The 106,179-nt window shown below is 54.0% G+C and overlaps 3 protein-coding genes and 2 long non-coding RNA genes across 16 annotated transcripts; 2 read left to right on the top strand and 3 right to left on the bottom strand.

Moving 5' to 3' along the window:
- Positions 1-7,559: 7,559 nt before the first annotated feature.
- LOC310904769 (NADPH oxidase 5-like) lies at positions 7,560-17,572 on the bottom strand. Its single transcript, XM_083849942.1, has 16 exons — positions 16,389-17,572; positions 15,878-16,028; positions 14,620-14,830; positions 13,793-14,027; positions 13,527-13,680; positions 12,227-12,402; positions 11,916-12,098; positions 11,249-11,381; positions 10,951-11,078; positions 9,770-10,246; positions 9,053-9,097; positions 8,700-8,824; positions 8,403-8,478; positions 8,194-8,293; positions 7,936-8,102; positions 7,560-7,835 (listed from the first exon to the last, which is right to left on the bottom strand). The coding sequence occupies exons 1-16, from the start codon at positions 16,506-16,508 to the stop codon at positions 7,704-7,706; spliced, it is 2,613 nt and encodes an 870-aa protein (XP_083706068.1). The 5' UTR covers positions 16,509-17,572; the 3' UTR covers positions 7,560-7,703.
- A 3,460-nt stretch (positions 17,573-21,032) lies between these two features.
- On the bottom strand, positions 21,033-44,857 carry LOC310904646. 8 transcript variants are annotated; one of them, XR_014588491.1, is made up of 9 exons: positions 44,618-44,857; positions 43,742-43,880; positions 39,997-43,467; positions 37,773-38,589; positions 37,249-37,360; positions 35,890-37,040; positions 24,168-24,205; positions 22,709-22,775; positions 21,033-22,276 (listed from the first exon to the last, which is right to left on the bottom strand). It is a non-coding gene; the product is annotated as an uncharacterized lncRNA (long non-coding RNA). The 8 variants fall into 8 exon arrangements; XR_014588493.1 differs by having other exon boundaries at positions 37,773-38,061; positions 38,399-43,467; XR_014588495.1 differs by having other exon boundaries at positions 35,890-36,130; positions 36,868-37,040; positions 37,773-43,467.
- A 147-nt stretch (positions 44,858-45,004) lies between these two features.
- ANP32A (acidic nuclear phosphoprotein 32 family member A) lies at positions 45,005-65,983 on the top strand. 2 transcript variants are annotated; one of them, XM_083849702.1, is made up of 8 exons: positions 45,005-45,237; positions 59,170-59,319; positions 59,459-59,581; positions 61,260-61,458; positions 61,660-61,758; positions 63,300-63,397; positions 64,317-64,377; positions 64,580-65,983. In XM_083849702.1, exons 1-8 carry the CDS (start codon positions 45,184-45,186, stop codon positions 64,639-64,641), a joined length of 846 nt encoding a protein of 281 aa, XP_083705828.1. In that variant the 5' UTR covers positions 45,005-45,183; the 3' UTR covers positions 64,642-65,983. The 2 variants fall into 2 exon arrangements, with proteins under 2 accessions (XP_083705828.1, XP_083705829.1); XM_083849703.1 differs by having other exon boundaries at positions 45,019-45,237; positions 61,672-61,758.
- Positions 65,984-71,725: 5,742 nt separating this feature from the next.
- Positions 71,726-104,166, bottom strand: CORO2B (coronin 2B). 4 transcript variants are annotated; one of them, XM_083849698.1, is made up of 14 exons: positions 103,894-104,166; positions 97,858-97,938; positions 94,130-94,196; positions 86,426-86,626; positions 77,747-77,863; positions 76,071-76,220; positions 75,629-75,793; positions 75,306-75,422; positions 74,932-75,036; positions 74,729-74,825; positions 74,109-74,221; positions 73,530-73,620; positions 73,270-73,409; positions 71,726-72,807 (listed from the first exon to the last, which is right to left on the bottom strand). In XM_083849698.1, the coding sequence occupies exons 3-14, from the start codon at positions 94,178-94,180 to the stop codon at positions 72,676-72,678; spliced, it is 1,479 nt and encodes a 492-aa protein (XP_083705824.1). In that variant the 5' UTR covers positions 94,181-94,196; positions 97,858-97,938; positions 103,894-104,166; the 3' UTR covers positions 71,726-72,675. The 4 variants fall into 4 exon arrangements, with proteins under 4 accessions (XP_083705824.1, XP_083705825.1, XP_083705827.1 ...); XM_083849699.1 differs by lacking the exon at positions 97,858-97,938; XM_083849701.1 differs by lacking the exon at positions 94,130-94,196.
- Positions 94,208-97,525, top strand: LOC310904648. Its single transcript, XR_014588499.1, has 2 exons — positions 94,208-96,743; positions 96,827-97,525. It is a non-coding gene; the product is annotated as an uncharacterized lncRNA (long non-coding RNA).
- Positions 104,167-106,179: the final 2,013 nt, after the last annotated feature.

A 106,179-nucleotide genomic window follows, 5' to 3' on the forward strand; every position in this document is an offset into this window, starting at 1 on the left:
CGGGGAGGGGGGCGAGGCCCCGGGCTCAGCTCTGCGGGCTGAACACATGCACCCTCCCCCCAGCGTGCCCACAGCCCCATCAGACGGCATTTTGCTCGATTTTGGCTTTTTTTTTTTTTTAAATTTTTATTAAAGTGACGTGCACGGATTTCGAGCGGTCTGCCAGGCAGGTGCTGGTGGAGGGGGTGCTGGCGGAGACCCCGGTGCCGCGGGGGTCTCCCACCCCTACCTGGCCGGGCAGCCCCCGGCACGGTGCCGCTGCCTGCAGCGCTGCCAACTCGGCCTTTTGCAGCTTTTCGCTGATTTTCTCGTTCCCCCCCCGCTGGGTCTGTACCGCGGGGACCGGATGTTACCCGCCTGCACCCAGCACACCAAAGCGCTCAGTTCCCCGCTGGCTCCTTGCGGCTGCCGTCAGCAGCCCCTGGGAGTTTGTTGTGCTTCGCGCAGCCTCACGCGGCCGTCCAAGGGCTGGGCCCTGCCCCGGCCCCTGCTGTGACCTCCTGCCGAAGCCCGCGCCTTGCAAAACCCTCGTTGCGTGCTGCTGACTTCCCTCCGAGCACAGCCACGGGCTCCAAATCAACCAGCACCGGGGCTGTGACGTCCTGGGGCAGGGCCTAGGACTGGTGGCACTGGGCGTGCTGGTGGCACTGGGCGTGCTGGTGGCGCTGGGCGTGCTGGCAGCGCGGGGCCAGGCAGTGGGACCGACCCCACCAGCCCAGCTCCTGCACGGTCCCGTAGGGCCCTGCAAACATACAGGTTAGTGAAACCGGCTGGAAACGGTGCCTTGCCCTCCCACTGGTTTCACGTTAACCGGGTAAATTAACCCGGCAAGTGTCCTAATGAGAGCACCATCCTCGTTACTCAGACCCGGGAAGGTATTTACAGTAGGTGCGAGCTCAGCACTGCCACGAGACCTTCCCCGCCTTACCCCGTGGTTGCAAAGCACGTCCCTTGGCCTTGCCTTCTGTAGCACAAACGCAACCCCAGCAGCACGGCACCGCACGTGTCCCCCCTGCTTCTGGACCAAGCACCGGGGCCGGGGTGCCCGTGCATCGCTCCGAACCTCACCAGCACACGTAAGCAAGCAAAAATAGTTAGGAAAAAGCGCAGGATGGGGTGCTGAGCTCCTGCTGCACTGCACGGTTATGGGAACCCCGCAAATGCTGCGATGCTGGCGGCTGCACGAGGCAGGAACCCCCCGCGCCAGGACTGGCCCCAAAATTGTCTCCATGGCGACACGAACACCTCCTTCGGCTGCGTTATTCGTTAGCCTTGTTTGCCACACGCTGGGAAAACAAAACCGCAGGGCGAGACGCGGCGCGATGCTCAGATAATGGAAGGTTATTGCTCTTCCCCCTCTCCTCTCCGTGCGCACGGAGGGCTCGCGCCCGTGCAGCCTGGCGCTTGCACAGATTTTCCATCGCAAACGAGTCCGGATCCCGCCGCGGCTTTCACACCGGACACGTCGTTGTATGGAGCTGCTTTCGTGGCAGAAGCCCCTGCGGCGCTGCCCAGGCGGTGGCGTTACGCGGGAAGGCCGGAGGGCCCTTCACCGGGCGGCAGCAGCGAGGGGCCGCGGAGCGGAGCAGCCCCTTGCTGCCAGGGACCCACACGCAGAGCCCCACAGGAGGGTTTCGAGCCTGGTGCAGGTGCTCGCCCTCTGAAGGAGACGCTCGTCCTTCGAAGAAATGCCACTTTTGGGGTCCTTGCACCCATCGGGGGGGGCAACGGGGTGGCTCTGCTTGGGGCAGGGCAGTGCAAGGAGGGAGCGCGGCGAGGCACCACGCCGGCCCCCTGAGTTTCGGGATGGAAACGCGCGGTTTTCACTCTCCCGTTCTTCCAGGAACTGCTCTTGGTTGTTTAAGGGCTGTGTTAGCAGCCCACCTAACAGCAAACAGCGTCCTCAAAGCGCATTGCAAAGAAATACCAGGGATGCTCTTGTTCCGATACCGGATAAAGGATTTAGGCGGAGGCCCTGTAGCGTAATGCATTCAAACAGAGCTTGAAAGATGTGGTCCTGATGCCGGTGCAAAAATTTACATCGCAATTATCATCTGGCTGCAGATTAGCTGCCGCGCTCCGCCCGCGAAATCCTTTATTTCAGACAGCCCAGCACCAAGCCCCGTTGTTCCCCGCTCAGCCTCCCCCCCGGACCCGGGCCCTAAGCCGATGATTCATGTATTAATATGTGGTTATTAGATGACTCCTCTACCTCCACGGCTGCTATCTGTCTTTGGCGATGGAGGAAGGAAATGAATTCTTAAAACCTCGGGAACAAATGGTGCGCGCGCGGAGATCAATCCTGCTCCCGCTGACGTCAGTGGAAAAATTTCCGTCGGCTCCAACGGGGGCAGAACGAGGCGAACGCCGCAGGTACGCGCCTGATTTACAGCCGTGCAAAAATCCGGAGGGCCGAAGGGGGAAAGTTGTGCCTCTTAAAAATAACTCGAGGGGATCAAGCGACCGTCAGCGCTGTTTCTCTTCCCGGGGGGAAGAACGGGCGCTGGGCTCAGCCCTGGTGCCCTCCGGGGAGCCGCAGCCCGTCCCTCCTCATCCTCCTCGCCGCGCGGTGCAGGACGCCCCGTGCCCCCTGCCTTTGCTATGGGGGCAGCGAATGCTTATAACGAGCCTGTGAGGAGTTATTACCCCTTAATTAACTCGTTTGGTGCAAACCTGTAACCTCCCCCGGCCCCCCCAAGCTGCGCTGCAGCGGGCAGCGTTTCGGTTTTGGGGTTTTGGGGTGTGGGCAGAAGGGAAGGGGAGGAAGCACCGTCACCGCCGCGCACGGGAGATCGTTATTGGCGTCCCTGATAGCGAGGGACAGTCCCAAGTCCCAGCAGCAGCTGGTTTCGTGAAGAAGAGAATAACTTGGTTTAATACAAATAAATAAATAATAAAATAAGAACAAGAAAAAAAATAACTTGGTTTAATTCTGAGCAAGGACACACAGGCCAGGCTGGGACAGGCACACGCATGCCAGGGTCTCGCCCTGCCGTGCTGCCCATCAAGGGCGAAGCTGGTTTTGCATCGACAGTAGGGGACGGTGGGAGAAAGAAAAGCTCCAAATGTCCTCATCTTAGCGCAGTGCTGAGGGGCAGGCTGCTGAGGGCTCGCTGCAGCTCGCTTCCAGCTGGCTGTGGGGCTGGAAACGGCAAGGGACAGCACGGAAAAAAATGTTCCAACGCCGCCAGAGCCACCACCACCAAAAGAAACGCCAAAAACACCACCAGCACCACCACTGCTACCCCCAAAACCACAGCCACCAGAATGGTTTCGAGCGCCGTCGTCCCACACGTGGGCCCGGAGGTCACCACCAGCCCCGGTTCCCCTAATTGGAAGCCACCGGCTAACGAGATGTCAGCCGAGCAAAATATTAGGAGCCGCATAATAATTATATCAATGAAATCAACAACAATTTAACAGCAAAGGTTAATTACATTTATATAAAAATCTGATAGACAAAATGATGCTCAAACAGTTGGGCAGACTAATTGAAAGCTAATGTTGCTCCTAAATTGAATTTCAAATGAATTTTGCATCCATAGTTCATTTTGCTAATTTCATTCCCTGTATCCTGTAATTTGTTGGCAGTGATTGATTACTTAAGTGAATAATATCTATGTACCAGGGCCACTTAGTGATGGAATATGCCCAATGTGATCGCACTGTTAACAAACGCAGTTCCTTTAAGGTTTCCTTCCCTGGCTTTCGAGGAGCGGGGCACGGCCCTGGCAGCGAAGGGCTTTTGGTGGCCGCCAGCTCCTGCTGTGGTTCCTTTACCAAGAGGTTGTGCTGACAGCAGCTGCCTGCTGATGTATGACAACGCTTCGCCCCCTCCCAAAATCCCATTTTTATCCCTCAAAGAGCAAGGATTCGTACGGGAGGTTTGGCACCAGAAGTTCTCCGTGCCGTCCCCGAGCCGCGGTCTCCCCACGAGGAGCTGGGGTGCAAAATCCCCAGGCAAATAAATGCAAACGGCCACGGGGCGATTGGAGACGCAGCCCTAATCCTTCCTCCCCATGAGTTTTTGCCCCCAAATCCTGGTGCCCACCCCGACCCCACGTCCTCCAGGCTCCGAAGGGGAAGCCCAGACGCGAGGAGCGCTGCTGCCGCGTCCCGGCGCCTTTGAAGCATCCACTGCTGCAAGACGAATGCAATTACATCTTAATAAAATTTTAATACGGGGAATTATGCTCTTTGCATCCAACCAACAATTAGCTGTTGCTATGCTACCGCCGGAGTGTAATCACAATAATGAAGGCAGCCAGGGGAAGGCATTAATCAGGCGGCGTGTGATTAGCTAACCTCACGCCCTGCCTCCCCAGCTCCCGATCCGGAGCCTCCTGTTGCTTTAACACGAAAAACAGCCACAAAACAAAGCAGACCCCAGGCTCGGGGCAGCTCCGGGCTCAGCTTTCTGCGGCATCGCTGGTGTTGGGAACCATCCCAAAGCCGAGATGGTTTGGCCAAGGAGCCGGAGCCACCTGCACCCATCGCACAGGGCCCTTTCTCCAGCTCTGCCCCCCCCCTTCGGAGCGGCGGCAGCAGCGCTCAGCGTTTGGGGTGGCAGCCGCCCCCCTCCCCGCCTTGCACATCTTTTAATCATTCCTCCCTCAGCTCCAAAGGAAACATCTGATGAGCCGGAGACGCGGGGAAAATGGCAGCTGGCAGAGCTCCTGCGGATGGAGGGGAAGGAATTCATTAATTTTTCATCGCCGGGGCTGGGACGGCAGCAGCTCAGCAGGCATCGTGTCGGCAGTGACCTTGATGCTGCCTCCAGCCCCCCGCTCCGAGAGCGCATCCCCACCATCTGCTCGGCGTCCCCCCCCGCCTGCCAGCCTGGTTTTCGGGGTGCACGTCGCCCCAAAGCACGCTGCCAGCTCCGTCGTGCAGCCCCCGAATTCCCTGCGACGAGCCCCGTGCGCAACTGCAGAAGGCCTGCGGGAAGGCCGCCGGTCGCAGAGCGCGTGCGCCAGCCGGCTTCGCACCCGCGGGGGTTTCTGTGCATTTCGCGTCGTGCCCCCGAGGTCTGCTCGGGGCGCCCTGGGTGCCCCCGTCTTCAAAGAGAGCTGAACTTGCTTTTTGCGAGCTGCTTCGAGCACCGGCGTGCTCGAGCGCTGCGCTTTAGTGCCCTGTCGTTCAGCGGGGACGGGGAAGGAAAATGGTTATCAGCACGCGCGTCGTGATTCGTTCTGTTTATAATTGCTTCGATACATCGGGAGAGCGGGGAGATGTAATTAACTCTTCTTTGTGATTGAGATGAGCATGTTTTCCATAGCCACGTGACGCTGCCACATACAGCCACGTCTTTTTTTTTTTTTTCCCTGGCATCTTTGGAAACGCCTGCGTGGAAGCAGAGCTGCGTGCACATGAATGGACTCAATCGGGGAGACGAGCTGAAAGGCAGCCCTGAAAGACCCCGGCTCCCTCCGCAGAGGGTTGTTTTTCCCTCGCCAGCCCCGGGAGGCTGCAGCTGCCCTAATTTTCCCTTGGACGTTGGGAGCAGGAGCTGACATCACCCCCTGCTACACAGCCCCCTCGGCGAGGCGCGGGGCCATCGGGGTGCTGCCGAAACGCGCCCCAGCCCGCGCCAACCCGCGCCAAGGCAGGGGCAGAGCCCCCGGGCTTGGGGGTCACACCCAGGCTCTGCTTCGCAGCACGGACCACCAGCAAAGTCCCTAATTATGGTAAAAGTGCAGAAAAAGCAGCGCTTGCTCACTGCACCGATGTGCTTGGAGTTAAGCCCACGGTCCCAAAGCAGATCCCAGGGGATGCCACGCTACCCCAGCGCATCCCCAGGACTGCAGGGCACGTAACGGGGGCACAGCGCTGGAAATGAGGCTGGGGAAGCGCTGCTGGGGGCAGCGGGGCTTTGGTTTCCCCTGCCATGGCTGGGGAGAGGGCAGGGAGAGGTGGGTGGCAAAAACCTCGCCGAGGAGGCAGCCTGCAGGGCGAGCCGGGGCTGCGCAGCGCGGTGCCAGAGGGGCGCCGCGGGCTGGGGAGGGAAGGGGCCTCCTTCCCCGAGCCGGCACCAGCGGGAGAGCTCATTACATTTCCATCCCACTGCTAATCAAGGAGGCGAGAAACCTTGCATTAGCCGAGGTTAAGAAAAATTGACTCCTGACTTGGGGATCGTCACCTCGCGCTGCGCTCTCGCAGGGCGCCGAGAGCTCTCCGCTGCCTGCATCCATCACGCGCCAGCGCTGGCCGTAACCCAGCGGGGATCGTTAGCCAGCCCATTTATCACGCTGTCTGAAGCGGATTCAGCCATGAAGTTTATGTCACGGCCCCACGTCAAATGATTTCTCCTCTCTGGCTCCAGATTTCATGCTACGGCTGGAGCCAGCTGCATCGCCCAGCTCCTCGCCGTGCCCCCAACCAGCTCCGGACTGAGGGGCAGTGATGGGGTCCCGGTGCCTGCACCCCCGCGGTGTGACCCGGGGTTAGGGCACAGCGACCCAGGAAGGGATGTGGTTACCCTGATCCCCTCTACAAGCGTGATTTGGACGTGGCAATGGGCTAAAGGCAGACACGGAGCTCGGCAGTGGCGGCGCGGGTGCGAGCCAAGCACTCGCACATGGCCTTGGCTTCCAGGGCCGCTGCTGGCGAGGCTGGCAGAGTGACGGTGCTGAGCCACGGTGCTGAGCCACGGCCCTGTGCACGGCCCTGGGGACGCCTTGGGGAAGGGAAAAGCTTCTCCCACCTCGCACGGCCGGTGCCTCCCGTGGGTGCCGCGGGGACGTCCTGCTGACGGGCAGGACGAGGGGCACCAGACTGCCAAACCTGCGCCGCCCCAAAGCCAGGGCTGGGGGTGGGATGGATGGGCTCTGGCGTGGGGCTGGGGCACTGAATCCGGGCCAAAACACCCCCAAAAGGCAGGAGAGAGGGAGCTGTCCCCACGGGTGGCGTTGCCATAGGACGAGTCTTTCGCCTAAATTACTATATATTCATTTTTTAACTCGGACGCATCAGCACATCGCGCAGGCGGGCCGTAAAAGCGCAGACGTGCCGGGGGACACTCGGGTTGGTGTCTGGAGGCGCAGCGGGGCCCCGTGGGCAGCGCTGCTGGGCCCTCGCCAGCCCCCGGCCACGTTCGGTGCTGGGGGGCGGGGGGTTTGGAAGTGACCCCACCCGCACTGGGCACCCCTCAAATCGCTCCTTTTCCACCCAAAAAGGGCACCAAGAGGCAAAGCCCGGCGCGTGCTGCGGGCGGGGGGCGGTGGGTGCTGAGCCCTCCCCCGGACCCTGCGCTGCCTCCAGGCCCGGGGGGGGGCCGGGGGGGGGCCCGGGGACGAGCTGTGCGGTTGGCGAGGCTGCAGTGCCCTCCTGTGGGCACCGCTCCTCCGGCGCGCCCTGCCGCCCCGAACCGGGCTCCTCCATCCCCAAAACGCTCCGGGACACGGGTCCCTACCCCCCCCCCCCCCAAAAAAAAAAAAAAAAAAACCACCGAGGTGCTGCGGGGCACCCCCCTCCACCCACAGGGCTGCAGGGCCCCGTCCCCTCCACCCCAAATCCCCGTGCCCCAGCCCCTCTGTCCCTCGTCCTGTCCATGTCACCCGTCCTGTCCATGTCCCCCGTCCGTCCCACCCATGTCACCCGTCCGTCCCACCCTCCCGGCTCCCTGGGGGGCTGCAGGGCGGCAGGTCCCGGGGGGGGGGACGCGGATGTCCCGCGTGGCACCGGGTGCCCCCAGCACCCCCGCGTCAGAAGTTTTCCTTGAAGAAGCGGAAGCCGAAGCGCTCGCAGTGCGCCTTGACGACCTTGGCCAACGCCGGCGAGCCGCAGAAGAAGACCTGCACCTTGCCTTTCCTCTCCTCGGCCACCTTGCGAAACACCTAGCGCGAGGGAAGGAGGAGCAGGGGAAGGTGTCAGGATCCGTGCCGGCTTCGGTGCCCGCTGCCCGGCACGAAGCGGCCGCCCCCAGCCAGCCCTCGCCTTGCTCCAGTCGGGGCGGCCGGGCTGCGTCCTGGTGCGCAGCCCCGTGATGGAGTCCTTGTGCTCCTTGGCGGCCAGCAGGTCCAGGGCCAGCTGCAGCCCCACGGCCCTCACGTCGCTCTTGCCGAGGGCGGCCGTCAAGTAGAGGTGCAGCTCCAGGAACCGCCCTGCGCCTCGCAGGGGAACCGGGGCTCGGGGACGGTGCCGAGCGCCCCGGGAAGAGGGGGCTGCAGCGGTGCCCCCCCGCCTCCCGCTCACCTCCCGGCTCCTGCTCAGCCTGCTCCAGCTCCAGCTTCGCCAGCAGGCTGACGAACCACTCGAAGTGCTTCTGGTCCCGGTTTATCCAGATGAAGTCGACCTGGAAGGACGCAGACCCCGCTTTGGGGCTCGCCGGCGGCACAGGGGCCGACTGCAGCCCCCATGCCCGGTGCCAACCCTCCTCCCGCGTGCCCCCAGCCCGCTCCCACCTTCCTGAGCGCCATGTCCTCGTCCCGCAGGGTCTCACACTGTTTATAGTCGTGGCTCTGCTTTCTCAGGCGGTACCTGCACGGGTGGCACAGCCCTGCAGCCCCCCCGGCATCCCTCGCACCCCACAAAGAGCACAGAGACCCCAAGCACCCCACCCCACAGCCCCATAGCAGGTGCCCAGCCTGAACCCCCCAGGGTGAAGGTTAGCACCGAAGGGGGACCCAGTTCTGGGTCCTGTGCCCACGGTTTGGGAGGGAGGAACCCAACCCAGCCCGAGCTCCCGGCACAGCACCGACCTGTGCATGATGCTCTGCAGGATGGAGGCGAAGGGGGTGATGCCGATGCCGGCGCCGATGAGCACGGCGTGCTCCGAGGTGAAGATCCTGCGCGTTGGGGTCCCGTAGGGGCCGTCGATGTAGCACTGGGAGAGAAAAGAGGCCGGGCGTGCGGAAACCCAGGGAGCCCACGAGCACTAAATCGGGGGCACGAAGCCCCCGTCAGCGTGGGTGCACGCTCAGCCCCAGGCAGGACCCTCCCTGCAGGGGGGGCACGCACTTGAGGTGCTGGGCACATGCATGGGGTCCCCGCCACATGTCCCGAGCACATCTCTGCTCGCCCAGAGCCGCAGACGGGCCGGGACATCCCTCACCTTGATGCTGCAGAGCCGACGGCTCTCGCCTGGCCCCGTGGAAACCTGCGGGTACAGAGCACGGCGTCACCGGCGGGCCGGCGACCATCCCCTCCTGCCTGCTCCCAGAGCCCTGCGCTACATCAGCTGGACTCCTCGGCTTGCTTTTGGGGTTTTCCCCTCCCAGCTTGGTGGGTTAGGTGAGCTCTGCTTTACTGGGGCTGTGCACATCGCTCCCAGGGCCCGCGGGAGCCCCCCAACACCACCCGCAGCCCCCGGGCTGGAGGTTTGCAGAGGCCTGGAAAGGGCGCTCCGGGGCCCACCAGATGGGTGTGAGACATTATCCAGATCCCAATCTCTCTGAATGTTGCTTAAAAATGCAATTATCCAAATCCCCCCCCAAAAGGCAGGGAGCGAGCGACAGGTTTACAGTGGTGGCGATCGCCCTGGTGGCAGGAGGGGAGGTGGGGAACCCGCTCTCGGACAGATAACAGCCCAGCAGCAACAGGGAGAGAAACTCATTAAAATTGGTGCATATAAATTCGTTATCTGTAATGCCTGTTCCTCCAGCTGTGACAGAATCAATATCCTGAGAGCTTTTCATATCGGGTGATAAAAGCTGCTGAACGTGGCTCCCAGCGCCACGGCGTTCGCACGATTTATTTCCCACTTGGGGGCGGGGAGAAGTTTCCCTCTCAAGAACAGCCTTGCAAGAAGTTTCGGCCGATTTCAGAAGGAAATGGGGTTGTCTCCCTTTTCTCCGGGTTGCTCCTCCTGTCTGTTGGGAAGCGCCTCGGCTGCGGGGCCCGGCAGGGACGAGCCAGGGCGCAGCGGGGGCAGCACCGAATGCACGGGGTGCCGCGTGCCCGGTGCCCCCGGGCGTGGGGCGATGGGGGACAAACGGAGGGGACGCGGCCCCTGCAGCTTTTCTCGCTCAGCATCGCCAGGGTCGGGCCGAACCCCGAAGCCAGCGGGGCTGTGAGCGCCAGGTGACAGCGAGGGTCCCCTGCTCTGCCCCTCGGGGGCATCGGGGGGCTCGGACGTGTTGGTGAGGGCGGGGATGGTGCTTACCTCCTCTGGCGATGGGTCCTCGTCCGTCCTCCCCTGGGGGGCAGCGGGTGCCCCGGGGGCTCTGTACGATGTCAGCTCAACGGCTTCGTCCCCAGTGGTGGCCACGGAGCCCCCCGATGAGCCAGACCTGGTGCAGAGACGTGTCTGCGAGGCAACGGCGAGGGGAAAGGGAAAGGGAAAGGGAAAGGGAAAGGGAAAAAAGAGAAAAGAGAAAAGAGAAAGGAGAAAGGAGAAAGGAGAAAAGAGAAAAGAGAAAAGAGAAAAGAGAAAAGAGAAAAGAGAAAAGAGAAAAGAGAAAAGAGAAAAGAGAAAAGAGAAAAGAGAAAAAAAAGAAAAAGGAAAAAGGAAAAAGAAAAGGGAAAGGGAAAGGGAAAGGGAAAGGGAAAGGGAAAGGGAAAGGGAAAGGGAAAGGGAAAGGGAAAGGGAAAGGGAAAGGGAAAGGGAAAGGGAAAGGGAAAGGGAAAGGGAAAGGAAAAGGAAAAGGAAAAGGAAAAGGAAAAGGAAAAGGAAAAGGAAAAGGAAAAGGAAAAGGAAAAAGAAGAAAAGAAAGAAGAAAGAAGAAGAAAGAAGAAAAAAAGAAAAAAGAAAAGAAAAAAGAAAAAGAAGAAAAAAGAAAGAAAGAAAAGAAAAAAGAAAAAAGAAAAAGAAAAAGAAGAAAAAAAAGAAAAAAGAAAAAGGAAAAAAGAAAAAAGAAAAAAAGGAAAAGGCATCCCTGGCTGTGATGCCCTGGGCACCAGGTGCTCAGCCTGCTGTGCCTGGGGGCCGCACCAGGTGCGGGGCTGTGCGGAGGCAGGACCTTGGGCTCTAACCGGCATTTCTGCGGGAAGCAGAGCCCCGTCCTCACCAACCTGCGCCCGCCGCCACCACCTCGCCTCTCTGAGGTTCCCGCTGAGCTGCGGCGCCTCGGGGTGCCTGAAGTACTCGTGCAGCCGGCTGGTCCACTGCCCCCGCGCCCGTACGTGCAGCCAGATGGTGTCTGCGGCACGGCAGCACCCGCTGGCACACGGGCACGACCGCGCGGCACCGCGCACCGCCACCTCCGCGCGCCGGCACCGGCGGGGGGTCACCAACCGGCCGGTGGGCGCAGGACGTCCCCGCGGTGCCAAACGAGCACCCCGACGGGGGACTGAGCACCCCTGGGCCCACCTCGCTGCTCGGGGGCGCTGCTGATGGTGAAGGGGTGCCACTCGTAGGCGGCGATGGCCGGGACGTTCAGGTAGACGTAGTCCCCGGGCCTGAAGCGGAACGAGCGCGGCCGCTGGACCACGAGGTGCGTCACCTGCGGCGCGGGGAGCAGAAAGCTGTCAGGCCTGGAAATCAGCTGCCCGGCGTTATCCCCCAGGCAAAGGCTTGGCAATTATTCGCCAAATAATTTTTTTTAAAAAAGGTTGAATATGAAGAAATTGCTTTCACCTTTTGCCACAAACACTCGCTAATGCGGCGTGGATTCCTGAACACTACCAAGTAACCCCAAAAGACATTTCCATACAAACCAAGGACCTATTTTCCATATAAAATCTGAGGATTTCACCCGGCCCTGCTGAAGGCAGAAGAGGAGCAGCGCTGTGCACGCAGGGAGGGGACACGGGGCGCTGTCCTTCCCATGCATGTCTGGAAGAGCACGGCCCCTCCAAACGCATCGGACACATCGCCCCCTTCATCTTTTATCCCCCCCTCTCCCTTCTGCATCAAACGACCGCAGTCATTGCTTGCACCCTGCGTGTCCCCGGGCTGTGAAGCACCCCACGGGTATCTCAGGTATCTCCCCCAGCAGCAGCAGCAGCAGTGGAGGGGCCGGGGGGGGGCCGCAGACCTTGGAGGGCAGCAGGTTGACCTCCACGATGCGCAGCCCCACGGCACGGGACGTGGCCAGGCCCACCGCCTTCTCCAGCACGAAGAGGCCCCCGGGCACCACGAACCACTTCCAGAAATTGGGGGCGTGCAGGACGAGCAGGGCCCAGACGGAGACATAGGAGAGGTGGCTCCAGTAGAAGACCTGCAGGCAGGGCGCCGGGGTCACCGGTGCCGGGGGGGGGATGACACCAGGTAGGGGGGACCCCGGCCTGGTCCCCCCCCGTGCCACGTGTGGGAGCATTTTGGGGTTTCCCCACGCAGGGCACACACCTCGAAGTGCCCGCCACGGCGGACGCAGGGGCTGGAGAAGGCGAGCATGGCGGCCAGCAGCCCCTGCAGCGCCAGCCCGGTCTGCGAGGCCGTGCCGCCGAGCCCCCCGCCGTCGGGACGCGGCCTCAGGAGGAACTCGGCGAGGGCACGGTGCCCGTCCTGCTGCGCCAGCCTGCCTGCGACACGGGGCTGGGACGGGGGCACGGGGCACCCGCGCACCCGAGCCCAACAGCGACCGGGACACGAGGGTGGCTTCGTGCTAAGGCACAGCCCCGTGGGTTTGCTCGGGAATTTTTTTAACGTCGCATTTCCCCTCGCCAGCCCCTGCTCTCTGCAATGGCACCGCGAGGGACTGAAGGGAGCCGAGGTGCCCAAGCCCCGTGGGCAAGGGCGAGTTCTGGCGCCGTGGCGTTGCGCCCGCAGAGTAAAACCCTGACTCTGAGCCCTTCCTGCTAATTTTTCCAGGCAGGCTGCAATTAATCACCGAGGGTCGGCCGTGGGACTCGTACGGGGCTGGGCACCGCCGAGCTCAGAGCGGAGAGCGCAGCCCCAAAAATCTGGCCCTGGGAGCGGGGAGGGATGGGGGGATGGATGCGGGGAGGGGTGGGGGGATGGATGCGGGGAGGGGTGGGGGGATGGATGCGGGGAGGGGTGGGGGGATGGATGCGGGGATGGATGCGGGGAGGGATGGGGGGATGGATGCGGGGATGGATGCGGGGAGGGATGGGGGGATGGATGCGGGGAGGGGTGGGGGGATGGATGCGGGGATGGATGCGGGGAGGGATGGGGGGATGGATGCGGGGATGGATGCGGGGAGGGGTGCGGGGAGGGGTGCGGGGAGGGATCCGGCCCCGCTCCGGCGCTGCCCGGCTGGGAGAGCCGCTAGAGGGAGGCAGCAGCCAGCGCACGGACACAGCTCCGGGGGGCCTGCATGGGCACCCCCCCCTCCCAGGCCTCGCACCCCTCCCTGGGGCGTAGGCACCCCCGGGGACGCGGGCAGACGCCTCTCCTTCCCCTGGGGAACACCAAAGCCATTCCCAACGCCGCCACCTGAGCAGGGCGCAGAGCCGGCAGGGGCAGGGCACCCCCGGCTCAGTTCTCTCAGGCTCTCCGCATCTGGGGCAGGGGTCCCCCCGTCCCGTGGCTTTTGGCAGGGCTGCGTGTCCCCCCCCCCCCCATTGTGCACGACACCCCCGCCCCGGCAGCAGCAGGCTCTGGGCTGGACGGGGAGCCCAGCGCAGGGCTAACGGGGCGCGATGCAGCAGGCTTCGCTGGATACGAGCCGGGAGCTGCGACTTACTGAGGTTGGCCACGTGTGCGCCCGTGTGGAGGGCGGCCAGCGCCAGCACCACGTAGCCCACGAGCTGGTGGAGCCCCACGCTCTGGTCCAGCGGCAGCACCTGGGCCACGGGGGTGGCGCGCAGCCAGGTCAGGCACCTCCGCAGCATCAGCACCTGCAGGGGGGTAGTTGGGGATGCCCGTGGCAGTGGGGGGGACAGCGGGGGCCCAGCCACCGGGTAGCATCACCCCACGACCCCGCGCCCCCACCCAGCACCCCGCGCTCACCGCGATGAAGGCGCAGTTGAAGTTCAGGCACTGCCCGCAGCCCCGGGCCACCGCCACCCAGCCGCCGAGGCCGGCGTGCCGCAGGGCGGCCAGGGCGAAGAGCAGGAGGTTGAGGCTGGCGTAGCCCCCCAGGAAGGCGAGCTGGCTGCCGTGGTTGTGCCAGTACGCCGCGGTCAGGCAGCGCGGCCGGCGGCTCCTCTCTGGGGGTGGCGGGGGCTTCAGCCAGCTCACAGCGCTGCGGGGAAAGGAGGCACCTTGCTCCTTGATGGGGAGCGGGGAGTGGGGGCAGCTCTGCGGCCAGGCCGGCCCCCAGCCCTTCATCTGAACCCTGCTCCCAGCTGGGCACCGGCCCCGTGCACATCCCTGCACCCAAATCCCTCACCCATCCTAGCACCGTCCTGGCACTGCTCCTGGCACCCAAGCCCTGCACCCATCCCAGCATCCATCCCAGAACCCACCCTGCATCCAAGCCCTGCACCCACCCTGCATCCAAGCCCTGCACCCATCCTGGCACCACCCCAGCACCCGTCCCAGGTAGGAGCAGCCCAGGCACGGCACCCTCCCACCCCCTTGCAGCGGTGAGCCCAGGCTCGGCTCTCTGCAGGCTCCTGGGCAGAGGGGACAGGCCCGGGATGCCCCCTGCAGCACTGCAGGGCTGGGGCTCTGCGGCGAGGCTGGGGTAACAGGCCTGAGTTGCTCCCGGTGCTGGCTGAGCACCTCAGGGGCTCAACCCCCACAGGAGCCTCACCGGGAGCGTAACCCCACGCTGGAGCAGGAGGAAAAAAGCTCCCACAAGGTGGGGGGGGGGGGGCGCAGCCCCGCGGTACCTGATGGTCAGGTTCTCCATCACCCCGGGGAAAGCCTCCAGCTCCGCCCGCAGCTCCTCGAAGGTGATGGAGCCGCTGCCGTCCTTGTCGGCGGCCTCGAAGAGCGCCAGGGCCAGGTCGTCCAGGCGCGGCGGCGGCAGCGACACGGCGCTCTCCCGCAGGCACGCCTGCAGCACCAGGCGCAGCTCGGCCGGGTCGATGGCGCCGCTGCCTGCGGGCACCCGGCGGGTTGAGAGCGGCCGCCCCCGGCGCCACATCGCCCAACGGCACCCCGGCTTTGCCCCCCTCCAGCTCTACTGCAGAAATCGCCTCCCTGCCTCGCCTGCGGGCTCCCCGGGGGAAGCTGCGCCAACTGGCCAGCAACGTGCCGTCGCTCCTGGGTCTGCTGGTTTCATTAAGTGCCCTCGCCGGCGGTCACCTGCGGCAGCAGGGTGCTCGGATGGCGAAGTCCAGCGGTGGGAACCGCTGCGGAGCTGCTGGGCTGGCAGCCAGCGTGATGGCAAATCAGGCAAAGGGCTCGGTTCGCTCTTAGCCAGCGCGTGTGCCCAGGCAGGTCACAGCGGGGGAAGCAGCCGGGTGAAGCCAAGAAGAGCTGGGCTTAAAATTGTTTTTAGCATTTCGGCGTGGAGCTGCGGGCACAGGGCCCAGGGGAGGCAGTACTCGGTGCCCGGGGGTCTCTGTGGGATCCCAGCGGCACGGCCACGGTGGGGGCAGTGAATGGCCTGAGCGTGGTGGGTTCTCTGACACCCGGCTCCAGCTTTGGGAGGGTGCTCCCAGCTGGGTCAGGCCGGCTCGCTCACAGATAAAAGGAATCGGCACAAATCCCAGCCTGAAACTCATTCCTATTCAGATGCTGCCACCTCTCGCTTGGCACCTCTCCATGGCCAAGGGTGAAAGCGTATTGAGGGACACCCTGACATGCGAGCCGGTTAATTGCTGTCTTTCAGGTGGATTTTTGATACTTTCATCGCAGGAAAAAGGCAGCAGCGTTATGCCAGTTACATGCTTACCTTTAATGAGGAGCCAGCTCCTGCTGCACAGACCCAGCTACCCTTTTTTCAAGTTGTGCTTGACCCAGGAGGGGACTGGACACCAGCACTAAATGCAGCGTGTGCGGCACAACCAGCACCATCTCCCACCACAGCTCCCAAAAAGCCGCAGCCCTGCCCGTGCCCGGATGCCCAAAGAGCCGCGCTGCTCTGCAAATCATAACAGTGTTCAGAAAATACGAAATAGTCTTTTTTTTTTATCATCTTACCATCTACGTCGTACACTCGGAAGAGGAACCTCAGCTTGTCCGTCTCGCTGCCGTGCACCAGCAGGCTCAGGGCGCTCAGCAGCTCCTCCAGGCTGATGGTCCCGCTGCCGTCCGAGTCGAAGAGCGCGAAGAGCCGCTCGGCGAAGAAGGACTGCGGGGAGGAGAAATGCTCTCGGGAAGCTGCGGGATGCTCTGCGTGGCCCGAGTCCTGGTGCTGCCAGCAGTGTGAATTGCCCAGCAAACGCTCAAAGTCACGGTGACGGACCGAAAGCAGGAGGGAGGGACGGAGGCTGCTTTTTGTGGGGGGCTGTGGGCACCGCAGCATCCCCGGGAGGGAGGAGGCTGAGATGTGGGGTGCTGGGGGGACACGTTTGCTGTTCCTGCTTGCTGCAAAGTACCTGGAGGTTTCTCTCTCCCCCTGTCTCACGCCACACCATGAGCTCTGCCGTCCTATTTTTATGCCTTTAAACTGAGTGGGGGTCTTCCTGCCTGGACGCAGAGGGACACTCACCTCCTTCACCTTGAGGGCCGCTTTGAACTCCTCCAAGTCGATTTGCCTGTCCGCGCCGGCGATGCTCTCGAACTGCTTCGCCACCCACCGCAGCCACGCCGCGTCCTCGCCCGCGCTCATGGCGCTGGGAGCCTGCAGGAGGAGCAGTGGGGACGGGGTGCTTTGGGAAACCTCCTCCCAAAAAGGCTTTTTTTTGTCGTTCTGGCCACGTTTCCACGGCCCACGGAAGGGCTCCCCACCGCCTCACCTGGTTTTAATTCACCGCGTCTCGCAGCTTTACGCTCACAGCCGGCTTTGTCACCAGGCCCGCGACTGCAGCCCGGCTGTTCCGGTGTGCAGGGTATTTAAACGCAGCCGATCACGGCTGGCGGATGCTCTCCTTTTGATTCCCTTTATCTTACACCCCTTGTGCCATCAAGCAGCCGAGCCTCGGGAGGCACGCACCCTGCCCAATCGCCCCTGCGCTTCGGTCCCCATTCACCGGCCGTCAGGAACACACGGGGAAGTGTCTCTCTCATACCGCCACCCTTATTCCTTCCTGAACAAATCCTACTTGTAAGGCAATAAACTGTGACTAAACTGGGGAGAAGGTTGCCATGGGAATGTCAGGAGCAGAGACCAGGTAGTAAAGCACTCGCGCTCCCCTCCTCCGGCTGCCGGGAGAGGGGCAGGGCCCAGCGGGCACGGAGGAAACAGGGAGGGGGCTTGGGGCAGGGAGCAGGGAATATTTAGAGCAAGGAGCAGGGAATATTTTGGGCAGGGAGCAGGGAATATTTTGGGCAGGAAGCCCCACGGCCCCGAGTCACCCTGACCCACCCTTCCATCACCATTCGGTGGCACGGGAGCGTGCACCCCACATGTTGGAGTTCGAAGAACAGGGAAAAATGCAGAGGAGCCAGCAGTCTGGAAAAACATACAGGGATCGGCGTCCACCCCAACAGGCCGAAATACATTTTGTTTGCTCCCAGGTTGGCCCCAGGCACTTCCCACTGCCTCCTCCTGCTCGGCTCACTGTGAGCGCGGGGCCGTGCCAGGCGCACGTCTGGGCTGATTTTGTTGTGAACGGATCCAGGACCTGGGAACTCCTTTTTGTTTGATATCATCCAAATGCTCAGCTCACCTCCAAGGTACCAAACCATCCCCAGATGCATCTCCCTGGGATGTGGCAGAACCATTCCTCACGTACATGCTTATTTCCTCAACCACGATAAAACTTTACTTTGCAATGACGCCCAACCACTACTCTGGTAAACAGATTTTAAATAGTGCACAAAAATATGTGTAAATATTTTAACCCAGCTAAGAGCTGACAAATAGGTGCTGTGAATACGGCATGCTACTGAGCTTCGCTGTGAGGTAGTGTCGTTTCAAGGAGGTTACTCTCCCGCTGTCCCAGGACGGCAGTATCTCCCCCACGCCGTGTATTTTGCCTGAACTTGCAGCATTCCCTGCTGGGACCCCAGCAGAAACCACGCGCAAGTTCTGAACCGAGCTGAAGCTGTCAATTCACAGCCCAGATAAATTCACTTTAAAACTACAGCAGTCCAAGGTCATGAAACTGTTTACTAGCAGCGGGTAGAGTAAAACATAAATCATCCGCAAGTACGTGCTGGGTCTTACGGACACAAGTCCCCCTTTATACCCAGAGTGCTTCCCCTGAACAAACCCACCGTGGGCACCTCAACTAGAAAAGACCTAACGTGCTAACGTGACACAATAATTTACGGTCAGGCTGCTACGAAAAGAACAGAATTTAACATAAAGAAGAAAACCTAACGTACCACGGTCAGACACCTGACATTGCACGGGGTGGGATGCTGGATTACCCGCTCCCCTTCAAGCCGGCAGATGTTCCAGCCCAAACCCGTTTTATTTCAGTTCTTCTATTGAACTCCTCATGTAAGTTCATGAAAATAAGCCCGACGAGTCAGTCCTTCCAGAAAAGCCCTTCCGTCCTCCCTGCCCGCAGAGGTTCCCCTCTCAGGCTCTCCAGGCAACCCTGAGCCCGAAGCCTTCGCAGCGCTGGGAGCTGCCCGCAGACGGGAGCCCAGCACCGCAAACACTCCGAGCGCAGCTCGGCGGGGGCTGCTTCCATTTCACTTCCTACCCCTTTAAGCTTCTTTCTAGTCAAACTATACACCCGCAAGACTTCACAGGACGGTGCCCCAAACCGTCTCCAAATTTGGCTGCTTTTTATCCTGGCATCCTTGTACTCAGTCATTTGGCTATGGGCACATCTCGCCCGGAAAACCCCCAGAAGCGCGGCCCAACAACCCCGCGTTACGTCTCCAGAAGTGAGAGCGTTGAGGGCTGCTCACCCCCGAAAGGCGTGCAGCTTTTGGAGCAGCGAGGGCAGCGCTGAGACGCGTCGTGCTGCCTGCTTGCGCTCGGTGGCGGGGGGCAGACGGCGCCCCACGGGACGGGGGCAGCGCTCGAGTCCCCGCGGCTCGGGGATGGAAGTCACGGCCCTGCCGGGCTCCTCGCAGCCAGGAGACAGCCGAGCGGCGAGCCACGACTTCGGTGCTTTTTTCATCGCGTGTATTAGCAGCTTAAGTTTTGCCTCTGTTTATTTTTCAGGAATCGGAATTTCTAAGCCAAGCCGGTTTTTACAAGACCCGGGTCGTGAGTTCAGACTGATGCTGGCAATTCCGGCAAATCCCCCCTTAAATTTTGGTGGCGTTTGGCTGAAAGTGTTCCAAACAAGTGGAGATGGAGGCAATGCACAAGGAGGAGTTTCGTGCGTTTTGCACAAGTAAAATTTGTCTTGCCCTGAATATACGCTGATCTATTTCAAATTTAATACAATGCACATGTACTTGATTACGGTATGAACTAAAGTTCAGCTTGGTGGCAGCTTTTGAAAGGAGGATGGAGATAATGCAATTTATCAGTTTACCTAAAACTCATCACTGAGTGCAGAAAGACAGTCAAAAAAGAAATAGAGGAAAGTGTCTTCCTACAAAAAAAAAACCACTATCATTTTATTAAATGAAAATAAGAAATTTCTGCATACACAAATAAACTGACCACAAATTTAAGTGCTAGATGTGAGAAATTAATATTCTTCAGCAGTCAGAGAATACTTTAGAGTTTTGTTTTTTTTTTTTTTAAAGAAAAAATACTATCCAAAAATTTCTGAGGAAATATGATTTAAATAATTGCTTACCAGTATAATTTAGTCTTTCATGTTAAAAATATGCACAGAATCATGATGATTTAAGAGCTGTGCTCCATTTCTTTTCTTAGAACTAAGCAAAACACACTTGATCACTTTATAATTTCACAAACTTATCTATAATGGATGCTTTAAATACTCAAATGAAGCAAAAATAAGGCACAATTTTTATAGATCAATCTATATCAGTCTAAAGAACTATCCTCAAAATATATGATTTCCTTTTTAAGAAAGAAAAAATCTAGCTGATTTTGCGTTTACCACCCATTAGAATATTTGCATTAAGGCAAGAAATGATGCACATATGCATATATTAACAAACTATGCAACTATATATCCATATATTTTATTATGACTCTGCTCTGATTTGACACACGTTTTGACAAAGCAAAAAAGTTAAAGACGTTTAAATTATCTGAAAAATTGCAAAAATGATGAAACTTTTTATTTGAAGAATCGTATACTTCAGCACTCTTAATTCTTAAACTCACCTTAAATCAAACGTGTTACAGCTTTCAGTCTTGTTCATTCAAAGATCCAGAGCTCTTCAGTTAGCTGCGAGTTCAGATCTAACTGATTTTACCATGGAGATGCCTACTCTTTTAAAGGTTTAAGTTAATTTAGTCCTGGTAAAGCTTTTCATGTCAAATTAAAAAAAAAAAAAGACTTCAACAGAACCATTAAGGAGCATCTGGCTGTGACATCTCCATAATTACCTCGTTATTTCAGAACTACTTTGAAACTGGCTTACGGATCCCCATCTAAAGACTCTGAAAATAAAAGAGCACATTTGGTTCTTCAAATGCAAGTAATCAAGTTATCCACCCCAAAACACCACCGAACATCAGCTGAGCAAACACCAGCTGCTCCGGGGGGCAGCGGGCGCTGCTCGAAGGGCACCGCAGAAACCCCGGCTACGACCCCTCCAAATGTAACCGCCCCACAAGGAAGCACGGCTCACTCACGTCCCTGATGGCAAAATATTTACGTAAGAGGGATGTGTAACCCCGCTTATTTTTCATAATGTTGCCCCCCCCCATAGGAGGTGCTCGATGGGACCCTTGCCAGCACCCCCCAGCGCAAGGCTGCACCACGCGAGGCTCCGAGCGCCCAAGCCTCTATCCAGCACTCCTCAACGCGCTGAGTGTTTTGGTGAATTTTGACATTTTGAAGAAAATCCAAACAGTAAGAAAACAGAAATAATGTAAGGCTCCAAAATCTGGCAACTGGCAGCAGAAAACGTAAATGTTGCATTGTCCTGTTTTTAAGTAACAACATATTTTCCAATGATCGAAATGAAAATATGAGCACCAAAAAATAAAGAAAAAAAGAAATTGAGACAATTTATTTTCATGCCCTTAGTGTAGAACATCGAGTATAATCTAAAAATATTAAAAATACGACTGACTTTGGTGGTCATCTCCTGTACAAACATATGAAACCCAAAAATTTGGGAAAGCCCACTGAGCTTTTCTCTTTATTTCAGTATTTTATTTCCAATTTATCATTGTCACACAACAGGCATGAGACAGAACATTTATAAATCATAACTTTTAATTATGGGGATAAATAGTTATATCTGGCTTGTTTTTTTTTTTATTTATTTTAAAACCTCACATAAAGACTATGACAATATTCCAGATATTAGTATTTATATATATATATGGAATTCCTCCATAGCTCTTATAAGCCTGGTCTAGAAATTAGCATCTTCTCAAGATTTTCTTTTCTTGCAGTGCTCTGACTTCCACTGAAAACACTTTTTTTGGAGCCTTAGACAAAGTAGCCACTTTTTCAGTAATTTCCTCCAGGATATTTCTCTCATTATAATTACCAATATATTTATTTATTAAATTTATTGATATATGTTTTAACTGAGGGCTAAAATCTTAAAGCACGTTAATCAAAGGTCTTACTTCCCTGGTTTCTGCTGAGCTCTCCCCTAGACGTAGTGGACAGAGAGATGGAGAGGGAGGTGCAGAGGAAGTTTTAGAAAAATTATATTTTTTTTTTTTTTTTTTTTTGCAAATTCTCTGCTTCTAGCGCCTGAGCTTTTGCTCTCTGGATCCCAGCCAATTCAACATGCCCATTAAGATGTGGGGTTTAACACTGTCAGATGCATTCCCTACCACTATCTATAACGTTTTAATCGTTCCCGAGATGACTTTGGCTAGAACTCGATGTTCCATCTTTTTACAGTAATGCAACTTTTTTCAACATTTTGCTAGTGGGTTTTGGTTTCAAACTTAGTTGTGATTCTTAGCATCACTTTTTTTAAAACATTCTTTAAAGATTTCACTAAATCCACTTATTAACTGATCGAGAATCTTATCTTCCCCCTTTGGAACAACAGCTTGCAATATGAAGGCCAGCTCTTCCAGTGCTGCTGTCAGCTGAGCAGATTCAAAAACACACAAAGCAGCAGAAAAATCTGGGTCAGCTTGGAGTGTCAAAACTGATGGCATAGTCGATGGAGTAGGTTTTCTTGTCATTGCAACCCTTCCCGTTTTTTTTGGCTTCTCAGCATGCTTCTTGTATACTTTTAACCAGAGAGCATCGACGGTATCATTACGAGTGGGTGTCGCTGCTGAACGCGGAGCCAGTGCGCCCTGCGAGGGATCGTTTTGCATGACGTGATGCAGAACGTCCACGAGGTTCTTCAGGGTTTCCTCTTCTTTTTCTGCCTCTGTCCTAGACAGGGTTGCTTGAGGTGCTGCAAAAGGTAATTACATAGCTTTTACCTTGTGCATTCGTGCAAATGTCAGATGTATATTTGCTTTGCTCACCCTTCACTCAACATCGCAAATAAACCTTAGTACAAATGCACTTTTGCAAGAATTATAATCTTTATATTTAAAGAAAATCCATTAGTGCTGCCATACTAGATGGTAACCCTACTTTCTTGAAGGATGAATAATGCAGTGAATTCTCCAGTTCACACCGTCTCTGCAGTGAAATGGAGTTTTTTCCACGCTGCTCCCGAGAGCTGCAGCTTTTTATGTCCCAATGAGCACAGGAAGCCCTCCTTAAGAACTTTTGGGTTGAAGTAAGTCCTTTTGGGTTGAAGTAAGTCCTACTGCTCAGCATGCAGCTGAACCGCGTGGTTTTCCAGGGGATCATTGCTGTGAAAGGGAAAAGTTCTTACCACGGGCTGTAGCACCGACTGTGTCCTCAGCTGGATCCTCAGCAGAAGAGTACGGATGCAACATCATCTGTCAAATATAAAACTAAATTTAATCACATCAGAATTTCCAGCTCATTCAAGAGATAGTATTAATTGCTGTATTATCCCACTGAATTTTTAGGCTCAAATTAAGACAAACTACTGTAAAAAAGTGGGATGGAGGGAGACATCTTTAATCATCATGCTGTGCCTAGAAAGGCCTGGAAACTCAAAGTTAAGGTTACCATTTTTAGTAACGAAGTAATCAAACCAGGACAAGGGGATTTTTGTGAATACATTCTTTACCATGATCACAACTCATAAATTTGCTTCTCCTCTACATGCACTACGTGGGGGCTAATACAGGCTTTTTCAAGTTTAAGAATGTCTACATCCAACTTGGAAATGAACACTTAACTGAACATTTTAATTTGCACTTTGCTTTCCTACTTTTTTTTTTTGGACAAAATTACAGCAGGCGGATTCTAAATGGCTATCTGGTCTGCATACCAAGATGCAAGAAATGTAGTTATCCACACCTGCAAAACTTTGAATATGAATTAATGTATAGTCGAGCCTTAAAAGCCTCTTATGAAGCTAATTGGCTCTACAGGTATACCATATATTCTTTTATCGTTAGACTAAGTATTTTTGTAGAATACAACATAACTAAGAAAACACAACTTTGGAAGAGTACCTCCAACTGTAAGAATGCACACTGCATTATTAAAAATTACTTGCATCTCAGAAGCAGCAAAGTTTCTCTCCCCAGAGCTATTCTAAAACCCTGGACAGAGCAGATCACCGCTAACAACTATAATAAAATGTCACAAAATTCTCAGCATATCACGCAATTTTGAAAACCATGGAAATCCCACTATTAAGTTTGAAAAATCATGAAATCATAAAACAACGTATGACTATTGCTCCTACATCATCACTAAAATCCTAGCACTGGAACAGTGTGGCATATCAAAACTGAGTGACATTTTTCATAACTTGTCACTCGGTGAAAAAGATGCTCTTCGCTAATAATAAATAAGCATCTTTAGGAAAGGTCCCACCTTGCAAATTTTAAAACTAAATTCATCCAAGTCTTTCCACACTGAGAATCTATGAGGATTCCCCTTTGTCTCCCTTGACAGTGCTCCCATAAAAATCAACAGGAAAGCTCCCCGATAGTTTTGAGAGCAGAAGAATTTGGCACGTAGACTCAGCAGCATGAGAACAGTCAGTAACTAATGAGAAAAGTCGTTGGCTTTAAGACAAGGGAAAAAGAAATGAGACACATTACACTGATGAAAAGTACCCCCGAATGTCACTAATTGTGTCTATCCAGGTGGGATAAGAAAGATTCTTCTCTTCAAAGAATCCCTGCCACTCTGTGAGCACAAATACACAAAACGACATTCATGTTTCAAATCCCCCTCATTAAAATTACCTTTACGTGTTTCGCATTCCTGAAATTATGCTGCGATGCTAAAAGAAAAAAAAAATTAGAGACATAATCAGTCACTCAACACAAACACAAGCAATGTGATGTCGGTTTGATACACAGGCTTGAATCTGCTGTTCTCTGTAGTTTGTAATCTTCTGCTTTGCACAGAAGTTGCCATGTCACAAGCAGCTCTGGTAAAGGAAAGCTGCACAGCTCGCCGGTGAAAGCACAGAAAAGGCCGGGTTCTTTTTTTATTTATTTTTTTTATGAATGGGGTACTTTTTTTTTTTTTTCAACAAGTCCTCTGGAAATCGTACAGATTTTTTCCGAAACACGCATTCTCCCATGAAACTCGAATTTGCTTCAGAGGATCAGGGCCTCTAAAAACAAAGAGAAAACGAAATGGTTTTCCCACATAGCCTCTTACCGAAGACACCACACCAGAGTTCCCTATCTAGTGGTTAAGCACCTACAACGCAATCCTGCAGAGCCTTGTTATTGACCTTCTAGGTAACGTGACGGATTTCCTCTCCCAGCGCCACGCTGCCCTCGTAATTCCCCAGGTACATATTTCAAAGCGTTCAAGCACTCGCAGAAACGCAGAGCTTTATCTGGGGGGACTGACTCCAGCCTCGCATAATCCGCTCACCCGAACGACTTCAGAGCGAGCAGGAATAAAGCTGGCAGCAACGTGCCTACGTGAGGCTACGCGAGCACAGAAAGCCTTGCTGGTCCCTCCCGAGCCACGCAAAAGAGCGGCTTTGGAAAAACGCATGAAAGCTAATATAAAAACGAGATCTGATCGGCTACTGCCGGATGAAGGAGCGGTGCGAGCTGCCGCCTGGGCTACCGGACGCGTGGCACCGTCTCATCCTCGCGGCTCCTGTCCTGCCCTCAGCTTCCAGCCGTGGGGCTGCGCACCCGCTTCTCGTCTGACCGCAGCACCCCGGGCAGAGCCCGGATGGAAACCCTCGCCGTGAGCTGCAGCAGCGGGCAGCGTGCTGTCACGGAGCGAGTGCCCGGGCTTTGGGACGTAACCAAACCCAGCGAAACAGAGGGCACGCTTTGAGATGAGAGTAACTCAGAGAAACGGGTAGGAAGCGAGATGAAGAAAATGAAATTTACAGACGTGAGTAGCGGGAGAAGCCGGGCCGGGCTCGCATCACCTCGCGCGGTGGCAGAGCGGCCCGAGGCTCCCCACCAGGCTGCCACCGCCGCACAAGAGCTGTTTTGGCCTGCCACTTCCCTAAATTCGCGCACGTCGGGATCCTTTATGGCCCCCGTGATGTAACGGAGGGCCAACCCTCACCCCGCACCAGGCAGGACGCGAATCCGTGTAAGCACACGGATTCACCGTCGCTCCCAGGCACTCCTCCACCCACCATGCACGGCTTCGGCGGGGCAAGGACAGCTCTGCTCAGCCTCGCCCTGCCTTTACCGAGGGCACTCGGGGGCTGGGGGTGCAGTTCAGGCTCCCAGCGGGCTCCCCCCCCCGCTCCCGGCCCCACTCACTGCGGGGCGGCAGCAGGCCCAGCACCGGCAGCAGGCCCAGCACCGGCAGCAGCCCGGCCATGGCGCCGGTAACGGCCGGGACCCGCTCGGGGCCTTGCGCACCCCCGGGGCCGGCACCCGGCCCCACCTAGGCCGCGGAGAAAAAAAAACCCCTTAGAGCCGGAACGGCCCCAAACCTGCACCTGGATGAGGACGGACGGATGGCACCGGTACGTGGGCACACGGGGATTCACTCCTCCGGGACCGTAAGCAGGGGAAACGGAGGAGACGGTGCTGGGCATCATCAGCTGCTGCTTTTGGGGTGCTGGGTCCCGTTAGCGTTTCCTTTAGGACACAAGGAGGTGAGCAAGAGGTGGCTGCAGCCTGTATCTGATTGAGAAGGGTTTAGTGCCCTTAGCCCTCACCCGCAGCCGCTTGGCAAGAAGAGGCTGAAAGAGTCTGGAACCAAGAAAGCCTGGGACGGCTTCTTCCTACCCCTAGCAAGACCGCCCTAAGAGATTTCCCTGATGACAGGTGCAAGGTATTGAATGGGTAAATAAGATACTGCACCTGACATGGGGAACGAGCTCCGCATCATTTAAACGCCCAACAGAAACACTCACGGAGTACCCTGGGACATTTTTCTTCACAGACCAGACCCGACGTGAGCACCTTTCTGAGAGGGACCACATCAGTAGGCCCTAATAAAAAGGTCTCCCCTTTTCCTGCGACCTTTGCAAAGCAGCCCCATCGGCCTGTTCAACTTGACCAGCGCTTCTCAGCGGTTGTGGCACGACACAACGGGCGGCAAAGGACTGCTACAGCAACGCGAGCGACTTACGGGCACGAAAGGGGAAAAGACGCCGTCATGAAAACAAGTTGCTATGCGCAACAGACATTAAAATGTCAATATCGTGATGGGAGAGAAGGCAGCTACGAGGTGTTAAAATTCAGCTTTCTACTTGGACAGTCTCAGAAGGTTTGGTCCGGGGGAATTGGCACACCACGAGAACAGCCATGCTCCAGGTAGCGATGACTGCAGCGGGATCCCTCGGCAGAGAATGCCAGGCTTGCGTTGCCTAAGGAAAAATGGACCATGAGCATTCATATTTAAAGAACAGGCGGAATAAAATCAGGGAGACATTAGCAGGAACTGACAGGGAAAAAAAAAAAGCAGTCTGTGGATACTGGAAAAAGATATAATCTGGACTGAAACCTGGCTGTGCAGGCGCGGTGACTGAGCGCTCCGCTTCTCCCACTGTGGAGCTATTTCTGGGCTTGGAAAGAAATCCTCTAGAGGGAGTTGGAAAATTGTTTAAAGGATTTTCCTCTCCCTTTCAGTCTGATAGTATCAAAAGACCAAGGGACCACGAGCCATTCCACAAAGAAAAATAGTAATTAAAGAGCTTCACTTCATTAAACGAGGAATATTTAGAGCACAGTAGAGGCAAAAGACACAGCACCAAACACACAAAGGTGGGTGCTGTTGCAGCAAACTGCGGGCCAGCGGGGAATCTGCCTCCGCGAGGAACTTCAAAGGCAGACATCTTCACCTGTCAAGAGGTTCTTGGAAATAAAAACCCAGGCAAGCCAGAAGAGCGCTGGGGATGAAAGACGTGCAGCGCCACTGCCAGGGCGGCGCGGGGTCGGGTCGCCAGCTCAGGACCGTCAGCCGCGCCGCCGCAGGGCTGCGTGCATCAGCACTTCCACGGGCCCGGCTCAGCCACCAGATATACAAGTACAGTAAATATTTAATTAGATCGCAGTATGGCCAGCATAACGCCACGGCTGGTTTATGGAAGCGTTCTGAATAATTTTAAACTGGAGAGGGAATTTAGGCCCCTTAAAAATTGCGGCCCTTGTAAATCACCGGGGAAACGTAGTCACGCTCGTTCCCCCCAAAAAGTTATGAACAATTTCACTATACCCAAAAGTTACTATCCACAGTTTGACTGGATACTTTTAACCTATTACAAAATTTATAGCTGATTTCAATAGCACTCTGTAGCTATTTAACTTCATGTGAGCAGTCCCATGAAAAATCGATGGAAATGCACATATGTTGAAACAGGACTTCTGTTCCGGGCAAATGCTAGGTATTTAGATTTAAAGAAAAAAGGAATCAGGATGAAAAGTTGATACTGCAGAACTTGCAGAACTAAGCAAATGAAAACACTCACTCTGCACGTTGCTTTAACTTTGTTTTTGGATTACAGTACACTTAAAACTCTCTTTGAATGGCCTGTCAAGCATGCTTCTTCCCTGAAATCTGTAGCCCCCTTCTCCCCCAACCGAAAAAGTAAGTCTCTTTACCCCCACTTTTTCCCTACAGTATCTCATACCAACTCCTCAGTTTTCATTCTTGAGGAAGGAAAGCAATATAATGATGCACCTTACAAAACACATCCCACCTTCCTAATACAGTATAATTAGCAAAAGTGAAGGTACGGCTACGCACAGATATTATACTGAAACAACTGTTTGGAAATAAATATCGTTAATTGATAAAGCTTGCCAGTATCAGTGTAATTACATTTGTATAAATATTGACAGTTCATAAAGTCAGTTAACTGCTGAAGTACAAAAATACACTCTTGGGGCTTTAACCAAACCAAAGTTAAAAGTGGAGGAGTGGAGTAAAGGTCCATACAGTGACAAAAAAAGAGGAGAAACAGCCAGTACTACCTGGTAGACATGGCCTACAGAAAGACAAGACGAGCACAATAATTGCCTGAAAACACAGCACTCACAGCCACAAGCAGCTTACCAGAACGACAACTACCTGTGTCAAAGCATCACCAGGCTGTTTGGCTACAGCACGACCTGAAACAGCTTGACCATAAGGTACCTGCAGACCGCGGGCACCCCGCTCTCAACAGCGGCTGAAGGTTTCTTAATGCAAACGCCGAGACCTGCATCGAGTTTCAGGTTCAGATCTACCCTCAGAACTGCTGGGTGAAGCGTCTCACACGTGGTACCTTCAAGAATGAGATCTTAAATATCTAGAAGGCTTTGGACAATAAATATCTCGAAGGTTTGGGACAAAAACAGCCTACGGAACAGGTATCAGACATGCACAGCTAAAGGAAAAGTCAGGCTGCTCAGAGAAAACATTCCAAATTCATTTATTTCAGGAAAGATTTTTTTTTTTTTTAAATTAAGGCTGTGAATGTTCCCCATACACTTTTTCTTTTGTTTTCAGGGTATAACCAGTTACAGTTCGTTAAAAGGAGCAGTATTCTCCTGCTTGCTGAGATCTCGCATTGGACGCCGAGGTTTACTTTCCTCTGGGGTACACGTAGGGAAAAATCAGAGAGATGGTAGCAAAATTTGATCTGCAAAAGGAAATTGCTTTACCACAGGTGTCTTAAAATTATCTGGTTTCTATTTATGTTCATTAACTCAAATACCTAGGGAGAAGTAATGTTGGCTGAGACTTAAATCCCTGCCCTCTCAAGCAAGAATTTCCAGAGCTGACAGCCCCCCCCCCCCACCCAGTCTCCCAACAGAATAAATGAACAAATAAATAAAAGTCATATTTCTGTAAACCTGGGCAATTTTCATCTTGTTTTTAAGCCATGGGGGAAAGGATTTGTAAGAGGTGATGTCACGAAGCTCTTCCTCCCATTCTGTTGTATGTCACAAACAGAACAGCTGCTTTCTGAGAAATATCCATACAGATAAATAGATCACAAAGGAATGAGACAACTGGCAGAAAAATAAACGCAGACCATCAACAACAACAGAAAAAATATTTTAGAAGGAATTGAAAAAAATCCAAAGTTTATTCCTTACCTGGTTTCCCACCCACAGGCCACTGTTTGCTCCCTCCCCCCTATCCCCCCCCCATCTCTGAGGTCTGAGTCTTAGCCAACTAAAAGCAATTAAATAGAGAATTAGCTTTGGACCCCAGTGTATATTAGAACATCTGAAGGGAAATTAGGCAAATAACCCCTTTTTATTCAGAAGCCCAGCTCCATTTCCCTATTAGGAGAGTACAGCTTCCAGTCCCACCAGTTTTCCCAGAACCTCCACCTCATTAAACCTGCCTGGCAGGATGCTGAGTGACACCACCTCTCCCCAGTGAAACCCACGTTAAAAATCACTCGATCAGCAGCACATAGCACTGGCAGAAGGTTCCCGAGAGCACTGCACAGCCTGCTGAGGACTGATCGGTGCTTCCTGAGGTACTGCACATGCCTGATCTAGACCTGTCCCCCCATCTGGGACCAGAGGCCACCGGTCACACCCGCAGGACTCTTGATGCTCTCGGATTGCTCCATCGCTCTGTTCCTTCTCTCTGTTCCTTCTCTCTGCTCATACACGAGGGCTATGGCTAGTGCTCCTGTCATTCTCAGGTCTTTTGCATCTAGTATGTGCCAGAGATCACTATCAGAGGAATGGTAAACTTTGTACAAGGTGATACTGCTGCTAAATAGCACTACCTCTGCATTTTCTAGCAGTAGCATTACAAAACAGTCAAGCTCGTTATTTCTGCTGAAGAACGCTTTTGCAAATCATGGAGCACTGGGGTAAAGAGAAACTCCAGTGCGAAAGTCCTAGGAACATAATTATATAAAAGTTATAATTTAAAGAGCCCAAACCACCTTTCTTTCCTCCAGATTCCACAGTATATGAATTCTTCCTGGCCCAAGCTGGTGTACACTAAAAATTTTACCCTATTCTTAATGCCTTCAACTTCTGAAAATCACATATAACTAGCCAAACTTATGCTGTGCTCTATGCACATAGTCCCCGGGCAAAATACAAAGTCAAGTCTGTTTTGGGGTGTGTATTTACTAAATTCATGGAAGATCAACAAAACTGGTTTCTAGAAATCCAGACACAGAATTCCACAGCAGTCCTTTTGTTGCCGTTTGAGGTTTGGAATGGGACAGCCTGGTTAATTCAAATCCTTCTGTGCCTCCTTTATTGCCTTCCCCCTCTTTGGTGGGGTTCATACATTCCTGGAGAATACAACATTATGATTTTAAAGTGGATTTGTGATAGAAGCAGCCCTTCACAGAAATACGTGTATATCTGTATGTATTTTCACACAGTACCTCCCTTGGCTTAAGTTTATTTCCTACTTCCAGCTCAAAGTCCCACCCATGTTTCCTTTGCATTCAGAGATGCTGAGAAAGACGTTGAGAAAGACGTTGAAAAAGACGTGGCTATTTACAGAAGGAAGGTAGAAAGATGGAACAAGCTGCAGATTAAGTCAAGGGGGAGATATTTTGCTGCTGTTTCTGAAACCCAGAAGTTGGTGAGTCACTGTCTTCATTTTAGAGAACAAAAAGCCACTTCTAACACACACCCACAGTAAATTGTATACCAGAATCCCTCTTTTCACCTCACAGAACAAAGTTGATTAAGTTAGATCACAAAAACCAGGACTTCCCTTGCACTAACTTCTGATACTAGACCATACATTCGGTAACCTGCATGCAGAGATGTGTCTTTTGAAACACAACCACATATCTCAGTGGGTTTGCTTTTTAAGTTCAGAAACGTTCTACCGAATACAAAACACTCGGGCCATTTGACTTCTCCTTTGTATAATCATTTATCCGGAACTGGCGTGGGAGCTAGGTGCAGGCACAGCGGAACAAGCAGAGCTCATCTGCACGCCCAGCAGCTCGATTTGCACGGTCACTGCCGATGAGGACACGCACTTGGAATGCAGCTCCACATACCTGCACACGCCAATTCAGGCTTTTTGTGTTTTGGGAACAGATCCTGTCCGGGTAACACCCGCCCTTCTTATGAACACGCACTCACACCAGCTTTCCGATGCCTGTTTTAAGCTATCCCACAACTGCAAACATAATTTTTTTTTGTATCAGTTTTCACACAAATTCAATCGCAAGTTTTGGTCGCCTGATTGACCTTAGAGAAAATAGACGGTGGCCACAGCATTTGCATGCACAGATACAGTATTTGAAAATACAACTCTACTCGTTTTGATCATACTGCTGTAATTTCTACATCTTTCAGCTACTAGAACTTAAAATGTTAATAAACCAGAAACATCCATTTCCTATGGATTTCCACTCATAAGGCTATCAGAGATAGGAAAGCAAATATTTAAAGAACAGTGACAGAAACTGAACATTTTTAAGGTGACTGTAAAAACAGCACAAGTGGATGTAAGAAAATAAACAAGGTTATATCACTTTCGGTTTTCAGGAAAAGAAGCTATTCATGAGGTATGGAGGGAAGAAAGAAAAATGTATTTTATTCCTCCCCTCACGGGGTTTTTATGTATATACACACAACATATTGCAAGCTCTGGGAATTTTCAAAAAGAATAACGCAGCACATAAGCAGTAATAACATTCAAAGCCTCTGAATATTTCCCTAGCTCATCTCCAACCGCACATTCCAGCGCAAAGATCTGCGTTCTGAGCCTCATTCAGAAGACACACAGCATGCTGAGGCACTTTGTACAGCTATTATCTGAAAAGTCTGACCCCGCAACAAATGGCACTATAAAAGAAAGCTAAATTATCCAAACTTTCTTTCAGCATTGTATGCTCACCACTGTGCTGTGCATATCTGACTAAGCAGCCAATTTGCTGCTAGGTAAGCAAAGAATTTCTGATCCTGTTTGTACAACGCTGAACTCTAGCACACAAGAGGGTGAACTGTGAATACTCAGTGAAACTCACTTGATTAAATCACTTACTGGTTTTTGTAAGGGCATTTCTGTTAAGGGGAAGTGCTTCCATTCACCCAACTGTTAATTTAGCTTAAGCAGAAATGGGAATACACGACCTATGTGGAAAAGAAACAAAACAAATATATAGTGCCTAGCCAGCTTGCTTCTTTTTGGAGGAAAGTCATCTTCTGCTTAGCAGATGACAAATCTTTGTGGAATATTCAATATTTAATATCCACCACTTAGTCCTAGGCTTTGCTTTTGTCATATTTAAAAGGAAAGGAAAATAGCATGTCATTTTCCGAGGCCCAGAATAGTAGTATTGCACTCAACGTGGGTAGCGATTAATAATAAGAAACCCTCTTTCTCTGTCCAGAACTTTTTCTATCCCCTCTGGCATTGTTTTCAGTCTGAGAATCCTCGGGAGATTTTGCATGGCCCAGCGTTGGCATAGGCTGCTCCTCATCCATCACAGCACCCTGGGATCCTGTGGACAGATTTCAGCCACTTGGCCTGAAGAGTCACTCTTCAAAGCATCGCCTGAAATACTTACGCTTCTTTATGTTGTCTCTAAAGTTCAAGATTCAGCAATGAAATGGGATACCTCACATTGTAAGCGACACCCAGTATGAAACAGTTAAGAAAAGTGAGTAAAAAATCTAATTATTCTTGTTAGAAAGGAACAAGTCAAGAGAACAACAACTAAAGATTATCTTTGTAATGGATCTCATCAAGTACACAGGTACTTCACTTGTTCACGCTCACAAAAGCGAAGGTTGAAAAGGGATAAAATTCCTCCCTTTACATACCGAGGGGATAAACGTCAGACGTAATGCCATTTGATGTAACAGATATTGTTACTGCAAGGGTAAATCCAAAGCACCACGAAAAAAATTAGATGCCTGATACCCACCAGGGACTTCTGAACAGCCTCAGCATCTTTTCCAGTTGCGTTTCCAGTTCGAAGTCATACAGCTTCCTCATACTGATCACACGTCCCTCTAGTAATAGTTTTGCATTAACATATTGACCGTCCGGACCTGGATCCTTGCTGAGGAAAAACCTGCAGCTACTTACTATTACTGCCACTTCAACCACGAACGTTGTGCAGAAACTCCGCAGGAAAAAGAAAATGTAATGGTTAGAGTGAAATTACAAGGTGAGCGTGAGTCAACAGTGGTTATTTATTCAGTATGACAGCAGCGCTGCACTTTATGGTGATCAAAGACGAATATAACCCAGGTCTCACTCGGAGTACAGCACCCAGCTTTGGAATGCTGAGCCCTGCGAAGGTCTGCCTAACAGAGCCTACAGAAAGCTGGAAACAAGTACGAGGAAGACTGGAGAAACGGAGGTAGTTGCCCTAACAAAAAGGCCATGAAGCCTGTAAGTACTTTAAACGAAATGCCAACAACAACAAAAAGAAATACGTTTTTTCCTTTCATGGCCCGCATGAAAAATAATGGGCTTACGCTGCAGCAAGGAAGATTCAGGTCAGACATCATGACTAGCAAGGATGGCAAGGTAATGGAGCAAATTATTGGGGAGCAGCCATTTCAATACCACGTACCTCCAAAGCAGCCCACGTAAACATCTGTTAGGAAGAACATTAAGTGTGGCTGTCCCTGCCCTGAATGGAATTACGAACTAGATCACCTTCCATACTTGTGAGTCAATTATTATGTCTGATTATTTCATATTCCATCATTATTTATTTGTTTTACTATCATGGCTATAAAGTCTAGCCACTGACTCATGTCAAGTCCTGGGACAGAATAAACATGCAAGAGAAATTCCGTAACGGGCACAAAAATGTGACATGAGAGTCAACAGCAGAACAGGCAGGTAGGGAGACCCAAAGAGAAATCAAGACAGCACTGATGGTCCCAACGACACATCAACAAATAACTGAGGACCTTTGCAATTCGTTATAGTAGAGGAAGGTTATGGGTTGTTTAGGCGATACTCCTTGTATGAAAGTAACGATCTAAAAGCAACAGGCAGACAACGGAGGCTGGCACACTGTGTCAAGCAGTCTGGGATCTGATGCAAGGAAAAATACTTCCTTTTTGAAGCAACAGAGCAGAGCACAAGAAAGGGATGCAATATCAAACCACCACCCTGCGCAACACCCTCCGCAACACCACTCGGTGAGGATGCAACACACGATGAAATCTGTCAAGGTAGAGAAAACAATATTGGAAGGAGTGATTAAATAGCTGGTGAAATATTGCAGAAGTTTTACATGTGCAGATGGCCAAGGACCTCATCTCTAAAATCTCACACAGGAAGAAATATGGAAGTTGAGACAACGCTATTGAGGATTAGAGAGAATCTTATTTCAAAGACGATGCCTGATTTGAATTTGCATGATAAGCAAATAAGGCTGTTTCATCTGCGGTGCCTGAGACAGTGATGAAGGAGGACTGGCAGAGGAAGATGAGAATCTCCACTTTAATTACGTGATGCATAAGCTGATGCTTCATTTACACAGACAATTTCAGAAAAACAACATGAGATTTTAACTTCTGACAGAAAACAGAACTAGGTAACACCAGAACTGCTGGTACGACCACTAGTTTCATGCTCATGCAAAAAACAGGAATCAAGATGACTTACTCCGGTCTTTAATCGCCTACAAAAACCCAAAGAGGGACAAATATGACATGGTAAAGAAACATCTAGGAAGGTGAGGAAAAAAACACCACTGGTGGCCACCAGTCACAAATACCACAGGAAAACAGAGGTCTAAGAATGTGATTGCTTGTGGGAGAAGCAAGATGAGTAAAGAAACCTCTGCTTCGAGGTAGTGGAGAATCTTGGTCAAGGAATAAACATGTTTGTGTTGCCTTTGTACCCCACCATACGTTGTAGACTGACAAGTGCAGATGCAGGAAAGCAGCCATCATAACATTTTAGGCTCTGAGATAAAGTTAAAAAATTAACTTGTAATGTAACATCACTTCGGTTGAGCTGTGAATCACAACCTCAAATGATTCATCAGAAATATCATCTGCAAACGGCTATTACAAGATCGTCTGTCTCAAGACAGAACGGATGACCGAGCCGCTTTCCAAATTTAGCAGTGTTACATGTTAAACCCCAGCATTCAGCGGGTTTGCCCACAAGAAACAAACACGCTTCTTCTGTTTTCCAGTGGACCTCCAATTTCACGAAAGGCTAAGGCACCACATAAACCTCAAGTAGCAAAATGTGGTGCGTGCCAGTAAACTTGAAAATGCATTAGTCCTTCTGGAGGGCTGGGGACAAGACAATCATATCAGCATTTATATATTCCTACACAATTAAAGCAAAATCTTTTGTTCGGATCACAGAACTCAGCTGTGTCAATTGAATTGCTCTGATTGAACTAATTGAATTTCAATTGCTCAAGTCTGGTTTTGAACAGTCTTGTATGACATTCAAAAGACTGAAGGCTTCATTTATAAATGGAAGTGTGTGTGGGGAGGGACAACAAATGATTTGGCTGTTACCCAGAAAGTAACAAATGTGTAATATATTTCACTGGGAAAGCATACTAAGCCTTATCTCCCTGTGGAGGCCTCCACTTACCGCAGCGGTGGATGGAGCACCCCGTTAGCGTCCTCTTCCCACAAGGAAGGAGGTAGGGACCCGCACCCCATCCTCGACTGAAGTAAAACTGAGCACCACTTATCCAAGTCCCACTTCACCCCTGTAGCTCCCATTGTTTCAGCAGACATGAGACACAGCTGAATTACAGCCTTAGAGGACACAAAGTGCACAGAGTACTTGTAAAACTCCTGCTTTTGCTGCCCAGAAGCTTCATGCCCACCTAGGAGGGAAAACACCACAATGTGACCACCAGAGGATTAGGATTCTCAAATATTTCCAGAAAAAAAATAATCTATTTAAGTTTTAATTAAACGCTAGGCTAGATCTCATTGCTGATGTCTACCAGCAGCTTCTGTACAAACTTGCTGATTGTTCTTTATCCTCACTGCAGAAGCGGAGCTGTAAGCGGCTTACGAGCCAAAACCAAAGTGCTCGTGAAGTCAATGGCAGCAATTCCATCCACAAGATGAGCCAGGCCACCACATCCAAGCTGTATTCAGCCTCCTCTTCTGCACCAATTCATTCCACTTACTCCAGTAGATCACTTCCACCTTAAAGGCACTGATGGTGTAGATACACAAGAATCTTCCTTCATAGGTTTCTAAAGGGGCCCTTCTACTTCATCTTTAGAATTACCTTGGTTTTGATAACTTCCCGGCTACAGAATTCGCTTCCTCCCCTTTTACTCTGTCTCTGAACAAAGAAAACACCCACATATTCTAGCACAAGTCTTCAATTTGTTAAATTAACTTTTCATTTTCTTCATGCAAGTCTTATAAAAATAGAGGCAGCTACTTCTAACTGGGCATAGACCTGGCAGGAGACACAGCATACAAAGACCAGCCTGCGTGTCCAAGCACCACCAAGTACTTTTGGCTGTATAGGAACTTTACAGTCAATTCAGATCTGCAAGTTCTGATGTATCTAGGTTTACCACATGATGAGCACGTCACTTACTTCATCTCAATCTACCCATCTACAAGAAAGGTTCAAGTCTTCCTCCTAGTTTGTACATTTCATGGGTATTATTTGCAGTTATCGGTCCATTGGTCAGATTTCTCTCTCCCTCAGTGATGTTTTGAGCCATTAGAAGAATTGCAAAATCCTCTTTCAGAGAGCTTTTTATACATCTGTATGGTAAAACATATAGACGTATAAAACAAGTTTCATATCCTGTCACCACCTGTGATTGACCTGGGAGTTTAACAGTTGAATTTTTTATTTAATTGGGCAAAAAAGTGGGCATGCAACATTATATATCTTGACTTTTGTTTTTTTTTTCCCCCTAATGTAAAAGAAGCAGAACAACTTACTATTAAAATCAGTAGTACGTTCTACCTTTTGGCCAGCGCTGAGGTGGTCAGGCAGTTGGACTTGAGTATCTTTGTAGGTCCCTTCCAAAGGAATTACTCTAGTCTACTTGTTATCTGCCTTTGGAGACTATGAAGACCTAATCGGGGAGGAAAACAAAATCAGCTCTGGGATGAGCTGATCTCCTTTTACACCATCAGAAATTGTACTTACTTCATAGGCTTTGAAAGGGGATCTTAATTAAAAAAAAGTCTGTTTTAGCCTTGCTTTCCATACTGGAAAAAGACTCAATGCATGGGAAAGTCTAAACTACCATTTTCAGGCTTGGTGTTTTCAGAAATAAAAACCAACCACAACCTTCAGACAAAATGAGAATCTGGATTTTTAATGGCATTTTCACAACTGCCACGAGACTCTCCATAAACCGATAGCAACCTATGACAAAGAACATATGCAATACAGCTTCCATAAAAAGGTCACTTTATTAGGGCCGAACCCCAGTGCATACATATGCGTGCTGGATGTATAAGCTACAGAACTACACCACTTACCGTCCGTCACTCTGCTTGCAGACAGGAGGTGCTTAGGTACAAGGGTCTCCTCTTGCTGTACAGAGCTCAGCCCTGCAGCGTTACTGTAGGACTCCCCTTGTGCCTGGATTTAAGTCCGTAGAACTGGTACCATCAGTCAACAAGGACAACAGCGAGGAATCTTTCCAGAACATTTTCATGAATTAAGTAACAATCGTGTGATAATTTTGTGTACAGGAACTTGTGATTCCCTTTTCACCTCTTTCTTGAATCAAGCTACAAATGCCTTTGCTCAAGAATGCCAAACAAGCTGAAGGAGACAAGTTTTTAAGAAACAGGAGGTGGAAATGACAAAAATGGAATGATAGGCAAATTAAAGGCAGGAAAAAAAACCATCTAGAAATTCTTTGACAAGGATAATGAAGACTGAATGAAATCATGAAGTTTGCCTGTTTTATAGCTGATGCTCAGAACAGCTACGTGCTCTAAGAACAGCTTAGGAAGCTAAGTGTTCTCTTAAACAGGACAATGATTATTTATACTGCACAGGTGAAATTTTAAGATCTGCTAACGCAACATTGGGGCCAGGCAGCTAAACAGAGACTGCCCTGACTACAAAAATCAGCATTCCAGAATTCTAGACCCACCTTTGATGCTAGACTGATCCATGACCTTTAGCAATCCACTTCAACATTTTAAAATGGAAATCGCACTTAAAGAAATTCTCTGAGTGCTGGAGAAGTGAGTTTTGACAACTTGTGTTAGCGAGAGAAAATGTTCCGTGGTTAATATAACAGAATTCCCTCACTCTTCAGTAATGTCTTTCTCCTCACTTGATCTAGAAATTTAAATAAAAAGGAAGCCTGAGTCTGGCAGAACATTCCTTCCCGTTCTTCCCTCCAAATTTTTCAAGAGCTCTTCATCCCAAATGATATTTTGGATTAAGTCTGAAATATTTCATTCAGCCAAATTGGAAGCAAATATTGAACTACAGGTCAGACCTTTCAAATATTAAATAATAACTAAAAGAAAGTACTATCACAGAGAAAAGTTGAAAAGCCCTATCTAATACAACATCAAAACAGATGAATTAATTACTGAAATAAAACCTTATGTATTGAAAACATTGGAATTAAAAGTGTTTGTTTTGTTTTTTCTTGCCTGAATTTGCCAGGTACTACCCATTATCAGATTCATTCAACCCCTCTGAATCTCTGCCCTTTCACTATTCTTTACAGAAAAGGAAAGAAAATCTCACTACCTCCAGTTCCAGCAGACTTCCCCAGCCTAAGCACTTTAGGAAATCCTGTGAAGGTTTTATGCCAATTTGAAACCCAGCAGAAATAGCTCCATCCGCGTGCGGCGATCTGAAGTTGGCAAGTGGAACAAGGCATTACGCCGCTGCTCCCATCTTTATCATTTACACTACGACCAATAGAGCACTGGGCATGACAGGTTTTGTTTTTTTTAGTACTGGCAGAAGTTACTACGGCAGCTGCACTGGTAATTACGCTAGTCACTGCGTCCCATGAATCACATTCCTCTTGAAGTCCCCTGCCCAAGAACTGTCCTCACTTTCATCTTCGCTACTTAAACTGTCAGACTTGAAAGCTCTCACATCCACTGCAGCAAATTTCATACAATACGCTCTTTCTACAGTAGGTGCTTCTTATTTTGAGTGCAAGAAAAAAAACAGACTCTGTTCTTCTGAGGTACTTCTGCTAAATCAAAACCTAACCATTCAGCAAAGTATAAAAACTGCAAGTACATTTCCTTTTTTCCTCCCCATGAATAGAGTAGAACTAGTCAAATGCTCCTGAAGTTATCTATGGTAAGTCCTAGCGGATCAAGACTCCTTTAGCTTCAACTGCATTCACTCTTGGTGTGCAGGCCTTATGAACACCTGACATGACATTCTTGTTGCTCTAAATAACTCGAACTGCTTTTTTAAAAAAGCTGAACAAAAACTTTCCTCTTATCCCAACACACACGGATACAGGCTTTGACAATAATCTCTGAATTTTGTATTTTCAGAGTTCTCAAAATGTCTCTTATCTTCAGGAACTGCTAAATCACTCCTGCAAGCTCTCTTCAATGAGCTTTATTTTATACTGTTTCATTTTGACATCATCATTCACCTAGTTTTCCACTAGTTTCAAAATATATTAACACATTTTTAGCTTTGAATTTTGATAATCACATTCTCGAACTTTTTGTACCAAAAAGTGACACTTTTCTTTCCTACCTCTGATTTTGTGTTTTATTCTACCATATCACAGCCGAGTTCACCAACTTTTGCAAAGGAGTTTTATTGGGATGGTGCGAGAATCTCTCCAGTTCTTTTCTTGCTTCTCTGCTGATCAACACACAGATTTACAACAGCTTAAAAATATAAATGATTTTATTTTTAACCCCCCACATCACAACTAAGAAGTTATTGCACTTTGACTCTCCACAAAGACCCAGGGAAGCTGCACGGCCTACTCATTTGACTACAAAGCTATGCTACGTCTTCAATCCATATTATACATGTCTTTCCCTCCCAAATTATCCTGAAAGTCTAATATTTTTAGCTTATAAATGCCTAACTCATGAGATTTTACAAGACTTTTGAAGTTGGTTATGGACAGGACAGCTTGGAAAAGGAAGACCAACAGCAATTGGAATGGCTGAATATTTATGTACAAACCAAGTAATAAGTATACAAAAACTGGAACCATTGCTCTTCACAAACTGAACAACATTTGTTGAACTCTGTACAGGAACCTTTCTTGCAGTAATACGAAGTATCAAAGACATAAAGCTCATATTTGTAATGATGTCAGCCTACCTGCAGAATAAAATGCTTAATGCTTCAGAAAAGAAATGCAGAGAAATACACCAGTTTACACGAGGAATAAATAGCTTGATCACCTGTCGAACACTGAAGGATAAACTTAAGAGTATTCATTAAGTGTTCTTTCCACAAAAAGAGAAAACATGCGATGTACCTGCTGCTAAATGCACCTGTGAAGCTCATCTAAACCCTCTCCTACTAGCACAAGCCCAACAACTGGCTTTGACAATAAAGAAAAAACATATTTGGCAGCCAGAAACTGGAGAAAAAATGGTTGCAGAAAGACCTACAGAAAACTGTTCTAAAAAATGGTGTACAAGTTATGGAAGGTTTATGGGTATATATTGATCTGCCTATGGCTGTAAATCAGCAAAAGTGTGTGAAACGATTTCTTTCCTCGTCCTGCTAAATATTATGAATTTCTAGGCTCCACTGGTATGCCTGATATTGTGCAAACAAAACGAGAGGGAACAGTCTACGTTAAGCTTGGGGAGGTTGGGGAACAAAGCCAGTTTTGAGATGCAACAAGTACTCATCTCTTCTCAATCTGGTAGCTTAAAACAACTACTTCCCATTAAATACTTGGCTTTAAATTACCTTTCTTCAGTTCTTATCTCTTACTTGAAACATTGCTAGAAAACAGAATATTGTGACAAAAAAATGTAACATTTGCAAACAATTAGCGCAGAAATCAATGGGAATCACTCATATGCCAGAGGAGTTATACAACAGTCCCAGCAGTCAGCACTGGAAGATACATTGTTTTGAACTTGCCTAACTCAAAAGAGTGATTACATTAAAAAGAAAAAAAGAAGAGAGCAAATAATATTAGACAAAAACCCTTCTGGTTTAGACTTGAGCACTCTGCTTGCACATTGCTAACCACTGTTAGGAGAAATTTAAACAACCAAGAGACAAAAGGCACAACACCAGCATCCAAGCCTCTTACAACAGCAGCGAGCTTTGGTGCTTTTTTAGCCAACAACTTGATGTCTTCATTTATTTTCCTACCTATAGCACTCCCATATTGATTTAAAGAGTCTCAAAGCATAAATTTATGTTGACAGAACACACGTATCGTTTCCCTATGCTCGCTTTTGTCCCTTTACCCCAGAACTCCGGATACCGGTGATCAATATTGCTCTCAATTCCCCTTAATGACCCATTTTCCAGCTACACTGGACGGGTTGGGGGTGGAGAAATAAGGGCAGAAAGAGGGAGAATTTAAGAACAGAATTTTCTCTTTCATGTTGCTGTATCTACGTACAAAAACAGGACTGAAGATGTTACACAAAGCATGAAGGAATGTATTGTGTAGATGCAACAGGAACAAACAAGATACCAGCAGATATACAAAGGAGTATTATAAGAGGCAAAAGAACAATCAGCAGCTCATTTTAGCAAATGCTCAACTATCCAACGATATTACAGACATGGGAAATCCTTCTTGGTTCTGTGTAATGCATACACGTAATGTACAGTAACCCTTCGTATAAAACTTTTGTTAATATAGGATGGATATAACGGTATTTCATGCTTTAAAAAAAAAAGGGGGAGGGGGAAACCATCCATAGCAAACAGAAAATCTGGATGAAATCACCTAACTGGACAAATCTAGTTACGCTACAGAGTTTTTAATGCTAGATCAGAAAATACCTAGAAGATAATCATACAGAAGTTCACGAAGACTTAACTCAGGCTCAGCAACAACTGAACAGCTTCTCCTAGAGTAAACATCTTTAGCATTTTAGATTTTGGCCCAGGATTCTGACACGTGATCAGCTTTTACGGGTAAACCTGTATTTAGAATTTGCTGGTCATATAATTAACAACACATTACTTTGAGCCACAAAGGAGTTGGAAAAACATTTGACTTTGTCTGTGGTTCACGTATTATCAAATATTAACTGTAAGGATTATGGTGATTCGTCAAAATACTAACTTTTTTGTACCCGAACTTTAAAAGCCAGAAGATACAGGTAAGAACAGGGAATATTTTCATCTTCCAACAGGAGACTGACCAGGGATCCTCAAGACTAGTTTCCCACCATCGTAAGCAGAGCTCAGATCACTTTTGCTGCTCAGCTCTGACAAGGACTCTGACAAGACAGGATTTCACACATTTTGTCAGTAGGCAGTATTTCTAATCAACGGCATCTAGAACAGATAGAGTTGATTGCTTTATTCATAGAAACAGACAATAAGAATTCCCCAAGTAAGACTTAGCATTGCTTCATCAAGATGTAACACATTCTTCCTCTATTACAGAGAGAACAAAACTGAATCCTTATGGCACAATCATAACAATTTTGAAGCAGATTTACTTTTTCTCATATCCCAAAAGCAAAAACCCAAAATTGACCGGGCATTAAAGCTGTTTGTTTTTAAGAAAATAAAATCTATACTCTGCAAAGATGTTAGTTACAACGCATGTACCACTGCGAGAGAACACTTCGATATCTGACCTTTGGAATACTTCCCATGCATTTTTAGTTCTTCCAGCAGTTTTCAAGACTTCTAAAACCTATGCAATACAAGCAAGGTATGCATGCATGGGGCAGAGGGGAAAAAACAACAGCTTTAAACATTTCTCTTTGGTTTTGAACTTTGAATAAGTCTCCCCTGATACATTGGAGGGGGGCAGTTTATAACGAAAACATTTTTACTTGAGAGGAAGTAAAAGGAAAAAAAAAAAGAAGCATTTCTCGACTCTCAGAAACTCATTTTTCCCCCCCATGATAAAGATTTAGTTAATACTTATAGGCACCGTTTCCATGATGAAAGTTCTTTTCCAAAGATCTTCACCTGTGCCTTTAAACCAAGCTCCAGATCAGACCTTCCTTTGTGAAGCCTCAGCCCAGGGGCCACCTTTGTTCCCACCTGTAAAGAATTTAAAACAGAGCTAAAATACAATTCACTCTGATGCAGAGGTCCTAAAGCTTTGTAAAGTTTACATCCTAAAACCACCGCAGTACCTTTTAGTACGTTGAAGACAGCACCACAGAACAATAAATAAAATGACGACTTTTCCATGCCACAGACAAAGCAGAAATCCAATGGCTCTAACAGCTAAACCATAAAGAGGCTCTAAACCGCCATACAAAAATATTAACCTGCTGCAAAACACTAGTGAACAAGAAGTTATATTTTTTACCTGAAGCTGGATCCATCTTGACCTTTCTGCCAGCTCTCACGCTCCCGCAGAATTTGCGCTTAACCGTCCAGTGCATCCATTCCAGCTCATCCACAGACAACGTAGGTAGTTATGTATATACGAGTTTCCATCCTACACCCTGGAATATTTTGATAAGACAACCTTGTTATCAAGAAAAGATGACAAGTATCAAGCGTTTCGAAGAACTGCGAAGGGTTTTTGCAGCCCTCTGTCATTCCCAACCACCTGGCAAGCCCACCGAAACATCGGCGACCGCACGCAGGGCCCGGCGGGGGCACGAAGCGATTTCACCTCTCTCTGCCAGCAGCCCCCGTGGCCTGAGGAAGCCGGCCTCACCTCCACGGCACCAAGCGAGCCTGGGGCTTGGGCAGCGCCAGGAGCCAGCGGATCCGAGGCCGGGGGCGGGCAGCGAGCCCCGCCGGGGCGCGCTTGGCACCTCGCTGCGAGCCCCCCCCGGCCGCGGGGCCGCCACCGCCGCCTGCATAACGGGGGCCGGGCGGCGAGGCCGCGGGTGTCGCCGGCACCCAGGGCGGCTGCGAGCACCGCCGGGGCCCCTTCCCTGGTCCCCTCAGACTCCCCGCAGCCCCCTCAGTACCCCCACATTCCCCTCAGGGCTCCCTCAGCCCCTGTAGCCCCCTCAGAACCCCCCCAGGCCCCCTCTAATCCCCCTCAGCCCCCCCCCCCGGACCCCCTCAGACGCCCCCAGGCTCCCCCCGCTCCTCACCCGACCACCGGCACCCTCCAACCCGCCCCCCCCCCTCACCCCCCAGCCCCCTTCTCCTCCTCTCCCTCCCCTCATGGCGGCCGCTGAGGAGAACAGCGCCCCCCCCCCCCCCCCACCGCCCCGCTCCGCACCTTTCCCTCCCTCCTGGCTGCGCGCCCCTGCCCGGGCGGCTCCGGCTCCAGCTCCGGCTCCGCTCCCCGCCCCACAGCGCGGCGCCTCCCCCCGGAGCCGGCAGGCGGGGAGCGGAGGGGGCCGAGGAGGGGAGGGGGGGGGGGGGGGGGAGGAAGCAGCGCGCCCCGTGCCCGCCGCCGCCGCCGAGCCTCCGCCGCCGCCGCTCCTTCCCCATCAGCCCCCAGCGCGGAATGAGGCTCCGCTCCCAGCCGGGCTGTCCCCCTGGCCGGCTGCGCCGTTCCCCTATTGGCTCCCACCTCCCCTCGTCCTCCTCTATTGGCTCGGGCCTCGCGGCGCCGGGCGTCGATTGGCGGAGGGAGGCGTCAGTCAAGCCGGAGCCCCCGGGAGCGCCCGCCTCCGCAGTTATCAGGTTAGTGTTCGCCGCGGCGCTGGGCTCGGGGTTCCGAGCGGAGCTGGTGGAGCCCTCCGAGTCCTCCCGGCACCGGCCTCGGGAGGGGGGGGTCTGCAGCGGGGTCACCACGCCAGCGGAGCCGGGCACAGCGAGCGCCTCCCGCCAGCCGCGGCCATGGACATGAAGAAAAGGATCCACTTAGAGCTGCGGAACAGGACGCCCTCAGATGTAAGCAATGCCAAAAAAAAAAAAAAAAAAAAAAATCCATCCCACATTTTATTTGATGATGATGATGATTTTTTTTTTTTTTTTGGGGGGGGGGGGGAGAGAGGAGAGAGAAAAAAAAAAAAAAAAAGCATCGAAAACGTGCGGTGCGATCGGGGAGGGGGCGGCGGGGGGGAAGGCGGCAGGGCCGCTGCTGCCCTTGAGGTGCCTACCTGTGCGTGGCCGTGCCCGGTGCCCGGTTCGGGGCGGGGGGGGGACGACCGGGGGGCGCCCGCCTTGTGCTTTACGGGGGGGGGACACGCGGACACGGGGACCTGCGGGGCTGCTCCTCGCCCCGCCGGCGCGAGACGCATTAACGGGGGCTCGCGGTGCATGAAATAAAAATAAGTTGGTGCTCCTCTCCGGCGTGGTTAGTTCGCGGATATTTGTACCGGGCGCTGGGCAGGGAGAGCAGGCAGGGGCTGCGAGTGAGTTGCGAAGGGTTTTAGTTTGAAGTGCGTCTTCGTTTCTGTGCGGTGATCAGGCAGGAGAGACTGGGGAGCCATATTTGTAACTTTGTAGTCCTCATGAACGCGCCCTTTCTCTCTCTCTCCCTCTCTCCAGATGCTGAGAAGATAAAAGGAAAGAATTTTAAGCAAATACTTAGCGTTTTTAGAGGTCTGGTATCGCTGCCCGTAGTGTGAGCGCGGAATAAAAAATATTGCAAGAAATAAATGCACTCTCCACCCCCTCCATCCCCGCACACACACACACACACACGCACAAAAAGGCTGGATGTGTGTGTGTGCGTGTTTTTTCTTGTTTATTTTTTCCCCTTTTTTTAATTTTCTCCCTCCCCTCCCCATTTTGCCCCCCCCCACCCCCCCTCTTTTTTTTTTTCCCCCCCCTCGGGGCTGGACTTCGGGGCTTGTTGTGTTCGGCGCCTTCCCCGAATAAACGGCGGCGAGAAACTTTGTCAGGACGAAAATAGTCCGCGGCCGGGGGGGGTGCCCAGATGCGGCCGGGCCCCGCTCCGGCGGGCGGCGGCGGCGGCGGCAGGGCCGGGGCTCGAACCCGGGGCGCGGAGCGGGGGTCCCGGCACCCCCCCCCCCCCCCCCCCCCAGCCCCCGTTCCTCAGCCCGGGGAGGGGGGGGGGGTGTTGAGGGCGGCGGGGGCTGCCCCGGCCCCTCGGTGTCCCGGAGGGGGGACACACGCCTCGGGGCGGCTGGAGAAGGGCCCGCGGGGGTGCCCCGGGGCTGGAGTCGGGGCCGGGGCCGGGGAGGGGAACGTACCTCTCCGGGAGGCGCCCGGGGGAGGGCGGAGGCAGGCGGCTGGAACGCGGCCCCGCGGCTTTTCGGTGGCCAGCGCGACGTCTGAGGGGACAAAGGCGGGCAGATTTATGTAACCTGCTCTTTAAACTTTAAAAAGTCCTGGGCGAGCGGCGGCGGCGGCGGGAGGAGGAGGAGGAGGAGGAGGAGGAGGAGGGCGCCCGCCCGCCCGCCCGCCGTAGCGGCACACGCCGCCGGCCCCGGCGAGGTGCGGCCCTGGCCGGCCCTCGGGGCTCATTGTTGGGGGGCCGGGGGGGGGGAGCCGCCCGCCCTCCGCCGCCTCAACCGGGCCGGTGCCGGGCCCCCCTGCGCCCCCCTTCCCGGCCGAGCCGCTCCCGGCCGCGGCTCCTGGCGTCGGCAGCGCCACGGCGCAGCGCAAGTAGGACGCGGCGCCATGTTGTGTCCTCCCCTCCCGAGCCGCCGCCGCTGAGGAGGAGGAGGAGGAGGAGGAGGAGGAGGAAGGCGGCGAGGCCGGGCCGGGCCGGGTGGCAGCGGCGGAGCGGGGCCGGGCTTCTCCCCTCAGCGACCGGAGGGCGGCGGGGGGCGGCCGGGCGGCGGCGGCTCCGACATGACGGGCGGCCGCCGCGCCTGCCATTTTGTCGCCGCTGTCGCCGGGCTCTGACAACGAGCCGCGGCGGCGGCGGGACGAGCCCCGAGGGGTAAAATCACCCCCCCCGCCGCCTTCTCCGAACCTTTTAGCGTTATTTTTTTTTCAAACCCACCCCCCCGGGCTCGGGGGGGGGCCGCGCGGCCCGCCCGGGGGGGCGCTGGGGCGGGGGGCGCTGCGGCCGTGAGCCGGGAAAACGCCTTCTTCTGGGCAGGGCCCGGCGGGAAGGTAGGTCTCCGCTTTGCTTTTTTTTTTTTTTCCCCCCCCACCCTTTTAATATATTTTTAAATCTTTTTAAGGCAGTTTTTTATCTTTTTTTTAAATTATTATTATTTTTGGTTTTACTTTTTGCATCTCGCTGCCTCACGCGTGTGATGCCGGAGGCTTGTTCACCATTTTAAGCAGACCCACAGTCCAAAGACTTAATCCTTTTCCTTAATGCTTTCTGGACAGTGCCCCCCCCCCAACACACATCTGGGTTTTGTTCAGTTCGGATTTATGCAAAAGCAAGCGGAGAGAGCCCCGGTTTGGTGGTGTTTCTCTGTTCCCCTGCAGCTGAGAAACATCCACCAGTGGGTTGTAAAACAGTGCTTGGTTAACCTGTTTTTTGTTTGTTTGCTTGTTTGTTTTAACCTGTCAGCCTTTAGTTCTGTCACTGAGTTGTGCACATCAGTCCTCCCAAGGTCCGTTGGTCCATCACGTCCATTACAAGAGTAAATGCTTCTGGTTTCCTACAGGGGGGCGATGCCGTTTGGGAACGCCGCTCTGTTTACGATCAGTTTTGTACGAGCATTGATTACAGACGCGTGCACGTGCTGCTGCGCTGTGGAGAGCTAAGGGTGCAGTTTGAAGTCTGTTTCTCTAAAGTCCCCATTAAAATAACTCAGCTGAATCCGTCTCATGCTTTAGATGAGTTGTTTGAGCTTTAGAAGCAGGTCTAGTGCCAGGTGTCATTTGTTTATGGATTTCTATAAGTCTTTGGGCATGAACAGGACGGTTCTGTAAATTGCTTGTGTTAGTCTTTGTTTTGATAAATGCACAGTGTTTCTTGTGTGATCTGTGAACGATCATCCTTTTCAAAGTTTTAAGTGTAACATATATAAATCTTGGTGGAAATAACTGCACAAGTAGAAGTGTATTTACTTCTTCTGGAGCTTCTGCCCTATACGTGCTCAACTTTTGCCATACATCTCCTATTTAATCCATTGTCAGAGCTTGCAGGATCAGAACTTTTTGTAAATCAAGGTTAGGTAAGAGGATGTCGATAAGGTGTTGGGGTTCTTTCTGCTCTTACGAGACTATTTTATGCCTTGGGTTAGCTAATACAGTCCTCATGTAGAATACTATGTAATACTTCAGCTGCTAAGTCATATAACCCTGTAAGGTTACATGTTAGCTAATAAAATGTAATATAAGTGTCTCAAAGTGGATTGTATAGTAGCTATTTCTTCCTCAGACTCTTTTTTTTGCTGGGTTGTGTTTTTTTTCCTCACTTCGTTTTTAGATGAATTCATTGTTGGTGAGAGGTCTGGGGTTACACAGCATCAGAAACTTGGTTGTGGTTTTGTGTATGTTGGTGAGAAATCTCTGGTTTGGGTGCATGAAATTTGTGCTGCACCGCCACAGTTGAGCTTTCACATCTACTCCCAGCCCGGTTATTTCAATTTCTTTAACCCATTACATTACATGGTCACTTACGGTAGTGCACTCAGCTTTTGGCACTTTGCTGATCATGTCACTGTAGTCTCCTGTCACATGTCCCTGCCTGCCAGAAATTGGCCAGATACAACTTTTTCATGTGGGTTTCCTCCAGACCATCAGCCAGTAGTGGAATAAGCACTGACCTCCACAGAGAGGATGCTCACCTGGGCACACTCGAGGGGGTTCCTCTTCATTCCAGTGTACGTAGCTCGATCAGTACCACGCAGAGGCAGTAAAACAAGGTCGGTACCGAGGGGGACTCCTTGGCTGCGGGACGCAGAGGTACGTTTTTGAAATGATGCACAAAACTCCGGTGGTTTAGAGCTACCATGCTGGTTCATTTAGTCTGAGGATTGAACGCTGCTTTTGAAAGGAGCTTTATCAGCTCAAAATTGTGACAGTGATAAAATACTGACTGCAGCACTGGGTATTTCTTACAGTTCTTCCAACTCTTTGTTGCACTTTAAAGCTTATTTGAATTCTGATTTCTCACTGGTTATCTGTAGGTTTTAACGCTGAAGGGAAATACAGTGCAAGCATCTATGCAAAGTGTGCTCGCATATGAAGAATATAAATAAAAAGCTCTTTCCCCAAGCTAGTTCCTTGGTGTGATGCTCATAATAACAGTAAAGAGTTTAAAGGGATACACATCCCTTTAAAGACCTGCATTTTAAAGAAGCTTGGGTACTGTAAATGGGCACAGATACCCACATTCTTATTCTTCCCCCACCTGAACCACCTATGGGTGGAAAGGGGATCTACTCCAGGTTTGTTACAAAGTGGGACAAGTGGGTTGCGTGGTAGTGTCTAGGGTGCCGCGGGATCAGCACATACAAAGTATGCGGCACGTGCAGGTTATCGTGGATTTTTGCAGACTTCAATCATTTAACCACTTAGGTAGCTGACAGCAGGGCGTAAATATAACAGAGGTAGCTTTTATCTAATATGTAATATCAGCAATATCTGAAGTGCAGTCACAGTTACACACCTGAACCATACAAATGATTTTGTATCCAGAACTTTTTTTAAATTTTATTTATTTTGTAACTGGCTTAATAAAAATGAAGTAAGAAGAGAAATAGCTGGATTTTAAATGGTGTAATTGTACTGTAAACCATCAGGAAATGCATCTTCTGAAGAAACAAGGTTGACGTGAGGGGAAAAAAAGCTGCTTAGTCCAAACCTCGTACGGTATAGGTGATGTGGCTGAGTCAAGCGTAACTATCCTTGCAGCAGGATTTGTGCACTATGTATCAATGGGTAGGATATACCTTCCTCAAAACCTACACCCAGAACTTCTGAGAGTTTTAAAGTAACATTACTTACACGCAGGGATTGAGGACTTCACCTTAATTTCCACCGTATTTAAAAGACTGTATTATCTATGCCAGTGATGCATCTTTAATTGTTCATTTAAATGGTGGTATAATTATTAGTGGTTTTCTTCAATGTTTACGGCCCAGAAGGCTGATGTCGAGTAGCTCTTCCCACTTCGTTCTTTCCGTGGATTACTCCTTCCTCCCCCACGTCCTCCCACCTTACAGGTACAGGAATTGCTGAGCTGGAGAAGCCTGAGAAGAGCTGGACCTGCAAAATACGAGTGGATGCTTGAATGAATGAATGAGAGACGTGGCAGGGGTGGGGATGGTGCCCTAAGGAGGTGGTCCTGGCCTCTCGCTCGGCTATCAGTCAGACAAAACAGTCAGTAAATACGTCGCCTGTACTTTTTGACTAAGTTGGTAGAATCGGTTGTGAAGCCCTTGCATATGTAAGGATGACCTTTGAAATATTAAAAAAAAAAAAAAAAGCCTCAGTGGTTTGCCTTCACAGCCCCGAGTAAAAGTTGTCCTCTCTATTGCAGCACTCACTCGTCCATTGGCTTGGTCTATCAAACACTTTCCCTCCAAAGCCATAAAAGAGCTAGGAAAAGCTTATCTCTTGCTGGCATGATTTGCTAACGCATTCTGCAGCAGCTGACATCTTCAGAGCCTGCTTTCTGTATTAGCTGTTCGGCTCTTGAAGCCGGTGTTAATTTAAGCCAGCGTTCCTTCTTTATGCGCGTCCCTACGTCGTCCGAGGGCAGCGTGGAGCACGCGCGGCTGAACAAGGCGAAGTGGTTCAGCTCAGTACGTATCGCTTCTAACCGAAGGATTTTCAAAGGGAAGGTGCAGTGCCATCTCTTTCGGTCCTGTTGTGTTGGCTGACGGCTGGACGTGCTGTCAGGAACTCGAACAAACCGAGACGTGGAGCTGCAGTGACCCACGTGCAGCCACCCCAGCCAGGGGCAGAGCCGGGTGCTCAGCTAATAGGTGACACTATCTATTGAAAAAGAAGAAGAAACCAGCATCACTGTTAAACTTAAAAAGCATTTAATGTAAAGATCGAGCAGTTTAATCACTTACGAGCCTCTGTCTAAATAAATATTCGGGGTCTTTTCAGAGTTTTGCTGCTAGCAGGAGAAACCCAAATGGAAGCCAGTGGCTTGCTTTTGAACGGAACAGCTTTTTGTGTCCCCAAAGTCTGTTCCTGATTTATTAATTAGTGTGCTGCTTATGCATATGGCTGTAGTGACCCTTGTAAACGTGTGGAAGTGTGTTTATGTGACTCATGGGGTTTCTTGGCTGGGGGGGCTGTTCCTTGAGGAAGGCGGCAGCAGGTTATCTGCTCTGGAAGTTTTGGAGTACTGGAAAGGCTTCGTAATTAGATACGGGTGTGAGGTGCATTCAGAACCGCGACGACTCTTAACCCTTCTGCCGCTTATGTGTTTTACTTGGAGCAGGAGGTTTCTGGCAGGAGCAGAGTGAAGGGGCGTTGGAGCTGTGTTAGTTGCTCTCAGGGCTTATGGCTGTGGTGTATGTATGTAAGTAAATGCATCGCTATTCAGCCAGATCTTTCTGAGCTATGCAAGTAGCCTTATGCTGGCTCTGAAGAGCGAGTAGCTTCAGTTACAAAGACTTTGAAAAGAAAAGGCACGCGTTTCCCCGTCGCTCTTGCCCTGCTCCCTCCCTTTTGCTGGGGCAGAGGAGAGGCAGGGGCCCTGGCACTGTGGTGTGGCCAGGAGGAGGTCCTGCTGTGCCCAGCCTCTTGGGAGCAGGCATAAACGAAGCCCGGCTTTCAGGTGGGGATCCCTAGCATGGCGCTGTCTTCAGCCTAGGAGTTTAAAAGGTGGCTTTCAGCCGCTCTTGTTGCATCACATCGCGCTTGTGTACAGCAATATTCAGCAAACTGCTAGAGCCAGGGCCGGGCCAGCAGCCCGCAGTGGTGCCCGTGTGGTCACTGGGTTGTTCTTGGTCCCTGGGCAAATGGTTTTTTTTGCTGTTCCCCGGTCACTTGTCCCAAGTGCGGTGCCGTGTTGATGGCCGCATGCTGCTTCTGGTGTTGGGGCTGGTGCACAGCCCCTCATCCCCATGGGCACTCCTTGCCAGCAGAGCTTAGTGCTGGAAGGGTGAGGTTGGAAAACTGCCGAACTGTAACCTAGAAAATGTTCGGAGTTTCTTCGTCGTGTGGTTGTTAATGCACGCTGCTGCTTCTAGCGAAAAACGTCCATGCGTATTGATGCTGTCGTTGAAAAATGCCAGTTACCTAAACCGCGTTGGTGTGATATCGGAAGTTCTTTTGTTCTCTAAAATCTGAGGGAATTCCTGGGAAAGATATGCAGAAGAGGAATTCAAATACAAAAGCTTGGGGTTACATCATTCGGAGAAACCCTAGATGAATTTTGAAGCCCAACGGTAAATTCACGTGATCTCATACAAAATAGGCAAGATAACTGGACATGGAGTGGGTTGCCGTCGGACCAGGCTGCAGTGGAAAGGGCTTTGGTCAGCGTCAGTGAATCGTGTAGTACCAAAAGGGGGATGGTTTGTGTTTTGTGGCCGTACTTCGAGCAGCGTTTCTCCCTGCCCCAGGATTCGCAGATTGACCAGAGCCTGTGCAGGGTACCTGGTAGCTGGCTAGGTGGCTTTCAGAGTTTAAGACGTACTGCAAGTGAGTAAAATCTATTTATTGCATCTCAGCTGCTCATAATAAAACCTTGAGGGGGACATATCAAAATCCGAGGTAAAACATGGGTTTGGTGAAGGGGGGAAAAAAACCAACAAAATCAACCTTTACGGCTGTCACCTGTAGCTGGTGCCCGTGAGTTTCATTCTGCCACGCGTTTGTTGGCCGGCGGGTCAGAGGACGCCAACGCTACCGAATTTTCCCTTCCCTGTTAAATTCGTGGTAGGAAATACTCTACGTGTGGCTCAGTCCTCACCCTGAGCGTCTCCGCCGGGCGATCCCGAGCTGCCGATGGGGAATCCCGGTGGCAGGACGCCAGGAGGCAGCGGGTGCCCTGCCACCTGCTTCCCTCCCTCCCTGCACGCAGGCAGCGTGCCAGGGGCAGGGGGGGCACAGCCGGGTTCTGCAGCCAGCCTGGGGAGGCCGAGCAGCACTTCGGGTACGCCTTCATCGGCGTGCTCCACGGCGGGTTAGAGGTTGTGCCGCGTTCCTCCATCTCCCGCCGTGTTCCACCAGGAGATGACCTTTGCGTGGCCAGGCTCTGCTGCGTGCTGGTACCACGGGGTGCTCTCGGGTGGCTGAGGATCTGTCCTCCGTGCAGCTGGCAAATGGCGTGTTTACGTGCTGTCTTTATCTAAATAAAAAAATAAAGTCGGGTCTTTAGGTTGGTTACCTTTCGGTGACCATCTGAGAGCAGAAGTTACCGTGTCTTTGAGCCTTCAGAGCAGTTCTGTTAGCACAAGGTACCGAATGAAATGTTTTGCTCAAGCATTTTTGGCCTGATCACATTGCAGGTAGTACCTGAAATGAAAATTTTTGCAACGTTTAACTTCTTCCAGAAGTAACTTTGGGAGAAGCTTGTTAAAGTTGAGCGCGGAAAACATCCTGCCGTCCCCGGGCAGCTCCACGTGAACATTGGGCTCCTTGCGAGCCTTGGGCAGTGTCTTGAGCCTTGTCAAACCCATTCTGCCCCCAGCAAACGAGAGCGTCTTGACCATGGGTGGTTGGCTTCTCTGGAGCTTTGAGGCACAAACCGAGTGGAACAGAAACCTAAGGAGATCCGTTTCTGCTCGAGGATCCCCAGCTCTGCGTGAGAACAGATCCAGAACACAGCGTAAGCACAGGAGGAGCCCAGTTTTTGGCACTCTGGTTACAACAGGCAGCAAAGGTCGTGCTCGGTCTTTACCATGGGGCGATGCAGGGCTTTGCACACACTATGTACGCTTCTGAGACAAAAAAGAAAACAAACCCAAAGACAGAAACCCAAGTGTCTTGAAGAAACGTTTGTACAACTGAAAAAAACAAAACTGTGCTTTCAAAAGTCCTTTGGACTTGGCTTCCACTTGGCACAGCAGGATTCCCTTCTTCTTTCCTCCCTGCTTTCCACAGCTCTGCCCTCCTCCAGATGAAGTTTCCGTTGGGTTAAGAAGTACAAAGGACTTCTCTCAACGTTCCCCAGCTCGTTTGGTTGGAAGCAGTGCAAAACGGAGCTAACGCCCTCTTCTTTACCAGTTTTTTTGGGTTAAAATGCTGCAGAGTGGGATATCCCTGTCCTCGAGGTACCATATACAACGTGCACTTCAAAAGCATCCCATCCGTTGTGCTGGAGATGAGATGTTACAGCCTTCGCTGTTCCTGCTTGTAAAGCCAGCAGAACGGTACTTGGAAATTCGCCTTTAATTGTTGAAAAGCTGTCTTCGCAGCTGTGTCCTTCCACCACGCTGCGAAGCCTTCAGCCACGGACCTGGGTTCAGGACCCAAGTCCCGCTTCCCTGGCTCTCGCAGCCCATGGGCTGCAGGCTTTCTGGAAGCAGAGGCTCTTCTGTTTTACGTGCTGCTGTGGGAGTGTAGACTAAAGGTTAAGGCGCTAACTTGTGCTGCATGGTGGCCGTCCGTGTGTAACTGAATTCCGCTGCTCGCGCGCGGTGATATCGCAGGAGTACGGTCACTTCCAGAGCGTGGAGGAGGCAGGCAGGGGAAGGAGGGTCTGCCCCGTACCTGCATGTGCAGGGAGCTGTGATCTCCTTGCTGAGGCTCCCATGAAACCCAGTGGCTGCTTCCACGTGGCTGCCCGTGCTTGCCCTAGGAATAAGCTGGAGCCTCGCAGTACGCACCGGGGCTCTGTTAAGGATCCTCTGTGTGTGGTTGGGAGTACAGCTCGATGCGGTACCCGTGCTGGGAGACAGCCCCCGGTTATCGAGCAGGCAGCAAGGCGCTGTGATGGCAGGGAAGTCCTGGAGAGGCGCAGGGGATGCTGCAGTCCGCAGCTGGCAGCACAGCGCCTTACCGGCAGCCCGATGTCACGATCCGAAGGCGTCTGAGACCGTCGGAAACAGCAACCAGGACGACCGCGGGACGAGAAGCCCGAGGCTCGCCATCCGAAGGCTCTGCTGAAGAAGCCGCGATCCCCCCGTGTGCACGCCTGTTGCCGCTGAGTGCTAAGGCCCCGATACCAGCAAACCACAAAGCAACGCTCCGGCAGAAAGGCGCAGACGTCCAGGAAGCACCTGCGAGGGCGGCGAGGCCGAGGCAGCGCTGCCAGCTGGACAACGCAGGGTGTCCCTTACCCGGGGCAGGGACGGTGCCTCGTGTGCCACCGGTGCTGCTGAAGGCACGGCTGTTACGGCAGGACCCGGCCGAGCTGCGCCCGCGTTAGGTTTTCTGCTAGGCGCCTGCGGGTGCCCCCTCGGCTGCTGAGGTGAGCGCGGCAGCGTTATTTGCGGTGGCTGGCCGCCTCTGGCGCGGTGCTCTTCCGCTCTTCCCCGCTACCGAGCAGTTTTGAAGAGGAGGGAGGAAAGACGAGCACAGGTGTCGTATGGTCTGCCTTGCTCCTAAATTAGTGCCCGCTCCCATTAGCGCTTCGAGTAGCTTAACGCGTCGTGGCGTCGGTGGCGCCGGGCCTGGCCGCGCGCGGCTGCTGCACGTCGGGTCAGGGCCCCGGCGCCTCCGCCTGCCTCTCCCCACGAGGTCGGCTGCTGCCCTGGGTTCCCTCTGCGCACCCGTACCCCACGTTACGTGGGCTGCAGCGAGACGCAGCCGCGGCGCCTCGGACCTGCTGAGGGCCGCTCGTCTCGCTCCAGTTTGCGGGAAGGCCCCGGGGAAGGCGCTGGCTCGCGTCAGGCAGAGGCTTGTTCTGGGATTCGGTGACAGGATACGAGGGACGGCGCGTACAGAAGCCGCAGCCGCACTGCGCCTTGACAGGGCGTTCCTGCGAAGTTCAGTGGATGTTCAGAGAGTGATTCAGGGGCCGGGATTTTCCCGAAAATTATGCAGATTTCTGAATGCGGAGGAGGAACGGGTTTGCAGTCCCTGTGTCATACGTCTGTGGCGGTGAGTTGTTTCAGGTGGAATGTGGCCTCACTAAGGTCGCTTTGGGCTTCTCCCTACACTCCCAGTTACATCCATGCTTGTTTCTCTGTTGGGGCTGTCCTGGGCTGTCCTCAAATAGGGCCCAGCATCCTCAGAAGGGGGCAAAGTTTGGGGGCAGACCTGCCTGGCAGCCAGCAAGCTGGAAAAGCGTCCCACTGATAACCCGAGGGGCCTCCAAGGGCCGTGCCTGCTCACCGATGGGATGTCGCTGCCTGGCGGGCTCCCATTAATCGCCAAATACTCATCAGTCACCAAATAACGAGTCCTAAGGAGACGTGGGCGAGTTGCTGAAGGTGTCTTTAATACTTACAAAAACCGTCTGAGCTGGTGGCAGTCGTCGCTGCGGGGAGAAGGACTGGCTGCGATGGCACGGGGAGCGCGCGTCGCAGTGAAGCCGGGAGGAGCCGTGCTTCCCTTCATCCTTATTCTCACGTGGGTGCTTGCCGTAGGATCCCTGACTCCTGGAATAAATATAAGGCCATTTTGGGTCTGCCGTGAGCTCTGCTCTGTGTGCCGTGCCGTCAGGAGCGACTCGGTGTGCTGGGGCACCTCCGGCCCGCGAGCCCCGAAATAACGCTGCTGGAGCGCTCGCGGCCCACGCTGCCGTTCCCTGATGGAGCCCTTGGATGCGAGCGAGCCTTCGACCCCTTGCAAACCAGTTTTATTCCCTGGGAGCTTCCCCTGCTTTGGCTGAACTCGTGCCTGGTGTCTCGGTTCTGGGCACAGCAAAGAAGAGAGCGGTGCGCTTCGGTGTCAGAACCGGAGCTCCTGAAGGGCAGAGAGCAAACAGCGGTCCTGCCCTGAAAGCAGCAACCTACAAGTAGAAGCCACTTGGCTTTTTCTGCCACCGTGCTGTCACAAATTTCCTTCTCGGGCCTTTGCACGGGGCCGTGGGGATGGAGGGGAGCCGATCCCTGACCCACCCCCCCGGGAGGTGGGCGCTGGCCCCGCGCTGCCCCCGCAGATAACGGGGCGAGGACGGGGGCAGATAGGCGCAGATGCGCTGCTGGGAGGCTTGGCTCCGGGGTGGGGCTTCTTTTATTTCGTTTTTTAAATTTTTTTTCCTTTTTTTTTTTTTTGGCGGGAGCTCTGTGTGTGTGTGAAGCAGATGTTTGAGACAGCTGAGTGCGTCTGCCCCTGAGCTGATCTCGCTGGAGGACCCTGATACTTAAATACAGCAGGGAGATAGGCATATTTGCCTTTAATCAGCTTTCCTGCCATCTAAATTTCAATTTTTTCTTTGGTTTGTTTCGCCTTTCAGTGGAATAGACGTATGTGGGAGCTGGAGCATCTGACTCGTTCCTTGGTTTCTTCTAACCAGCCTGAAATTCTGCTGGGAGACTTTTGTGTAGCCATTCCCTATCATAATTCTTCTAGGAAAATTGTGGAGTCTTGGAAAACGTATTTCCTGTCTAACTCCGATCCTCCTACTCTCAATGAATCACTTGTGCTCTCGTGTTGCTTTGGGCTGACTTCCCTATTGACTTCAGCGCTTGGGATTTAATTAGAAATGTAGGGATGTTATTTGGAGCTGTAAAACTACACAGGGTTCTCCTCCGTGCAGCGGCACTACAGCGATAACAAAAAATGAAGAAAATTAAATATTTGCATATTAACTGTCCTTGGTGCGAACTGAACAGTTGCTTCATGTTTCTACATACACCCTTTTTTGCAAACTTCCTTTTATCCCGTCCTCTCTGCAAACAGCAGCGTCCTCTTCCTCCTCCAGGCCTCGAAACGAAGCCCGGTGCTCGGGGCTGCTCCGGCGGCTGCGGCGCACGCAGCGGGACGTGGCGCTCTGGGTATTTATTTGCGTGCCGGGCAGAAAGTAACCCCCAGAAATTCCTCATTGGGTATGAAAACGTCTGAATATCCTCCCGTGGGTGAGGCCTTCCTGTGGAGTCACAGCGCTCGGGGCAGAGCTGACGGAGAGCCCAAAAAAGCCCGTCCAGGCTCTGCTGCTCCTGTGGGGCTGCCCCGGCCCTGGGGTGAAACCCGCAGTTCTGCTCGGGGTGGGGCCCGTTCGGCTTCTTTTGCATCGATGCTGTTGTTCTGTGTCCGTTAAAGATAGCACCTGCAAAAAAGGGCAGTGATGGTTTTTTTCTTTTTCTCTTTCTTTTTTTTTTTTTTTTTTTAAAGAAAAAGCCCTGCCTGGCAGGTCCTTTGCTGCTCAGGCCCACAGGACATTATCTCACCCCTCCTGTTGAACGTCCTGGCTGCAATGGGGCAGGGGAGATAAGAAAGGGGGGTATGCTTCCCCAGCAGCAGCCTAAACTTCCCCTGCCAGCATCGTGTGGATCGCACCTTGTAATTCCCCAGGAAAGCAGTCACCTCCTTGGAGCGTGTCTTCACCTAAAGTGCAGTGGGGCAGCCCTAACAGGAGGGGCTGGGGCAGACTCGGGGGGTCCGGGTTAGGTTTGCCCGTGCCCCCCTTTGGGTTTCGGGGCTGCCTGAGCAGCCCCTGGTCTCGGCACGCCTGAAGAGCCCGAACAGTTCTTGCATGGAGCAGGAAGCTATTTTAACGAGCGGTGACACGGTGTGACAGCACGCTACTGGTACGGTGTCGGAGTGGTAGGTTAGTTTAAAAATCCTCTTTTCGTATTTTTTTGGAGTGCTTTTTGCCCGCGTTTACCAAAGACGGGCCTACTCCTAACAACCAAATAACTCAAGCCAGGATTAATGTTTCTGACTTGGTTCCGCCATTTATAGCACAACACGAAGGTGAGCGGCTGAAGCAAAGCCAAATAACCGTGTTCTTGAAACGCTGCTAACCTGGCATGCTGGCAAAATGAGGGCTCAGAGCCGGGAGATAACCTTTTGCATACTTGCCAACTTGATGGAATACTTTTCATTTTCGCCTGAGCTGTGTCGTCCTTTGCTTGGGAGTTGAAATCTTTATTCCCCGCGCAGAGGTTCTCACACGGGTTTTTGCATTGCTCTTTTTTCCAGGTTAAAGAACTCGTTCTTGACAACTGCAGGTCATACGAAGGCAAAATCGAAGGCCTTACAGATGAGTTCGAAGAGCTGGAATTCTTAAGTACAATCAACGTAGGCTTAACCTCAGTTGCAAACTTACCAAAGTTAAACAAACTTAAGAAGGTAAACAGCATGCCCTCTCTCTCCCTTCGCAATATACTGCATGTAAAACAGTTGTTTGCCTAACTTAATTAATGACTGACCAAACTGCTTTGTGATGCATGCTTGCACTAAAAACTCAAGATGTTTATGTGCCTTTCAGCTCGAGCTAAGTGACAACAGAATCTCAGGAGGACTGGAAGTGTTGGCAGAAAAGTGTCCAAACCTCACGCATCTAAATCTAAGTGGCAACAAAATAAAAGATCTCGGTACAATAGAACCTCTGGTAAGTCGGCGCGGCGTGGAGCGAAAGAAAAACGTGATTTTGTGATGAGAAGGGGCAACGTGCTGGCGCGGTGGGGACGATATTTTGGGCTTTGAAATTCCAAACGAGCTCGCAGCTGGATGCCTCCGGCTCTGGTGCTTATCTCGCAGCCTGGTGCCCGTGCCGTGGGGCTGACACCCAGCCGAGGGTGCAGCATCCCGGTGGGGAGTGCAAGCTGCTGCTTCCCTCTAGCGGCCGGCCCTCTGCCAGGAGCAGCCCGGGGACCTGTCCTGGCCCCAAGCAAAGTGGGGACAGCCCCCAGGCTGCTCTCACCCAAGCAGTGCCTTTTGGAAGCGCAGCGGCTTTGCACCGCGGTAATCCAAGGGAAGGGAATGACCGAGAGTCGGCTTTTGGCGGCTGGCTCGTGTCGTGGGTCTGTCTCCCATAGCCAGGGTCCCTGCTTGGACTGGATGCACCGTCCCCAAAATATTCGGCCTAAAATAACAGGCAGCACTTCTGCTCGGGGTGTGTGGGGTGTGCGGGTGTCGGTAGGACCAGCCGCAGCGCCGTGCTCTCAGCCTGCTTGTCCCAGCGGGGCAGCGGTCGCTGAGCCTCCAGCTCCTTCCTCCAGCTTCCCACCACCTCTCCTGCTCGCTGTCACTACACTCCGTTGTTTTACAATGCCATTATTCTCCTTATTTCAAGTGCACAGGTCAGGTTTATCAGGCTGGCGTTCCAAAAACCTTCAGCTGTCAGTTCTAGGAGTGGTTCTTAGTACTACTTCCAAATTTTTGGTTTGCGTGTCCTTGATTTTCTAGGAACAAAGAGTTTCAGCTCATGCCTGCTTCCCAAATACTTGCTCCTAAGTGTCTCAAGGAGCAGTTTTCAGTGAGCCCATCTTGGCTCGCCTTTCCTCCAGCAGAAGAGGAGAGTAGGGCAGTTAAACTGAGAGAGAGGATTGTAACTGCTCCCCCTTTCAGACTTGTTTTCTTGACATCACCGTTGCTCTGTGTGCTAAACTCCAAAAGGAAGATAGTTCATAAGACCTGACGTAAATCCTTCACCGCTCTGCTTGTGCTTTTATTGCTAGTACTTGGAAGTGCTGCTGGCAATGCAGCCCACTTCCTCCAAAAAATAAATTAATTAAATATTTATAAAATATTTATATTTTATATATTAAAATTTATTTATAAGAAATTTAATAAATTAAATATTTTTCCCTGTTCTAAGCCTTCTTTTCCATCTAGAATCAAAGGTGCCATCATCAAAAATTTTAGAATCTCTTCTAGTAAAAATCTCGTGTCTAAAGAATGGGCTGTTTCTTTTTCCACTGAACATAGTACTCTGTATGTATCTGGCCCCAATATTTTGCCTTGCTCTTTGAGGGTAACTCGCTGGACCGCTGTTTATTCTTAGCTCGGTCCCTCACAGCACGTGTGATTTTGTGCCCTTACCTCTTCCCAAACCTCAGCCTTCCACTTGCAAGATGCTGAACTTAAGGGCGTTTTCCACTCAGATAGCGCAGAAGCAGTGGCCAGGCACTGCAGATTTCTGTCCCACCCCAGTTTAGGAGGCAGAGAACGAAATGACCCCTTTTGTCCTGGAAGCTCATGAACACGTTAACTCTGTCGAATTGTCTGTTCGTAGTGGTTTATTGCGACACTGGGCTTCAGAGGCTTTTTTTTTTTTTTCCTTGCAGAAAAAGTTAGAAAACCTGAAGAGTTTAGATCTTTTCAATTGCGAGGTAACCAACTTGAACGATTATAGAGAAAACGTATTCAAGCTCCTCCCGCAACTCACATACCTCGATGGCTACGATCGGGACGACAAAGAAGCGCCGGACTCTGACGCGGAGGGCTACGTGGAGGGCCTAGACGACGAGGAGGAGGATGAAGATGGTACGTGACTTGTGCTGCTTGGTGTGCGTAAGTTAAAAGAGCGATGTGCTGCCTAGTGCATTTTGCTTCCAGCTCTGACTTGTTGGCAAGAGAAGGGTGTTCTCAGCAGCTCCTGATGATGTAAAGGAGACGTACCTCCGTGTCCTCTGAAGGAACGAGGGGAAAGGAGAGGGGCAGGGCCTGAAAGAACTACTTTCTCAGTCTTATCTCTAGTGAAAGATCGGGACGACAAAGAAGCGCCGGACTCTGACGCGGAGGGCTACGTGGAGGGCCTAGACGACGAGGAGGAGGATGAAGACGGTACGTGACTTGTGCTGCTTGGTGTGCGTAAGTGGAGGGACTGACGTGCTGCGTTTTGTGTCCAGCTCCGCCTTGTTGGCAGCAGAAGGGCCTCCAGCAGCTCATTCCTGACCGGTGTAAAGGAGAAATACCTCCGTGTCCTCTGAGGGAACGAGGGGAAAGGAGACGGGCAGGGCTCGAGAGAGGTTCTGAGTCTTACTTCTAGTGAACAATGGGGAGAGAAAGGGTGGTAGGAGAAAGGGGCCAGGAGGAGGAGTAAGATGAGCAGTGAGATGCTGGAAATGTTCAGGGAACAGTAAACATCGGGGGATGAGTACAAAAGGGAGAAATGGGTAAGAGAAGATGAGATGCAAACAAACGCTGCAGGAACCACACGATCAGGGAAGCCACGTGTGGTTGTGTAGACCCTGATGGAGGAGGGCAGAGTGGAGAAGCAGAGTGGGCATAGGACAAAGTGGTTGAGTTGAGGAATCGAGTAGAGGAGCCAAGGCATTACTAGGAGGGTATAGCTTATCCTTGAAGAGAAAGGGAACTGGTTGAAATGGGGTGGAAGAGAGGAGAGGGTAAGTGCTGACGTCTTCCTGGGGCAAGCTCTGTGAAAGGCAGTAATGAAGCAGCGAGCACCTTTTTAATGCTAGGAAAGTGAACTGTGCGTCCCAGTGCATGTAGGTGCCGTTCTGCCTCCCTGGCGGGCTGCACTCGGAGGCATCAGTGTGCTGGCTGGATGGGCGTCAGGCTGAGTTTGGGGAATTTGCTAGACTCTTCAAACCCAGCTGCGCAGCAAAAGCAGAATAGCTGGACTTGCACTTTTCCCTCGAGTGCTGAATGCGAGCCCTGGTGAAAGGGGCGAGCGCCGCAGCGGTGCCAGGCAGAGGGGTGCTGTCATCCAGCAGCGCAGAAATTCAGCAGGGGTGGGTTCTTTTCCTCGGAGCACAAGTCTGAGCCTGTGTTGCAATGCATGAAAAAGCTCCAAAACGCCATTCCCACAGCATGGAAAACATTCCTGGTTTGTTGCTTGGGCTCGTTGAGTTTGCAGCCAAGAGGAAAGTGCTTAAATGCACGTGGTGGCTCGTGTGTGACCCTTCTGTATTGCTCTGGTAGCGTAAAGGCGAGGAGCATCCCCCGGGGAGGGCTCCCAGAGCATGGCTGGCTTGTAAAGTTGTGCCCTGTCTCTGCTGGGAGCAGATGGACACTTGCAGACGAAGAGCTGCAAATGTCCCACGGGCTCTGAAATGCACATCAGTGGTGGGAGCTGGAGCAGCTGAAGCACTCCTGAGGCTGCTGTGACTTTGTCAGGGCCCTGCAGCAGCTCTGACCACGGGCACAGCTGCCACATTGCCCCGTCGCTTGGCTGAAGAGGCACGGGACTTTGCCCAGCCCTGCCTAGCAGCTGCAGAGCTGCCTTTAATTCTGCGCTGCCTCAAAGCGATGCTCTCAGTTCGCTCCCCGTGTTGGTAGGAGCTTCCATGTCAGATGGCAATGCTGGGGAAAAAAAATAAACTTTTAAGTGTCTGAGTGGTTAATCTTGTTTGACTGTGTAGAAGAGGAGTATGATGATGACGCTCAGGTAGTAGAAGACGAAGAAGATGAGGAGGAAGAGGAGGAAGGAGAAGAGGAGGACGTAAGCGGAGAAGAGGAGGTAAGGATTTTACGCAGCTAATAACGGGTGTGGAGTGAACGCTAACGGGGAATAGTTGGGCAAGAAACGGATCAAAGACCGGAGGGTTTTGGTACGGGATGCGCGTGCTTGCTTTTTTAACCTGAGAAGCGTCACAGGGGGTGGCTTTGAGGCGCGCCTGTCTATGAGCCAGCTGCCATCTAGTGACCGCTGACATGAAATCATTTCTGCTGCCTGGGCTGGTGCCAGTGCCGCCAGGAACGTCTGCAGGCCTAGCGTGGGGGCCTCTGGAGGGCTGGATTTACGCACAGAGAGAGGTACCCGAATTACTGACCCCGTGCTCCGAGACCGAGGTTCCTCCTGTACCTGCGTCTTGTGGTTCTTCGGGATGCTTGAATTCGTAGTGGAGTCCAGCTGCTGCGTGTGAGCTGGTCGCATTCTGCTGGGACTTCACCCTTAGCAGAACCACGGGGAATGGGGCTAAAATATCTGTTGAAGGCCAGCTGCCCAGAACCTGGAGCTGTCCGCTCATCTTGCACCTCTCCTTACCCCCAGAGCACGCGCCTGCTCCCACTGGGCGACCACCCGTAGCAATCACCGCGTTTTGCTAAGCTCAGGACGTCATAGCAAAATTTGCAGCTTCATGGCAGCTGAACTGTGAAACCATTTACTTGCTGAGGAGTGGAAGCTAGAAGTGGCTGCTACAGCCTTCTGCAATGAAACATGGGCCGGAGTCCAGTTATGCTGCTGCAAAAAAACTCCAGCAACTACACTTATATAAGTGTGTGGGAAGTGTCTGCCTTCTTGTTTGCTTTTTGTTTAAGATGCTTCAAGGACTTTTTCTCTCTGTTGTAAAATGCTGTTGGATATTGCCAAATTGTGAAAGGTTCTGAGCTGAAACCAACTTTTTAAATATCTTTTTTTTTTTTCTTTAATCTAGGAGGATGAAGAAGGCTATAACGATGGTGAGGTAGATGATGACGAAGACGAAGAAGAGCCCGGTACGGCAGTAATCCAGTTTTTTCCTAGAGATTAAATATATATATATGTATATATGTATATATATATAAAGCAGGCTCATGTTTTTATTCCTGCTCCTTTGATAGCAAGCCAGTTGCCAAAGTAGGAGCTTGTTGAACTTGTTCAGCTTCTCAGCAACATGTGGGAGCACCCGTATAATTCAAGTTGTGTTTTATTTTTCAGATGAAGAACGGGGACAGAAGAGAAAACGAGAACCTGAAGACGAAGGGGATGAAGATGACTAAACTGAATAACCTATTTTGAAAATTTCCTATTGTGATTTGACTGTTTTTACCCTGTATTTCCCCTCCCCACACCCCCAACCTTTTTTTTCTTTTCTTTTTTTTTTTTTTTTCTGATTGTAATGTTGCTGTGGGAACGAGAGGGAGAAGCAGACTGGGTGGGCAAGGGAATAAAATACTATTTTTACTGCCACTCCTCCTCCTATTCATTTTAAATTTTTTCTTTTTGTCCCTCTCTTAGTCCCTGTAACTGCAATAGTAAGTATAAACCAAGTGGTAATTTGTTTCTTATTATTGGAGTGGATAGTTGGACATCTTTCAAAAGAAAAAAAAAAGTTAAGATCAGTGGATGATACCCCAAATACACATATTCTGTTCTGAGACAGCCGAATATCCTTGGTTGTTGGGATTTTCCACCGCTGCCAGTCACTAAATACGTTGTAAGCATTTTTGGGGGATGCTTCAAATCTGGGCAAAGCGTCCCTCCACAGCAACAGGTGTGAGAATGGCATATTGATAAAGTGATTTCTTTGTTGCCTGTCCGTGAATGACTGCCATTTTCAGCCAATGCTTTCCCTGCTTTTGTAGGTACCTTTTCTTTTGCTGTTTGTAAATAGTGACCAAATGTTTTTTTTTTGTTTTGTTTTGTTTTTTTGTTTGTTTTTTGTTTTGTTTTGTTTTGGGGTGTTCCTTTGGATCTGGTTTGTGGGGTGAATTTGCAATCCCCTCCTTCCCCATGTGTTGTGTTTTTTCCTTTGTTTGTTTTGTTGCTTTTTTTTTTTTTTTGGCTAGGGTATAGCCAATACACTGAAAATGGCAGGCATTTAAATATATATATAAATATATATAAAAAGTGTTCCTAATTCCTGAGTTACTAGTGAAATGAATTTGACAATTGTAATAAAAAAATGTTTCAACCCTTTTAAATAAGGTGTGTACTATTTTGGTCTGTAATATATAACACCTAGTCAATTTTAAGTGATGAGAAACTACTTCCACTTGTGCTATATACTTTGAAAATTTTTACAAACCTAAATACAGGAGGCAGTTCAGCATGTAGGGTAGGAGGTTTCTTTTCATACACTCAAGCACGAGATACTAATACAAAATTGTATTTTCTTACCTAGTGGAAGTCAGTAAAATGACTGAAAATACCTAGTGAATGTACAGTTTTACTTTCATATCCCTCTTTAAAATAGCTTTAGAAGTGACTTGTATTTCCTAGTCAATATTTCATCTGTATAAATACATTTGCAACAGTTTTTTTTTTTTTTCCCAGAAGAGCCAAACTTTGAGTTTTATGTCTGTTTGTCATTGATGAATTTCAATAAATCTTTTTATACAATTTTTTCTGTGGCTTATTTGAGTAAAATGGGCCACTGGGAATGAATTGCATAGCTTTTTAAGAAGGCATTCAGTAAGTTATCCTGGTAAATTCCCCGATATTTTTAGTGGCTTGATCATACGTTTTGCTCTGCAAAACTACCCTTAGCCACGGTTGGGTGCAACCAAGGGAGAGGTTTACGGCTTTAGTGTAAATAACAGCGTGCCATTTTTCTTTCAGAAGGAGCGTTTTTTTTTTCCCTGCGTTACCACCGCGAATATTACGCTTGGCGTGTTCGTTTCTGCTGCCTGTTTAATCCTGTCCCTGTTTACCCAGGCCCAGAGGAAAAGCCTTGATTTCGAGCGAGATCCCACGGTTCCTGCGAGCCCCGGGGCATGTGGCTGGGACCTGGGCTACGGCACCCGCCACCCCCTGGGGCAGTTGCTGCCAGGTCGAAGCTAAGTCTGTGCGTTTTCCTCTTGTCGGTGAGCAGTGTGTTAGGGGTGAGGGGTGTAGTGGGCATTAAAAGTCCTGCCTACGTGCCGTGCCGGAGAGCGAGACGCTGCGGAAGGTCGCCTGCTGCTCCTCCGTCCTCGCATCGCTTTGCAAAGGTTTGTCTTTCTGTAGGTGTGCTGCTGGTTTGTGGGTTGGTTGGATTTAAAAAAAAATATATATATATATTTTTGAGAACCAGGTAAACTGGTGCTCCCTCCCCAGCTGGGGCCTGCCGCTGTGAAACCGAGCCCCGAAACGGGCAGGGCAGGTCACAAATAGCAGCACGGAGGCAAGCCCAGGAGCAACAAAGCCACGACCCAAGAAGAGCCCTTGGGTCACACTAAACCAGCTTGGACTCAAAGGCTTCAGTCCGGCTTTATGCTGGGGAACTCGACTTCCAAGCGTTTTTCCGAAGGTGCACGTTTTCGCTCGAGCTGCTCAAAGGACTCAGCGGCAGCCGGCCCTGACCTTTCCTGCAGCACGAGCCGGAGACTTGGAACTGAGCGCCCCAGCTCCGTGCCCCCCCTCTGCATGCCGAAGGCGCAGCTTCACGAGGTGATGCTGAAGGGACATTTGGTTTAGCCTGTGTCACCCGTGGGCTCCAGCAAGCCACTGGCTTATCTTGGAAGCATTCAGAAACCCTTAAGCTCTTCATTTTTATAAGCAGCGAATGGCCCAGGTGTCATAAGTGACACTTCTTTGTGCTGCTAATTGTTTCGAAGCCTGCTTTGGAATTAATTAGGTTTCAAAGAAAACTGCAGCAGTAAGCCCCTTGCTGCCCAGGGGTGGAATTTGCTGCGTTCCCACTGCAGCAGGGCCCCGTTCCCTCTTCAGCCCTGCCCAAACCCGCACCGATCCTCCGGGGACCTCAGGGGGGAGGCCGGGAGCTGGAGGCCAGCAGGGCTGGGTGCTGGGGGCGGCGGGGGGGGGGCAGTTATCAGGCTTCATGGAAAACAAAAAGGAGGTTTGCCCAAGGTTGGATAACTTCACATTTTTTTTCTGGAAGGACACAATTGTCACCCTGCAAACCCAGGGCTCGTTTTCCCCGAGTGCCGTGTGTGTGTGAATGCTGGATAAAGATATTTACCAACTTGCAGCCTCCTCTTGGAAAGCAAACAAACAAAAACCCACAAACCCCGGTATTTTATAACAGTTCAGCGGGAAGGCCCACGTGGAAAAATAGTCAGGAATGAATAAGGGGAGCGTTCAGCTCATTCGCATGCCCGTTTCGGTGTCACGGAGCTCTCCCTGCTGTCGGTTTGCCTTTTAACCACGCTGTCACCGAGGAGCCCTCATCCTGTGGCAGCCTTGGGGGACAAGGACTGTGGAGCACAGGACCTGGGATTTTCCAGGTGCCCAAAATATTCGTTTTTGCACAGCCATGCATACATGTAATATGAGTCTTGCTTTACCTGGAGCACGTTAGGGGCTGTGGGAAGCCTTAAGGCGACGTGGAGCCCTCCCTTGGTTCCTTTCTCAGAGACGTCTCAAGAGTTTGCTTCTGGGGTGTTTTTCTTTGCCTTGCTGTCCTGAACCTGCTCTAAAGCTCAGACTGCCTAAAACGTGCTGCTGGGGCTGTGGAAATGACCCTTCTTTTCAGACTCAGCCTTCCTAAATAAACATTTCTGCATTCGTGGGCGAAGCTGCTGCCGCAGGTCGATGCTCTGCTCGGTACGAGGCATTTCTGCCCCGTTCCCCGGGGCTGTGCAGTGCCTGCGAGGATGCACGCCAGGCAGGGAGGGGATGCTCAGGGACGAGATGCTCTTGCTCACGCTTGTTATGCGCCCAGCTGACCGATGGGGACTGCGATCCCTGTGCTGCCTTAATAGCGTGGTGGCCTGGTGGTTTGCATTTCTGGCACTCGAGGACAGCTTCTCCTTGCTTGATTCGATCACGCTGCCTGTACCCGAACTACTTGCAGAGTTTAAGGCAAGAGCACAGGCCTCCGGTGAAGGTCGGGAAGGGTCCCCGAGGCCACAGAGCCGCCGGCGTTACCCAGCTGGGTGGGAGGAGGGTGGCTGCAGATGCTGGACTCTGCCGCAGCCCCTGCCCCCAGCAGTTTAAATGTTTTTTTTCCTTCGTCCTTAGGACCTTGTGGCAGCGAGGGAAGGGTTCATCCCGTTGCCCATGGTAGGGTTGCTGCCGTGCTTGGCCACATTTAGTATCCAAATCGCTTTGAGTGGGTATTTGGACACACACAGAGGTAAATCCCCTGTTCTGTAGCCAGATGTGACATGACAGTCCTTGCCGAAAGTGGATTCCTAAAGCAGTGAGTCCGTGGTCCTACCCTGCGCTGTGGTGTCGGGTAGGAAGCATTAAATCTCCCCCCGGTTCTCTGCAGGACAGCGCCTGCTCTGACCAAGCATCTCTTAGGGTTGCCTTTAAAGATGTCTTACGTCTCAGAATGAATCATCCCGTGCTGAAATTTAGAAGTCTCATGACTGCAGGCTTCATGGTGGGAAGAGATTCAGCCCTGGGAAGGAGACGCTGAGCGTTTTCAGTCCACAACGTGAAGGGAAGAAATGTCCTGCAGGTAACTTAAAATCTGAGACTTCAGCCGAGCACTTCAACCCGAACATCCTCCCTGGTGAGAAAACCACCCGCCTTTACTTCAAACACCTTCCTAGAGCACCTTCGCTAGAATTGCTGATCCGCTCTGATATTTTCCAGCTGTCTTCAGAAGCCCGATGCTGCAGGGCAATAGCGCAGGGGATGGATGGGGTGTTACCACGCTGAGCCCTTGGGTGTTTGAAAGCCTCCTTCCAGGAAAGGATGGGAAATTTGCAGCTGGAGATCACCTTTTGGGGCAAAATTTTAAAAACACGATCTTTTCGCTGTGAGAAAGTCGAGGTCCCAAGGGGAGGGCCCCCAAGGACATAGCGGAGCTGCCGAACCCAGCAGGGCCAGGCTCTGCCAGCACGGAGCATCCTCAGCAAGGTGATGGGAAACTCCATTTAATTAAAAACAAAACAAACAAACAAAAACAAAACCAAGCACCGCCAACAAACAAACAAACAAAAAACAACACATAGTGGCTTCTCTAAATTTGCTTAATTTTTAGCTTTCAAAAAGCAGGCCTTACATTGTCGTCAATAAATTAACAGGGGGTTTAGTCACCAGCGATCCCTTCTGGTGGGCGCTCAGAAGATGCTGGGAACCGTTGGTGCTGAGGACGGGCAGCACCAGGAGGCCAAGCTAAAAGTGTTCGCCTCGAGCAGAGCCAACCCTGCAGGAAGCAGAAAGTAGGTCAGGGCGATAAGGCTGAGCACGGAGGGATGGCATTAACGGGGAAGGGGGGAAAGCAGAGCAGGAGGGAACCCGTCCCGTGGCCACGGCCGCACGGGGAAGGGGCTGGCTGCTGCGGGCAGCCGAGGTCTTTAATCCTTTCTCCTTACAACCTGCTGCCCCTAACGACGTCGGATCGAGAGGTAATTGCGGCGAGCAGCGTATGGGAAGGGCAAGCCCTCAGCCTGGACCTGGGAGGGGACAGGCTGGAGGATCCTGTGGGTGTATGGGATATTTGGGCATTGCTTCAGTTCTCCGGGGGGTCCTGGAGGTGCTCTGCACCCCGGAGAGCAAGGCACCAACCCTGCCAGCACTGCGGGCCCGGTGAGCGTCTGCTGGCCTGTAAGCACACTGTGATGTTTGTTTGTCTTCAAGAGGGATGGAAAAGAAAAGCTGGGAGGTTACGGACTTGTGGGTCTAATTAAAACCCTGGTAAAATGCTGCAAATGACCCCAAAGCACCGGAGCCCCCCGCAGCAGCACAGGCTCACCCCGAGCAGCGGCCGGGGCTCGGGGCAGCGCTGGAGCCCGTCCCGTGGTCCCCAGCACACCCCAAGCGGCCCCAAATCGCCCCCAAATCGGGGTGATTTGTCAGGTCTTTATGGCGAGCCATGGGGCTGCAGCGGCACGGGGAATTCGGCGCTAAAATGGGCTGTATCGAGTGCCCCAAAACGGGCCTGGCTGCTTTAAAATAGCGCCCAGATGGCGCGAGAGGAAGCGGCAGGAAAAATCCCGAGCTGTTCCCAGGAGAGCTGGGGGGAAAAGGTGCAAGAAGAGCAGCGATACCCGGCCGGGGCTCGCCCTACAACCCGCAGCACCGCGGCTTCTTCTGGAGGTTTTGGCGAAGCCCGAGCGCAGCGGGGACGTTTCGGGAGCCCCTTCTGCAAACGTCCCCCCCTGCAGCCACCCCCTGCAGGCACCCAGGGGTGCTCAACCACTGCTGGCAGGGCTTTGGTGGAGGCGAGAGGACGAGCTGGGGAGCAGCGGATGGGGCCGGGCACCCGCGTCCCCCTCACCTGCAGCACGGGCCCAGGGCTCCCGATTTGTGCTGATGCTTGCAGGTATGCTAACGGCCTCATTAATCATCACCGCCCGCAGCTGTAATTGGGCTCGCTTTGTGTGGATTCCGGGAGCTTCGGAGACACGTTCGCTCTTCCCTTATGAAGGATAATTTAGTGAAATCAGTCCCAGCACACCGCCTCTGAATAAGGCCGCGGCCATAAATAACCCCAAGCAGGGCCAGGACGTCGCTGCTCTGAACGTGCGGCTGAGCTGCGGGAGCAGGCAGGGCTTTTGGAAGTAACGAAGCAGCCGAGACTTTAATAATCCTCAAATAGAGGTAATTTCCTAGGGACATGCCTCCTTCTAAATATGAGGAGTGATAAAAGCAGGAAACTCCATTCCGGTCGCCAAATTATAACGCACTTCTCAACACCAGGAAAAAAGAATAAATAAAAAACAAAAATAAAATAAGATAAAATAAGATAAGATAAAATAAAATAAAATAAAATAAAATAAAATAAAATAAAATAATAAAATAATAAAGCTTAAAACTCTCTTTCCAACCAAGCATTTTTACCACTGAGCCTGCCGGGGTTGGTACAAGGCCAGGGGAAGGGGTACACGGGGAAACACGGCCCCGGTGGTGCAGCGTCCCCGTGCTGCCCTCTTGCTCGCACGTGCCGGCTGCGCACCTTGCACCATGGAGCCCAGGGAAGATCCAGGGCCGCTGTGCTGAGCATTTGACCTGCAAATCTGGGGCTGGTCCTGGCATCCTTGGCTGCTTCCCCATCCAGCAAAGTACCCCCATCTCACCACACCGAGCTGCGCCACCGGCCGCATCACCCAGCCCCACAGGCACTGCCCCAGCTGCGGTGCTGGCCGAGAACAGCCTTGTGCACACCCAAAAATGCCCTTTGGGACCCTCCAGGGTGCCCAGGGCCTTTGGTTGTTTTTAATTTGAAGAAAGAAAAGACAAGCAAGGTTTTGGTATCTTGAAAACCTTTTATTTTGTCACTATTCCGTAGTAGCATAAATAATAGGCAATGACAGCACATGTAACGTAAAGACAGGGAAGCGTCGGGTACAGGGCACAAGTAAATGAACAGGGAGGAGAAACCGTCGCACTGGCAGTTCAGCAACTGGACTCAGTGAAAAGAGAGAGAGAAAAACGAGCAGTATTTGGTTCTTTCCCTGTGCTAGAGGCCTAGTTCACAACCACTGTGACTGTACGCATGTGCTGCACCCGTCGAGTCCCTCCCCGGGGCACTGGCACGCGTCCCGGGGGAAAGGAGGCGGTTAAGTCCCGCTTTGCAGAGGGCTAAGGAGCAAAAAATCCCTCTCTGTCTAGGAAACCCAGCCTCTTTTTTCTTTTTTTTTTTTTATTTTTTCATTTCTCTCTTTTTTTTTCTTTTCTCTCTTTTTTTTTTTTTTATTCCTTTTTTAATTTTTATCGGTTTCAGAGGAGAGGTCTGCGTGCAGCCGGGCGGGTGCGCAGCCGTGGGCTGGGGACGCAGCCCTGCCCGCCCCGTGCCAGCCCCGCGGACCCGATCCCAGCCCCGCAGCGATGAGCATCGCTGTCACACCTTGCATAGCAGAAAATCAATGGCGAGGCACCCTGGGGTGCTTTCCTAGGGACGTGCAGCCTTGCCCTCGAGCTCGGTCCGGCCCCGACGGAGAAGACGCTGCTCGCCTACCGACTCCGAGAAGCGAGGGGGTGCAAGCACTGCCCGGCTTCCCTTCATGCAGTAGCTGTCGCTTAAAACCCGTGGCCGTTTTTAGTGCTAGACGAGGCTACGAGGACGTTTTTCCAGTTAGCGTCTGGGCTCTTGGCAGGTCACTCGGCTTCTGGCTCATATTCTGTGTAAGTGGATACAATAAAATTAAAGAGCGAGTATAAACAAAGAAAGTTTATTTATAAAACGTCCCTGGAAGTTAATTATTCTTCGGGCTGTTGCGCAAGTTTTTCAGCTCCAGCTGTAGCTGTCGGATCCGTATGTCTTTCTGCGAGAGCTCGTCCTTCAGCCGCCGGATCTCGTCCTGCTGCCGGAAGAACATCCGAAGGAGCTGGAAGGAAAAGGGGGGGCAGGAGCTGGAGGGACGGCTCCGGCTCCGCGCCCCCGCGGCTTTTCCAAGGCGCCGCAGCCGCAGCGCTGCGGAGGAATTTTCCCCTCCCTGCCCAGCGACAGCCAGCACACACGAGGTTTGCAGGCACGAGAAGAGCAGAGCCCTCTGGAAACGCACCCAGCCACGCTCCCCCAGCACCTCCCCGTGTTTTTCCAGGGGAGGATTTCAGGGAAAGCTTTCAGGAGCGTGATGCTGCTCCGCCGGGGTGCTCCGCGGGTACGGTGGGCTGCCCTGAGCTGCCGGCACCGTGCTGCAACGGGGGTAAAATGCTGCAGATGGGGGGTAAAAATGGGGGACACCTCGTTCCCCGAACCCAACCATCCCTGTGGCCGTGCTGATGGTAGCGGGGCTGCTCCTGGGGCGCAGCGCTGGGCTGGATGCGGCCGCGCGGCGCTGCCCTACCTCGTTCTCCGTGCGGGGCGGCACGTTCTCCAGCAGGTCGATGCCGTTCACCACGACGCCCCTCTTCTCCCTCACCGGCGCCTTAAAGACGATTTTGGACGTCTTCTTGTAGCCCTCCTTCAGCGACATCAGGATGGGATCTGGGGGGCGGAGGAGGGGTGAGCGGGGGCCGCTTTTGGGGCTCCCCCTCCCCAGGACGATCGCCTGCAACCCCCACGCAGACAGACCCACGGACACCCCCGGCACCGTCATGGTTTTACCTCTGTTCACCCCACTCAGCCACTCGTCCGGCGTCAGGGCCGGCTCCGTGCCCGGAGTCATGGGGTAGATGTCCTCTTGGTACGTCTCCGACTACAGACGTGGGGAAATAAAAGCAGCGGCCTCCATAAACGTGCCCCCAAACCCACCCAAAGCGCTGCGAGCAGCAGCTCCCTCCCTCCCTCGGCGTGCAGGAAGGCAGCCGCTCAGGCTGGTTACAAATAACGGGCTGGTGTTTACCCCATTAAGTCAACTCAGAAATAAAGCATCCGAGTGATGCCCGTTTAGCTCGTGCTCCGCAAGAAAATGATACCAGGGCTGCACGGGGCTATACGGGACCTTCAAGGGCTTTGTCCCTGCCGAGCGCCGCACTGTGGGGGTCGCAGGGGGCGTTTGGTCTACGGGCAGAAACGCCGGGGCTGCCCATCTGGCTGGGAACTGAAGCTGCAAGGCAGGGAGAGGCAGCAGGGGGTCTCCAGCAGGCAGCCAAGGGTGAAGCCGGGCCAGTTTTGGGCACCCAGGGGTGCTGCTCAGCCCCAGCCGTGTCCTCCCCCCCGCCTGCACGCTCCCCGGGGACTCACCCTCCTTGGCACGATCATGGAGATGGGCTCGATGAGCCCCTTGAGGGTGACGAGCTTGTAGAAGCGGAAGACCTCGCAGGCCGACACGTCCAGCCCGTGCTTTGGCATCACCCCTGCGGACGAGGCGTGGAAAATTACCCCCCCCCCCGGGCAATAACCCCCACAGTGCTGCAAACGCTGGGACCCGGCCAGCTCCCCGGCGTGCAGGACCCCAAAAGCCACGGTTCTTCACCACAAGACCCAAACCCTCACCGAAGGCATCCCGGGGGCCTGGGGTGCAGGCAGGGCCACAGCGGGGGCATTTGCAGGGGGAAGTGGGACAGGGCCGAGCAGCTTTTAGTGAGGAAAAATCCCAGCGATCGGCGGCTGAGGTCCCTTGCTGCAGCCGTGTGACAGCACGCAGGGGGAGTCACCAGGCGTGCTGCTGGCAGGGACCGCGGCTCGGCGCGGCTCGGGAAGGACAGCACGGAAACGTGACGGTTCTGCAGCCCCGCGGCAGCCACGGCACCAGCTGATGGCAGAACGCAATTACCTGCGCCGTTTAATTAGGCGCTTTCTGCCGGCTACCTTTTGCACGCTCAGGTTCAGCAGCGGAGGCCGAGCGGCACGGCAATCCTTACCCAGTCCTTTCTGCGGGGCCGGAGAGCGAAACTCCATGAGATAGCTCAGGTAGGGCTTCTCCGAGCCGATCTCGTAGTACCGAATGTTGCCGTCACCCTGGAGCGAGCGCGGGAGGAGGGCAGGTTTAGGGCTTTGTTGGGTGCGGGGCTGGACAAAGAGACCCCGATAACAGCCCCCGGCCCCCCGGCCTCGCCAAGCGCACCTTGCCAGCCAGGTACAGCATGTGGGTGTCCGCGTCGTAGAAAGGGAAGAGCAGCCCCGAGAGCCCGTCGATCTCCTCCTCGATGAGGGGCATGGACAGATCCTCCTGCGCAAGTGGAAAATCGCAATTAATAGCCTGGCAATGAAGATGTCCGGAGACAAACCCACCGCCTTGCCCCGCGGCACCATGGCAGGAGATGTCCCGGTCCCCAGCCAGGGGCTGCAGAGCCAGGGGGTCCCCAGTGAGGTTTTGTCATGGATGGGGCCCTCCCGGCCCGCCAGTATGGGATTTTTGGGGTCGGGGCACCCCATTGCGGGGTGAGGGCAGCCCAAAGGGCTGGGGGATGCGGGGCTGAGATGGAGCCTGGCCCTCACCTGGTCCCACAGGGCGATCTGCCGCGTGTTCCAGCGCGAGACCCCCGTGGTGAGCAGCCGCTTCGTGCTGCCCAGGAAGACCACGCGGTTGACGCGGTGGTTCTTGCAGCTGGCCTCCTGCAGGACAGGACAGGACAGGTGTCGGACACCACCGAGAAACCACCGCCTTCCCCTAAACAACCCATTTTCTGCCCCCCTGATTTCCATCTCGTCCCACCAAGTCGCGCTGTGAGTACCAGCGGTACCCCGCGGACGTCGCTCCGTGTCTCGGTGGGATTCCTCCCCGTGCCCCCATCCCCAAACCCTCCCCGGGGACCCCGCACCTGCAGCACCCTGCCGGAGCGCGGCTCCACCACCCGCAGCTTCTTGTCCTTGCAGGAGGTGGCCAGCAGGCTGCCGTCCGTGTTGAAGGACATGCAGAGGATGACGTCCGTGTGGCAGTCGATCATCTTGACGGGCTCCCCGATGTCCAGGTTCCAGATGAGGACCTGCGAGGGGGGGGGGGGGGGGTCGAGGCTGCATTTTGGCCATCCCAAGATCTATTTCAGAGCTGAAACCGCTCGCTCAGCCCCTCCAGAGCTCCTCACCCGCCCTTCTGGGGCTGGCGTTTGTGCCAAACCCACGCAGCCCCTGCCAGCGGGTGCCAGGCACCACGCACACGGGCACTTGGCCATCACCGGGGGGGGGGGATTTCGGACACTGAGGTCCTGCCCCGGTGCATGCAGGTGCTTCCCGCTGGTGCCGCGGTGCAGGGCTGGGGCTCACCTTATAGTCGTAGCCCGCGCTGAAGAGGATGTTGTTGGTGGTGGGGTGCCACTCGACCAGGCCGACGCGCCGGCTGTGCCCGTACAGCTCCAGGACGGCCTCGGTCATGTTCCTCTTCAGGCCGCCCTCGGGGATCTCCCATATCCGCACCTGCGGGACGGGACACGTGTCGGGGGGGCTTTGGAGACCCCCCCGAGGCCCCCGTCCCCCACCCGGAGGGGCTTTGGGCTGCTCCTCACGGGCAGCTGGTGCCGTGGGGTTAAAACTAACCCCAAAAGCCTCGGCACAGCAAGCTTTTGCTGGACAACAGGAGGCAAGGCGCTGGGGCAAAATAAGGCTTTTTCAGCATCTCCTCGATTAAACAGCTCCAGATAAAGCCATCAAAAAGCATTTATAATGCTCTCGCTGCCATTGCAGGTCGCTGGGGTGGAGCTGAGCCCCACCAGCCTCTCGGCCCCGTCACTCCCACCGGCAAGCAGGAGTTTGGGGTTGCAGGGGTTGGGGGTCGCACGGCATGCAGAGGTCGGGCTGAAATCAGATGACTGAGGACGTCAGAGGTTTTCAAACGGGGCATCACACGAGGAACAGCCAACCCCGGCGGCTGGATGCTGGAGGGGCAGCTTGTGAGAGCGGCTGGTTACAAACTGGGTGTCAGGGAACGGGATAAAACCGGGCGTGATTTGCCCCGAAATGCCCCTTTCCGCAGGGAGACGTGTGCTGCAAAGACGGCACCGCGCTGCAGCCCCCAGCATTTCAGCAGCACGGCAGCACTGCAGAGGGAACCAGGGGCTGGAGGCTCTGCTGTGCTAATTGTCCCCTGATAATTAATTAACGGGCCTTGTCCCCGGGGGGGGGGGGAGCCGTTACCGAGCAGGGACCTCGAGGTATTTGTGGATGGGGGTTTGACAGCGTGCCCATCGTGAGGTGGCATCAGGAGCAGCGAGCCCGTGGGGACCGTCCCCTCCAGCACATCCCCATCAGGGGAACGCCCCACCACGGGACAGCCCCAGGGGCAATTAATTGGATTTCCCAGGCTTAACGACGCAGCGGCGATGGCTCAGGAGGCCTTCCCAGCACCATCCCTCCCAGCACCTCCTCTTCCCCCACAGCTGAGTGTAGAAGATGTAATCTAAGGTGGGAGACGGCTCTCCGTGATTCACGGCCACGCTCTGAATTTTTTTTCCATCCACTCAAAATCTTCCTTGACAGGCTTTGGGCTAATAAAAAACGCCGACACGCCGAGCTGAAGGGGAGGATGAGGCACGAGGAGGTCTCGTGCACTGCGGCGCTCGGAGCAGGCGCGGCAGATTTGTGAGCTGTCAGAACTGGGTCACCCCGAGCCGTGCGGAACGGGCGAGGGGTTGGGGCTGTCTCCCTTGTACGAGGCTTTTCTCCTTGCGAGACCCCCTTTGGGACGGACGTGTTCGCACCCCGAAAATAAAGGGGAGGTGAGCATCAGCCAAACACGGACGGCCTGATTCACGTTTGCTACTCGACGCATCAGCCGCCGCGCCGATGACACCCAATAGGTTTTTGCCTGCTTTTTGCACGATTTGCCCATTTTTCTGTGCCCATCTCCGCTCCCCCTCGGTGAGCTCGCCGTGACACCAGCGGGAGGATGAGCAGAGCCGCGGGAAGATGCGCGGAGCCAGCCCCAAACAAATCTCCCCACTCACCGACGTGTCCTCGGAGCACGACGCGATGATGTTCTCGATGAAGGGGTTCCACTTGATGTCGAGCACATTGCCCTGATGACCGCACACTTTGGGGTAGTTTGGCTCGATCCGGCCTGTCTGCAATTAAAACCAAAATATACGGAATTTACAGATGAAGGTGATCTTTTTAAGGCTGGAGCCATTAGGAGAGCAGGCTCCGTAGTTCACCCCAGGATGGTTTTTCCCCGGTGTGGCTCAGCTGAACCCCGCAGGAGAAGAGGTTTTTGCAAACAGGACTGCTCCACACGAGCCCCCATGCATCTGCAGGGGGAGGCACCACCGACTGGGGTTTTTAGTAAGAAATCTCTGTATGACCACCCAAAAACACATGAAAAAAGGGCTGGAACTGACTTGAGAGGCAATGAACTCGTCCCTGGGAGGATCAGCCACGAGGTCAGTTAGGAATCGGTTGGTACTTTCCTCCTGAACTTGGCAAGCAATGTTGAACAAGGGTAAAATGTACTCCACTTAACAAATCCCCCGTGACTTTGGGACCACAAACACTCTTGCTTAACGATGCTAATAACGCACCAGTTACTCCAGGCCATTTGAGGCGATCCTTTCACACGGATGGAAACCCTGGCAAGACCTTTAGGACGGTCCAGTCTCGCCAGCAGGGCGAGGGCAGCGGCAGCAGATGAGGGCGCACGGCACAGCCCGATGCTCAGCATCCTGCTGTGCCAGCACAAAAGCTCCTCGTGCCGCAGCCGGGACCCCACAGCCCCCCCCCCCGGTTCCTTTCCCTGGTCCTTTCTGCATCCCCAGGCACCCCTGCAGCGCCCGCCAGGAGCGGATGGCAAGCTTCGGAGCGTGCAAAGTAGGTCAGCGCGACACAGCCGCTGAATATTTCATAGTCCTTCCAGCTCTGACCTTTCGGAGTATCGAGCTCCTGGCTTCATTTAACACAAGCAAAGCAAGGCGGGGAGGACACCGAGCTGCATTTTACGCGTCCGCAGCCAAGGGCAATGGCCAGGAGTGCTCCGCGCAGCCGGATCAGGCCCAGCAGCTCGCCCTTGCACCATTGCTGCTGGGAGGATTTATCTGAATTAATTTGCTCCTGGGGAGACGCAGCTTGCTAATTGCACGGTGAAGCGGGGCCGGTCGCAGATCCCGGAGCCTGCTTTCCATCAGCCGGTGATGCTGCTTTTGGACGGCTCACTTGTAGCATGACAGTGCAGAAAACCATCACGCGAGGCACTGGGAAACACAAGGAAAAACGGCCCGCGTCCAGCAGGCGCTTCCCCAAATGCCCCCAGAGCAAAACCCAGCCCCGCAGCTTCCCTTGGCACGCACAGAAATGAGCATTTCAGCTGGAAGTGCAAAGCTAACCGGAGAAGAAAAGCAGCGGGCTTTGCACACAGAAATCCCTGCGGTCTGCAGTTTTTGTGTAGGATCCATCCTGCGAAATGCCGGCAGCTCCAGGCGGCCGCACGCTCAGGGATGTGCACCAGGCTGCTGCTGCCGCCGTGCCCGGGGAAATCTCCCCCCCCTGGGGGCTGTGTGCCTCGTAAATTGGGGTTATTTGTACAGCAAGGAGCCAGATCTTGCTCGGATTGATAGGGCAGCTCTAAGGCATCCCTCGGACACAGCCCGGGTATGAGATGAGAACCAGCCTGGCCTTACAGCACCAGGGATGCGGTTGTGGGAGCAGTTCATTTATTGGGGAAAAGGGAAAAATCAGGTGCCTGCCGCTGGTCCCTTCGGTGTGAACACACCGACACGTTCTCCGTGCCCGTGGCAGGGTCACCGCACCGCTGCCCCTGGTCCCTTCCCGACAGCCACCGATGCCAGGCTGGCTTAGGGTGGCCCCATGACGAGCACCTAAAGATGCGCCGCATCCTCCTCCAGGTGCCGAAAGCATCATTTCGGGGTGCTCCGAGCACCTAAACGTTTATAATTCTGCCCGTCTGCAACAATATGGCAGCGAGAGCTGCAGAGCCCCTGGCTCAGCCGCTGCCGTTACCGTGGTCTTCGTGTTTTCCAATGGAAAATAATAATAATAATAATAATAATAATAATAACAATAATAAATATGTAAATAAATAATAATAATAAATATACAAATAAATAATAATAAAATAATAAATAATAATAATAAAGTTCTGCACAGCCAGGGAGGAGCTGGGGAGCACTCAGTCCTGCACCCCCAGCCCTGGAACTGGTGCACTTAGGGCCTCATCCTGCACCCGAGCATCACCAGGGGCAAGGCCCAGCACGTGCAAGCCGCAGGGATGGAGCTCAGGGCCCAGCAGGCCAGGCTGGGAAGGGAAACGCCGAGGTGAACCCCTGGAAGTGGAGGGGAATGAAGCAGCCGCCTCGCCACGTTACTGCTGAGCTCGGCCGCCTGGTCGCAGCCAGCGTCCCCCTCCCTCCTGCCACCTCCCGGGAATTAACGGGATGCCAAGCACGGCTTTACAGGCTATTATATTAAGTATGACAGCAGCCATCACCTACCCGAACAGCGCGGATTATCTGGCTTTCCCTCTATTTTCCCATTTGCATTAGCACATTACTAGCACACGGTCTAGAGCAGGGATGCGCGCAGCAGCTGCCGAACTCCGGGAGGACAGACCTTTTAACTGCGCGAGTTAATGTGCAATCACTTTAATTCTGGGCAACCAGCTGAGTAATTTTCTTTGCAAAGTAGATTTGATGTTTTTTGTCAAAATTCATTAGGCTTTCAGGAGGACAAAGTGGGGTTTGGTTACCAGTAGTAGTTCCTGCCCGAGAAGCCAGGAGTTCTGATTAAAACGAGGCAAACACAGCCCGGGGCAGCGGTGGGCTTGTTCCCATGCCCAGGTTCACCTCCGAGAGGAGAAGGAGCCTCAGGCTGAGTGGAAGCGGTGAGAATAGTGGCAAAAAGGGAAAAAAAAAAATTTTAAAAAACCAGGGGTTCAGGCCCCAGCCTCCCGGGCTGCCATTCCCAGAGGCACCTTGGCAGCAGCCTGGTGAGCTGCAGTGAATCCTAATCCCACACGGAAGCCGGGTCCTTGCCTCGGGCTGCCCGAAGCTCCGTGACCCAAATACCAGCTCCTTAGAGGGACAGACGGGCTTTGCCCCCAGGCTCTGGCAGCTCTGGCATTTTCAGGGCCGGGGCTGGAAGGAGCGATGCTTCCTGCAACCGCAGCCGCCCAGAGCCTGCCCTCGCGCGGCCGCTGCAGCGGAGGGCTGTGGATGGAGAAGGGCTTTGTACTGTGCCTGCGGGGAGAAGGGGAAATAAAGGGCAGGGAATTGTGCAGGTGGCTTAATTCGGTCACCTTGCTGCGTGATGGCTAAGGAAGCTTCCCCCGGGAGCGGCTCAGATGCACCAGCAGCATGCAGAGCCCCAGGACGGGCAGACACATGGCCCCAGGACAGACACCACCACCACTGGGATGGGAAAAGCCTTTTTCCTCCTTGAGGCTTTCCTTGCAAGCCCTATGAATTGTCCAGGCCCTGCTGGGAGCGATTCTGATGCCCGAGTCCAGCCCAGCACAGCCCCGGGGGCCCTTCCAGGTCCTTCTCTTCCTCATCTCCCCCCGCAGCTCCCCGACCTCCTGCTGGTTTTGCAGGGATCAGGGGAGGTCTGCCCGAGCTGCCCGGGATTTGCAGGGTTTCCTCGGAAATCCTTGAGTACACACAGGTCTCTAGTGGCCGAGATTAAGAGTAAATACATTTGCGGCTGTCTTCTTTAAAGGAGGTCTCTCTTCCTCAAGAACCAAAAGAGGAGAAAATCACACAGATTTCGCTGGCCCGGGGGAGGCCCCCGCTGATTTGGGCACACACAGAGGTCACCGCAGGTGACTCGGTTTTCATCAGGAGCCAATTCCAACTGAACCAGCACAGGCAGGAGAAAAATTGGACAAATCCTTGGCAGGGACCCAAAAAAGCCGTGGCAAGTGATGCACTGCCGGCACAAGACCCGGGGGTTCGGAGAGCTGCAGGCACAGCCGGGCACCGCGTCTGCACGGGGAGTTGTTTGAGCAAGGAGAAGGCAAGTTCCTGGGCAGCTCGGCCAGGGGAGGCGGTGCACTGAGAGACAGAAAAAATAAAAAATTTCCTTTTCCCCCCAAAGGAAATTCCCACTTGCAGGTGGAAGGAGATGTTCCTGCCCAACAAGTGAATAAAGAGATGCCCCAAGCCTCTCCCCGCCTCCCTTCTGCCAGGACGCCCGTGGCCAGAGCCAGCCTCGGAGGAGGAGGTCGCACTGAGAACGTGCACGCCACCACCTCCCACCGCGCTCAGCGGGCGCACGGCCGGAGAGCAGCACCGGTGCCACCGCAGAGAGGTGTGAGAGAGCCTCCTCCAGCCTCCTCCATCTTCCTCCAGCCTCCACCAGCCTCCTCCATCTTCCACCAGCCTCCTCCAGCCTCCTCCAGCATCCACCAGCATCCACCAGCCTCCTCCAGCCTCCACCAGCCTCCTCCAGCATCCACCAGCCTCCACCAGCCTCCTCCAGCATCCACCGGCATCCACCAGTCTCCTCCAGCCTCCTCCAGCATCCTCCAGCATCCACCAGCCTCCTCCAGCATCCACCAGCCTCCTCCAGCCTCCTCCAGCCTCCACCAGCCTCCACCAGCCTCCACCAGCATCCACCAGCCTTCTCCAGCCTCCGCAGCGCCCAGACTCCAGCGGGCGCTCCCCAGCGCTGCACGAGGACCCCGTCTCCTTTAGGCGCAAGGCAACCGTGCGAGGCAGAGCAGGGAAAGAAATCCACGTCGTTGCTTTGGCCAGGATGGAGGCTGAAGTAGCAGCCGCTCCCCTCATGCAACATAAATACTCCGGCGGGCTAAAAACATCCGTCTTCTGCCCGGCCACACTGCGGCACGCCCGTTACCCGAATTTTGGGTAACAGAAACTTCTCCAGCCACGCCAGACCCAAACGCCGAACACCAAAGCCGCGCGCACGGACAGCGGTGTGCTCCAATTAAGCGCCGAAGCCTCGCTGCAGAGGTATTTATCCGCGCCATAAAAGCAGCAGCTGGGATCAAGCTTGTTAATTAAAAAGACAAAAGCCCGCATAATGCTCCCGTTAAATGGGATTATGGACACTAAAAATAACCCCCTGCTCGCTGGTAACAGCGAGGCCGGGCCTTCTCTCCGCTTCAGCCGGCAGAGGGTGCAGGCAGTGGCCGCGGGGCTGCACCGAGAGCCCACAGCGGGGCCCCCCTCGCTGTCCCCTGTCCGTGGTGGGCACCTCAGGGCCTTTTTGGGGCTGCAGGGGGCCAGCACCCGGCCTGACCCCCCCCCGCTGCTCCCCGTCACCTCCCTGGGAGCTGCTGGGACGTCTGCGCCCCAGGGCAGAGCACGGCGAAGCACGTTGACTTTATTCCGTTAAGCCTCAGGTCTTTTTGATTTTTATTTTTTCCCCCGCTCATCTCTAGACTAAAAGGGGATGTCCCCCCCCCATCCAAAATCAGGCGCAGAAAAACCCACGGCAGCATCCCGCGGTGCTACGGGGCCAGGCAGACCGCGCAGATCTGGGGGGGGGAGTGGGGCCTAGGTTTTGGGGCTGCCACGCCGTCGGTCCCCGCCGCCAAGCCGTGTCCTTTCGTGCCGGCCCTGGTTAACGAAGGGACGAGCGCTAATCGCGGGCAGCTCCTTGCCGCGGGGTTCGGGCTTTGCCCCGCAGCTCTCCCCCGGGGACAGCGGGGACGCGGCGGGGGTGTCTCCATGCCCACCCCACGGGCACGGCGGCTCAGCCCCACACGAGCCCAGCTCCACGAGCGGCCCGGTACCAGCACCAGCCCTGGCCTGCAGCTTCCCGCGGGTAAACAAAGCCTCCTCCTCCTGCCTCTCCCCTTCCTCCCGGCACAGCCAGACAACATTGTCCAGCCGAGGACAATAAGCTGCTTTTTTTGCCCTTTTTTTTTTTTTTTTAACCCCTGCAGAAGCAGAAATCTGCAGCGCCAGGAGCCACGCTTCTGCAGAGGCTTCCCCAGGGCCCCCCCCCGCAGCATCCCCCCAGCACGCGGCGTGCCTGGGGGCTGCCCCCGGCCCTGCCCCGTCACCGTGAAGCCGACCAAAGCCCCAGCACCCCGACACCTCCAGGCCCTGGGGAGGCGTGATCCAGGAACCCCAAGATGCAAAGGCTCCGCTCTGTGACTCGCACGGCACAGCTAAGCCCGTTCTGGGCCGATCGATCAACCAATTAATAAAGTATTTACAACGTGGACACAGCGCTTCTGGTATTTTTAGGGTTTCTGTGAGGATATTTTAAAAAATGGGCCAAAACCTGGCTTTCCCATAACCCCACGGCTCCTTCTTGCTCAGCGCTTTTGCCCTCACATTCTCACTCCCAGGGTACTCCAAAAGGGGGTTTCTTCCCCAAAACCAGACCTGGGGAGCCCCAGGTTCGTGCTCGGGGACGTCCCAGGCCTCCTGCACGAGCTCTTTCTTCCCGAGGAGCAGGGTTTGGCTCCCGCTGAGCACCCGAAGGCAGGCTCGCAGCTGAGGGCCCAGCGCTTCTGATGTGCCGAGGAACATATGGCCCGGCGTATGCAAATGCATTGTCACTCCCAGCACAAAGCAGAGGGGTTTTCTGGGGAAGATTTCTGGCGAGGACAGAGGGCAGAAATTTAAAAAAAAAAAAAAAAAAAAAAAAGGGAAAGATGGCAGCAAATCAAACCCTGAGCAGATCTGCGGTATCTAGGTTACCTTAATTATGTTCGGCTAAATATGGATGCCAATTAATTAGATGGCTGCCGATTTCCAAAGAAAATTAGTTTACTCTTAATGAGCTAATCAGTTCCTATTTAAAAAAAAATAAATAATGAAATTATTAGGTTGTACAAAGGAGCGTGCAGTCACTTGACACGGAGAGCCAAGGTCTGCTCCGACGGGGGCCGACGGTCCCATGCGAACAGGTTGCGAGCAGCACCGCGCTCCCTCTGCTCTCATCCTGCTGGGACTGCGCTCCGTTTGCCAGGAAAAAATGGTGATTTTCTGGCAATCCTGGGTTAGCAGCTTGGGATTTGGGGCCTCGAACAAGCAGAGTGTGCATGGGCGCACTCGCAGCCCGGGGCTCGGTGCCTGCAACGCCGCAGCACGGGGCAGGAGGCAGAGATGCAGGCGGCAGCGCTCCGACGGCTGAGGGAAAGCTCCTTGTTTGCAGAATATTAATAAGAGTCAAGCTGTGCGCTGCAATTAAAACGCTGATTATAATTTCTTCCATCTGTAGCCGATGCTACTCGAGAAATTAAACAAAAATGCAGAAGGGACGCGGACTTTACGTGGGGAGAACCGGCCGCTCCCGACAGGGCGGCTTCTGCAGAGCCAGCTGAATTGTTTCGGGGGGGTTAAAGCTGCATCAAGGAGAGATGCACAGATCCGTGCGGACACTCCTGCAAAGAGCTGGGGGAAGCCTTCGTGGGGAGGAGAAAGCCCGATGCTGCAGGGGAAGGAGTACGTGCTCCAAAGAGCATTAATAGCACCGAAGTGTGCTCAGTGCCTGTGTGCAGTGCTCCGGGCTGGTACAGCTGCAAACCAACCCCCAGCACGGCACGGGACGTGGCTCCCAAACATCAGCAGCTCGTGAGGGGCTGCGGCTTGGTGATGAAGTCCTAAAAATAAATTCTGCTCGAGGTGGCACTGCTGCAGCGCACGGAGCAAAAGCCCTGCTAGAAAGGCTTTGGGGCCAGTGACGTCCCTGGGGCCAGGCGTTCCCTCGCTCCAGCCCTGAGATGGAAATGAAAGAGACGGATCGGGTGTGGTTTTGTTCCTCCTTATCTTCTGGAGCTGCTGCGGATGAGTCACAGCCGGGACCTGGGCAGCCGCAGGCTGTGCCAAGCTGTGCTGAGCTGTGCTGAGCTGAGCTGTGCTGTGCCAGCCGAGGACGCAGAGCTCATCTGGACCACGGCAGGCACAGCCTGGCCTTAAAGGGGCTGGGACGGGGATTTTGCAGTGGAAAATTTGGGTTCAGAGCTGTGCGCTCGCTCCCAGGCTGCCCGCAGCACCGCATCTGATGGGTGAGCCCACGGGGCCCAGCTCACGTACAGGGCAGGGACCTGTGACCTGCCGGGCAGGACGGGGGCTCCCGGGGACCCCCCGGCTTTTTGGGAGCCATGCTGGTGAAACACGGGGGTGGAAAACCTGTGTGGCCTCTGCTGCTGCACGAGGTCAGGTGGGGACGTGCCCAGCGCCCAGCCTGCCATCAGCCTGTGGGCACGTGCTCATGGAGAGGCCAAAAACAGGAGAAGCCTTTCGGAACCAGAAAGGATGGGATTGGATGGGATAGGATGGGATGGGATAGGACAGGATATCATAGGATAGGATAGGATATGGATATGGATATAAATATGGATATGGAAATGGAAATGGAAATGGATATGGATATGGATATGGATATGGATATGGATATGGATATGGATATGGATATGGATATGGATATGGATATGGATATGGATATGCATAGGGTAGGGTGGGATAGGATAGGATAGGATGGAATGGGATGGGATGGGGTGGGATGGGATAGAACAGAATATTTCCAGTTGGAAAATTTGTTGCCCTGCAAACATCGTGGAGTCCAAATGTTGCAATTTCTTCCTAAAGAATAAACTCGACTCCCCAAGTCATCTTCCCAGAACAAGGACACCCCGCTAAGGGAGGGCAGAGGGGGCCACACCACGCTGGGGCGCTCTGAGCGGGGGCCGTGCCACTCACCTTCTCGAGCGGGATGACGAGGAAGGAGCCGCCGCCGGCGCTCTCGGTGACAATGGCGAGGAAGCGGGCGTTGACGGCGCAGAAGTGGTTGTCGTGGACGTTCTTGGTGATGGGGATGCCGTCAAAGCAGTGCTCCCGGCTCGCCACCTTCCCGTAGACGTTGCGGAACTTGGAGCTGCGGTACTGCGGGCGCCATGACATCTGCGGGGCAAAGAGCGCGCTCAGCATCCCGCTCACCCACCGCCAGCACGTCCCCCCTTGGCCGTCCCCAGGGATTTTCCACCCCCAGCCCGTTCAGGGCAGCCCTGGACACAGGACAGCTCCTGCCTGAGGAAGCGCGGCAGGGCAGATCTGCAAGCACACCACCCCCGAAAAGATACCAGAGGTGCCCCCGGTGCAAGATGCAACCCGCAGAAGGCATTAAAAGCCTCGGTGCTGTTGCAAAATTTAAGCCGATGGCCCTTTCAGCATGCACTGCTTATCTAGAACACGCAGCACCACTACTTCATGCGCATATGACAAAGGAATTAAGGCTTTTAATGCGATGACTTGGAAATGGATTAGTCTGAGCCACATGAAAGCATGCACCGGTGCAGAATAAGAGCACTCAGACACGGAGCGAGCATCAGATCGCGGTAGCACTGCGTCCAGCTGGCCCGGCTCTTTTTGCACAGGTCTCCCCTTGCAGCAGGGCACTGCTCGCAGGGGCTGCACCAGCCCCTCCTGCTTCCCCACAGCAAGCCGAGCCCTCCGTGCATGCGCAGAAACGAGGGCATTATCGCTTGTACTGCCTGCTTTGCTTTTTCTAAGTAAAAGGCAGGCTGTTTTCATCATTTTCGGTCCCTTTTTATTTTTTTTCTGAACAGTCCTTATGGCAGCATTAGTGTTACAGACAAAACCTATAAAGATTTAACGCACGTTGAGTGTGCAGAAGAGCATAAGCGTCCAGGCCACCTCAGAGCAACACAAGTACTCGGCTCTGTCCAAACCCTGCTAATTGCCTGCTGGAGGACTCGGCGCAGCTCCTGTCTTCACAGCCATTGACAAAAGCGTGCAATGCGCGCTCGAGCGCTGGGCCAGCTGCTGAGAGCAGCCCTCAGCAAGGGGCAGCACCAGGGAAGCATCCCCGCGGGCTGCTCTGATGCCCAGGAACCCAGCGACTCCTCCAAACCCAAGGCCACAGGCACATCATCTGCAGCGTCTCCCCGGGAGGAAAGAGGACTGCAAACTGTGCCATTTCCATCCTCGACTCCTACGAGCAGCTCACCAGCAGGCTCAGCTCCTGGTTCGGGGCACTGGTCAGAGTCCCGAGCAGCAAATCTCGGCCTGCCTGTCCCGTGCATCGCAGGGCCAACCACGCGGGGGATTCAGCACCGACCTCAGCAGCAGAGCCCCGCTGCGCCGACGTCCCTCGCCGCATCCTGCGCCCTGCTGCAGCAAGCCGCCCGCCGGCAGGGCCGCGTCCTGCTGGGCAGACCCCAGCCCTGAGCCCCGGCGCTTTGCCTTGGCCCCGCACCCAGGCATCGCTCTGGGAGCACAGCCACATTTTGCAGCCCCCCCCCAGCAGCTCACACACCGGCAGCATCCTTCGGAGGCCGTGCTGGGGCCGCATCTCGGCCCTTCTCCTTGCGCAAAGGCACCAGGGGGAGGTGGGTGCACGGACCCTGCTCTGCCCAGGGTGCTGGGTTTGCACCCCCCTGTATCAGAGGCTGTCCTTGGGTCACAAGAAAAGAGGACGCGGATCCTTGAGGATTTAACCCAAAAGGAGAGCAGACAGACGTTTTTTTTTGCATGGAAACAATTCTGCTCTGAAAAATGCAGACTCACGTCCAACAAAGCGCTGCGAAGCTTTGCCAAACCTACCCGAGCGGTCAGAGCGAGGCAGGGCAAGAAAAAGCCCCGACCACAACCCAGGCTGCTTCTTTCAAGAGTTTCACTGCTTTTTGTGTTTTCCTTTTGCTGAACAGACCAGCTTTCATTACGAAATTAGCTCATTTATGAAGTTAAAAAAGCACGAAAATATCTTTTAATATTTTTTTAAGCTCTCGAGTTGCTCCCCTGTCCCTGGGCGAAGCTTTGCTCCCATTCCTGCTGCCCACGCCGCTCTGCTCCAGACCTATTTTTAAAAAAGCCCCAAATCTACCAGAAGGGCCGTTCTTTCCATACTTCCACAGTGAATTTCTCAGATGACTTGCGGTGTTATCCCCACGCAGGAGGATGCCCCATGAGGAAAAAGGGGCTCCTGATATTTCGTGCATTCAGAAACGGAGCCTTATCAGTCGCTGCCAAACGAAGCATCACGGCAAACGAGCTCCGAGGAGCCTGCAGAAACCCCTCACCCCCAACGCAGGGCCCTGCAGGCGGGCTGTGGATGCGCCCTCCACGCCGCCCGCCCCGGCAGCGCTGCTGCTTTGGGGATTGCAGCATTTCTCCGTTTCTCTCTTCCCTTTGTTCTTTCACCAAAAACTGGGCAAGCCTCCATCCCACCCCCGCCGCAGCGGAAGGAAGCAATAGGCTCGAGTGCGGGTTTGGCTGGAGAGATTCCCCAGTTTCTTTCCTTTGCCCTCCGTGAGCATTTCCTGCAAACGGCGGCCAGCGGCCCCGGGGCTGCAGGCAGCCCGGAAACGCCACCAGAATCTCGGGAAACGTCTGGGGGCTGCCCATGGCCCCCCATTTCCTGCAGGTTTATTGTTCTGGCAGCAGGCAAGGCTTTCCCGGGGCAGGAATAGCTCCTGGTGCCACGGGGGAGATCCCCAGGTCCCCCCGCTGCTGATTTGGGGACGTGGATGGATGGGAGAGAGCATCCAGGGGAAGCTGCCTCTGGCCTTGGTCCGTGAGGGTGCTCCTGGCGCTGGTGGGATCTGACCTTTGGGGGGTCCCTGAACCCCTTCCCCAGGGAGCACGCAGCCATGCAAGAGGATTTTTGTGCAGAAATAAAATGGAAAAAAAATCTGTCTGAGCAAAAAGAGCTGGCTTCCCATTGTGTCGTCCCATTTGGATATTTTTGTGAGCGATGCGTCAGTTCTGGACGGATGAAAACTCTGAGTCTTCACGCAGGCACCTGCTTTATTCTCCCATTTCATTCCAACATTTATTCCTCCGTTTGTTTTTCCCCAGGACACGCATTCAGACCTTCTCTGTGAGGCCCCTGCCTGCAGGTCTGTGCGTTTCGTGGATGCCGCAGGGCAGAAGCAAAGCCCACCGAGGGCTTTTGGTCGCACACCTCATGCTGCAAGCACGGGATGCTGAGAGTTTGCAAGTGGGGAAGTCAAAATTTGTGATTTCACCAGAAACGCCATTTTACTACGGAAAACGGCTGCAAACAAGTGCAGGTTTCTAGCCGGCAGGAGGACAATCTCCTGTCCCGTGGGCTGTGCAATCCAGCCGGGGAGGAAAGCAGCCCCTGCCCCGAAGGAATTCAGCTCGGTGGAGACAAAGGGGAGAGGAAACGCTGGAAAAACCTCGCAGCCACGCTGCTGTCCCACGCCGCAGCCCCCGGCCCCGCTGCCTTCTGCTTCCTCCCGGGGGCTTTGCTCAGGATCGTGCCTGCGGGGAGCGAAGCACCTCATGTCCCCTGGGGCACGGGGAGAGGTGGCCACAACATGGACGCTCTGGCATCAACGCGCAGAGCCCTCCGTGTGCCAGGGGATGGGGAAATTCCCTCAAAACTTAAGATTGAAACACGGCATTTGCTTCCTTCCCCCTGAATTTAAGCCCTTGCTTGATCTCCTTTCAGGCAGCCGATGGGAGCGCTGCTGCCGGCTGCTCTCCAGGCGACGGAGGATGCCGGGAACCAGAAAAGCCCTGCTAAATTTAGCTCCCACGTGCAGCAAGCCCCGGCCATCCACCTGCGTGCTCGCTGTAAGCCGCGGGCAGCCCCAGAGCCCCCGGTCGGCTCCTGCTCAGCTCCGGCCACAAGCAGGCGGCTCCCGTCACCGCGCCGCGCCGAGCGAGGGGCAACATCAACCACCCTACGAGGCGTGTTTTATTACGAGACCTGCTCTCTGAGTACTTCTCTACTTTCTGCTGATGCTAATGGCATTTTATTTTTCCATCACCTCACTCTCAATGGCTTGGAGACATTAAAAAAACAGAACTATCGATTTATCGGAGCCGTTTCCATCCATCCCCCAGAATCAGACTGATGCGCCGCCACTTCCAGTGCTCACTGCAGCCCCGCGTTATTCTTGGACTCTGACTCTTCCTGTAATTGCAAAACTCCTCCCTTGTTTTAGGTTGAGCAGAGCTTACAAGAAAAATGAGAACGCTATAAAGCACTTTGAAGCACGGCAATACAATAAATCACCTCCCCGGCCACAACGTTCAGCATCAACACTGAGCCTCACGGAACACACGGCAGCAGAGAAATTCTCCTCCCTGCCCCAGCGTTTTCGGGATGGCTGCAATGTTTTGCTTGTTTAAGTGCTTGAGGGGAAGAGCGTGTCCCCAGATCCCTCACTGGAAGGGGGAAATCTCTTTCGCAGCAGGAGCTAGAGCAGAAAATAGGCGTGCTGGGGAGCTCCGAGCAGCGACACGGAGCCGTTTCGGACTCAGGGCACGGCATCCGCAGCGCGGGGCGTTCGTGCCAGGCCAGCTCAGTTCTTTCCCTGCAGCCACGGAGCTGCAGTGAGGGCAGCCTCCATCCCAGCTCTGCCTCCCGGGGGAGGCTGCCCAGGCCGGGATGGAGCAGATTTGGGGAGGTTTTTGCTCACGGTGCCCAGCAAAGAGGCGGCTCCTTGCTGCGCCAAGGGAAACTGTTCCGCACATCCTTCCTCTAGCAAAAAGGATGTCATTGAAGATGAGCCTTTAGAAGAAAACCAGAGGAGAGCTGGCTTGTTTCAGGGCATTTGTCAGTGCATCGCTTTTGTGCTGTTCTTCAAAAGCAGAGGAAAAGCAGAGGGTCAGGAAAGACACCCAGGGCAATATCGCAGTCAGAGAGCCCCACGTTCGCAGCTTCGGGGGAAGCCTACAACGTTCCCTGGCACCTCTGCAGGCTCCCACGAGTTCCTTACCCTGACACTGCCCCACAGCAACAGCAGATACGTGCAGCAGATGAATGGGAGCATGAAATGTAGGTCACTTAGAGAGAGATTTTCCATACGGGACGGTGCTGGATGAGGGCACGGACACCGGGGAGCTGTCGGTGGCTGCAGCCCCCGCCAGCACGTGGCTCTGGTGAAGGACAGGCAGGTTTTCCTCCCGGACAGCATCGTCTGGTCCTCGCATTGAGGATTTAGGGAGCTGCCCTGCCTCTCCTCCCCACATCTATCCCAGGAGTGGTATCACGTACCACAGGGCTGGCAGGGGAGCAAGGGATGGCTGCAGCTGCCCGGGGGGCGAGGGGCGCAGGGGGCTCCCCGGGGTGCAAAGCCCAGAGAAATCCTGAGGCTGCAGGGGGGCGAATGCCAGGGTGGGAAATGGGCATTTATTCGGGTGCTGGTCTCAGGCCCTCCTCCAGTTCAATGGAAGAGAGCGGCTTCAGAAGCAGTCGCATTGAAAAGAAAAAACAAAAAAAAAGAAAAACCAACACACAAAGAACTATTTTTTTCCTCCTGTTTTCCAGGCTTTTCTCTAGGATGAAAAGCCGTTCTGGAGGTGATGTGCCAGGGGTGCCCCCTCCAGCCCCACGTCAGCTGGCAGAGCGGATCCAAGCCGTGGGCGCCGCGGCTGGTGGCGCACAAAACCCCTCGGTCACCCTGGGAACGGCAACTGCGGCTCGCCTGGGGAAAGGAAACAAGCAGCAAAAGCCCAGCCCCTGCTTGGCCGCGTTTCTGATCTCCTGGCAGCTCCAGCCTTTGCCTACCAGCAGCAGCAGGACACAGCTCTTGTCTCAATGTGTTTATTTTTAAATGCATCTTTTCAAGCATCGGGAGTCTTGGCAACAGCAGCCGGGGAAGGAGAGCTTGCGCAAAGAGCCCCTGACGCTGCAATAGGCAGCCACCCAGCAAAGGGTGCTGTAATCCCTTAAAAATCTCCGCTTCCTTTATATAGTACTGCTTAATCGGCCTCCGTGATGGGAGCTGTCAGGGAAATGAAGTTCTGCTTTCACCTGCAGGGAGCGGGGGCTGTGGCGATGCCCCCCCCCCCCCCCTGAGCCCCTTCCCTCTGGCTGCTGTGGGTGGGAAGGGGCCGGGGGACTCGGAGCAGCCACGAGGGTTTTTGCAATGGCACGTAGCGTCTCCGCGCGCTCAGAGAGGTTTTTTGAAGGGAGAGCGCTGCTTTCAGCTCCCGAGGAAAACCTTTTCAGTCCCCAAGAAAATCGTCGCACGAAGGAATTGTGCTGGGAAAAAGAAAGCCTGGCAACCGCCTTGTCAAGCCTAGAGTATCTGGGGCTTTCACGAGGGGCTTTGTGGCGCTCCAGGAGACGGTGCCTTTCCGAAAGCCCATTAGTGCCACTTTCCACGCCTCCTCCTGGTGCTCCTGTGTCCCCACCGTGTCCCCCAGGGGCAGGAGAGCAAACCGGGGCTCGCCTCCCACCCAGCTCCTGGGGAGAGCTCTGGCAGGAGAGGGCTCCCCGGGGGCTGCCAATCCCCCCCTGCCCTCCCAGGCAGCGCGGACCCGCTGCCTGCACGTCCCTGGCAGTCACAGGGCAGGGTTGTTTTCCACCGGGAAGGTCGGCGGAGCTGGGGTTTGACATTTGGAGTATCGATCGGCCGCTGCAGCAATGAAGTGTTACCAGGCAAGAAAAGAGCTGCTTTCTGGCAGCTCTCAGCCAGGGAGATGGCTTCATTTCCAGGCAGCACGCAGCCGCCGCGTCCCCGTCCCCTGCCCGGGGACACTCCTCGCTGCTTGTACGTGGGGAGCAGGGAAGGAAATAGCAAAACTGCTCACCGGGGCTTAATTCGGAGGGGAAAGACCCCGTGTCAGCGCCCAAGCACATCAGCATGTGCCTTTCTGGACACAGCCATCGTGCCCCTGTGGGTTGGGCACGACCCTGCTGTGGCCCCCAAGACCCAAGACCAATAAATCAGTGGTGGCAAATGGAAAAATAAAAAAAAAATAAAAAATGGTATTTTTACCATTTGGGAAGGGGGAAATGCACAAGCAGGAGGAGCCCGGGCAGGATGCGGATCAGGGCAGGGCAGGTGCCGGCCCAGGCTCCTCCGGACCTGGAGGATGGGACCCGCTGGGTGCCCGAGCAGCGTGAGGGCAAAGCATACAGGTGGGGTCTGTGGTGCTGGAATCCGCTCCCTAAGGAAAAGCTTGAAATTAAGCAGCGCTATTTCGCTAAGATCCCCGGCATTGCCAAAATTAGTCATCAAACGCTGATTGTTCCATGCACATTAGATTAGAGCCAAGCAAACGCTGGTTTTAATCTCTTCAGTGCTCCGATGCTGCTCAATTCAACCTTGAGAGCAGCTTTTGTTCACATTAACGGCTTTCATGCTAACGAGGCTCAGCGAGATTTAAGGTTTAGGCACATCCCGTTCCTCGCTGCAGTAACACCTCCGCCACCGAGAGCAGCACGCGTCCGTGGGGCTGCCCCACCACGGCCCAAAATCCGGGCTCGGGATCATCGCAGAGCCATGCTTGGACCGAGGCACGACTGCAGCCCCTGTACGGTGCAAAATCAGCCGGGCTGAGCAATGCTGAGCCTCGGGTGTAAATTAAATGATTTCTCTTTTGTGCCGAGGGCCCAGGGCTCGGTTTGGCCCCGCTGCGTCTGTCACAGCCTTATCCAAATGCCCCGCGCGGGACACTCACCAGGCTGCCGTGCTTGCTTCCCAGCACGCTAGACTTGTGGAGGTCTCTCATTGACTCGACAAGAGCTCTGTGCAGAGAGGGAAAGCAAAAACATTCAATTCACCGGCCCCCGGGGGGGGCGCAGACAAGCAAACACACAAACCCTGCCCGCCCCTGGGGGCAGAGCTGGGGGGGGCTTTAGGTGTCAGCGAGCATCCCGGACCCCCCCCCAGCTGCTCACCCAGGGGTGAAGCCACCCTGCACAGGGGTCCAGCATGTGGCAGGATCCGGCCCCTCTGCCCCCAGGGGGATGCTCTCGGGCAATTCGTGCCCAGCCCCACCAGCGCCGGTGCTGTGCTGACCCCCCCCCCCGGGGCCGGCAGCCCCCCGCCACCTTTGAGGAGAAGCGCACGGTGCCGCCTACGCTCCCCCGGAGAACAAAGCGATTCCAGCACAAAGAGTTTCCATCCCTGCCACGTGCACGTGGCAGCCGGTAGGCGCACTCCCTGACTCACAGCCCGTCAAGGTGCTCGTGAACCTGCCCAAAAACCCCGCTACAGAGCCAGCTGCTCGTGCCCCATACCCCCGGAGCACCGCCAGCCCCGGCCCCGAGCCCTGCGCCAGGACATGCCCCTTAATGGGGAAAACGCAAAAAGGGGGAACGTTTTGGGGTGCATGCAAAAATCCGGTGCAGCTGGCGCCAGATAAGGCAGGTCTCACCAAGGGAAAAGCTGGTTAGCGTGCTGCCGCGAAGCAAATTTCTAAAATTGCACAATTTCAAAGGTCTCGGTCCTAGGATTCGGGCTGGGAGTGCTCAGCACAAGAAGCACTTGACCTTTGGATGAAGGGGCTGACGAGGCGGGTTGTGGGACGGCCAGCACGGGCTGGTGGCCACAGCTCACTGCTCGCCCCTCGGAGCAGCCCCCGGCAGCAGGATCCCACCGAGCCCCCACCACGCCGTTATTTGCGTCCCAAATTAGTAATAAATGTTCAAGGAAAGAGTCTCCTCCTTGGGAAGAAGCTGTCCCAGCCAGCCACAGGCTCGTGCATGTTTATCCCACTGAGGACAGGTCCTATTTTCCCTGTCCCCACACATACACAGTCCATGGAGCAGGGGACAGCCCACCGAGCCACTCGTGACACTTTGGGGACCCCAAATCCTACAGGAGCCAGCAGAGCTCCTTGTTTCCTCCTCATGGACACATCTGGCTGACAGCACGAGCACCTGGAGCAGCAGGGAGCAGCTGGGGGGGATTTAGCTCTGCGTCCAGCCTCAGGAAACACCTGGGGGCTCCGAGAAACACCGGAATAAATGCACCGAGCAGCGCCTCGAGAAAGAGCAGTCTCCTATAAAACAGGCTCGCAGCAGCAGCTGTATCCACAGGGCACGCCTTGGCTTAATGTTGCATTAAAACAAATAAATAAAAATGGGGTTTGGTGCTGAATTTGCAGTGCCCTTATTGCAGGGTTTTGCATTTGCTGTAGCCAAAGATGAGGTTATGGATGGAATTGCCTTGCAAAGCACGAGTGCCAGCGCTGATGTGGCCTGGCTGCCTCATTCCCAGGCGGGCTGGCACCACGGGTACCGAGTTCCCGTGCACATCATCATCCCCGTGTACATCCCCACACACATCAGCATCCGCACATCCCATTTCTAGGTGCTGCGATGGTGTCAGTACTGGCGCAACAGGCAGGCAGAGGAGAGGCTGGGGAGGCCCATCTGACAAATATTAAGGATTTGTCCCATTAACGGGGTCTAAACAAAGGACAAAAGACAGACGACCATTTCTGAGGCGGTATCTGCCAGCTGAGGTTTTTCCAGTCTGGAAGGAAGTGCCTGGGTTTTCCCCTGAGTTCAACTTGTCAAAGATTTCTCCTTCCCAGAGCCCGCTGGCTGCAGGGGAAGAGCCCCTCTGCCCCCCACGCTGGGGGAAACAAGCCCCAGGCGAGGCCAGACCCCCCCAGGCCGGGCTGTCACCTCCTGTCCCCATCCCTCCTCGGGGCTGGATGATGTTTGGTGCTGTGCACTCAAATCCTGGATCAAGCCCTGCTGGTGCCCTTGGCACCCCATCTCCCCCGAGGTCCCCACATCATGGTGTGAGCCCGAGGATGCCATGGGAGGGGGACAAGACAAAGGGACACTCCGTGCAACGGGGTCAGCCCCAAAGCATCCTGGTGGCAATGGGGCTGCAAAACTCGGGGCACTTCAGGCGGCCCCCCCACGTCCCAGACCACAAAAAGCTCGGTGCCGGGGCTCAAGGCAGCGGCTGCAGCTGCTTCCCTATCAGCAGGGGCCCCGTTTGGGGCTGTTTTTCCCCCAGGAAGCTTTCTGGGGGAGGCAAAACAAACCTCGCCGCGTCTCCCGGGCCCACGTGCTGAGAAGAAATGCAAGGCTCATGCTCGCCGATAAATCATGTAAACAAGCCTGCTTTTCCTCCCACTCTGTTTCCCAACTCCTTCCCACCCTGCGAAGCCAGCGGAAACATTTTGATGGAGAACAAAGGGCCGGGGGGGGCTGAGCTCCCGGGCCAGCACCTCTGGGCCCCCGGAGCTGCCCCGGGTCACCCGCGCTGAGCATGGGATTTCGCCCTCCTTTTGCAGAGCTTGCAGCTCCTTGGAACAGCATTTCCTCTGGGCAAGAATATTGCACGCTCGTTCTCAGCTTGAGAGCTTTTTAAGAAACTTGGAGAGTCTGAAATCTCTTTTTCACGTGTTTAGATGAGCGGGTAACGAAGCAGATCTCACACCGGCATCAGCAAACCGTGCCACATGTCCCCAAGAAGACTGAGGCAGGGACTCGGTCACAACAGGCTTCCCAGCCGCATTTAGGAAGAGTGAGTGGGGCTACCACTGTGCCAAGAGAAAGCCTCCGATGGGAGGACGCCATAAATCCAACACCCCTAAATTCACCAGATTTTTATTATAAAGAGGTGAAACATCACACGCATGGGTATGAAATAACTGGGGAAGGGGGGAGAAGGGCGGCTGCTGGGCCCTGCGGGTGAGAAACCGGCTGGGAAGATGCTGAAGGACTGGGGTGGAAAAAGGACCACAGGAGCACTGACATTTCTACATACGCAGCAGCCTGAAAAAGTCCTTGCTAAGCCCCAGCTTCGTATGGGAAATGAACCACAGAAACTTATTCATGAAGGGAAATGATGGTTTTCTAAAGCAGGAAGATGCTGCGGCGGCGAGCAGGTCGGGCACGTCGCTGCCGCGTGGTGTTTCCTGCCTGAGGACACCGAAGGGTTCCCCGCGCAGCCCCCCGGCTCCCCTCATGTCTCCAGGTATTTGTGCCGTGGTCCTGGACAGCCTGTACGGCTGCAAGAGTTTGTTGGAAGTTTGTCCCAGCGAGGAGCCAAAAGTTTTCCAGAGGAGAAAAGGATTAAAAAAAAAAAAAAAAAAAAAAGAAAGAAAGGCAAACAAACGCTATCTTCTAAATATTTCAGGCCTCAGAAATTTCCTGGCCAGCTGGGAAGTGCCAGCGCCGGGGCAGGGACGTGGGAGGCACCAAGGCCGTGTCCCGCGGCCCCCCCGCTGCCAGCCCGCGCCGGGGGCGAGCGCGCTGCTCACAGACCCGGCCTTGTGCACGGCCCTGGGGGGGGAACCAGCCACGGGAACCACACGGAGCCTCCTTGTTCGGGCAGGAACAAGCCCTCAGCAGGACCTTTTTAACAAAATCGAGCTGTTTCCATCCTCGATGCCCCCCCGGGGCCTGGCTCGGCGCGGGCACAGCGAGGGCTCCTCACCTGAGCTCTGCTCCGCGGGCTCGCCGGGCACCTCCTGACACCCAGCTTCTGGCTCGGGGCTCAGGGAGAGGCTCCTGGGCCCTGCAGGAAAGGGACAGCCCCGTTAGAGCAGCGCCCGCCGCCCCCCGGCCCCCTCCCAGTTCCCCACCAGCAGTGCAATCGCAGCGAAGCACGGGGCTGGAGCCTGCAGCCATTCCCCATGGCAGAAGCTGGTTTAAATACTGCCTTCTGCCCCGGCTACAGAGCTAAAACCACACGGATTGCCTGGCATGGGCAACCCCGCAAGCACCCCGGGCACCACCAGGCGTGTAAACCCAAAACAGCAAATCCAAACCGCATTCACTCCGCAATGCCCAGCGCTGCTGTCCCCCCGTCCCCAGCAGGGACAACAGTCAGCACAGGGCGCGGAGAGGGTTGAGGGGGTTTCCATAGGGCCCCAGCAGAGAAGGGCCCCCCTCGGAGAAGGGACCAGGACAGGGGGGTGTCAGGGGAAAACCACCACGTGAAGGGGGAGAGAGCCACATCCTCGTGGCTGTGGCTGGGATGAGGCTGGGACCACACTGCAGGGCAGCCTGGGGCCTCATGTCCCGGGGATGAGCCTGTCCCTGTCCTCCAGCATGGTCCCTGCTCTGCTCATCACCCGTCTTCCACAGCAGGGCCCAAATCCAGGCTCAGGCCTGCAGGGTTTTGCCCTATTTCCCCCAATTTCTCCAGTACAAGTGGTGTCAGGGCCGCTCCGCCGCCTGCCCGAGGTTTTGCTGCCGGGTCCCAGCAATGCTCGAGGCCCTGCGGAGCGGGCCCAAGTGGCTTTGCTAACGGCTTGGTGAGGAACAAAGGAGAGGAAGATTTCTGGGAGCCGAGCTCCGCGCTGGTTCCCTTCCAGACGGTGAAAGATTCGATTCACAGATTTGTGGGGGACTCTAGCAGCTGGCCCCGTCACGTAGGTTTTGCCTGCTGCCAGATTTCGGTAATTACACACTGACTTGGGAGATAGGAATCCAGGATCCGACTACTTCGAGCTCTCTGCTAGCTGGATAATGAATTGAACTATTCATCATTTGATAAAATTTCCATGAAAAGGAGAAGGGGGGTGGGGGTGACCCCGCGTCGCATTCTGCACGGTATGAATTACAGCGAGCGAGCCTGCTGGCCGCAGCCGGGCAGTAGTAAAGCTCCAGATTAATGCTGCATTGAATCACAATTAAAACTCATTAAAAAGCCGCGGGCCAGTTAAGTTGCCTTTGATGAGAGTAATGCTTCTGGAAATGGGGAGCTTCCATTTTTAGACTCAAAGCGGTCCGTTATGCTTGCTCCCAACCCCCAGAAATCCCAGCAAAGCCGAAGATTAGCGAACATTGTTTGAGTGCTCCTTATTATTTGTGCTTTATTAGCAGTCCCGTACCGACAGCCCTGTTCGGCTCCCACCCCAGCTGTTCCCTCCTTCCAGCCGTGGCCCCAGGCACCGTTATGGGATCTCCGCCACCCGCACGCTGCAGAACAGCTCCTCCACGGCTCCCAGCACCGCACCTGCCCCGGTCCTTGTGCACAGTTCCCTATTTCCGAGCAAAGCCTGGGCAGCACAAACACACGAGGGTTTTCCAGGCACCGCATCGCTGAATCTCAACTAAAAATATTCTCCAGCCTTGATTCCGAGACAGCAAGAGGCAGAGAGCTCTGCCCCGAAAGCCATTAGCAAAACCCCATGCAGTAACAAATCCCATTAATCTACTTGCTGCATATGTTGGTTAGCCTGCACCTACTTCCTTTAACACGAGGCTTATTGATATGATTTGGCGCCGATCCCCAAGCACCATCACCCAGAGCACACGCAGCACTGCCCTAAATTTGGGTTTAGTGACCGTCCGGAGAAGACTTCCCCAGTCAGTTCTCCAGAAAAGAAGTCAAGCTGCGCTGCCCAAAGCCTGTTTTCCGCAAAGCCATTTTGCCTGATAACATGGCCCGCTGCCTTCAATCAAGCTTTGTATCGATCGAACCAGCAACCAGCTTTTCCGTGGGCTCAGCACTTGCCCCAGACACTAGACCTGCCCTTAGTGGCACGGCAGAGGACGGGGCCACCAGGGCCAGCACCTCCGTGGTGCCGTAGCCACAACCTCCCACGGGCCCTGAGGTAATAATTACTGCTTGACCATGTCTGGCTGCGTCGCTTCTTTACCATTTTTGATCACGACAGGCCACGGACGCAATTTCCTCTCCGGGTTTTTGGTTTTGGCTTCATCTACTCAGTGAACTAAGAGGATGAGCTGTTATCTAAGCAGCGTAGCTTGATGACTAATACCAATTAATAGATAATAAACCAGAGGAGCCCATCGGATAATTCTGTCTAGTGCATGCCACAGGACCTCCCAGACTGCATCCTTTCTAAACCGTGCCCTTTAGAAAAGCCTCCAGTCGTTTTAAAACTGTATTTCCCGAATTAAGACTCCCTTGGGCCCCTGTTAATTTGTGTTCATGGTTAATTATTCTTTGGGAACAGCCTCTGGCGATGGGCAGGAGCTGGAAGCACCGCACCACACCAGCCCCGGTCATCCAGGGCGCAGAATTGTTCACCCAGCCCCAGCAAAGCCCAGCCCTCCAGCAACGCTCCACTTGCTGCAAAACCCATGCCCGGCAGACAGCGTTTTGCTGCTCCCACAGCTAACTCCTCGCTTGCTTTTATGCGAGCTTTGCCCCTTAATGAACACGGGGGTCAGTGTCACGCATCCCTGCTGGCAGCTTTATCAAGCGAACACGCAGCTCCGGGCAAAATACCAGGCGAGTTTGGCAAAATCTGCTTCCCAAGTATTCCTCTCCTTCCGTTTCCTGCCAGGGGCCTGGTCCCAGCAGCCTGGTGGGTGCCGTTGTCCCTCGCACCCCGGCGGAGCACGGCCGCGTCCCGAGGGCACAGCAGGTCCCTGAAGTGGAGACAGATGTCGGGCTGCGTCTGGGGGAGAGGCGCTCTCCGTGCGTTGCTGCTGCTAGCAGATTTGTTTGGCTTTGTGGCATGGGCCCTTCTCTTTATACATAATGGGTTTGGCCTGTTTTCCTGCTTGCACGCAACGGATCCCAAACCTGTGGCCCAGACCCCCCCTAAGCCAGCTGAGCTGCAGCAGGGATGAATTTGCCCCTGACTCCTGGAGCAAGTCTCAGCTGAAGGCCATCCATCGCTTTGCTGGATCTGACTGCAGGGCCCGGAGAAAGCAGAGCTGGTGCTGGGGAGCACGGCACGGCACGGCACGGAGCACGATGCGATAACTCAGTGATGCACAGGAGGCCTCACAGCGTTCGGGCAGATCCCCGAGCGGGAGGAGTGGGCTCTTTTCGCCTTGCAATCTGCCCTTCTCCATCCTATTTATAACCTGACTCAACTCTCCTGGGTAGGAAACTCCCACGGCAGAGCGAGGTCTGGGGATGCGGCGCGCTCGCTTGCATTCCTCGCCGTGGGAGGGGAGGGGGCGGCTCAGGATGCGAACGAAACCAGCTCGCTTCGCATCCTGACAGCGCTTCTCGGCCCCCTCCTCGCCTTCCCCCGGCCCCCAGGCTCCAAGAAAAGCTTTCTGTGTCCCCACGCCTCGGGCGTGCGCTGAGCTAGCTCTACCTGGCGCTGGGCACCTGGACCTATCTGTTCTCCTCTAGACGCGAATTGCTCAGGAATGTTTGCCAGGGTTGTAAAACCGTTCCCACTGCCACTGTTTGCAGCAGCTGCTGGGAAGTGGCCCCAGCACGGGAGCTGTTGTAGGAACACGGCGTGGGACTGTCCCTGCCGCGCTGGGGGCTGCGGCCGGCGCTGGGACTCAGACACCTGCTCCTGGGCAGCTGTGGGGAGCCCTGAGGCTCTCCTCCCATGGGGACAGGCACAATTCCCAGTTCCCAAACGCTCCAGAGCCATCCCCCAGAGCACCTTGGCTGCCAGCTCCCTGCCAGCAGCCAAAACCACACCGAAAAGGCATCTCCTGTCCCACAGGTGCCCGTGCTGCTTTATTCCCCTTCCACGTCTCCGTGCCAGCCTCGTGCCCAGGAGGGTGCCATGGGCTCAGGACACTTTTGTCACTGCAGAGCTGGGGCCTGGCTCCCAACCTGCACCGATGCCATGGCACCTTCAGGGCCCTGCTAATAGCTTCCAAAGACAGTCCATATTGCAGGGAATAAAACCCACGGGGTGTCTTAGGGCTTTACAGGGCTTTAGCAGAAGTGTACTCGGCGCACGCAGTACAGATCAGCCCAGTATACACCTCTGGTCCCTGAAAACCGCAGCAGCATCCTTCCCCGTACTCCTGAACACGCTCTCCTCACAGCCTGGCCTTTTTTCAATGTAGCTCCGAATAAATCTCTTTACACTCAGGAGAAAGAAAAAAAAAATCACAACTGTTAACAAGCGCTACAAATTGATCAGCCTGGCTTGGGTCCGTGACACTTTAATACCAGCAGGTTCGCAGTTCTTTTAACCCGAGTGACCTTTTGGGCCAGCCCATCAATCCCCCTCTCAGCACCCAGAAGGGCTGGAAGTGTTTTTCCTTCCACAATTGCTGCCGGGTTTGTCCGGCCGGCGGGGACCTCGGGGCAGCACGACGCAGCACGGCGCGCATGGAAATAGCCAAGAATGGACCAAAACACCGGTGACCGCCCAGCACGAGCGGAGCAGGCAAAATGCAAGTTGTCTGCCAAGGAGCGAGGAGCAGGGGAGCAATTCCTCCTCTCTTCACCTGGGCACGCACCAACACCAGCCCTGGAGCTGCTTCAGGCTCCTCGGCAGGGAGCTGCCATGTCCTGGGCACGCTGGTGCCAACACATGTGTCCCCACCGTGTCCCCTCCTGGCAGGGAGGGTGGCACGGGGGGGGGGGTGACAGGCAGCAAGTGGGGCTCGGCTGCTGCTCCCCCCGGGAGCATGCACCAGGGCAGTGAGCTCAGCACCGCACATTGCCAACATCTATTGCAGCAGGCAGAGGCTTTGTCTGGGCCCTGAACAGAGCGCGCTGCAGAAAGCGGCTCCATCCTCGGTGCTCGGCGGGGGCTGCCCGGGGCTGGTGGCGTTGCCCTGGCCCAGCACTGCCCGTGCCCGGCCCCTTCGGGCCACACCAGAGCCCCGACCAGTGCTGTGCACCCAGGGGGTTCCTCGCTCGGGGCATCCCCTTGAGGAGCCTGTGAGCCCCCAGCCTCATCGCACGGCCACCTCCTGCCGGTGGGGCTTGGGCCACGAGGGTCCAGCTTGGACCACTCCGCTCCCCGCTGGGCCAGCCGCTCTCCCCAGGCACGGAAATGGCACGGGGTGCTGTGTGCCCCCCAGCACCACCATACCCCAGCAATGCTGGGGATGCCCTGTGCCCCCCCAGCAATGCCCAGGACACTCTGTGCCCCCCCAGTAATGCCTCTGGGTGCTCCGTGCCCCCCCCAGCAATGCCCAGGATGCTCTGTGCCCCCCAGCACCACCACCCCCCAGCACAGCACCCTGAGCCTGCAGCAGGCCGGGGGGGGACACTTGCAGCTCCCCAGCACCGTGAGCAGGGCCAGAACCGGGGGGCAGCCCCCGGGCACCCCGACCCTTCCCCGCAGCAGGGCTGGGGGGGGGGGGCCGAGCCTCCGGACTGGTGCAGGGGCTGCTCTCGGGGCAGTTTGGGGACCGGGACCCCCCCGCCTCGCTCCCAGGGCTGGGATGCTCGGATGGGGGGACTCTCCCCCATCTCCCCCATCCCCTTCCAGCCCGGGCTCCCCCCCATCCCCATCCCCTCCCTGCCCCCCCCCCCCGGCCCCGCAGCCACCTGTAGGGCTCCGAGCGTTGCGGGGTGCCCGCAGCTCCCCCCCCACCCGGCCGTGTCCCCCCCCCCCCCCTACGGGCGCTGCTCCAAGGGTTAAAAATGCAGCAGAGCCGCCCGGGGCCGAGAGCCGGGAGCCACCGGGAGCCCCCCCCCCGGGCCCCGGTCCGCGATCCCCGGTGCCGGCACCTGGCGGCCGGCGGGGCGTGGGAACGGGCGCAGCATCCCCCGGGAGGGGTTGGGGGGGGGGGGACGGACGGACGGACGGACGGACACACAGCTCCTTACCTCGGTGACAGTCATGCAGGAAGGCGAGCAGGGCGAGCGAGCTGTCGGGGAGGGGGGGGGGAGGGAACCGAAAGAAAAAAAAAAAAAAGGGGGAAAAAAAAAAAAGAAAAAAAAATGGAAAAAAAATACAGGAAGGTGGCGGTTTTCTTTTTTTTCCTTTTTTTTTTTTTTTTTTTTCCTCGTTTCCCCCGCCCCGAGCCGCCGCCGCTTTCTCCCCGCGGAGCTCGGCTGCAGGCAGCGGCCGGGGCCAGCCCCCGCCCCCGGGCTGACGGCGCTGGCGGGGCCCGGCTGGCAGCGGGGGGGGGGCGGCCGGGGGGAGCGGGCGAGGAGGGGAAGGCCCCCGGGGGTTAACTCCTTGACAGCCAAACCTCCCCTTGATTTGGGGGGGGGGGGGAGGTGAGCACCTGCTACGCACCCCCCCCATCCCTCCACCCCCCCCCACCCGCGCAGAGCAGCCCCCCGAGGGATGGGGGGGCCACGGCTGTGCCCCCCCCTATCCCCCCGGTCGCTGCCAGAGCCCTCCGCTCTGCCCCGGAGCTCTCGGTCCTGTTCCCTGGGTGAAGGGCACTCGGATGCACAGGGCGACTGGGGAGGCGGGTGTCCCCTAAATCCCGTGGGGCTGGGTGCCCGAGGACCCCCACAGGCTGGGGACAAACAACCGCTAAGAGGTCGCTGGTGCAGGAAGAAACGTGGGCAGTCTGATCCCATTTCCTCTTCCCAGCACGGAGCAAAGCGACCCGGCCACGCTGCCCAAAGGCCGGGCCCTGCACCCTTGCACCCCCTTGCACACCCTTGCTAACACGGGGTTTGCACCAGCGGTGAGACACAGGCTTTTGGTCTCTTTTCTAAGGTTCCCCACCGCCGGAGATGAGAGGCAACATTCAGAAAAAGTAGCGTTTTAGCCATTTTAGCTCCTCGTCTCCAGGCGAGGTGGGAACGAAAGCAGCAGGCTACAAGCTAGGCAGGGAATTATCCAGGCAGTAGATTAGACATTGCACCCACTTATTTTGTTGTTGCTGAATTCAAAATACTCGAGACCAAAAACAAATGCATTTCCAGTTCCCCTTACAGAGAAGTACTCCGCCAATAAACAAAGGATTTCCTTTTCATAAGGAGATTATACAGCCAAGAGTCTGATGAAAGATTATTGAGTTTCATTCTTGTGCTGAGCTCCCCCATAAGACACCAGCGGATCTGATAACGAGCGAATACCGAATAACAAGTGCCCATCCTCCGGGCTTCTTCTGAAAAGCAACTCTGTGTGCAAAGACAAACCATGTGCTGGACTGGGGACTGTGGGAAAGGCTAATGCAGTTAACGTGGAGCTCATGACGTTGGCCAGCAGAACAAGCCACCTCTAATTCCCGAGCCACCTAGCAGTGACCTCTCCCAACAAAAACCCCATTTTTCCCCAAACGGAGGCCGGAGCAGGAGGCTCGGTGCAGATGGACGATGCTTAAAAACCAAGCAGCACCTGGGAATTGACACCGAGGCCCACGTAAAGCCAAACGGGGAGGGAACAGGAAAGGGGTTCCTGCAAAGCCCTGGAAATGCTGCAGGGAAAACTCGCTGCTATCCCAGGCACATCAAAACCCACCGCTCCGAGAGCGGCCCCGCGCCCGCTGTGGAAGTAGCAGCGCCCCTCGTGCTCAGCTGGAGCTGCTGGGATTAATTAGCACCAATTAGCTGATGGAAGCAACCCATGAACCGGGACAGCTGATAAAGGTAGGGCAAGAGGGAAGGGTGCATGGCTGGGGGACCGTGAGCTGGGGCTGCACCCTGCAGCCCCATGGGCACCCGTTTTGGGGTCTCTGCGTGATTCCCAGCTGGAATGGCATCGACAGGTGAGTGGGGCACTGCTGACAGCAAACGGGCCCTGGGCTTTGCCCCCCGGCCAGGAAAATAGCAGCTCCAAGCCCAAATCATCAGGCTTCTGGCAGGCTGGAAAGGATTTTATTATATTTTGGACTCAAATCTAGGTGGTAATAGACTGCATGGGCTTTGCTGCTGCTTTTCTGTTGCTTTTTTTCACGGTGCTTGCTCCCCTCCCACACCACGCATGGGCGCTGCAGGCAATCCTGGCACAGCCCCTGGGGCTAGGAGGTGCTCAGCACCTGCAGAATTAACACCTCCTGCTGGCGTGGTGCAGGTCCCCTCCTGGCCTCCTCTGGGGAGCCCACAGGAAAAAAAAACTGAGGCCCTGTGCTGCATGCACGGCTCACGGGAATGTGTCTAGGAGGTGTCTGGGATGGTCACCGTGGAGGCTCGCGTGGGGCTGGGCTGGAC

This window comes from Anser anser (genome assembly GCF_964211835.1).
Source record: "Anser anser genome assembly, chromosome: 10".
Taxonomy (NCBI): domain Eukaryota; kingdom Metazoa; phylum Chordata; class Aves; order Anseriformes; family Anatidae; genus Anser; species Anser anser.

Excerpts from the sequence above, each read along its gene's own strand:
- LOC310904769 (XM_083849942.1), bottom strand. The coding sequence starts at position 16,508 with ATGAGCGCGGGCGAGGACGCGGCGTGGCTGCGGTGGGTGGCGAAGCAG. Across the intron at positions 8,294-8,402 it reads AGGACATGGCGCTCAGGAAG|GTCGACTTCATCTGGATAAA; the intron begins GTGGGAGCGGGC and ends GCGTCCTTCCAG. Across the intron at positions 8,103-8,193 it reads GGCTGAGCAGGAGCCGGGAG|GGCGGTTCCTGGAGCTGCAC; the intron begins GTGAGCGGGAGG and ends TGCGAGGCGCAG.
- ANP32A (XM_083849702.1), top strand. The coding sequence starts at position 45,184 with ATGGACATGAAGAAAAGGATCCACTTAGAGCTGCGGAACAGGACGCCC. Across the intron at positions 61,759-63,299 it reads CGAGGAGGAGGATGAAGACG|AAGAGGAGTATGATGATGAC; the intron begins GTACGTGACTTG and ends TTGACTGTGTAG. Across the intron at positions 63,398-64,316 it reads ACGTAAGCGGAGAAGAGGAG|GAGGATGAAGAAGGCTATAA; the intron begins GTAAGGATTTTA and ends TCTTTAATCTAG.
- CORO2B (XM_083849699.1), bottom strand. The coding sequence starts at position 94,180 with ATGAGAGACCTCCACAAGTCTAGCGTGCTGGGAAGCAAGCACGGCAGC. Across the intron at positions 75,423-75,628 it reads GCTCCGGCAGGGTGCTGCAG|GAGGCCAGCTGCAAGAACCA; the intron begins GTGCGGGGTCCC and ends CCTGTCCTGCAG. Across the intron at positions 74,826-74,931 it reads TGCTGTACCTGGCTGGCAAG|GGTGACGGCAACATTCGGTA; the intron begins GTGCGCTTGGCG and ends CGCTCGCTCCAG.